The sequence below is a fragment of the Chiloscyllium punctatum genome, chromosome 3, assembly GCF_047496795.1.
Source record: "Chiloscyllium punctatum isolate Juve2018m chromosome 3, sChiPun1.3, whole genome shotgun sequence".
NCBI lineage: Eukaryota > Metazoa > Chordata > Chondrichthyes > Orectolobiformes > Hemiscylliidae > Chiloscyllium > Chiloscyllium punctatum.
The window spans coordinates 494,567-638,745 of record NC_092741.1 but is presented as its reverse complement, the minus strand read 5'-3'; the positions used below and the strand labels follow the sequence as shown (position 1 = coordinate 638,745).

Below are 144,179 nucleotides of genomic sequence, written 5' to 3'. Positions count from 1 at the left end.
AGACATTACACAGATTGTCAGTCTGATGGTGATAACAGAGACATTACACAGATTGTCATTCTGATGGTGATATCAGAGTCATTGCACAGATTGTCGGTCTGATGGTGATAACAGAGACATTACACAGATTGTCAGTCTGAGAGTGATAACAGAGACATTACACAGATTGTCAGTCTGAGAGGGATAACAGAGACATTACACAGATTGTCAGTCTGAGAGGGATAACAGAGACATTACACAGATTGTCAGTCTGACAGTGATAACAGAGACATTACAGAGATTGTCAGTCTGAGATTGATAACACAGACATTACACAGATTGTCAGTCTGAGAGTGATAACAGAGACATTACACAGATTGTCAGTCTGAGAGTGATAACAGAGACATTACACAGATTGTCTGTCTGATGGTGATAACACAGACATTACACAGATTGTCAATCTGATGGTGATAACACAGACATTACACAGATTGTCAGTCTGATGGTGATAACAGAGTCATTACACAGATTGTCGGTCTGATGGTGATAACAGAGACATTACACAGATTGTTAGTCTGAGAGTGATAACAGAGACGTAACACAGATTTTCATTCTGATGGTGATAACACAGACATGACACAGATTGTCAGTCTGAGTGTGATAACAGAGACATTACACAGATTGTCAGTCTGATGGTGATAACAGAGACATTACACAGACTGTCAGTCTGAGAGTGATAACACAGACATTACACAGATTGTCAGTCTGAGAGTGATAACAGAGACATTACACAGATTGTCTGTATGATGGTGTTAACACAGACATTACACAAATTGTCAGTCTGATGGTGATAACAGAGACATTACACAGACTGTCAGTCTGAGAGTGATAACACAGACATTACACAGATTGTCAGTCTGAGAGTGATAACAGAGACATTACACAGATTGTCTGTCTGATGGTGATAACACAGACATTACACAGATTGTCAGTCTGATGGTGAGAACAGAGTCATTACACACTTTGTCAGTCTGAGAGTGATAACACAGATATTACACAGATTGTCAGTCTGATGGTGATAACAGAGACTTTACACAGATTTTCAGTCTGATGGTGATAACAGAGACATTACACAGATTGTGAGTCTGATGGTGAAAACAGAGACATTACACAGGTTGTCAGTCTTGGAGTGATAACAGAGACATTACACAGATTGTCAGTCTGAGAGTAAAAACAGAGACATTACACAGATTGTCTGTCTGATGGTGATAAGAGACAGTACAGAGATTGTCAGTCTAAGAGTGATAACAGAGACCTTACACAGATTGTCAGTCTGAGTGTGACAACAGAGACATTACACAGATTGTCAGTCTGAGTGTGATAACAGAGACATTACACAGATTGTCAGTCTGACAGTGATAACAGAGACATTACACAGATTGTCAGTCTTCTGGTGATAACAGAGACATTACACAGTTTGTTAGTCTGAGAGTGATAACAGAGACATTACACAGATTGTCAGTCTGACAGTGATAACAGAGACATTACACAGATTGTCAGTCTGATGGTGAAAACAGAGACATTACACAGATTGTCAGTCTGAGAGGGATAACAGAGACATTACACAGATTGTCAGTCTGATGTTGATAACAGTGACATTACACAGTTTGTCAGTCTGAGAGGGATAACAGAGACATTACACAGATTGTCAGTCTGATGGTGATAACAGAGACATTAAACAGATTGTCAGTCTTGGAGTGATAACAGAGACATTACACAGATTGTCAGTCTGAGAGTAAAAACAGAGACATTACACAGATTGTCTGTCTGATGGTGATAAGAGACAGTACAGAGATTGTCAGTCTAAGAGTGATAACAGAGACCTTACACAGATTGTCAGTCTGAGTGTGACAACAGAGACATTACACAGATTGTCAGTCTGAGTGTGATAACAGAGACATTACACAGATTGTCAGTCTGACAGTGATAACAGAGACATTACACAGATTGTCAGTCTTCTGGTGATAACAGAGACATTACACAGTTTGTTAGTCTGAGAGTGATAACAGAGACATTACACAGATTGTCAGTCTGACAGTGATAACAGAGACATTACACACATTGTCAGTCTGATGCTGATAACAGAGACATTACACACATTGTCAGTCTGAGAGTGATAACAGAGACATTACACAGATTGTCAGTCTGATGGTGACAACAGAGACATTACACAGATTGTCAGTCTGAGAGTGATAACAGAGACATTACACAGATTGTCAGTCTGATGGTGATAATAGAGACATTACACAGATTGTCAGTCTGAGAGTGATAACAGAGACATTACACAGATTGTCTGTCTGAGTGTGATAACAGAGACATGACACAGATTGTCTGTCTGATGGTGATAACACAGACATTACACATATTGTCAGTCTGATGGTGATAACACAGACATTAAACAGATTGTCAGTCTGATGGTGATAACAGAGTCATTACACAGCTTGTCGGTCTGATGGTGATAACAGAGACATGACACAGATTGTTAGTCTGAGAGTGATAACAGAGACATTACACAGATTGTCAGTCTGATGGTGATAACACAGACATAACACAGATTGTCAGTCTGAGTGTGATAACAGAGACATTACACACATTGTCTGTCTGATGGTGATAACAGAGACATTACACACATTGTCAGTCTGAGAGTGATAACAGAGACATTACACAGATTGTCTGTCTGATGGTGAAAACACAGACATTACACAGATTGTCAGTCTGATGGTGATAACAGAGACATTACACAGATTGTCATTCTGATGGTGATATCAGAGTCATTGCACAGATTGTCGGTCTGATGGTGATAACAGAGACATTACACAGATTGTCAGTCTGAGAGTGATAACAGAGACATTACACAGATTGTCAGTCTGAGAGGGATAACAGAGACATTACACAGATTGTCAGTCTGAGAGGGATAACAGAGACATTACACAGATTGTCAGTCTGACAGTGATAACAGAGACATTACAGAGATTGTCAGTCTGAGATTGATAACACAGACATTACACAGATTGTCAGTCTGAGAGTGATAACAGAGACATTACACAGATTGTCAGTCTGAGAGTGATAATAGAGACATTACACAGATTGTCTGTCTGATGGTGATAACACAGACATTACACAGATTGTCAATCTGATGGTGATAACACAGACATTACACAGATTGTCAGTCTGATGGTGATAACAGAGTCATTACACAGATTGTCGGTCTGATGGTGATAACAGAGACATGACACAGATTGTTAGTCTGAGAGTGATAACAGAGACATAACACAGATTTTCATTCTGATGGTGATAACACAGACATGACACAGATTGTCAGTCTGAGTGTGATAACAGAGACATTACACAGATTGTCAGTCTGATGGTGATAACAGAGACATTACACAGATTGTCAGTCTGAGAGTGATAACAGAGACATTACACAGATTGTCTGTCTGATGGTGTTAACACAGACATTACACAAATTGTCAGTCTGATGGTGATAACAGAGACATTACACAGACTGTCAGTCTGAGAGTGATAACACAGACATTACACAGATTGTCAGTCTGAGAGTGATAACAGAGACATTACACAGATTGTCTGTCTGATGGTGATAACACAGACATTACACAGATTGTCAGTCTGATGGTGAGAACAGAGTCATTACACACTTTGTCAGTCTGAGAGTGATAACACAGATATTACACAGATTGTCAGTCTGATGGTGATAACAGAGACTTTACACAGATTTTCAGTCTGATGGTGATAACAGAGACATTACACAGATTGTGAGTCTGATGGTGAAAACAGAGACATTACACAGGTTGTCAGTCTGAGAGTGATAACAGAGACATTACACAGATTGTCAGTCTGATGGTGATAACAGAGACATTACACAGATTGTCAGTCTGAGAGGGATAACAGAGACATTACACAGATTGTCGGTCTGATGGTGATAACACAGACACTACACAGATTGTCAGTCTGAGAGGGATAACAGAGACATTACACAGATTGTCAGTCTGATGGTGATAACAGAGACATTACACAGATTGTCAGTCTGAGAGGGATAACAGAGACATTACACAGATTGTCGGTCTGATGGTGATAACACAGACATTACACAGATTGTCAGTCTGAGAGGAATAACAGAGACATTACACAGATTGTCAGTCTGATGGTGATAACAGAGACATTACACAGATTGTCAGTCTGAGAGGGATAACAGAGACATTACACAGATTGTCGGTCTGATGGTGATAACACAGACATTACACAGATTGTCAGTCTGAGAGGGATAACAGAGACATTACACAGATTGTCAGTCTGATGGTGATAACAGAGACATTACACAGATTGTCAGTCTGAGAGGGATAACAGAGACATTACACAGATTGTCAGTCTGATGGTGATAACAGAGACATTAAACAGATTGTCAGTCTTGGAGTGATAACAGAGACATTACACAGATGGTCAGTCTGAGAGTAAAAACAGAGACATTACACAGATTGTCTGTCTGATGGTGATAAGAGACATTACAGAGATTGTCAGTCTGAGAGTGATAACAGAGACCTTACACAGATTGTCAGTCCGAGTGTGATAACAGAGACATTACACAGATTGTCAGTCTGACAGTGATAACAGAGACATTACACAGATTGTCAGTCTGCTGGTGATAACAGAGACATTACACAGATTGTCAGTCTGAGAGTGATAAAAGAGACATTACACAGATTGTCAGTCTGAGAGTGATAACAGAGACATTACACAGATTGTCTGTCTGAGTGTGATGACAGAGACATGACACAGATTGTCTGTCTGATGGTGATAACACAGACATTACACATATTGTCAGTCTGATGGTGATAACACAGACATTAAACAGATTGTCAGTCTGATGGTGATAACAGAGTCATTACACAGCTTGTCGGTCTGATGGTGATAACAGAGACATGACACAGATTGTTAGTCTGAGAGTGATAACAGAGACATTACTCAGATTGTCAGTCTGATGGTGATAACACAGACATGACACAGATTGTCAGTCTGAGTGTGATAACACAGACATTACACACATTGTCTGTCTGATGGTGATAACAGAGACATTACACACATTGTCAGTCTGAGAGTGATAACAGAGACATTACACAGATTGTCTGTCTGATGGTGATAACACAGACATTACACAGATTGTCAGTCTGATGGTGATAACAGAGACATTACACAGATTGTCATTCTGATGGTGATATCAGAGTCATTGCACAGATTGTCGGTCTGATGGTGATAACAGAGACATTACACAGATTGTCAGTCTGAGAGTGATAACAGAGACATTACACAGATTGTCAGTCTGAGAGGGATAACAGAGACATTACACAGATTGTCAGTCTGAGAGGGATAACAGAGACATTACACAGATTGTCAGTCTGACAGTGATAACAGAGACATTACAGAGATTGTCAGTCTGAGATTGATAACACAGACATTACACAGATTGTCAGTCTGAGAGTGATAACAGAGACATTACACTGATTGTCAGTCTGAGAGTGATAACAGAGACATTACACAGATTGTCTGTCTGATGGTGATAACACAGACATTACACAGATTGTCAATCTGATGGTGATAACACAGACATTACACAGATTGTCAGTCTGAGAGTGATAAAAGAGTCATTACACAGATTGTCGGTCTGATGGTGATAACAGAGACATGACACAGATTGTTAGTCTGAGAGTGATAACAGAGACATAACACAGATTTTCATTCTGATGGTGATAACACAGACATGACACAGATTGTCAGTCTGAGTGTGATAACAGAGACATTACACAGATTGTCAGTCTGATGGTGATAACAGAGACATTACACAGACTGTCAGTCTGAGAGTGATAACACAGACATTACACAGATTGTCAGTCTGAGAGTGATAAGAGAGACATTACACAGATTGTCTGTCTGATGGTGATAACACAGACATTACACAAATTGTCAGTCTGATGGTGATAACAGAGACATTACACAGACTGTCAGTCTGAGAGTGATAACACAGACATTACACAGATTGTCAGTCTGAGAGTGATAACAGAGACATTACACAGATTGTCTGTCTGATGGTGATAACACAGACATTACACAGATTGTCAGTCTGATGGTGAGAACAGAGTCATTACACACTTTGTCAGTCTGAGAGTGATAACACAGATATTACACAGATTGTCAGTCTGATGGTGATAACAGAGACATTACACAGATTTTCAGTCTGATGGTGATAACAGAGACATTACACAGATTGTGAGTCTGATGGTGAAAACAGAGACATTACACAGGTTGTCAGTCTGAGAGTGATAACAGAGACATTACACAGATTGTCAGTCTGATGGTGATAACAGAGACATTACACAGATTGTCAGTCTGAGAGGGATAACAGAGACATTACACAGATTGTCAGTCTGATGGTGATAACAGAGACATTAAACAGATTGTCAGTCTTGGAGTGATAACAGAGACATTACACAGATGGTCAGTCTGACAGTGATAACAGAGACATTACAGAGATTGTCAGTCTGAGATTGATAACACAGACATTACACAGATTGTCAGTCTGAGAGTGATAACAGAGACATTACACAGATTGTCAGTCTGAGAGTGATAACAGAGACATTACACAGATTGTCTGTCTGATGGTGATAACACAGACATTACACAGATTGTCAATCTGATGGTGATAACACAGACATTACACAGATTGTCAGTCTGATGGTGATAACAGAGTCATTACACAGATTGTCGGTCTGATGGTGATAACAGAGACATGACCCAGATTGTTAGTCTGAGAGTGATAACAGAGACATAACACAGATTTTCATTCTGATGGTGATAACACAGACATGACACAGATTGTCAGTCTGAGTGTGATAACAGAGACATTACACAGATTGTCAGTCTGATGGTGATAACAGAGACATTACACAGACTGTCAGTCTGAGAGTGATAACACAGACATTACACAGATTGTCAGTCTGAGAGTGATAACAGAGACATTACACAGATTGTCTGTCTGATGGTGATAACACAGACATTACACAAATTGTCAGTCTGATGGTGATAACAGAGACATTACACAGACTGTCAGTCTGAGAGTGATAACACAGACATTACACAGATTGTCAGTCTGAGAGTGATAACAGAGACATTACACAGATTGTCTGTCTGATGGTGATAACACAGACATTACACAGATTGTCAGTCTGATGGTGAGAACAGAGTCATTACACACTTTGTCAGTCTGAGAGTGATAACACAGATATTACACAGATTGTCAGTCTGATGGTGATAACAGAGACATTACACAGATTTTCAGTCTGATGGTGATAACAGAGACATTACACAGATTGTGAGTCTGATGGTGAAAATAGAGACATTACACAGGTTGTCAGTCTGAGAGTGATAACAGAGACATTACACAGATTGTCAGTCTGATGGTGATAACAGAGACATTACACAGATTGTCAGTCTGAGAGGGATAACAGAGACATTACACAGATTGTCAGTCTGATGGTGATAACAGAGACATTAAACAGATTGTCAGTCTTGGAGTGATAACAGAGACATTACACAGATGGTCAGTCTGAGAGTAAAAACAGAGACATTACACAGATTGTCTGTCTGATGGTGATAAGAGACATTACAGAGATTGTCAGTCTGAGAGTGATAACAGAGACCTTACACAGATTGTCAGTCCGAGTGTGATAACAGAGACATTACACAGATTGTCAGTCTGACAGTGATAACAGAGACATTACACAGATTGTCAGTCTGCTGGTGATAACAGAGACATTACACAGATTGTCAGTCTGAGAGTGATAACAGAGACATTACACAGATTGTCAGTCTGAGAGTGATAACAGAGACATTACACAGATTGTCAGTCTGACAGTGATAACAGAGACATTACACACATTGTCAGTCTGATGGTGATAACAGAGACATTACACAAATTGTCAGTCTGAGAGTGATAACAGAGACATTACACAGATTGTCAGTCTGATGGTGATAACAGAGACATTACACAGATTGTCAGTCTGATGGTGATAATAGAGACATTACACAGATTGTCAGTCTGAGAGTGATAACAGAGACATTACACAGATTTTCTGTCTGAGTGTGATAACAGAGACATTACACAGATTGTCTGTCTGATGGTGATAACACAGACATTACACAGATTGTCAGTCTGATGGTGATAACACAGACATTAATCAGATTGTCAGTCTGATGGTGATATCTGAGTGATTACACAGCTTGTCGGTCTGATGGTGATAACAGAGACATGACACAGATTGTTAGTCTGAGAGTGATAACACAGACATTACACAGATTGTCAGTCTGATGGTGATAACACAGACATGACACAGATTGTCAGTCTGAGTGTGATAACAGAGACATTACACACATTGTCAGTCTGATGGTGATAACAGAGACATTACACACATTGTCAGTCTGAGAGTGATAACAGAGACATTACACAGATTGTCAGTCTGAGAATGATAACAGAGACATTACACAGATTGTCTGTCTGATGGTGATAACACAGACATTACACAGATTGTCAGTCTGATGGTGATAACAGAGACATTACACAGATTGTCAGGCTGATGGTGATATCAGAGTCATTGCACAGATTGTCGGTCTGATGGTGATAACAGAGACATTTCACAGATTGTCAGTCTGAAGGTGATAACAGAGACATTACACAGATTGTCAGTCTGAGAGTGATAACAGGGATATTACACAGATTGTCAGTCTGAGAGGGATAACAGAGACATTACACAGATTGTCAGTCTGAGAGGGATACCAGAGACATTACACAGATTGTCAGTCTGATGGTGATAACAGAGACATTACACAGATTGTCATTCTGAGAGTGATAACACAGACATTACACAGATTGTCAGTCTGAGTGTGATAACAGAGACATTACACAGATTGTCAGTCTGACAGTGATAACAGAGACATTACACAGATTGTCAGTCTGACGGTGATAACAGAGACATGACACAGATTGTCAGTCTGAGAGGGATAACAGAGACATTACACAGATTGTCTGTCAGATGGTGATAACAGAGACATTACACAGATTGTCAGTCTGATGGTGATAACAGAGACTTTACACAGATTGTCGGTCTGAGAGTGATAACAGAGACATTACACAGATTGTCAGTCTGAGAGTGATAACAGAGACATTACACAGATTGTCAGTCTGAGTGTGATAACAGAGACATTACAGATTTGTCAGTCTGAGATTGATAACAGAGACATTACTGAGATTGCCGGTCTGATGGTGATGAAATAGACATTACACAGATTGTCAGTCTGATGGAGATAACAGAGACATTACACAGATTGTCAGTCTGATGGTGATAACACAGACATTACACAGATTGTCAGTCTGAGTGTGACAACAGAGACAATACACAGATTGTCAGTCTGATGGTGATAACAGAGACATTACACACGTTGTCAGTCTGAGAGTGATAACACAGACATTACAAAGATTGTCAGACTGAGAGTGATAACAGAGACATTACACAGATTGTCAGTCAGAGAGTGATAACAGAGACATTACACAGATGCTCAGTCTGAGTGTGATAACAGAGACATTACACAGATTGTCAGTCTGAGAGCGATAACACAGACATTACACAAATTGTCAGTCTGATGGTGATAACAGAGACATTACACAGATTGTCAGTCTGATGGTGATAAAAGAGACATTACACAGATTGTCAGTCTGATGGTGATAACAGAGACATTACACAGATTGTCAGTCTGAGTGTGATAAAATAGACATTACACAGATTGTCAGTCTGATGGTGATAACAGAGACATTACACAGATTGTCAGTCTGAGTGTGATAAAATAGACATTACACAGATTGTCAGTCTGATGGTGATAACACAGACATTACACAGATTGTCAGTCTGATGGTGATAACACAGACATTAATCAGATTGTCAGTCTGAGTGTGATAAACTAGACATTACACAGATTGTCAGACTGATGGTGATAACAGAGACATTACACAGATTGTCAGTCTGAGTGTGACAACAGAGACATTACACAGATTGTCAGTCTGAGTGTGATAACAGAGACATTACACAGATTGTCAGTCTGACAGTGATAACAGAGACATTACACAGATTGTCAGTCTGATGGTGATAACAGAGACATTACACAGATTGTCAGTCTGAGAGTGATAACAGAGACATTACACAGATTGTCAGTCTGAGAGTGATAACAGAGACATTACACAGATTGTCAGTCTGATGGTGATAACAGAGACATTACACACATTGTCAGTCTGAGAGTGAGAACAGAGACATTACACAGATTGTCAGTCTGATGGTGATAACAGAGACATTACACAGATTGTCAGTCTGAGAGTGATAACAGAGACATTACACAGATTGTCAGTCTGATGGTGATAATAGAGACATTACACAGATTGTCAGTCTGAGAGTGATAACAGAGACATTACACAGATTGTCTGTCTGAGTGTGATAACAGAGACATTACACAGATTGTCTGTCTGATGGTGATAACACAGACATTACACAGATTGTCAGTCTGATGGTGATAACACAGACATTAAACAGATTGTCTGTCTGAGAGTGATAAAAGAGTCATTACACAGATTGTCGGTCTGATGGTGATAACAGAGACATGACACAGATTGTCAGTCTGACAGTGATAACAGAGACATTACAGAGATTGTCAGTCTGAGATTGATAACACAGACATTACACAGATTGTCAGTCTGAGAGTGATAACAGAGACATTACACTGATTGTCAGTCTGAGAGTGATAACAGAGACATTACACAGATTGTCTGTCTGATGGTGATAACACAGACATTACACAGATTGTCAATCTGATGGTGATAACACAGACATTACACAGATTGTCAGTCTGAGAGTGATAAAAGAGTCATTACACAGATTGTCGGTCTGATGGTGATAACAGAGACATGACACAGATTGTTAGTCTGAGAGTGATAACAGAGACATAACACAGATTTTCATTCTGATGGTGATAACACAGACATGACACAGATTGTCAGTCTGAGTGTGATAACAGAGACATTACACAGATTGTCAGTCTGATGGTGATAACAGAGACATTACACAGACTGTCAGTCTGAGAGTGATAACACAGACATTACACAGATTGTCAGTCTGAGAGTGATAAGAGAGACATTACACAGATTGTCTGTCTGATGGTGATAACACAGACATTACACAAATTGTCAGTCTGATGGTGATAACAGAGACATTACACAGACTGTCAGTCTGAGAGTGATAACACAGACATTACACAGATTGTCAGTCTGAGAGTGATAACAGAGACATTACACAGATTGTCTGTCTGATGGTGATAACACAGACATTACACAGATTGTCAGTCTGATGGTGAGAACAGAGTCATTACACACTTTGTCAGTCTGAGAGTGATAACACAGATATTACACAGATTGTCAGTCTGATGGTGATAACAGAGACATTACACAGATTTTCAGTCTGATGGTGATAACAGAGACATTACACAGATTGTGAGTCTGATGGTGAAAACAGAGACATTACACAGGTTGTCAGTCTGAGAGTGATAACAGAGACATTACACAGATTGTCAGTCTGATGGTGATAACAGAGACATTACACAGATTGTCAGTCTGAGAGGGATAACAGAGACATTACACAGATTGTCAGTCTGATGGTGATAACAGAGACATTAAACAGATTGTCAGTCTTGGAGTGATAACAGAGACATTACACAGATGGTCAGTCTGACAGTGATAACAGAGACATTACAGAGATTGTCAGTCTGAGATTGATAACACAGACATTACACAGATTGTCAGTCTGAGAGTGATAACAGAGACATTACACAGATTGTCAGTCTGAGAGTGATAACAGAGACATTACACAGATTGTCTGTCTGATGGTGATAACACAGACATTACACAGATTGTCAATCTGATGGTGATAACACAGACATTACACAGATTGTCAGTCTGATGGTGATAACAGAGTCATTACACAGATTGTCGGTCTGATGGTGATAACAGAGACATGACCCAGATTGTTAGTCTGAGAGTGATAACAGAGACATAACACAGATTTTCATTCTGATGGTGATAACACAGACATGACACAGATTGTCAGTCTGAGTGTGATAACAGAGACATTACACAGATTGTCAGTCTGATGGTGATAACAGAGACATTACACAGACTGTCAGTCTGAGAGTGATAACACAGACATTACACAGATTGTCAGTCTGAGAGTGATAACAGAGACATTACACAGATTGTCTGTCTGATGGTGATAACACAGACATTACACAGATTGTCAGTCTGATGGTGAGAACAGAGTCATTACACACTTTGTCAGTCTGAGAGTGATAACACAGATATTACACAGATTGTCAGTCTGATGGTGATAACAGAGACATTACACAGATTTTCAGTCTGATGGTGATAACAGAGACATTACACAGATTGTGAGTCTGATGGTGAAAATAGAGACATTACACAGGTTGTCAGTCTGAGAGTGATAACAGAGACATTACACAGATTGTCAGTCTGATGGTGATAACAGAGACATTACACAGATTGTCAGTCTGAGAGGGATAACAGAGACATTACACAGATTGTCAGTCTGATGGTGATAACAGAGACATTAAACAGATTGTCAGTCTTGGAGTGATAACAGAGACATTACACAGATGGTCAGTCTGAGAGTAAAAACAGAGACATTACACAGATTGTCTGTCTGATGGTGATAAGAGACATTACAGAGATTGTCAGTCTGAGAGTGATAACAGAGACCTTACACAGATTGTCAGTCCGAGTGTGATAACAGAGACATTACACAGATTGTCAGTCTGACAGTGATAACAGAGACATTACACAGATTGTCAGTCTGCTGGTGATAACAGAGACATTACACAGATTGTCAGTCTGAGAGTGATAACAGAGACATTACACAGATTGTCAGTCTGAGAGTGATAACAGAGACATTACACAGATTGTCAGTCTGACAGTGATAACAGAGACATTACACACATTGTCAGTCTGATGGTGATAACAGAGACATTACACAAATTGTCAGTCTGAGAGTGATAACAGAGACATTACACAGATTGTCAGTCTGATGGTGATAACAGAGACATTACACAGATTGTCAGTCTGATGGTGATAATAGAGACATTACACAGATTGTCAGTCTGAGAGTGATAACAGAGACATTACACAGATTTTCTGTCTGAGTGTGATAACAGAGACATTACACAGATTGTCTGTCTGATGGTGATAACACAGAAATTACACAGATTGTCAGTCTGATGGTGATAACACAGACATTAATCAGATTGTCAGTCTGATGGTGATATCTGAGTGATTACACAGCTTGTCGGTCTGATGGTGATAACAGAGACATGACACAGATTGTTAGTCTGAGAGTGATAACACAGACATTACACAGATTGTCAGTCTGATGGTGATAACACAGACATGACACAGATTGTCAGTCTGAGTGTGATAACAGAGACATTACACACATTGTCAGTCTGATGGTGATAACAGAGACATTACACACATTGTCAGTCTGAGAGTGATAACAGAGACATTACACAGATTGTCAGTCTGAGAATGATAACAGAGACATTACACAGATTGTCTGTCTGATGGTGATAACACAGACATTACACAGATTGTCAGTCTGATGGTGATAACAGAGACATTACACAGATTGTCAGGCTGATGGTGATATCAGAGTCATTGCACAGATTGTCGGTCTGATGGTGATAACAGAGACATTTCACAGATTGTCAGTCTGAAGGTGATAACAGAGACATTACACAGATTGTCAGTCTGAGAGTGATAACAGAGATATTACACAGATTGTCAGTCTGAGAGGGATAACAGAGACATTACACAGATTGTCAGTCTGAGAGGGATACCAGAGACATTACACAGATTGTCAGTCTGATGGTGATAACAGAGACATTACACAGATTGTCATTCTGAGAGTGATAACACAGACATTACACAGATTGTCAGTCTGAGTGTGATAACAGAGACATTACACAGATTGTCAGTCTGACAGTGATAACAGAGACATTACACAGATTGTCAGTCTGACGGTGATAACAGAGACATGACACAGATTGTCAGTCTGAGAGGGATAACAGAGACATTACACAGATTGTCTGTCAGATGGTGATAACAGAGACATTACACAGATTGTCAGTCTGATGGTGATAACAGAGACTTTACACAGATTGTCGGTCTGAGAGTGATAACAGAGACATTACACAGATTGTCAGTCTGAGAGTGATAACAGAGACATTACACAGATTGTCAGTCTGAGTGTGATAACAGAGACATTACAGATTTGTCAGTCTGAGATTGATAACAGAGACATTACTGAGATTGCCGGTCTGATGGTGATGAAATAGACATTACACAGATTGTCAGTCTGATGGAGATAACAGAGACATTACACAGATTGTCAGTCTGATGGTGATAACACAGACATTACACAGATTGTCAGTCTGAGTGTGACAACAGAGACAATACACAGATTGTCAGTCTGATGGTGATAACAGAGACATTACACACGTTGTCAGTCTGAGAGTGATAACACAGACATTACAAAGATTGTCAGTCTGAGAGTGATAACAGAGACATTACACAGATTGTCAGTCAGAGAGTGATAACAGAGACATTACACAGATGCTCAGTCTGAGTGTGATAACAGAGACATTACACAGATTGTCAGTCTGAGAGCGATAACACAGACATTACACAAATTGTCAGTCTGATGGTGATAACAGAGACATTACACAGATTGTCAGTCTGATGGTGATAAAAGAGACATTACACAGATTGTCAGTCTGATGGTGATAACAGAGACATTACACAGATTGTCAGTCTGAGTGTGATAAAATAGACATTACACAGATTGTCAGTCTGATGGTGATAACAGAGACATTACACAGATTGTCAGTCTGAGTGTGATAAAATAGACATTACACAGATTGTCAGTCTGATGGTGATAACACAGACATTACACAGATTGTCAGTCTGATGGTGATAACACAGACATTAATCAGATTGTCAGTCTGAGTGTGATAAACTAGACATTACACAGATTGTCAGACTGATGGTGATAACAGAGACATTACACAGATTGTCAGTCTGAGTGTGACAACAGAGACATTACACAGATTGTCAGTCTGAGTGTGATAACAGAGACATTACACAGATTGTCAGTCTGACAGTGATAACAGAGACATTACACAGATTGTCAGTCTGATGGTGATAACAGAGACATTACACAGATTGTCAGTCTGAGAGTGATAACAGAGACATTACACAGATTGTCAGTCTGAGAGTGATAACAGAGACATTACACAGATTGTCAGTCTGATGGTGATAACAGAGACATTACACACATTGTCAGTCTGAGAGTGAGAACAGAGACATTACACAGATTGTCAGTCTGATGGTGATAACAGAGACATTACACAGATTGTCAGTCTGAGAGTGATAACAGAGACATTACACAGATTGTCAGTCTGATGGTGATAATAGAGACATTACACAGATTGTCAGTCTGAGAGTGATAACAGAGACATTACACAGATTGTCTGTCTGAGTGTGATAACAGAGACATTACACAGATTGTCTGTCTGATGGTGATAACACAGACATTACACAGATTGTCAGTCTGATGGTGATAACACAGACATTAAACAGATTGTCTGTCTGAGAGTGATAACAGAGACATTACACAGATTGTCAGTCTGAGTGTCATTACAGAGACATTACACAGATTGTCAGTCTGATGGTGATAACAGAGACATTACACAGCTTGTCGGTCTGATGGTGATAACAGAGACATGACACAGATTGTCAGTCTGAGAGTGATAACAGAGACATTACACAGATTGGCAGTCTGAGAGTGATAACAGAGACATTACACAGATTGGCAGTCTGATGGTGTTAACAGAGTCATTGCACAGATTGTCGGTCTGATGGTGATAACAGAGACATTACACAGATTGTCAGTCTGATGGTGATCACAGAGACATTACACAGGTTGTCAGTCTGAGAGTGATAACAGGGACATTACACAGATTGTCAGTCTGATGGTGATAACAGACACATTACACAGAATGTCCGTCTGAGAGGGATAACAGAGACATTACACAGATTGTCAGTCTGATGGTGATAACAGAGACATTACACAGATTGTCAGTCTGAGAGTGATAACACAGAAATTACACAGATTGTCAGTCTGAGTTTGATAACAGAGACATTACACAGATTGTCAGTCTGATGGTGATAAGTGGGACATTACACAGATTGTCAGTCTGACAGTGATAACAGAGACATTACAGAGATTGTCAGTCTGAGATTGATAACACAGACATTACACAGATTGTCAATCTGAGAGTGATAACAGATACATTACACAGATTGTCAGTCTGAGAGTGATAACAGAGACATTACACAGATTGTCTGTCTGATGGTGATAACACAGACATTACACAGATTGTCAATCTGATGGTGATAACACAGACATTACACAGATTGTCAGTCTGATGGTGATAACAGAGCCATTACACAGATTGTCGGTCTGATGGTGATAACAGAGACATGACACAGATTGTTAGTCTGAGAGTGATAACAGAGACATTACACAGATTTTCATTCTGATGGTGATAACACAGACATGACACAGATTGTCAGTCTGAGTGTGATAACAGAGACATTACACAGATTGTCAGTCTGATGGTGATAACAGAGACATTACACAGACTGTCAGTCTGAGAGTGATAACACAGACATTACACAAATTGTCAGTCTGATGGTGATAACAGAGACATTACACAGATTGTCAGTCTGATGGTGATAACAGAGACATTACACAGATTGTCAGTCTGATGGTGATAACAGAGTCATTACACAGATTGTCAGTCTGAGAGTGATAACACAGACATTACACAGATTGTCAGTCTGATGGTGATAACAGAGACATTACACAGATTGTCAGTCTGATGGTGATAACAGAGACATTACACAGATTGTCAGTCTGATGGTGATAACAGAGTCATTACACAGATTGTCAGTCTGAGAGTGATAACACAGACATTACACAGATTGTCAGTCTGATGGTGATAACAGAGACATTACACAGATTGTCAGTCTGATGGTGATAACAGAGACATTACACAGATTGTCAGTCTGATGGTGAAAACAGAGACATTACACAGATTGTCAGTCTGAGAGTGATAACAGAGACATTACACAGATTGTCAGTCTGATGTTGATAACAGTGACATTACACAGATTGTCAGTCTGAGAGGGATAACAGAGACATTACACAGATTGTCAGTCTGATGGTGATAACAGAGACATTAAACAGATTGTCAGTCTTGGAGTGATAACAGAGACATTACACAGATGGTCAGTCTGAGAGTAAAAACAGAGACATTACACAGATTGTCTGTCTGATGGTGATAAGAGACAGTACAGAGATTGTCAGCCTAAGAGTGGTAACAGAGACCTTACACAGATTGTCAGTCTGAGTGTGACAACAGAGACATTACACAGATTGTCAGTCTGAGTGTGATAACAGAGACATTACACAGATTGTCAGTCTGACAGTGATAACAGAGACATTACACAGATTGTCAGTCTTCTGGTGATAACAGAGACATTACACAGTTTGTTAGTCTGAGAGTGATAACAGAGACATTACACAGATTATCAGTCTGACAGTGATAACAGAGACATTACACAGATTGTCAGTCTGACAGTGATAACAGAGACATTACACAGATTGTCAGTCTGATGGTGATAATAGAGACATTACACAGATTGTCAGTCTGACAGTGATAACAGAGACATTACACAGATTGTCAGTCTGATGCTGATAACAGAGACATTACACAGATTGTCAGTCTGATGGTGACAACAGAGACATTACACAGATAATCAGTCTGAGAGTGATAACAGAGACATTACACAGATTGTCAGTCTGATGGTGATAATAGAGACATTACACAGATTGTCAGTCTGAGAGTGATAACAGAGACATTACACAGATTGTCTGTCTGAGTGTGATAACAGACACATGACACAGATTGTCTGTCTGATGGTGATAACACAGACATTACACATATTGTCAGTCTGATGGTGATAACACAGACATTAAACAGATTGTCAGTCTGATGGTGATAACAGAGTCATTACACAGCTTGTCGGTCTGATGGTGATAACAGAGACATGACACAGATTGTCAGTCTGAGTGTGATAACACAGACATTACACACATTGTCTGTCTGATGGTGATAACAGAGACATTACACACATTGTCTGTCTGATGGTGATAACAGAGACATTACACAGATTGTCATTCTGATGGTGATATCAGAGTCATTGCACAGATTGTCGGTCTGATGGTGATAACAGAGACATTACACAGATTGTCAGTCTGAGAGTGATAACAGAGACATTACACAGATTGTCAGTCTGAGAGGGATAACAGAGACATTACACAGATTGTCAGTCTGAGAGGGATAACAGAGACATTACACAGATTGTCAGTCTGACAGTGATAACAGAGACATTACAGAGATTGTCAGTCTGAGATTGATAACACAGACATTACACAGATTGTCAGTCTGAGAGTGATAACAGAGACATTACACAGATTGTCAGTCTGAGAGTGATAACAGAGACATTACACAGATTATCAGTCTGATGGTGATAACACAGACATTACACAGATTGTCAATCTGATGGTGATAACACAGACATTACACAGATTGTCAGTCTGATGGTGATAACAGAGTCATTACACAGATTGTCGGTCTGATGGTGATAACAGAGACATGACACAGATTGTTAGTCTGAGAGTGATAACAGAGACATAACACAGATTTTCATTCTGATGGTGATAACACAGACATGACACAGATTGTCAGTCTGAGTGTGATAACAGAGACATTACACAGATTGTCAGTCTGATGGTGATAACAGAGACATTACACAGACTGTCAGTCTGAGAGTGATAACACAGACATTACACAGATTGTCAGTCTGAGAGTGATAACAGAGACATTACACAGATTGTCTGTCTGATGGTGATAACACAGACATTACACAGATTGTCAGTCTGATGGTGAGAACAGAGTCATTACACACTTTGTCAGTCTGAGAGTGATAACACAGATATTACACAGATTGTCAGTCTGATGGTGATAACAGAGACTTTACACAGATTTTCAGTCTGATGGTGATAACAGAGACATTACACAGATTGTGAGTCTGATGGTGAAAACAGAGACATTACACAGGTTGTCAGTCTGAGAGTGATAACAGAGACATTACACAGATTGTCAGTCTGATGGTGATAACAGAGACATTACACAGATTGTCAGTCTGAGAGGGATAACAGAGACATTACACAGATTGTCAGTCTGATGATGCTAACAGAGACATTACACAGATTGTCAGTCTGAGAGGGATAACAGAGACATTACACAGATTGTCGGTCTGATGGTGATAACACAGACATTACACAGATTGTCAGTCTGAGAGGGATAACAGAGACATTACACAGATTGTCAGTCTGATGGTGATAACAGAGACATTACACAGATTGTCAGTCTGAGAGGGATAACAGAGACATTACACAGATTGTCGGTCTGATGGTGATAACACAGACATTACACAGATTGTCAGTCTGAGAGGGATAACAGAGACATTACACAGATTGTCAGTCTGATGGTGATAACAGAGACATTACACAGATTGTCAGTCTGAGAGGGATAACAGAGACATTACACAGATTGTCAGTCTGATGGTGATAACAGAGACATTAAACAGATTGTCAGTCTTGGAGTGATAACAGAGACATTACACAGATGGTCAGTCTGAGAGTAAAAACAGAGACATTACACAGATTGTCTGTCTGATGGTGATAAGAGACATTACAGAGATTGTCAGTCTGAGAGTGATAACAGAGACCTTACACAGATTGTCAGTCCGAGTGTGATAACAGAGACATTACACAGATTGTCAGTCTGACAGTGATAACAGAGACATTACACAGATTGTCAGTCTGCTGGTGATAACAGAGACATTACACAGATTGTCAGTCTGAGAGTGATAACAGAGACATTACACAGATTGTCAGTCTGAGAGTGATAACAGAGACATTACACAGATTGTCTGTCTGAGTGTGATAACAGAGACATGACACAGATTGTCTGTCTGATGGTGATAACAGAGACATTACACAGATTGTCATTCTGATGGTGATATCAGAGTCATTGCACAGATTGTCGGTCTGATGGTGATAACAGAGACATTACACAGATTGTCAGTCTGATGGTGATAACACAGACATTAAACAGATTGTCAGTCTGATGGTGATAACAGAGTCATTACACAGCTTGTCGGTCTGATGGTGATAACAGAGACATGACACAGATTGTTAGTCTGAGAGTGATAACAGAGACATTACACAGATTGTCAGTCTGATGGTGATAACACAGACATAACACAGATTGTCAGTCTGAGTGTGATAACAGAGACATTACACACATTGTCTGTCTGATGGTGATAACAGAGACATTACACACATTGTCAGTCTGAGAGTGATAGCAGAGACATTACACAGATTGTCTGTCTGATGGTGATAACACAGACATTACACAGATTGTCAGTCTGATGGTGATAACAGAGACATTACACAGATTGTCATTCTGATGGTGATATCAGAGTCATTGCACAGATTGTCGGTCTGATGGTGATAACAGAGACATTACACAGATTGTCAGTCTGAGAGTGATAACAGAGACATTACACAGATTGTCAGTCTGAGAGGGATAACAGAGACATTACACAGATTGTCAGTCTGAGAGGGATAACAGAGACATTACACAGATTGTCAGTCTGAGTGTGATAACAGAGACATTACACAGATTGTCAGTCTGAGATTGATAACACAGACATTACACAGATTGTCAGTCTGAGAGTGATAACAGAGACATTACACAGATTGTCAGTCTGAGAGTGATAACAGAGACATTACACAGATTGTCTGTCTGATGGTGATAACACAGACATTACACAGATTGTCAATCTGATGGTGATAACACAGACATTACACAGATTGTCAGTCTGATGGTGATAACAGAGTCATTACACAGATTGTCGGTCTGATGGTGATAACAGAGACATGACACAGATTGTTAGTCTGAGAGTGATAACAGAGACATAACACAGATTTTCATTCTGATGGTGATAACACAGACATGACACAGATTGTCAGTCTGAGTGTGATAACAGAGACATTACACAGATTGTCAGTCTGATGGTGATAACAGAGACATTACACAGACTGTCAGTCTGAGAGTGATAACACAGACATTACACAGATTGTCAGTCTGAGAGTGATAACAGAGACATTACACATATGTCTGTCTGATGGTGATAACACAGACATTACACAGATTGTCAGTCTGATGGTGAGAACAGAGTCATTACACACTTTGTCAGTCTGAGAGTGATAACACAGATATTACACAGATTGTCAGTCTGATGGTGATAACAGAGACTTTACACAGATTTTCAATCTGATGGTGATAACAGAGACATTACACAGATTGTGAGTCTGATGGTGAAAACAGAGACATTACACAGGTTGTCAGTCTGAGAGTGATAACAGAGACATTACACAGATTGTCAGTCTGATGGTGATAACAGAGACATTACACAGATTGTCAGTCTGAGAGGGATAACAGAGACATTACACAGATTGTCGGTCTGATGGTGATAACACAGACATTACACAGATTGTCAGTCTGAGAGGGATAACAGAGACATTACACAGATTGTCAGTCTGATGGTGATAACAGAGACATTACACAGATTGTCAGTCTGAGAGGGATAACAGAGACATTACACAGATTGTCAGTCTGATGGTGATAACAGAGACATTAAACAGATTGTCAGTCTTGGAGTGATAACAGAGACATTACACAGATGGTCAGTCTGAGAGTAAAAACAGAGACATTACACAGATTGTCTGTCTGATGGTGATAAGAGACATTACAGAGATTGTCAGTCTGAGAGTGATAACAGAGACCTTACACAGATTGTCAGTCCGAGTGTGATAACAGAGACATTACACAGATTGTCAGTCTGACAGTGATAACAGAGACATTACACAGATTGTCAGTCTGCTGGTGATAACAGAGACATTACACAGATTGTCAGTCTGAGAGTGATAACAGAGACATTACACAGATTGTCAGTCTGAGAGTGATAACAGAGACATTACACAGATTGTCTGTCTGAGTGTGATAACAGAGACATGACACAGATTGTCTGTCTGATGGTGATAACACAGTCATTACACATATTGTCAGGCTGATGGTGATAACACAGACATTAAACAGCTTGTCGGTCTGATGGTGATAACAGAGACATGACACAGATTGTTAGTCTGAGAGTGATAACAGAGACATTACACAGATTGTCAGTCTGATGGTGATAACACAGACATGACACAGATTGTCAGTCTGAGTGTGATAACAGAGACATTACACACATTGTCTGTCTGATGGTGATAACAGAGACATTACACACATTGTCAGTCTGAGAGTGATAACAGAGACATTACACAGATTGTCTGTCTGATGGTGATAACACAGACATTACACAGATTGTCAGTCTGATGGTGATAACAGAGACATTACACAGATTGTCATTCTGATGGTGATATCAGAGTCATTGCACAGATTGTCGGTCTGATGGTGATAACAGAGACATTACACAGATTGTCAGTCTGAGAGTGATAACAGAGACATTACACAGATTGTCAGTCTGAGAGGGATAACAGAGACATTACACAGATTGTCAGTCTGAGAGGGATAACAGAGACATTACACAGATTGTCAGTCTGACAGTGATAACAGAGACATTACAGAGATTGTCAGTCTGAGATTGATAACACAGACATTACACAGATTGTCAGTCTGAGAGTGATAACAGAGACATTACACAGATTGTCAGTCTGAGAGTGATAACAGAGACATTACACAGATTGTCTGTCTGATGGTGATAACACAGACATTACACAGATTGTCAATCTGATGGTGATAACACAGACATTACACAGATTGTCAGTCTGATGGTGATAACAGAGTCATTACACAGATTGTCGGTCTGATGGTGATAACAGAGACATGACACAGATTGTTAGTCTGAGAGTGATAACAGATACATAACACAGATTTTCATTCTGATGGTGATAACACAGACATGACACAGATTGTCAGTCTGAGTGTGATAACAGAGACATTACACAGATTGTCAGTCTGATGGTGATAACAGAGACATTACACAGACTGTCAGCCTGAGAGTGATAACACAGACATTACACAGATTGTCAGTCTGAGAGTGATAACACAGACATGACACAGATTGTCAGTCTGAGTGTGATAACAGAGACATTACACAGATTGTCAGTCTGATGGTGATAACAGAGACATTACACAGACTGTCAGTCTGAGAGTGATAACACAGACATGACACAGATTGTCAGTCTGAGTGTGATAACAGAGACATTACACAGATTGTCAGTCTGATGGTGATAACAGAGACATTACACAGACTGTCAGTCTGAGAGTGATAACACAGACATTACACAAATTGTCAGTCTGATGGTGATAACAGAGACATTACACAGACTGTCAGTCTGAGAGTGATAACACAGACATTACACAGATTGTCAGTCTGAGAGTGATAACAGAGACATTACACAGATTGTCTGTCTGATGGTGATAACACAGACATTACACAGATTGTCAGTCTGATGGTGAGAACAGAGTCATTACACACTTTGTCAGTCTGAGAGTGATAACACAGATATTACACAGATTGTCAGTCTGATGGTGATAACAGAGACATTACACAGATTTTCAGTCTGATGGTGATAACAGAGACATTACACAGATTGTGAGTCTGATGGTGAAAACAGAGACATTACACAGGTTGTCAGTCTGAGAGTGATAACAGAGACATTACACAGATTGTCAGTCTGATGGTGATAACAGAGACATTACACAGATTGTCAGTCTGAGAGGGATAACAGAGACATTACACAGATTGTCAGTCTGATGGTGATAACAGAGACATTAAACAGATTGTCAGTCTTGGAGTGATAACAGAGACATTACACAGATGGTCAGTCTGAGAGTAAAAACAGAGACATTACACAGATTGTCTGTCTGATGGTGATAAGAGACATTACAGAGATTGTCAGTCTGAGAGTGATAACAGAGACCTTACACAGATTGTCAGTCCGAGTGTGATAACAGAGACATTACACAGATTGTCAGTCTGACAGTGATAACAGAGACATTACACAGATTGTCAGTCTGCTGGTGATAACAGAGACATTACACAGATTGTCAGTCTGAGAGTGATAACAGAGACATTACACAGATTGTCAGTCTGAGAGTGATAACAGAGACATTACACAGATTGTCAGTCTGACAGTGATAACAGAGACATTACACACATTGTCAGTCTGATGGTGATAACAGAGACATTACACAAATTGTCAGTCTGAGAGTGATAACAGAGACATTACACAGATTGTCAGTCTGATGGTGATAACAGAGACATTACACAGATTGTCAGTCTGATGGTGATCATAGAGACATTACACAGATTGTCAGTCTTAGAGTGATAACAGAGACATTACACAGATTGTCTGTCTGAGTGTGATAACAGAGACATTACACAGATTGTCTGTCTGATGGTGATAACACAGACATTACACAGATTGTCAGTCTGATGGTGATAACACAGACATTAATCAGATTGTCAGTCTGATGGTGATATCTGAGTCATTACACAGCTTGTCGGTCTGATGGTGATAACAGAGACATGACACAGATTGTTAGTCTGAGAGTGATAACAGAGACATTACACAGATTGTCAGTATGATGGTGATAACAGAGACATTACACAGATTGTCAGTCTGAGAGTGATAACAGAGACATTACACAGATTGTCTGTCTGATGGTGATAACACAGACATTACACAGATTGTCAGTCTGATGGTGAGAACAGAGTCATTACACACTTTGTCAGTCTGAGAGTGATAACACAGATATTACACAGATTGTCAGTCTGATGGTGATAACAGAGACATTACACAGATTTTCAGTCTGATGGTGATAACAGAGACATTACACAGATTGTGAGTCTGATGGTGAAAACAGAGACATTACACAGGTTGTCAGTCTGAGAGTGATAACAGAGACATTACACAGATTGTCAGTCTGATGGTGATAACAGAGACATTACACAGATTGTCAGTCTGAGAGGGATAACAGAGACATTACACAGATTGTCTGTCTGATGGTGATAACACAGACATTACACATATTGTCAGTCTGATGGTGATAACACAGACATTAAACAGATTGTCAGTCTGATGGTGATAACAGAGTCATTACACAGCTTGTCGGTCTGATGGTGATAACAGAGACATGACACAGATTGTCAGTCTGAGTGTGATAACACAGACATTACACACATTGTCTGTCTGATGGTGATAACAGAGACATTACACACATTGTCTGTCTGATGGTGATAACAGAGACATTACACACATTGTCAGTCTGAGAGTGATAGCAGAGACATTACACAGATTGTCTGTCTGATGGTGATAACAGAGACATTACACACATTGTCAGTCTGAGAGTGATAGCAGAGACATTACACAGATTGTCTGTCTGATGGTGATAACACAGACATTACACAGATTGTCAGTCTGATGGTGATAACAGAGACATTACACAGATTGTCATTCTGATGGTGATATCAGAGTCATTGCACAGATTGTCGGTCTGATGGTGATAACAGAGACATTACACAGATTGTCAGTCTGAGAGTGATAACAGAGACATTACACAGATTGTCAGTCTGAGAGGGATAACAGAGACATTACACAGATTGTCAGTCTGAGAGGGATAACAGAGACATTACACAGATTGTCAGTCTGACAGTGATAACAGAGACATTACAGAGATTGTCAGTCTGAGATTGATAACACAGACATTACACAGATTGTCAGTCTGAGAGTGATAACAGAGACATTACACAGATTGTCAGTCTGAGAGTGATAACAGAGACATTACACAGATTATCAGTCTGATGGTGATAACACAGACATTACACAGATTGTCAATCTGATGGTGATAACACAGACATTACACAGATTGTCAGTCTGATGGTGATAACAGAGTCATTACACAGATTGTCGGTCTGATGGTGATAACAGAGACATGACACAGATTGTTAGTCTGAGAGTGATAACAGAGACATAACACAGATTTTCATTCTGATGGTGATAACACAGACATGACACAGATTGTCATTCTGAGTGTGATAACAGAGACATTACACAGATTGTCAGTCTGATGGTGATAACAGAGACATTACACAGACTGTCAGTCTGAGAGTGATAACACAGACATTACACAGATTGTCAGTCTGAGAGTGATAACAGAGACATTACACAGATTGTCTGTCTGATGGTGATAACACAGACATTACACAGATTGTCAGTCTGATGGTGAGAACAGAGTCATTACACACTTTGTCAGTCTGAGAGTGATAACACAGATATTACACAGATTGTCAGTCTGATGGTGATAACAGAGACTTTACACAGATTTTCAGTCTGATGGTGATAACAGAGACATTACACAGATTGTGAGTCTGATGGTGAAAACAGAGACATTACACAGGTTGTCAGTCTGAGAGTGATAACAGAGACATTACACAGATTGTCAGTCTGATGGTGCTAACAGAGACATTACACAGATTGTCAGTCTGAGAGGGATAACAGAGACATTACACAGATTGTCGGTCTGATGGTGATAACACAGACATTACACAGATTGTCAGTCTGAGAGGGATAACAGAGACATTACACAGATTGTCAGTCTGATGATGCTAACAGAGACATTACACAGATTGTCAGTCTGAGAGGGATAACAGAGACATTACACAGATTGTCGGTCTGATGGTGATAACACAGACATTACACAGATTGTCAGTCTGAGAGGGATAACAGAGACATTACACAGATTGTCAGTCTGATGGTGATAACAGAGACATTACACAGATTGTCAGTCTGAGAGGGATAACAGAGACATTACACAGATTGTCAGTCTGATGGTGATAACAGAGACATTAAACAGATTGTCAGTCTTGGAGTGATAACAGAGACATTACACAGATGGTCAGTCTGAGAGTAAAAACAGAGACATTACACAGATTGTCTGTCTGATGGTGATAAGAGACATTACAGAGATTGTCAGTCTGAGAGTGATAACAGAGACCTTACACAGATTGTCAGTCCGAGTGTGATAACAGAGACATTACACAGATTGTCAGTCTGACAGTGATAACAGAGACATTACACAGATTGTCAGTCTGCTGGTGATAACAGAGACATTACACAGATTGTCAGTCTGAGAGTGATAACAGAGACATTACACAGATTGTCAGTCTGAGAGTGATAACAGAGACATTACACAGATTGTCTGTCTGAGTGTGATAACAGAGACATGACACAGATTGTCTGTCTGATGGTGATAACAGAGACATTACACAGATTGTCATTCTGATGGTGATATCAGAGTCATTGCACAGATTGTCGGTCTGATGGTGATAACAGAGACATTACACAGATTGTCAGTCTGATGGTGATAACACAGACATTAAACAGATTGTCAGTCTGATGGTGATAACAGAGTCATTACACAGCTTGTCGGTCTGATGGTGATAACAGAGACATGACACAGATTGTTAGTCTGAGAGTGATAACAGAGACATTACACAGATTGTCAGTCTGATGGTGATAACACAGACATAACACAGATTGTCAGTCTGAGTGTGATAACAGAGACATTACACACATTGTCTGTCTGATGGTGATAACAGAGACATTACACACATTGTCAGTCTGAGAGTGATAGCAGAGACATTACACAGATTGTCTGTCTGATGGTGATAACACAGACATTACACAGATTGTCAGTCTGATGGTGATAACAGAGACATTACACAGATTGTCATTCTGATGGTGATATCAGAGTCATTGCACAGATTGTCGGTCTGATGGTTATAACAGAGACATTACACAGATTGTCAGTCTGAGAGTGATAACAGAGACATTACACAGATTGTCAGTCTGAGAGGGATAACAGAGACATTACACAGATTGTCAGTCTGAGAGGGATAACAGAGACATTACACAGATTGTCAGTCTGAGTGTGATAACAGAGACATTACACAGATTGTCAGTCTGAGATTGATAACACAGACATTACACAGATTGTCAGTCTGAGAGTGATAACAGAGACATTACACAGATTGTCAGTCTGAGAGTGATAACAGAGACATTACACAGATTGTCTGTCTGATGGTGATAACACAGACATTACACAGATTGTCAATCTGATGGTGATAACACAGACATTACACAGATTGTCAGTCTGATGGTGATAACAGAGTCATTACACAGATTGTCGGTCTGATGGTGATAACAGAGACATGACACAGATTGTTAGTCTGAGAGTGATAACAGAGACATAACACAGATTTTCATTCTGATGGTGATAACACAGACATGACACAGATTGTCAGTCTGAGTGTGATAACAGAGACATTACACAGATTGTCAGTCTGATGGTGATAACAGAGACATTACACAGACTGTCAGTCTGAGAGTGATAACACAGACATTACACAGATTGTCAGTCTGAGAGTGATAACAGAGACATTACACATATGTCTGTCTGATGGTGATAACACAGACATTACACAGATTGTCAGTCTGATGGTGAGAACAGAGTCATTACACACTTTGTCAGTCTGAGAGTGATAACACAGATATTACACAGATTGTCAGTCTGATGGTGATAACAGAGACTTTACACAGATTTTCAATCTGATGGTGATAACAGAGACATTACACAGATTGTGAGTCTGATGGTGAAAACAGAGACATTACACAGGTTGTCAGTCTGAGAGTGATAACAGAGACATTACACAGATTGTCAGTCTGATGGTGATAACAGAGACATTACACAGATTGTCAGTCTGAGAGGGATAACAGAGACATTACACAGATTGTCGGTCTGATGGTGATAACACAGACATTACACAGATTGTCAGTCTGAGAGGGATAACAGAGACATTACACAGATTGTCAGTCTGATGGTGATAACAGAGACATTACACAGATTGTCAGTCTGAGAGGGATAACAGAGACATTACACAGATGGTCAGTCTGATGGTGATAACAGAGACATTAAACAGATTGTCAGTCTTGGAGTGATAACAGAGACATTACACAGATGGTCAGTCTGAGAGTAAAAACAGAGACATTACACAGATTGTCTGTCTGATGGTGATAAGAGACATTACAGAGATTGTCAGTCTGAGAGTGATAACAGAGACCTTACACAGATTGTCAGTCCGAGTGTGATAACAGAGACATTACACAGATTGTCAGTCTGACAGTGATAACAGAGACATTACACAGATTGTCAGTCTGCTGGTGATAACAGAGACATTACACAGATTGTCAGTCTGAGAGTGATAACAGAGACATTACACAGATTGTCAGTCTGAGAGTGATAACAGAGACATTACACAGATTGTCTGTCTGAGTGTGATAACAGAGACATGACACAGATTGTCTGTCTGATGGTGATAACACAGACATTACACATATTGTCAGGCTGATGGTGATAACACAGACATTAAACAGCTTGTCGGTCTGATGGTGATAACAGAGACATGACACAGATTGTTAGTCTGAGAGTGATAACAGAGACATTACACAGATTGTCAGTCTGATGGTGATAACACAGACATGACACAGATTGTCAGTCTGAGTGTGATAACAGAGACATTACACACATTGTCTGTCTGATGGTGATAACAGAGACATTACACACATTGTCAGTCTGAGAGTGATAACAGAGACATTACACAGATTGTCTGTCTGATGGTGATAACACAGACATTACACAGATTGTCAGTCTGATGGTGATAACAGAGACATTACACAGATTGTCATTCTGATGGTGATATCAGAGTCATTGCACAGATTGTCGGTCTGATGGTGATAACAGAGACATTACACAGATTGTCAGTCTGAGAGTGATAACAGAGACATTACACAGATTGTCAGTCTGAGAGGGATAACAGAGACATTACACAGATTGTCAGTCTGAGAGGGATAACAGAGACATTACACAGATTGTCAGTCTGACAGTGATAACAGAGACATTACAGAGATTGTCAGTCTGAGATTGATAACACAGACATTACACAGATTGTCAGTCTGAGAGTGATAACAGAGACATTACACAGATTGTCAGTCTGAGAGTGATAACAGAGACATTACACAGATTGTCTGTCTGATGGTGATAACACAGACATTACACAGATTGTCAATCTGATGGTGATAACACAGACATTACACAGATTGTCAGTCTGATGGTGATAACAGAGTCATTACACAGATTGTCGGTCTGATGGTGATAACAGAGACATGACACAGATTGTTAGTCTGAGAGTGATAACAGAGACATAACACAGATTTTCATTCTGATGGTGATAACACAGACATGACACAGATTGTCAGTCTGAGTGTGATAACAGAGACATTACACAGATTGTCAGTCTGATGGTGATAACAGAGACATTACACAGACTGTCAGCCTGAGAGTGATAACACAGACATTACACAGATTGTCAGTCTGAGAGTGATAACACAGACATGACACAGATTGTCAGTCTGAGTGTGATAACAGAGACATTACACAGATTGTCAGTCTGATGGTGAAAACAGAGACATTACACAGACTGTCAGTCTGAGAGTGATAACACAGACATGACACAGATTGTCAGTCTGAGTGTGATAACAGAGACATTACACAGATTGTCAGTCTGATGGTGATAACAGAGACATTACACAGACTGTCAGTCTGAGAGTGATAACACAGACATTACACAAATTGTCAGTCTGATGGTGATAACAGAGACATTACACAGACTGTCAGTCTGAGAGTGATAACACAGACATTACACAGATTGTCAGTCTGAGAGTGATAACAGAGACATTACACAGATTGTCTGTCTGATGGTGATAACACAGACATTACACAGATTGTCAGTCTGATGGTGAGAACAGAGTCATTACACACTTTGTCAGTCTGAGAGTGATAACACAGATATTACACAGATTGTCAGTCTGATGGTGATAACAGAGACATTACACAGATTTTCAGTCTGATGGTGATAACAGAGACATTACACAGATTGTGAGTCTGATGGTGAAAACAGAGACATTACACAGGTTGTCAGTCTGAGAGTGATAACAGAGACATTACACAGATTGTCAGTCTGATGGTGATAACAGAGACATTACACAGATTGTCAGTCTGAGAGGGATAACAGAGACATTACACAGATTGTCAGTCTGATGGTGATAACAGAGACATTAAACAGATTGTCAGTCTTGGAGTGATAACAGAGACATTACACAGATGGTCAGTCTGAGAGTAAAAACAGAGACATTACACAGATTGTCTGTCTGATGGTGATAAGAGACATTACAGAGATTGTCAGTCTGAGAGTGATAACAGAGACCTTACACAGATTGTCAGTCCGAGTGTGATAACAGAGACATTACACAGATTGTCAGTCTGACAGTGATAACAGAGACATTACACAGATTGTCAGTCTGCTGGTGATAACAGAGACATTACACAGATTGTCAGTCTGAGAGTGATAACAGAGACATTACACAGATTGTCAGTCTGAGAGTGATAACAGAGACATTACACAGATTGTCAGTCTGACAGTGATAACAGAGACATTACACACATTGTCAGTCTGATGGTGATAACAGAGACATTACACAAATTGTCAGTCTGAGAGTGATAACAGAGACATTACACAGATTGTCAGTCTGATGGTGATAACAGAGACGTTACACAGATTGTCAGTCTGATGGTGATCATAGAGACATTACACAGATTGTCAGTCTGAGAGTGATAACAGAGACATTACACAGATTGTCTGTCTGAGTGTGATAACAGAGACATTACACAGATTGTCTGTCTGATGGTGATAACACAGACATTACACAGATTGTCAGTCTGATGGTGATAACACAGACATTAATCAGATTGTCAGTCTGATGGTGATATCTGAGTCATTACACAGCTTGTCGGTCTGATGGTGATAACAGAGACATGACACAGATTGTTAGTCTGAGAGTGATAACAGAGACATTACACAGATTGTCAGTATGATGGTGATAACAGAGACATTACACAGATTGTCAGTCTGAGAGTGATAACAGAGACATTACACAGATTGTCTGTCTGATGGTGATAACACAGACATTACACAGATTGTCAGTCTGATGGTGAGAACAGAGTCATTACACACTTTGTCAGTCTGAGAGTGATAACACAGATATTACACAGATTGTCAGTCTGATGGTGATAACAGAGACATTACACAGATTTTCAGTCTGATGGTGATAACAGAGACATTACACAGATTGTGAGTCTGATGGTGAAAACAGAGACATTACACAGGTTGTCAGTCTGAGAGTGATAACAGAGACATTACACAGATTGTCAGTCTGATGGTGATAACAGAGACATTACACAGATTGTCAGTCTGAGAGGGATAACAGAGACATTACACAGATTGTCAGTCTGATGGTGATAACAGAGACATTAAACAGATTGTCAGTCTTGGAGTGATTACAGAGACATTACACAGATGGTCAGTCTGAGAGTAAAAACAGAGACATTACACAGATTGTCTGTCTGATGGTGATAAGAGACATTACAGAGATTGTCAGTCTGAGAGTGATAACAGAGACCTTACACAGATTGTCAGTCCGAGTGTGATAACAGAGACATTACACAGATTGTCAGTCTGACAGTGATAACAGAGACATTACACAGATTGTCAGTCTGCTGGTGATAACAGAGACATTACACAGATTGTCAGTCTGAGAGTGATAACAGAGACATTACACAGATTGTCAGTCTGAGAGTGATAACACAGACATTACACAGATTGTCAGTCTGACAGTGATAACAGAGACATTACACACATTGTCAGTCTGATGGTGATAACAGAGACATTACACAAATTGTCAGTCTGAGACTGATAACAGAGACATTACACAGATTGTCAGTCTGATGGTGATAACAGAGACATTACACAGATTGTCAGTCTGATGGTGATAATAGAGACATTACACAGATTGTCAGTCTGATGGTGATAACAGAGACATTACACAGATTGTCAGTCTGATGGTGATCATAGAGACATTACACAGATTGTCAGTCTGAGAGTGATAACAGAGACATTACACAGATTGTCTGTCTGAGTGTGATAACAGAGACATTACACAGATTGTCTGTCTGATGGTGATAACACAGACATTACACAGATTGTCAGTCTGATGGTGATAACAGAGACATTAAACAGATTGTCAGTCTTGGAGTGATAACAGAGACATTACACAGATGGTCAGTCTGAGAGTAAAAACAGAGACATTACACAGATTGTCTGTCTGATGGTGATAAGAGACATTACAGAGATTGTCAGTCTGAGAGTGATAACAGAGACCTTACACAGATTGTCAGTCCGAGTGTGATAACAGAGACATTACACAGATTGTCAGTCTGACAGTGATAACAGAGACATTACACAGATTGTCAGTCTGCTGGTGATAACAGAGACATTACACAGATTGTCAGTCTGAGAGTGATAACAGAGACATTACACAGATTGTCAGTCTGACAGTGATAACAGAGACATTACACACATTGTCAGTCTGATGGTGATAACAGAGACATTACACAAATTGTCAGTCTGAGAGTGATAACAGAGACATTACACAGATTGTCAGTCTGATGGTGATAACAGAGACGTTACACAGATTGTCAGTCTGATGGTGATCATAGAGACATTACACAGATTGTCAGTCTGAGAGTGATAACAGAGACATTACACAGATTGTCTGTCTGAGTGTGATAACAGAGACATTACACAGATTGTCTGTCTGATGGTGATAACACAGACATTACACAGATTGTCAGTCTGATGGTGATAACACAGACATTAATCAGATTGTCAGTCTGATGGTGATATCTGAGTCATTACACAGCTTGTCGGTCTGATGGTGATAACAGAGACATGACACAGATTGTTAGTCTGAGAGTGATAACAGAGACATTACACAGATTGTCAGTATGATGGTGATAACAGAGACATTACACAGATTGTCAGTCTGAGAGTGATAACAGAGACATTACACAGATTGTCTGTCTGATGGTGATAACACAGACATTACACAGATTGTCAGTCTGATGGTGAGAACAGAGTCATTACACACTTTGTCAGTCTGAGAGTGATAACACAGATATTACACAGATTGTCAGTCTGATGGTGATAACAGAGACATTACACAGATTTTCAGTCTGATGGTGATAACAGAGACATTACACAGATTGTGAGTCTGATGGTGAAAACAGAGACATTACACAGGTTGTCAGTCTGAGAGTGATAACAGAGACATTACACAGATTGTCAGTCTGATGGTGATAACAGAGACATTACACAGATTGTCAGTCTGAGAGGGATAACAGAGACATTACACAGATTGTCAGTCTGATGGTGATAACAGAGACATTAAACAGATTGTCAGTCTTGGAGTGATTACAGAGACATTACACAGATGGTCAGTCTGAGAGTAAAAACAGAGACATTACACAGATTGTCTGTCTGATGGTGATAAGAGACATTACAGAGATTGTCAGTCTGAGAGTGATAACAGAGACCTTACACAGATTGTCAGTCCGAGTGTGATAACAGAGACATTACACAGATTGTCAGTCTGACAGTGATAACAGAGACATTACACAGATTGTCAGTCTGCTGGTGATAACAGAGACATTACACAGATTGTCAGTCTGAGAGTGATAACAGAGACATTACACAGATTGTCAGTCTGAGAGTGATAACACAGACATTACACAGATTGTCAGTCTGACAGTGATAACAGAGACATTACACACATTGTCAGTCTGATGGTGATAACAGAGACATTACACAAATTGTCAGTCTGAGACTGATAACAGAGACATTACACAGATTGTCAGTCTGATGGTGATAACAGAGACATTACACAGATTGTCAGTCTGATGGTGATAATAGAGACATTACACAGATTGTCAGTCTGATGGTGATAACAGAGACATTACACAGATTGTCAGTCTGATGGTGATCATAGAGACATTACACAGATTGTCAGTCTGAGAGTGATAACAGAGACATTACACAGATTGTCTGTCTGAGTGTGATAACAGAGACATTACACAGATTGTCTGTCTGATGGTGATAACACAGACATTACACAGATTGTCAGTCTGATGGTGATAACAGAGACATTAAACAGATTGTCAGTCTTGGAGTGATAACAGAGACATTACACAGATGGTCAGTCTGAGAGTAAAAACAGAGACATTACACAGATTGTCTGTCTGATGGTGATAAGAGACATTACAGAGATTGTCAGTCTGAGAGTGATAACAGAGACCTTACACAGATTGTCAGTCCGAGTGTGATAACAGAGACATTACACAGATTGTCAGTCTGACAGTGATAACAGAGACATTACACAGATTGTCAGTCTGCTGGTGATAACAGAGACATTACACAGATTGTCAGTCTGAGAGTGATAACAGAGACATTACACAGATTGTCAGTCTGACAGTGATAACAGAGACATTACACACATTGTCAGTCTGATGGTGATAACAGAGACATTACACAAATTGTCAGTCTGAGAGTGATAACAGAGACATTACACAGATTGTCAGTCTGATGGTGATAACAGAGACGTTACACAGATTGTCAGTCTGATGGTGATCATAGAGACATTACACAGATTGTCAGTCTGAGAGTGATAACAGAGACATTACACAGATTGTCTGTCTGAGTGTGATAACAGAGACATTACACAGATTGTCTGTCTGATGGTGATAACACAGACATTACACAGATTGTCAGTCTGATGGTGATAACACAGACATTAATCAGATTGTCAGTCTGATGGTGATATCTGAGTCATTACACAGCTTGTCGGTCTGATGGTGATAACAGAGACATGACACAGATTGTTAGTCTGAGAGTGATAACAGAGACATTACACAGATTGTCAGTATGATGGTGATAACAGAGACATTACACAGATTGTCAGTCTGAGAGTGATAACAGAGACATTACACAGATTGTCTGTCTGATGGTGATAACACAGACATTACACAGATTGTCAGTCTGATGGTGAGAACAGAGTCATTACACACTTTGTCAGTCTGAGAGTGATAACACAGATATTACACAGATTGTCAGTCTGATGGTGATAACAGAGACATTACACAGATTTTCAGTCTGATGGTGATAACAGAGACATTACACAGATTGTGAGTCTGATGGTGAAAACAGAGACATTACACAGGTTGTCAGTCTGATGGTGATAACAGAGACATTACACAGATTGTCAGTCTGAGAGGGATAACAGAGACATTACACAGATTGTCAGTCTGATGGTGATAACAGAGACATTAAACAGATTGTCAGTCTTGGAGTGATTACAGAGACATTACACAGATGGTCAGTCTGAGAGTAAAAACAGAGACATTACACAGATTGTCTGTCTGATGGTGATAAGAGACATTACAGAGATTGTCAGTCTGAGAGTGATAACAGAGACCTTACACAGATTGTCAGTCCGAGTGTGATAACAGAGACATTACACAGATTGTCAGTCTGACAGTGATAACAGAGACATTACACAGATTGTCAGTCTGCTGGTGATAACAGAGACATTACACAGATTGTCAGTCTGAGAGTGATAACAGAGACATTACACAGATTGTCAGTCTGAGAGTGATAACACAGACATTACACAGATTGTCAGTCTGACAGTGATAACAGAGACATTACACACATTGTCAGTCTGATGGTGATAACAGAGACATTACACAAATTGTCAGTCTGAGACTGATAACAGAGACATTACACAGATTGTCAGTCTGATGGTGATAACAGAGACATTACACAGATTGTCAGTCTGATGGTGATAATAGAGACATTACACAGATTGTCAGTCTGATGGTGATAACAGAGACATTACACAGATTGTCAGTCTGATGGTGATCATAGAGACATTACACAGATTGTCAGTCTGAGAGTGATAACAGAGACATTACACAGATTGTCTGTCTGAGTGTGATAACAGAGACATTACACAGATTGTCTGTCTGATGGTGATAACACAGACATTACACAGATTGTCAGTCTGATGGTGATAACACAGACATTAATCAGATTGTCAGTCTGATGGTGATATCTGAGTCATTACACAGCTTGTCGGTCTGATGGTGATAACAGAGACATGACACAGATTGTTAGTCTGAGAGTGATAACAGAGACATTACACAGATTGTCAGTATGATGGTGATAACAGAGACATTACACAGATTGTCAGTCTGAGAGTGATAACAGAGACATTACACAGATTGTCTGTCTGATGGTGATAACACAGACATTACACAGATTGTCAGTCTGATGGTGAGAACAGAGTCATTACACACTTTGTCAGTCTGAGAGTGATAACACAGATATTACACAGATTGTCAGTCTGATGGTGATAACAGAGACATTACACAGATTTTCAGTCTGATGGTGATAACAGAGACATTACACAGATTGTGAGTCTGATGGTGAAAACAGAGACATTACACAGGTTGTCAGTCTGAGAGTGATAACAGAGACATTACACAGATTGTCAGTCTGATGGTGATAACAGAGACATTACACAGATTGTCAGTCTGAGAGGGATAACAGAGACATTACACAGATTGTCAGTCTGATGGTGATAACAGAGACATTAAACAGATTGTCAGTCTTGGAGTGATTACAGAGACATTACACAGATGGTCAGTCTGAGAGTAAAAACAGAGACATTACACAGATTGTCTGTCTGATGGTGATAAGAGACATTACAGAGATTGTCAGTCTGAGAGTGATAACAGAGACCTTACACAGATTGTCAGTCCGAGTGTGATAACAGAGACATTACACAGATTGTCAGTCTGACAGTGATAACAGAGACATTACACAGATTGTCAGTCTGCTGGTGATAACAGAGACATTACACAGATTGTCAGTCTGAGAGTGATAACAGAGACATTACACAGATTGTCAGTCTGAGAGTGATAACACAGACATTACACAGATTGTCAGTCTGACAGTGATAACAGAGACATTACACACATTGTCAGTCTGATGGTGATAACAGAGACATTACACAAATTGTCAGTCTGAGACTGATAACAGAGACATTACACAGATTGTCAGTCTGATGGTGATAACAGAGACATTACACAGATTGTCAGTCTGATGGTGATAATAGAGACATTACACAGATTGTCAGTCTGAGAGTGATAACAGAGACATTACACAGATTGTCTGTCTGAGTGTGATAACAGAGACATTACACAGATTGTCTGTCTGATGGTGATAACACAGACATTACACAGATTGTCAGTCTGATGGTGATAACACAGACATTAATCAGATTGTCAGTCTGATGGTGATATCTGAGTCATTACACAGCTTGTCGGTCTGATGGTGATAACAGAGACATGACACAGATTGTTAGTCTGAGAGTGATAACAGAGACATTACACAGATTGTCAGTCTGATGGTGATAACACAGACATGACACAGATTGTCAGTCTGAGTGTGATAACAGAGACATTACACAGATTGTCATTCTGAGAGTGATAACACAGACATTACACAGATTGTCAGTCTGAGTGTGATAACAGAGACATTACACAGATTGTCAGTCTGAGAGTAAAAACAGAGACATTACACAGATTGTCAGTCTGATGGTGATAACAGAGACATTACACAGATTGTCATTCTGAGAGTGATAACACAGACATTACACAGATTGTCAGTCTGAGTGTGATAACAGAGACATTACACAGATTGTCAGTCTGACAGTGATAACAGAGACATTGCACAGATTGTCAGTCTGAGAATGATAACAGAGACATTACACAGATTGTCTGTCTGATGGTGATAACACAGACATTACACAGATTGTCAGTCTGATGGTGATAACAGAGACATTACACAGATTGTCAGGCTGATGGTGATATCAGAGACATTACACAGATTGTCTGTCTGATGGTGATAACACAGACATGACACAGATTGTCGGTCTGATGGTGATAACAGAGACATTTCACAGATTGTCAGTCTGAAGGTGATAACAGAGACATTACACAGATTGTCAGTCTGAGAGTGATAACAGAGATATTACACAGATTGTCAGTCTGAGAGGGATAACAGAGACATTACACAGATTGTCAGTCTGAGAGGGATACCAGAGACATTACACAGATTGTCAGTCTGATGGTGATAACAGAGACATTACACAGATTGTCATTCTGAGAGTGATAACACAGACATTACACAGATTGTCAGTCTGAGTGTGATAACAGAGACATTACACAGATTGTCAGTCTGACAGTGATAACAGAGACATTACACAGATTGTCAGTCTGACGGTGATAACAGAGACATGACACAGATTGTCAGTCTGAGAGGGATAACAGAGACATTACACAGATTGTCAGTCTGATGGTGATAACAGAGACATTACACAGATTGTCAGTCTGATGGTGATAACAGAGACTTTACACAGATTGTCGGTCTGAGAGTGATAACAGAGACATTACACAGATTGTCAGTCTGAGAGTGATAACAGAGACATTACACAGATTGTCAGTCTGAGTGTGATAACAGAGACATTACAGATTTGTCAGTCTGAGATTGATAACAGAGACATTACTGAGATTGCCGGTCTGATGGTGATGAAATAGACATTACACAGATTGTCAGTCTGATGGAGATAACAGAGACATTACACAGATTGTCAGTCTGATGGTGATAACACAGACATAACGCAGATTGTCAGTCTGAGTGTGACAACAGAGACAATACACAGATTGTCAGTCTGATGGTGATAACAGAGACATTACACACGTTGTCAGTCTGAGAGTGATAACACAGACATTACAAAGATTGTCAGTCTGAGAGTGATAACAGAGACATTACACAGATTGTCAGTCTGTGAGTGAAAACAGACATTACACAGATTGTCAGTCTGAGTGTGACAACAGAGACATTACACAGATTGTCAGTCTGAGAGTGATAACAGAGACATTACACAGATTGTCAGTCTGAGTGTGATAACAGAGACATTACACAGATTGTCAGTCTGAGAGTAAAAACAGAGACATTACATAGATTGTCTGTCAGATGGTGATAACAGAGACATTACACAGATTGTCAGTCTGAGAGTGATAACAGAGACATTATACAGATTGTCAGTCTGAGAATGAGAACAGAGACATTGCACAGATTGTCAGTCTGAGAGTGATAACAGAGACATTACACAGATTGTCAGTCTGATGGTGATAACAGAGACATTACACAGATTGTCAGTCTGAGAGTGATAACAGAGACATTACACAGATTGTCAGTCTGATGATGATAACACAGACATTACATAGATTGTCTGTCTGATGGTGATAACAGAGACATTACTCAGATTGTCAGTCTGAGAGTGATAACAGAGACATTACACAGATTGTCGGTCTGAGAGGGATAACAGAGACATTACACAGATTGTCAGTCTGATGGTGATAACAGAGACATTACACAGATTGTCGGTCTGATGGTGATAACAGAGACATTACACAGATTGTCTGTCTGATGATGATAACACAGACATTACATAGATTGTCTGTCTGATGGTGATAACAGAGACATTACTCAGATTGTCAGTCTGAGAGTGATAACAGAGACATTACACAGATTGTCAGTCTGATGATGATAACACAGACATTACATAGATTGTCTGTCTGATGGTAATAACAGAGACATTACTCAGATTGTCAGTCTGAGAGTGATAACAGAGACATTACACAGATTGTCAGTCTGAGAGTGATAACAGAGACATTACAGAGATTGTCAGTCTGAGGGCGATAACAGAGACATTACACAGATTGTCAGTCTGAGAGTGATAACAGAGACATTACACAGATTGTCGGTCTGATGGTGATAACAGAGACATTACACAGATTGTCAGTCTGAGAGGGATAACAGAGACATTACACAGATTGTCAGTCTGAGAGGGATAACAGAGACATTACACAGATTGTCGGTATGAGAGTGATAACAGAGACATTAAACAGATTGTCAGTCTGAGAGTGATAACAGAGACATTACACAGATTGTCGGTCTGATGGTGATAACAGAGACATTACACAGATTGTCAGTCTGAGAGGGATAACAGAGACATTACACAGATTGTCAGTCTGACGGTGATAACAGAGACATGACACAGATTGTCAGTCTGAGAGGGATAACAGAGACATTACACAGATTGTCAGTCTGATGGTGATAACAGAGACATTACACAGATTGTCAGTCTGATGGTGATAACAGAGACTTTACACAGATTGTCGGTCTGAGAGTGATAACAGAGACATTACACAGATTGTCAGTCTGAGAGTGATAACAGAGACATTACACAGATTGTCAGTCTGAGTGTGATAACAGAGACATTACAGATTTGTCAGTCTGAGATTGATAACAGAGACATTACTGAGATTGCCGGTCTGATGGTGATGAAATAGACATTACACAGATTGTCAGTCTGATGAAGATAACAGAGACATTACACAGATTGTCAGTCTGATGGTGATAACACAGACATAACGCAGATTGTCAGTCTGAGTGTGACAACAGAGACAATACACAGATTGTCAGTCTGATGGTGATAACAGAGACATTACACACGTTGTCAGTCTGAGAGTGATAACACAGACATTACAAAGATTGTCAGTCTGAGAGTGATAACAGAGACATTACACAGATTGTCAGTCTGTGAGTGAAAACAGACATTACACAGATTGTCAGTCTGAGTGTGACAACAGAGACATTACACAGATTGTCAGTCTGAGAGTGATAACAGAGACATTACACAGATTGTCAGTCTGAGTGTGATAACAGAGACATTACACAGATTGTCAGTCTGAGAGTAAAAACAGAGACATTACATAGATTGTCTGTCAGATGGTGATAACAGAGACATTACACAGATTGTCAGTCTGAGAGTGATAACAGAGACATTATACAGATTGTCAGTCTGAGAATGAGAACAGAGACATTGCACAGATTGTCAGTCTGAGAGTGATAACAGAGACATTACACAGATTGTCAGTCTGATGGTGATAACAGAGACATTACACAGATTGTCAGTCTGAGAGTGATAACAGAGACATTACACAGATTGTCAGTCTGATGATGATAACACAGACATTACATAGATTGTCTGTCTGATGGTGATAACAGAGACATTACTCAGATTGTCAGTCTGAGAGTGATAACAGAGACATTACACAGATTGTCGGTCTGAGAGGGATAACAGAGACATTACACAGATTGTCAGTCTGATGGTGATAACAGAGACATTACACAGATTGTCGGTCTGATGGTGATAACAGAGACATTACACAGATTGTCAGTCTGATGGTGATAACAGAGACATTACACAGATTGTCTGTCTGATGATGATAACACAGACATTACATAGATTGTCTGTCTGATGGTGATAACAGAGACATTACTCAGATTGTCAGTCTGAGAGTGATAACAGAGACATTACACAGATTGTCAGTCTGATGATGATAACACAGACATTACATAGATTGTCTGTCTGATGGTGATAACAGAGACATTACTCAGATTGTCAGTCTGAGAGTGATAACAGAGACATTACACAGATTGTCAGTCTGATGATGATAACACAGACATTACATAGATTGTCTGTCTGATGGTAATAACAGAGACATTACTCAGATTGTCAGTCTGAGAGTGATAACAGAGACATTACAGAGATTGTCAGTCTGAGGGCGATAACAGAGACATTACACAGATTGTCAGTCTGAGAGTGATAACAGAGACATTACACAGATTGTCGGTCTGATGGTGATAACAGAGACATTACACAGATTGTCAGTCTGAGAGGGATAACAGAGACATTACACAGATTGTCAGTCTGAGAGGGATAACAGAGACATTACACAGATTGTCGGTATGAGAGTGATAACAGAGACATTACACAGATTGTCAGTCTGAGAGTGATAACAGAGACATTACACAGATTGTCGGTCTGATGGTGATAACAGAGACATTACACAGATTGTCAGTCTGAGAGGGATAACAGAGACATTACACAGATTGTCAGTCTGAGAGGGATAACAGAGACATTACACAGATTGTCGGTATGAGAGTGATAACAGAGACATTACACAGATTGTCAGTCTGAGAGTGATAACAGAGACATTACACAGATTTTCATTCTGATGGTGATAACACAGACATGACACAGATTGTCAGTCTGAGTGTGATAACAGAGACATTACACAGATTGTCAGTCTGATGGTGATAACAGAGACATTACACAGACTGTCAGTCTGAGAGTGATAACACAGACATTACACAGATTGTCAGTCTGAGAGTGATAACAGAGACATTACACAGATTGTCTGTCTGATGGTGATAACACAGACATTACACAGATTGTCAGTCTGATGGTGAGAACAGAGTCATTACACACTTTGTCAGTCTGAGAGTGATAACACAGATATTACACAGATTGTCAGTCTGATGGTGATAACAGAGACTTTACACAGATTTTCAGTCTGATGGTGATAACAGAGACATTACACAGATTGTGAGTCTGATGGTGAAAACAGAGACATTACACAGGTTGTCAGTCTGAGAGTGATAACAGAGACATTACACAGATTGTCAGTCTGATGGTGATAACAGAGACATTACACAGATTGTCAGTCTGAGAGGGATAACAGAGACATTACACAGATTGTCGGTCTGATGGTGATAACACAGACATTACACAGATTGTCAGTCTGAGAGGGATAACAGAGACATTACACAGATTGTCAGTCTGATGGTGATAACAGAGACATTACACAGATTGTTAGTCTCAGAGGGATAACAGAGACATTACACAGATTGTCGGTCTGATGGTGATAACACAGACATTACACAGATTGTCAGTCTGAGAGGGATAACAGAGACATTACACAGATTGTCAGTCTGATGGTGATAACAGAGACATTACACAGATTGTCAGTCTGAGAGGGATAACAGAGACATTACACAGATTGTCAGTCTGATGGTGATAACAGAGACATTAAACAGATTGTCAGTCTTGGAGTGATAACAGAGACATTACACAGATGGTCAGTCTGAGAGTAAAAACAGAGACATTACACAGATTGTCTGTCTGATGGTGATAAGAGACATTACAGAGATTGTCAGTCTGAGAGTGATAACAGAGACCTTACACAGATTGTCAGTCCGAGTGTGATAACAGAGACATTACACAGATTGTCAGTCTGACAGTGATAACAGAGACATTACACAGATTGTCAGTCTGCTGGTGATAACAGAGACATTACACAGATTGTCAGTCTGAGAGTGATAACAGAGACATTACACAGATTGTCAGTCTGAGAGTGATAACAGAGACATTACACAGATTGTCTGTCTGAGTGTGATAACAGAGACATGACACAGATTGTCTGTCTGATGGTGATAACACAGACATTACACATATTGTCAGTCTGATGGTGATAACACAGACATTAAACAGATTGTCGGTCTGATGGTGATAACAGAGTCATTACACAGCTTGTCGGTCTGATGGTGATAACAGAGACATGACACAGATTGTTAGTCTGAGAGTGATAACAGAGACATTACACAGATTGTCAGTCTGATGGTGATAACACAGACATGACACAGATTGTCAGTCTGAGTGTGATAACAGAGACATTACACACATTGTCTGTCTGATGGTGATAACAGAGACATTACACACATTGTCAGTCTGAGAGTGATAACAGAGACATTACACAGATTGTCTGTCTGATGGTGATAACACAGACATTACACAGATTGTCAGTCTGATGGTGATAACAGAGACATTACACAGATTGTCATTCTGATGGTGATATCAGAGTCATTGCACAGATTGTCGGTCTGATGGTGATAACAGAGACATTACACAGATTGTCAGTATGAGAGTGATAACAGAGACATTACACAGATTGTCAGTCTGAGAGGGATAACAGAGACATTACACAGATTGTCAGTCTGAGAGGAATAACAGAGACATTACACAGATTGTCAGTCTGACAGTGATAACAGAGACATTACAGAGATTGTCAGTCTGAGATTGATAACACAGACATTACACAGATTGTCAGTCTGAGAGTGATAACAGAGACATTACACAGATTGTCAGTCTGAGAGTGATAACAGAGACATTACACAGATTGTCTGTCTGATGGTGATAACACAGACATTACACAGATTGTCAATCTGATGGTGATAACACAGACATTACACAGATTGTCAGTCTGATGGTGATAACAGAGTCATTACACAGATTGTCGGTCTGATGGTGATAACAGAGACATGACACAGATTGTTAGTCTGAGAGTGATAACAGAGACATTACACAGATTTTCATTCTGATGGTGATAACACAGACATGACACAGATTGTCAGTCTGAGTGTGATAACAGAGACATTACACAGATTGTCAGTCTGATGGTGATAACAGAGACATTACACAGACTGTCAGTCTGAGAGTGATAACACAGACATTACACAGATTGTCAGTCTGAGAGTGATAACACAGACATGACACAGATTGTCAGTCTGAGTGTGATAACAGAGACATTACACAGATTGTCAGTCTGATGGTGATAACAGAGACATTACACAGACTGTCAGTCTGAGAGTGATAACACAGACATGACACAGATTGTCAGTCTGAGTGTGATAACAGAGACATTACACAGATTGTCAGTCTGATGGTGATAACAGAGACATTACACAGACTGTCAGTCTGAGAGTGATAACACAGACATTACACAAATTGTCAGTCTGATGGTGATAACAGAGACATTACACAGACTGTCAGTCTGAGAGTGATAACACAGACATTACACAGATTGTCAGTCTGAGAGTGATAACAGAGACATTACACAGATTGTCTGTCTGATGGTGATAACACAGACATTACACAGATTGTCAGTCTGATGGTGAGAACAGAGTCATTACACACTTTGTCAGTCTGAGAGTGATAACACAGATATTACACAGATTGTCAGTCTGATGGTGATAACAGAGACATTACACAGATTTTCAGTCTGATGGTGATAACAGAGACATTACACAGATTGTGAGTCTGATGGTGAAAACAGAGACATTACACAGGTTGTCAGTCTGAGAGTTATAACAGAGACATTACACAGATTGTCAGTCTGATGGTGATAACAGAGACATTACACAGATTGTCAGTCTGAGAGGGATAACAGAGACATTACACAGATTGTCAGTCTGATGGTGATAACAGAGACATTAAACAGATTGTCAGTCTTGGAGTGATAACAGAGACATTACACAGATGGTCAGTCTGAGAGTAAAAACAGAGACATTACACAGATTGTCTGTCTGATGGTGATAAGAGACATTACAGAGATTGTCAGTCTGAGAGTGATAACAGAGACCTTACACAGATTGTCAGTCCGAGTGTGATAACAGAGACATTACACAGATTGTCAGTCTGACAGTGATAACAGAGACATTACACAGATTGTCAGTCTGCTGGTGATAACAAAGACATTACACAGATTGTCAGTCTGAGAGTGATAACAGAGACATTACACAGATTGTCAGTCTGAGAGTGATAACAGAGACATTACACAGATTGTCAGTCTGACAGTGATAACAGAGACATTACACACATTGTCAGTCTGATGGTGATAACAGAGACATTACACAGATTGTCAGTCTGACAGTGATAACAGAGACATTACACAGATTGTCAGTCTGATGGTGATAACAGAGACATTACACAGATTGTCAGTCTGATGGTGATCATAGAGACATTACACAGATTGTCAGTCTGACAGTGATAACAGAGACATTGCACACATTGTCAGTCTGATGGTGATAACAGAGACATTACACAGATTGTCAGTCTGACAGTGATAACAGAGACATTACACAGATTGTCAGTCTGATGGTGATAACAGAGACATTACACAGATTGTCAGTCTGATGGTGATCATAGAGACATTACACAGATTGTCAGTCTGAGAGTGATAACAGAGACATTACACAGATTGTCTGTCTGAGTGTGATAACAGAGACATTACACAGATTGTCTGTCTGATGGTGATAACACAGACATTACACAGATTGTCAGTCTGATGGTGATAACACAGACATTAATCAGATTGTTAGTCTGATGGTGATATCTGAGTCATTACACAGCTTGTCGGTCTGATGGTGATAACAGAGACATGACACAGATTGTTAGTCTGAGAGTGATAACAGAGACATTACACAGATTGTCAGTCTGATGGTGATAACACAGACATGACACAGATTGTCAGTCTGAGTGTGATAACAGAGACATTACACAGACTGTCAGTCTGAGAGTGATAACACAGACATTACACAGATTGTCAGTCTGAGAGTGATAACAGAGACATTACACAGATTGTCTGTCTGATGGTGATAACACAGACATTACACAGATTGTCAGTCTGATGGTGATAACAGAGACATTACACAGATTTTCAGTCTGATGGTGATAACAGAGACATTACACAGATTGTGAGTCTGATGGTGAAAACAGAGACATTACACAGGTTGTCAGTCTTAGAGTGATAACAGAGACATTACACAGATTGTCAGTCTGATGGTGATAACAGAGACATTACACAGATTGTCAGTCTGAGAGGGATAACAGAGACATTACACAGATTGTCAGTCTGATGGTGATAACAGAGACATTAAACAGATTGTCAGTCTTGGAGTGATTACAGAGACATTACACAGATGGTCAGTCTGAGAGTAAAAATAGAGACATTACACAGATTGTCTGTCTGATGGTGATAAGAGACATTACAGAGATTGTCAGTCTGAGAGTGATAACAGAGACCTTACACAGATTGTCAGTCCGAGTGTGATAACAGAGACATTACACAGATTGTCAGTCTGACAGTGATAACAGAGACATTACACAGATTGTCAGTCTGCTGGTGATAACAGAGACATTACACAGATTGTCAGTCTGAGAGTGATAACAGAGACATTACACAGATTGTCAGTCTGAGAGTGATAACAGAGACATTACACAGATTGTCAGTCTGACAGTGATAACAGAGACATTACACACATTGTCAGTCTGATGGTGATAACAGAGACATTACACAAATTGTCAGTCTGAGAGTGATAACAGAGACATTACACAGATTGTCAGTCTGATGGTGATAACAGAGACATTACACAGATTGTCAGTCTGATGGTGATAATAGAGACATTACACAGATTGTCAGTCTGAGAGTGATAACAGAGACATTACACAGATTGTCTGTCTGAGTGTGATAACAGAGACATTACACAGATTGTCTGTCTGATGGTGATAACACAGACATTACACAGATTGTCAGTCTGATGGTGATAACACAGACATTAATCAGATTGTCAGTCTGATGGTGATATCTGAGTCATTACACAGCTTGTCGGTCTGATGGTGATAACAGAGACATGACACAGATTGTTAGTCTGAGAGTGATAACAGAGACATTACACAGATTGTCAGTCTGATGGTGATAACACAGACATGACACAGATTGTCAGTCTGAGTGTGATAACAGAGACATTACACAGATTGTCATTCTGAGAGTGATAACACAGACATTACACAGATTGTCAGTCTGAGTGTGATAACAGAGACATTACACAGATTGTCAGTCTGAGAGTAAAAACAGAGACATTACACAGATTGTCAGTCTGATGGTGATAACAGAGACATTACACAGATTGTCATTCTGAGAGTGATAACACAGACATTACACAGATTGTCAGTCTGAGTGTGATAACAGAGACATTACACAGATTGTCAGTCTGACAGTGATAACAGAGACATTGCACAGATTGTCAGTCTGAGAATGATAACAGAGACATTACACAGATTGTCTGTCTGATGGTGATAACACAGACATTACACAGATTGTCAGTCTGATGGTGATAACAGAGACATTACACAGATTGTCAGGCTGATGGTGATATCAGAGTCATTGCACAGATTGTCGGTCTGATGGTGATAACAGAGACATTTCACAGATTGTCAGTCTGAAGGTGATAACAGAGACATTACACAGATTGTCAGTCTGAGTGTGATAACAGAGATATTACACAGATTGTCAGTCTGAGAGGGATAACAGAGACATTACACAGATTGTCAGTCTGAGAGGGATACCAGAGACATTACACAGATTGTCAGTCTGATGGTGATAACAGAGACATTACACAGATTGTCATTCTGAGAGTGATAACACAGACATTACACAGATTGTCAGTCTGAGTGTGATAACAGAGACATTACACAGATTGTCAGTCTGACAGTGATAACAGAGACATTACACAGATTGTCAGTCTGACGGTGATAACAGAGACATGACACAGATTGTCAGTCTGAGAGGGATAACAGAGACATTACACAGATTGTCAGTCTGATGGTGATAACAGAGACATTACACAGATTGTCAGTCTGATGGTGATAACAGAGACTTTACACAGATTGTCGGTCTGAGAGTGATAACAGAGACATTACACAGATTGTCAGTCTGAGAGTGATAACAGAGACATTACACAGATTGTCAGTCTGAGTGTGATAACAGAGACATTACAGATTTGTCAGTCTGAGATTGATAACAGAGACATTACTGAGATTGCCGGTCTGATGGTGATGAAATAGACATTACACAGATTGTCAGTCTGATGGAGATAACAGAGACATTACACAGATTGTCAGTCTGATGGTGATAACACAGACATTACACAGATTGTCAGTCTGAGTTTGACAACAGAGACAATACACAGATTGTCAGTCTGATGGTGATAACAGAGACATTACACACGTTGTCAGTCTGAGAGTGATAACACAGACATTACAAAGATTGTCAGTCTGAGAGTGATAACAGAGACATTACACAGATTGTCAGTCTGTGAGTGAAAACAGACATTACACAGATTGTCAGTCTGAGTGTGACAACAGAGACATTACACAGATTGTCAGTCTGAGAGTGATAACAGAGACATTACACAGATTGTCAGTCTGAGTATGATAACAGAGACATTACACAGATTGTCAGTCTGAGAGTAAAAACAGAGACATTACATAGATTGTCTGTCAGATGGTGATAACAGAGACATTACACAGATTGTCAGTCTGAGAGTGATAACAGAGACATTATACAGATTGTCAGTCTGAGAATGAGAACAGAGACATTGCACAGATTGTCAGTCTGAGAGTGATAACAGAGACATTACACAGATTGTCAGTCTGATGGTGATAACAGAGACATTACACAGATTGTCAGTCTGAGAGTGATAACAGAGACATTACACAGATTGTCAGTCTGATGATGATAACACAGACATTACATAGATTGTCTGTCTGATGGTGATAACAGAGACATTACTCAGATTGTCAGTCTGAGAGTGATAACAGAGACATTACACAGATTGCCGGTCTGAGAGGGATAACAGAGACATTACACAGATTGTCAGTCTGATGGTGATAACAGAGACATTACACAGATTGTCGGTCTGATGGTGATAACAGAGACATTACACAGATTGTCAGTCTGATGGTGATAACAGAGACATTACACAGATTGTCTGTCTGATGATGATAACACAGACATTACATAGATTGTCTGTCTGATGGTGATAACAGAGACATTACTCAGATTGTCAGTCTGAGCGTGATAACAGAGACATTACACAGATTGTCAGTCTGATGATGATAACACAGACATTACATAGATTGTCTGTCTGATGGTGATAACAGAGACATTACTCAGATTGTCAGTCTGAGAGTGATAACAGAGACATTACACAGATTGTCAGTCTGAGAGTGATAACAGAGACATTACAGAGATTGTCAGTCTGAGGGCGATAACAGAGACATTACACAGATTGTCAGTCTGAGAGTGATAACAGAGACATTACACAGATTGTCGGTCTGATGGTGATAACAGAGACATTACACAGATTGTCAGTCTGAGAGGGATAACAGAGACATTACACAGATTGTCAGTCTGAGAGGGATAACAGAGACATTACACAGATTGTCGGTATGAGAGTGATAACAGAGACATTACACAGATTGTCAGTCTGAGAGTGATAACAGAGACATTACACAGATTGTCAGTCTGAGAGGGATAACAGAGACATTACACAGATTGTCAGTCTGATGGTGATAACAGAGACATTACACAGATTGTCAGTCTGAGAGTGATAACAGAGACATTACACAGATTGTCTGTCTGATGATGATAACACATAAATTACATAGATTGTCTGTCTGATGGTGATAACAGAGACATTACTCAGATTGTCAGTCTGAGAGTGATAACAGAGACATTACACAGATTGTCAGTCTGATGATGATAACACAGACATTACATAGATTGTCTGTCTGATGGTGATAACAGAGACATTACTCAGATTGTCAGTCTGTGAGTGATAACAGAGACATTACACAGATTGGCAGTCTGAGAGTGATAACAGAGACATTACACAGATTGTCAGTCTGAGGGCGATAACAGAGACATTACACAGATTGTCAGTCTGAGAGTGATAACACAGACATTACACAGATTGTCGGTCTGATGGTGATAACAGAGACATTACACAGATTGTCAGTCTGAGAGTGATAACAGAGACATTACACAGATTGTCAGTCTGAGAGGGATAACAGAGACATTACACAGATTGTCGGTATGAGAGTGATAACAGAGACATTACACAGATTGTCAGTCTGAGTGTGATAACAGAGACATTACAGAGATTGTCAGTCTGAGGGCGATAACAGAGACATTACACAGATTGTCATTCTGAGAGTGATAACAGAGACATTACACAGTTTGTCAGTCTGATGGTGATAACAAAGACATTACACAGATTGTCAGTCTGAGAGTGATAACAGAGACATTACACAGATTGTCAGTCTGAGAGTGATAACAGAGACATTACACAGATTGTCAGTCTGAGTGTGATAACAGAGACATTACACAGATTGTCAGTCTGATGGTGATAACAGAGACATTACACAGATTGTCAGTCTGAGAGTGAGAACAGAGACATTACACAGATTGTCAGTCTGAGTGTGATTACAGAGACATTACACAGATTGTCAGTCTGATGGTGATAACACAGACATTACAAAGATTGTCAGTCTGAGAGTGATAACAGAGACATTACACAGATTGTCAGTCTGAGTATGAAAACAGAGACATTACACAGATTGTCAGTCTGAGAGTGATAACAGAGACATTACACAAATTGTCGGTCTGATGGTGATAACAGAGACATGAAACAGATTGTCAGTCTGATGGCGATAACACAGACATTACACAGATTGTCGGTCTGAGAGTGATAACAGAGACATTACACAGATTGTCGGTCTGAGAGTGAAAACAGAGACATTACACAGATTGTCAGTCTGATGTTGATAACAGAGTCATTACACAGATTGTCAGTCTGAGAGTGATAACAGAGACATTACACAGATTGTCAGTCTGTGAGTGAAAACAGACATTACACAGATTGTCAGTCTGAGTGTGACAACAGAGACATTACACAGATTGTCAGTCTGAGAGTGATAACAGAGACATTACACAGATTGTCAGTCTGAGTGTGATAACAGAGACATTACACAGATTGTCAGTCTGAGAGTAAAAACAGAGACATTACGTGGATTGTCTGTCAGATGGTGATAACAGAGACATTACACAGATTGTCAGTCTGAGAGTGATAACAGAGACATTATACAGATTGTCAGTCTGAGAATGAGAACAGAGACATTGCACAGATTGTCAGTCTGAGAGTGATAACAGAGACATTACACAGATTGTCAGTCTGATGGTGATAACAGAGACATTACACAGATTGTCAGTCTGAGAGTGATAACAGAGACATTACACAGATTGTCAGTCTGATGATGATAACACAGACATTACATAGATTGTCTGTCTGATGGTGATAACAGAGACATTACTCAGATTGTCAGTCTGAGAGTGATAACAGAGACATTACACAGATTGTCGGTCTGAGAGGGATAACAGAGACATTACACAGATTGTCAGTCTGATGGTGATAACAGAGACATTACACAGATTGTCGGTCAGATGGTGATAACAGAGACATTACACAGATTGTCAGTCTGATGGTGATAACAGAGACATTACACAGATTGTCTGTCTGATGATGATAACACAGACATTACATAGATTGTCTGTCTGATGGTGATAACAGAGACATTACTCAGATTGTCAGTCTGAGAGTGATAACAGAGACATTACACAGATTGTCAGTCTGATGATGATAACACAGACATTACATAGATTGTCTGTCTGATGGTGATAACAGAGACATTACTCAGATTGGCAGTCTGAGAGTGAAACAGAGTCATTACACAGATTGTCAGTCTGAGAGTGATAACAGAGACATTACAGAGATTGTCAGTCTGAGGGCGATAACTGAGACATTACACAGATTGTCAGTCTGAGAGTGATAACAGAGACATTACACAGATTGTCGGTCTGATGGTGATAACAGAGACATTACACAGATTGTCAGTCTGAGAGTGATAACAGAGACATTACACAGATTGTCAGTCTGAGAGGGATAACAGAGACATTACACAGATTGTCGGTATGAGAGTGATAACAGAGACATTACACAGATTGTCTGTCTGATGATGATAACACAGACATTACATAGATTGTCTGTCTGATGGTGATAACAGAGACATTACTCAGATTGTCAGTCTGAGAGTGATAACAGAGACATTACACAGATTGTCAGTCTGATGATGATAACACAGACATTACATAGATTGTCTGTCTGATGGTGATAACAGAGACATTACTCAGATTGTCAGTCTGAGAGTGATAACAGAGACATTACACAGATTGGCAGTCTGAGAGTGATAACAGAGACATTACAGAGATTGTCAGTCTGAGGGCGATAACAGAGACATTACACAGATTGTCAGTCTGAGAGTGATAACAAGACATTACACAGATTGTCGGTCTGATGGTGATAACAGAGACATTACACAGATTGTCAGTCTGAGAGTGATAACAGAGACATTACACAGATTGTCAGTCTGAGAGGGATAACAGAGACATTACACAGATTGTCGGTATGAGAGTGATAACAGAGACATTACACAGATTGTCAGTCTGAGTGTGATAACAGAGACATTACAGAGATTGTCAGTCTGAGGGCGATAACAGAGACATTACACAGATTGTCATTCTGAGAGTGATAACAGAGACATTACACAGTTTGTCGGTCTGATGGTGATAACAGAGACATTACACAGATTGTCAGTCTGAGAGTGATAACAGAGACATTACACAGATTGTCAGTCTGAGAGTGATAACAGAGACATTACACAGATTGTCAGTCTGAGTGTGATAACAGAGACATTACACAGATTGTCAGTCTGATGGTGATAACAGAGACATTACACAGATTGTCAGTCTGAGAGTGAGAACAGAGACATTACACAGATTGTCAGTCTGAGAGTGATAACAGAGACATTACACAGATTGTCAGTCTGAGTATGAAAACAGAGACATTACACAGATTGTCAGTCTGATGGTGATGACAGAGACATTACACAGATTGTCGGTCTGAGAGTTATAACAGAGACATTACACAGATTGTCGGTCTGAGAGTGAAAACAGAGACATTACACAGATTGTCAGTCTGATGTTGATAACAGAGTCATTACACAGATTGTCAGTCTGAGAGTGATAACAGAGACATTACACAGATTGTCAGTCTGTGAGTGAAAACAGACATTACACAGATTGTCAGTCTGAGTGTGACAACAGAGACATTACACAGATTGTCAGTCTGAGAGTGATAACAGAGACATTACACAGATTGTCAGTCTGAGTGTGATAACAGAGACATTACACAGATTGTCAGTCTGAGAGTAAAAACAGAGACATTACATAGATTGTCTGTCAGATGGTGATAACAGAGACATTACACAGATTGTCAGTCTGAGAGTGATAACAGAGACATTATACAGATTGTCAGTCTGAGAGTAAAAACAGAGACATTACATAGATTGTCTGTCTGATGTTGATAACAGAGACATTACAGAGATTGTCAGTCTGAGAGTGATCACAGAGACATGACACAGATTGTCAGTCTGAGTGTGATAACAGAGACATTACACAGATTGTCAGTCTGATAGTGATAACAGAGATATTACACAGATTGTCAGTCTGATGGTGATAACACAGACATTACACAGATTGTCAGTCTGAGGGGAATAACAGAGACATTACACAGATTGTCGGTCTGATGGTGATAACAGAGACATTACACAGATTGTCAGTTTGAGAGTGATAACAGAGACATTACACAGACTGTCAGTCTGATGGTGATAACAGAGACATTACACAGATTGTCAGTCTGATGGTGATAACAGAGACATTACACAGATTGTCAGTCTGAGAGTGATAACAGAGACATTACACAGATTGTCAGCCTGAGTGTGATAACAGAGACATTACACAGATTGTCAGTCTGATGGTGATAACAGAGACATTACACAGATTGTCAGTCTGAGAGTGAGAAAAGAGACATTACACAGATTGTCAGTCTGATGGTGATAACAGAGACATTACACAGATTGTCAGTCTGAGTGTGATAACAGAGACATTACACAGATTGTCAGTCTGATGGTGATAACAGAAACATGACACAAATTGTCGGTCTGATGGTGATAACAGAGACATGAAACAGATTGTCAGTCTGAGAGTGATAACAGAGACATTACACAGATTGTCAGTCTGAGAGGGATAACAGAGACATTACACAGATTGTCAGTCTGAGAGTGATAACAGAGACATTATACAGATTGTCAGTCTGTGAGTAAAAACAGAGACATTACATAGATTGTCTGTCTGATGGTGATAAGAGAGACATTACAGAGATTGTCAGTCTGAGAGTGATCACAGAGACATTACACAGATTGTCAGTCTGACAGTAAAAACAGAGACATTACACAGACTGTCTGTCTGATAGTGATAACGGAGACATTACACAGATTGTCAGTCTGATGGTGATAACACAGACATTACACAGATTGTCAGTCTGATAGGGATAACAGAGACATGACACAGATTGTCAGTCTGAGAGGGATAACAGAGACATTACACAGATTGTCAGTCTGAGAGTGATAACAGAGACATTACACAGATTGTCAGTCTGAGAGTAAAAACAGAGACATTACACAGATTGTCAGTCTAATGGTGATAACAGAGACATTAAACAGATTGTCAGTCTGAGAGTGATAACAGAGACATTACACAGATTGTCAGTCTGAGAGTAAAAACAGAGACATTACACAGATTGTCTGTCTGATGGTGATAACAGAGACATTACAGAGATTGTCAGTCTGAGAGTGATAACAGAGACATTACACAGATTGTCAGTCTGAGAGTAAAAACAGAGACATTACACAGATTGTCTGTCTGAGAGTGATAACAGAGACATTACACAGATTGTCAGTCTGATGATGATAACACAGACATTACACAGATTGTCAGTCTGATGGTGATGACAGAGACATTACACAGATTGTCGGTCTGAGAGTTATAACAGAGACATTACACAGATTGTCGGTCTGAGAGTGAAAACAGAGACATTACACAGATTGTCAGTCTGATGTTGATAACAGAGTCATTACACAGATTGTCAGTCTGAGAGTGATAACAGAGACATTACACAGATTGTCAGTCTGTGAGTGAAAACAGACATTACACAGATTGTCAGTCTGAGTGTGACAACAGAGACATTACACAGATTGTCAGTCTGAGAGTGATAACAGAGACATTACACAGATTGTCAGTCTGAGTGTGATAACAGAGACATTACACAGATTGTCAGTCTGAGAGTAAAAACAGAGACATTACATAGATTGTCTGTCAGATGGTGATAACAGAGACATTACACAGATTGTCAGTCTGAGAGTGATAACAGAGACATTATACAGATTGTCAGTCTGAGAGTAAAAACAGAGACATTACATAGATTGTCTGTCTGATGTTGATAACAGAGACATTACAGAGATTGTCAGTCTGAGAGTGATCACAGAGACATGACACAGATTGTCAGTCTGAGTGTGATAACAGAGACATTACACAGATTGTCAGTCTGATAGTGATAACAGAGATATTACACAGATTGTCAGTCTGATGGTGATAACACAGACATTACACAGATTGTCAGTCTGAGGGGAATAACAGAGACATTACACAGATTGTCGGTCTGATGGTGATAACAGAGACATTACACAGATTGTCAGTTTGAGAGTGATAACAGAGACATTACACAGACTGTCAGTCTGATGGTGATAACAGAGACATTACACAGATTGTCAGTCTGATGGTGATAACAGAGACATTACACAGATTGTCAGTCTGAGAGTGATAACAGAGACATTACACAGATTGTCAGCCTGAGTGTGATAACAGAGACATTACACAGATTGTCAGTCTGATGGTGATAACAGAGACATTACACAGATTGTCAGTCTGAGAGTGAGAAAAGAGACATTACACAGATTGTCAGTCTGATGGTGATAACAGAGACATTACACAGATTGTCAGTCTGAGTGTGATAACAGAGACATTACACAGATTGTCAGTCTGATGGTGATAACAGAAACATGACACAAATTGTCGGTCTGATGGTGATAACAGAGACATGAAACAGATTGTCAGTCTGAGAGTGATAACAGAGACATTACACAGATTGTCAGTCTGAGAGGGATAACAGAGACATTACACAGATTGTCAGTCTGAGAGTGATAACAGAGACATTATACAGATTGTCAGTCTGTGAGTAAAAACAGAGACATTACATAGATTGTCTGTCTGATGGTGATAAGAGAGACATTACAGAGATTGTCAGTCTGAGAGTGATCACAGAGACATTACACAGATTGTCAGTCTGACAGTAAAAACAGAGACATTACACAGACTGTCTGTCTGATAGTGATAACGGAGACATTACACAGATTGTCAGTCTGATGGTGATAACGCAGACATTACACAGATTGTCAGTCTGATAGGGATAACAGAGACATGACACAGATTGTCAGTCTGAGAGGGATAACAGAGACATTACACAGATTGTCAGTCTGAGAGTGATAACAGAGACATTACACAGATTGTCAGTCTGAGAGTAAAAACAGAGACATTACACAGATTGTCAGTCTAATGGTGATAACAGAGACATTAAACAGATTGTCAGTCTGAGAGTGATAACAGAGACATTACACAGATTGTCAGTCTGAGAGTAAAAACAGAGACATTACACAGATTGTCTGTCTGATGGTGATAACAGAGACATTACAGAGATTGTCAGTCTGAGAGTGATAACAGAGACATTACACAGATTGTCAGTCTGAGAGTAAAAACAGAGACATTACACAGATTGTCTGTCTGAGAGTGATAACAGAGACATTACACAGATTGTCAGTCTGATGATGATAACACAGACATTACACAGATTGTCGGACTGAGAGGGATAACAGAGACATTACACAGATTGTCAGTCTGAGAGGGATAACAGAGACATTACACAGATTGTCGGTCTGATGGTGATAACAGAGACATTACACAGATTGTCAGTCTGAGAGTGATAACAGAGACATTACACAGATTGTCTGTCTGAGAATGAGAACAGAGACATTGCACAGATAGTCAGTCTGAGAGTGATAACAGAGACATAACACAGATTGTCAGTCTGAGTGTGATAACAGAGACATTACACAGATTGTCAGTCTGATGGTGATAACAGAGACATTACACAGATTGTCAGTCTGATGGTGATAACAGAGACATTACACAGATTGTCAGTCTGAGAGTGATAACAGAGACATGACACAGATTGTCAGTCTGATGGTGATAACAGAGACATTACACAGATTGTCAGTCTGATGGTGATAACAGAGACATGACACAGATTGTCAGTCTGAGAGTGATAACACAGACATTACACAGATTGTCAGTCTGATGGTGATAACAGAGACATTACATAGATTGTCAGTCTGAGAGTGATAACAGAGACATGGCACAGATTGTCAGTCTGAGTGTGATAACAGAGACATTACACAGATTGTCAGTCTGAGAGTGATAACAGAGACATGACTCAGATTGTCAGTCTGATAGTGATAACAGAGACATTACACAGATTGTCAGTCTGATGGTGATAATACAGCCATTACAGAGCTATTATAGTACTGACGGAGTGCCGCACTCTCCGAGTGTCAGTACTGAGAGAGTGCTGCACTGTCAGAGGGTCAGTACTGAGGGAGTGCTGCACTGTCAGAGGGTCAGTACTGAGGGAGTGCCGCACTGTCTGTTGGTCAGTACTGAGGGAGTGCTGCATGGTCAGAGGGTCAGTGCTGAGGGAGTGCCACACTGTTAGAGGGTCAGCACTGGGGGAGTGCCGCACTGTCAGGGGGTCAGTGCTGAGGGAGTGCCGCACTGTCTGTTGGTCAGTACTGAGGGAGTGCTGCATGGTCAGAGGGTCAGTGCTGAGGGAGTGCCACACTGTTAGAGGGTCAGCACTGGGGGAGTGCCGCACTGTCAGGGGGTCAGTGCTGAGGGAGTGCCGCACTGTCAGGGGGTCAGTGCTGAGGGAGTGCCACACTGTCAGAGGGTCAGTGCTGAGGGAGTGTCGCACTGTCGGAGGGTCAGTACTGAGGGAGTGCTGCACTGTCAGAGGGTTAGTACTGAGGGAGTGCCGCACTCTCAGAGGGTCAGTGCTGAGGGAGTGCCACACTGTCAGAGGGTCAGTACTGAGGGAGTGCCGCATTCTCAGAGGGTCAGTACTGAGGGAGTGCTGCATGGTCAGAGGGTCAGTGCTGAGGGAGTGCCACACTGTTAGAGGGTCAGTACTGAGGGAGTGTCGCACTGTCAGAGGGTCAGTGCTGAGGGAGTGCCGCACTGTCACAGGGTCAGTACTGAGGGAGTGCCGCACTGTCACAGGGTCAGTACTGAGGGAGTGCCGCACTGTCAGAGGGTCAGTACTGAGGGAGTGACACACTGTCACAGGGTCAGTACTGAGGGAGTGCCGCACTGTCAGAGGGTCAGTACTGAGGGAGTGACACACTGTCACAGGGTCAGTACTGAGGGAGTGCCGCACTGTCAGAGGGTCAGTACTGAGGGAGTGCCGCACTGTCAGAGGGTCAGTACTGAGGGAGTGCCGCACTGTCAGAGGGTCAGTGCTGAGTGAGTGCCGCACTGTCAGAGGGTCAGTGCTGAGGGAGTGCCGCACTGTCAGAGGGTCAGTGCTGAGGGAGTGCCGCACTGTCAGAGGGTCAGTGCTGAGGGAGTGCCGCACTGTCAGAGGGTCAGTACTGAGGGAGTGCTGCACTGTCAGAGGGTCAGTACTGAGGGAGTGCCACACTGTCAGAGGGTCAGTACTGAGGGAGTGCCGCACTGTCAGAGGGTCAGTACTGAGGGAGTGTCACACTGTCAGAGGATCAGTACTGAGGGAGCGCCGCACTGTCAGAGGGTCAGTGCTGAGGGAGTGCCGCACTGTCAGAGGGTCAGTACTGAGGGAGTGCCGCACTGTCAGAGGGTCAGTACTGAGGGAGTGCCGCACTGTCAGAGGGTCAGTGCTGAGGGAGTGCCGCACTGTCACAGGGTCAGTGCTGAGGGAGTGCCGCACTGTCAGAGGGTCAGTACTGAGGGAGTGTCACACTGTCAGAGGGTCAGTACTGAGGGAGTGCCGCACTGTCAGAGGGTCAATACTGAGGGAGTGCCGCACTGTCAGAGGGTCAGTGCTGAGGGAGTGCCGCACTGTCACAGGGTCAGTGCTGAGGGAGTGCCGCACTGTCAGAGGGTCAGTACTGAGGGAGTGCTGCACTGTCAGAGGGTCAGTACTGAGTGAGTGCCGCACTGTCACAGGGTCAGTGCTGAGGGAGTGCCGCACTGTCAGAGGGTCAGTACTGAGGGAGTGCTGCACTATCAGAGGGTCAGTACTGAGGGAGTGCCACACTGTCAGAGGGTCAGTGCTGAGGGAGTGCCGCACTGTCACAGGGTCAGTGCTGAGGGAGTGCCGCACTGTCAGAGGGTCAGTACTGAGGGAGTGTCACACTGTCAGAGGGTCAGTACTGAGGGAGTGCTGCACTGTCAGAGGGTCAGTGCTGAGGGAGTGCCACACTGTCAGAGGGTCAGTACTGAGGGAGTGCTGCACTGTCAGAGGGTCAGGACTGAGGGAGTGCTGCACTGTCAGAGGGTCAGTGCTGAGGGAGTGCCACACTGTCAGAGGGTCAGTACTGAGGGAGTGCTGCACTGTCAGAGGGTCAGTGCTGAGGGAGCACTGATTGACAGGTGTTTGGGTCTACAGGGATTGACTGGGGGCTGGGGCCTACAGTGATTGACAGGTGTTTAGGTCTACAGGGATTGACTGGGGGTGGGGCCCACAGTGATTGACAGTTGTTTGGGTCTATAGGGATTGACAGGGACTTGGGCTCACAATGAATGACAAGGTATGGGGCCTACAGTGATGGACAGGGGGCTGTGCCTACAGTGATGGACAGGGGGCTGTGCCTACAGTGATGGACAGGGGATGGGGCCTACAGTGATGGACAGGGGGCTGTGCCTACAGTGATGGACAGGGGGCTGTGCCTACAGTGATGGACAGGGGATGGGGCCTACAGTGATGGACAGGGGGCTGTGCCTACAGTGATGGACAGGGGGCTGTGCCTACAGTGATGGACAGGGGATGGGGCCTACAGTGATGGACAGGGGGCTGTGCCTACAGTGATGGACAGGGGGCTGTGCCTACAGTGATGGACAGGGGATGGGGCCTACAGTGATGGACAGGGGATGGGGCCTACAGTGATGGACAGGGGATGGGGCCTACAGTGATGGACAGGGGATGGGGCCTACAGTGATGGACAGGGGGCTGTGCCTACAGTGATGGACAGGGGGCTGTGCCTACAGTGGTGGACAGGGGGCTGTGCCTACAGTGATGGACAGGGGATGGGGCCTACAGTGATGGACAGGGGATGGGGCCTACAGTGATGGACAGGGGATGGGGCCTTCAGTGATGGACAGGGGATGGGGCCTACAGTGATGGACAGGGGGCTGTGCCTACAGTGATGGACAGGGGATGGGGCCTACAGTGATGGACAGGGGGCTGTGCCTACAGTGGTGGACAGGGGATGGGGCCTACAGTGATGGACAGGGGATGGGGCCTACAGTGATGGACAGGGGGCTGTGCCTACAGTGGTGGACAGGGGGCTGTGCCTACAGTGATGGACAGGGGGCTGTGCCTACAGTGATGGACAGGGGATGGGGCCTACAGTGATGGACAGGGGGCTGTGCCTACAGTGGTGGACAGGGGGCTGTGCCTACAGTGATGGACAGGGGGCTGTGCCTACAGTGATGGACAGGGGATGGGGCCTACAGTGATGGACAGGGGATGGGGCCTACAGTGATGGACAGGGGATGGGGCCTTCAGTGATGGACAGGGGGCTGTGCCTACAGTGATGGACAGGGGATGGGGCCTACAGTGATGGACAGGGGATGGGGCCTACAGTGATGGACAGGGGATGGGGCCTACAGTGATGGACAGGGGGCTGTGCCTACAGTGATGGACAGGGGGCTGTGCCTACAGTGATGGACAGGGGGCTGTGCCTACAGTGATGGACAGGGGATGGGGCCTACAGTGATGGACAGGGGATGGGGCCTACAGTGATGGACAGGGGATGGGGCCTACAGTGATGGACAGGGGGCTGTGCCTACAGTGATGGACAGGGGATGGGGCCTACAGTGATGGACAGTGGGCTGTGCCTACAGTGGTGGACAGGGGATGGGGCCTACAGTGATGGACAGGGGCCTGTGCCTACAGTGATGGACAGGGGCCTGTGCCTACAGTGATGGACAGGGGGCTGTGCCTACAGTGATGGACAGTGGGCTGTGCCTACAGTGATGGACAGGGGATGGGGCCTACAGTGATGGACAGGGGCCTGTGCCTACAGTGATGGACAGGGGGCTGTGCCTACAGTGATGGACAGGGGATGGGGCCTACAGTGATGGACAGGGGATGGGGCCTACAGTGATGGACAGGGGGCTGTGCCTACAGTGATGGACAGGGGATGGGGCCTACAGTGATGGACAGGGGGCTGTGCCTACAGTGATGGACAGGGGGCTGTGCCTACAGTGATGGACAGGGGGCTGTGCCTACAGTGATGGACAGGGGGCTGTGCCTACAGTGATGGACAGGGGATGGGGCCTACAGTGGTGGACAGGGGATGGGGCCTACAGTGATGGACAGGGGATGGGGCCTTCAGTGATGGACAGGGGATGGGGCCTTCAGTGATGGACAGGGGATGGGGCCTTCAGTGATGGACAGGGGATGGGGCCTACAGTGATGGACAGGGGATGGGGCCTACAGTGATGGACAGGGGATGGGGCCTACAGTGATGGACAGGGGATGGGGCCTACAGTGATGGACAGGGGGCTGTGCCTACAGTGGTGGACAGGGGGCTGTGCCTACAGTGATGGACAGGGGATGGGGCCTACAGTGATGGACAGGGGGCTGTGCCTACAGTGATGGACAGGGGATGGGGCCTACAGTGATGGACAGGGGGCTGTGCCTACAGTGGTGGACAGGGGGCTGTGCCTACAGTGATGGACAGGGGATGGGGCCTACAGTGATGGACAGGGGGCTGTGCCTACAGTGATGGACAGGGGATGGGGCCTACAGTGATGGACAGGGGATGGGGCCTACAGTGATGGACAGGGGGCTGTGCCTACAGTGATGGACAGGGGGCTGTGCCTACAGTGATGGACAGGGGATGGGGCCTACAGTGATGGACAGGGGATGGGGCCTACAGTGATGGACAGGGGATGGGGCCTACAGTGATGGACAGGGGATGGGGCCTACAGTGATGGACAGGGGGCTGTGCCTACAGTGATGGACAGGGGGCTGTGCCTACAGTGATGGACAGGGGGCTGTGCCTACAGTGGTGGACAGGGGATGGGGCCTACAGTGATGGACAGGGGGCTGTGCCTACAGTGATGGACAGGGGATGGGGCCTACAGTGATGGACAGGGGGCTGTGCCTACAGTGATGGACAGGGGGCTGTGCCTACAGTGATGGACAGGGGCCTGTGCCTACAGTGATGGACAGGGGATGGGGCCTACAGTGATGGACAGGGGGCTGTGCCTACAGTGATGGACAGGGGATGGGGCCTACTGTAATTGACAGGTGGTTGGGCCTACATTGATTGACAGACAGTGGGGTTGACATGACTGTAATTGACCATGTTGGACTGGTGTTCACTGTGATTGACAGGGGCGGGGTTTACTGTGATTGATAGGGGCGGGGTTTACTGTGATTGATAGGGGTGGGGTTCACTGTGACTGATAGGGGCGGGGTTTATTGTGATTGATAGGGGCGGGGTTTATTGTGATTGATAGGGGCGGGGTTTACTGTGATGCGGCGGGGTTTACTGTGATTGATGGGGGCGGGGTTTACTGTGATTGATGGGGGTGTGGTTTACTGAGATTGATAGGGGTGGGGTTTACTGTGATTGATGGGGTGGGGTTTACTGTGATTGATGGGGGTGGGGTTTACTGTGACTGATGGGGTGGGGTTTACTGTGACTGATGGGGTGGGGTTTACTGTGATTGATGGGGGTGTGGTTTACTGTGATTGATGGGGGTGGGGTTTACTGTGACTGATGGGGTGGGGTTTACTGTGACTGATGGGGTGGGGTTTACAGTGATTGATAGGGGCGGGGTTTACTGTGATTGATAGGGGCGGGGTTTATTGTGATTGATGGGTGGGGTTTACTGTGATGCGGCGGGGTTTACTGTGATTGATGGGGGCGGGGTTTACTGTGATTGATAGGCGCGGGGTTTACTGTGATGCGGCGGGGTTTACTGTGAATGATGGGGTGGGGTTTACTGTGATTGATGGGGGTAGGGTTTACTGTGAATGATGGGGTGGGGTTTACTGTGATTGATGGGGGTAGGGTTTACTGTGAATGATGGGGTGGGGTTTACTGTGATTGATGGGGGTAGGGTTTACTGTGATTGATGGGGGCGGGGTTTACTGTGATTGATGGGGGTGGGGTTTACTGTGACTGATGGGGTGGGGTTTACTGTGATTGATAGGGGCGGGGTTTACTGTGATTGATAGGGGCGGGGTTTATCGTGATTGATAGGGTTGGGGTTCAATGTGATTGATAGGGGCGGGGTTTACTGTGATTGATGGGGTTGGGGTTCAATGTGATTGATAGGGGCGGGGTTTACTGTGATTGATAGGGGCGGGGTTTATCGTGATTGATAGGGGCGGGGTTTATTGTGATTGATGGGGTTGGGGTTCAATGTGATTGATAGGGGCGGGGTTTACTGTGATTGAGAGGGGCGGGGTTTATCGTGATTGATAGGGGCGGGGTTTATTGTGATTGATGGGTTGGGGTTGAATGTGATTGATAGGGGCGGGGTTTATTGTGACTGAGAGTGGTGGGGTTTACTGTGATTGATAGGGGTGGGGTTTACTGTGATTGATGGGGCGGGGTTTACTGTGATTGGTGCAGGGTTTGCTGTGATTGATAGGGGCGGGGTTTATTGTGATTGATGGGGTGGGGTTTACTGTGATTGGTGGAGGTGAGGTTTACTGTGATTGATGGGGGTGGGGTTTACTGTGATTGATGGGGGTGGGGTTTACTGTGATTGATGGGGGTGTGGTTTACTGTGACTGATAGGGGCGGGGTTTACTGTGACTGATGAGGGCGGGGAATACTGTGATTGATGGGGCGGGGTTTACTGTGATTGATGGGGCGGGGTTTACTGTGACTGATAGGGGCGGGGTTTACTGTGACTGATGGGGGCGGGGAATACTGTGATTGATGGGGCGGGGTTTACTGTGCTTGATGGGGGCGGGGTTTACTGTGATTGATGGGGGCGGGGTTTACTGTGATTGATGGGGGTGGGGTTAACTGTGACTGATGGGGGCGGGGATTACTGTGATTGATGGGGCGGGGTTTACTGTGACTGATGGGGGCGGGGTTTACTGTGACTGATGGGGGCGGGGTTTACTGTGATTGATGGGGGCGGGGTTTACTGTGATTGATGGGGGTGGTGTTCACTAGGATTGATGGGGGTGTGGATTAGTGGTGCTGGAAGAGCACAGCAGCTCCTTGGATGCTGCCTGAACTGCTGTGCTCTTCCAGCACCACTAATCCAGTATTTGATTTTCAGCATCTGCAGTCATTGTTTTTACCTTGATGGGGGTGTGGTTTACTCTAAGGCGGGGCGGGGTTTACTGTGATTGATGGGGGTGGGGTTTACTGTGATTGATGGGGGCGGAGTTTACTGTGATTGATAGGGGCGGAGTTTACTGTGATTGATGGGGGTGGGGTTTACTGTTATTGATAGGGGCGGGGTTTACTGTGATTGATGGGGGTGTGGTTTACTGTGATTGATAGGGGCGGGGTTTACTGTGATTGATGGTGGGGTTTACTGTGATTGATGGGGGTGTGGTTTACTGTGATTGATAGGGGCGGGGTTTACTGTGATTGATAGGGGCGGGGTTTACTGTGATTGATGGGGGTGGGGTTTACTGTGATTGATAGGGGTGGGGTTTACTGTGTTTGATGGGGGTGTGGTTTACTGTGACTGATAGGGGCGGGGTTTACTGTGACTGATGGGGGCGGGGTTTACTGTGATTGATAGGGGTGGGGTTTACTGTGATTGATGGGGGCGGGGTTTACTGTGACTGATAGGGGTGGGGTTTACTGTGATTGATGGGGGCGGGGTTTACTGTGATTGATAGGGGTGGGGTTTACTGTGATTGATGGGGGTGGGGTTTACTGTGATTGATGGGGGTGTGGTTTACTGTGATTGATAGGGGTGGGGTTTACTGTGATTGATGGGGATGTGGTTTACTGTGATTGATGGGGGCGGGGTTTACTGAGATTGATTGGGGTGGGGTTTACTGTGGTTGATGGGGGTGGGGTTTACTGTGATTGATGGGGTGGGGTTCACTAGTGATTGATAGGGGCGGGGTTTACTGTGATTGATGGGGGTGTGGTTTACTCTAAGGCGGGGCGGGGTTTCCGTGAATGGTCACGTGCCCCTGTGCAGCTCCGTTTGGGACGCAGGCGCCACCTGTGGCCAGTCCCGGAATTGCTGTAACCGTCAGCTGTTGCCCTTAGCAACGTCAACAGAGTCTGAACCAAGAGAGAGTGAGAGAGGGGGAATGGGTTAGAGAGAGAGAGAGAGAGAGAATGGGTTAGAGAGAGAGAGAGAGGGAGAGGGGGAATGGGTTAGAGAGAGAGAGAGAGAGAGAGGGAATGGGTTAGAGAGAGAGAGAGAGGGGGAATGGGTTAGAGAGAGAGAGAGAGAGAGAGGGAATGGGTTAGAGAGAGAGAGAGAGGGGGAATGGGTTAGAGAGAGAGAGAGAGAGAGAGAGAGGGAATGGGTTAGAGAGAGAGGGAGAGGGGGAATGGGTTAGAGAGAGAGAGAGAGAGAGAGGGAATGGGTTAGAGAGAGAGAGAGAGGGGGAATGGGTTAGAGAGAGAGAGAGAGAGAGAGAGAGGGAATGGGTTAGAGAGAGAGAGAGAGAGAGAGGGAATGGGTTAGAGAGAGAGAGAGAGGGGGAATGGGTTAGAGAGAGAGAGAGAGAGAGAGGGAATGGGTTAGAGAGAGAGAGAGAGAGAGAGGGAATGGGTTAGAGAGAGAGAGAGAGGGGGAATGGGTTAGAGAGAGAGAGAGAGAGAGAGAGAGGGAATGGGTTAGAGAGAGAGGGAGAGGGGGAATGGGTTAGAGAGAGAGAGAGAGAGAGAGGGAATGGGTTAGAGAGAGAGAGAGAGGGGGAATGGGTTAGAGAGAGAGAGAGAGAGAGAGAGAGGGAATGGGTTAGAGAGAGAGAGAGAGGGGGAATGGGTTAGAGAGAGAGAGAGAGGGGGGGAATGGGTGAGAGAGAGAGAGGGGGGGGGAATGGATTAGAGAGAGAGAGAGAGAGGGAATGGGTTAGAGAGAGAGAGAGAGGGGGAATGGGTGAGAGAGAGAGAGAGAGAGAGAGGGAATGGGTTAGAGAGAGAGAGAGAGGGGGAATGGGTTAGAGAGAGAGAGAGAGGGGGGGAATGGGTGAGAGAGAGAGAGGGGGGGGAATGGATTAGAGAGAGAGGGAGGGGGAATGGGTTAGAGAGAGAGAGAGAGAGAGGGAATGGGTTAGAGAGAGAGAGAGAGGGGGGGAATGGGTGAGAGAGAGAGAGGGGGGGGGAATGGATTAGAGAGAGAGGGAGGGGGAATGGGTTAGAGAGAGAGAGAGAGAGAGAGGGAATGGGTTAGAGAGAGAGAGAGAGAGAGGGAGAGGGGAATGGGTTAGAGGGAGAGGGGGAATGGGTTAGAGAGAGAGAGGGGGGGAATGATTAGAGAGAGAGGGAGGGGGAATGGGTTAGAGAGAGAGAGGAATGGGTTAGAGAGAGAGAGAGAGAGGGAATGGGTTAGAGAGAGAGAGAGGGGGGGAATGGGTGAGAGAGAGAGAGAGGGGGGGAATGGGTTAGAGAGAGAGAGAGGGGGAATGGGTTAGAGAGAGAGAGAGAGAGAGGGGGGAATGGGTGAGAGAGAGGAGAGGGGGGGAAGGGTGAGAGAGAGAGAGAGAGGGGGAATGGGTGAGAGAGAGAGAGAGAGAGAGGGGGGGGAATGGGTGAGAGAGAGAGAGGGGGGGAATGGGTTAGAGAGAGAGAGGGGGAATGGGTTAGAGAGAGAGAGAGGGAATGGGTTAGAGAGAGAGAGAGGGGGAATGGGTTAGAGAGAGAGAGAGGGGGGGAATGGGTGAGAGAGAGAGAGGGGGGGGAATGGGTTAGAGAGAGAGAGGGGGAATGGGTTAGAGAGAGAGAGAGGGAATGGGTTAGAGAGAGAGAGAGAGGGAATGGGTTAGAGAGAGAGAGAGAGGGAATGGTTTAGAGAGAGAGAGAGAGGGGGCGAATGGGTGAGAGAGAGAGAGAGGGAATGGGTTAGAGAGAGAGAGAGAGAGAGGGGGGAATGGGTGAGAGAGAGAGAGAGGGGGAATGGGTTAGAGAGAGAGAGAGGGGAAATGGGTTAGAGAGAGAGAGAGAGAGGGAATGGGTTAGAGAGGGTAAGAGAGGGGGGGAATGGGTGAGAGAGAGAGAGAGAGGGATGGGTTAGAGAGAGAGAGGGAATGGGTTCGAGAGAGAGAGAGGGAATGGGTTAGAGAGAGTGAGGGAATGGGTTAGAGAGAGAGAGAGGGAGGGGGGGGAATGGGTTAGAGAGAGAGAGAGGGGGGAATGGGTTAGAGAGAGAGAGAGGGGGGGAATGGGTTAGAGAGAGAGAGGGGGGGAATGGGTTAGAGAGAGAGAGGGGGGAATGGGTTAGAGAGAGAGAGGGGGGGAATGAGTTAGAGAGAGAGGGAGAGAATGGGTTAGAGAGAGAGAGAGGGGGAATGGATAGAGAGAGAGAGGGAATGGGTTAGAGAGAGAGAGGGGGGGGGAATGGGTGAGAGAGAGAGAGAGAGGGAATGGGTTAGAGAGAGAGGGAGAGAGGGGGGGGGAATGGGTGAGAGAGAGAGAGAGAGGGAATGGGTTAGAGAGAGAGGGAGAGAATGGGTTAGAGAGAGTGAGGGAATGGGTTAGAGAGAGAGAGAGAGAGAGGGGGGGAATGGGTTAGAGAGAGAGAGAGGGGGGGAATGGGTTAGAGAGAGAGAGGGGGGGAATGGGTTAGAGAGAGAGAGGGGGGGAATGGGTTAGAGAGAGAGAGGGGGGGAATGGGTTAGAGAGAGAGAGGGGGGGAATGAGTTAGAGAGAGAGGGAGAGAATGGGTTAGAGAGAGAGAGAGGGGGAATGGATTAGAGAGAGAGAAGGGAATGGGTTAGAGAGAGAGAGAGAGGGGGAATGGGTTAGAGAGAGAGGGAGAGAATGGGTTAGAGAGAGAGGGAGAGAATGGTTAGAGAGAGAGGGAGAGAGGGAATGGGTTAGAGAGAGAGGAGAGAGAATGGGTTAGAGAGAGAGGGAGGGGGGAATGGGTTAGAGAGAGAGAGGGGGGGAATGGGTTAGAGAGAGAGAGGGAGGGGGAGGGGGAGTGGGTTAGAGAGAGAGGGGGGAATGGGTGAGAGAGAGAGAGGGGGGGAATGGGTTAGAGAGAGAGGGAGAATGGGTTAGAGAGAGAGGAGAGAGGGAATGGGTTAGAGAGAGAGAGGGGGGGGAATGGGTTAGAGAGAGAGAGGGGGGGGAATGGGTTAGAGAGAGAGAGGGAGGGGGAGGGGGAGTGGGTTAGAGAGAGAGGAGAGAATGGGTTAGAGAGAGAGGGAGAGAGGGAATGGGTTAGAGAGAGAGAGGGGGGGAATGGGTTAGAGAGAGAGGGGGGGGAATGGGTTAGAGAGAGAGGGAGGGGAATGGGTTTGAGAGAGAGAGGGGGGAGGGGAATGGTTAGAGAGAGAGAGGGAGGGGATGGGGGTGATAGAGAGGGGAGGGGGAGGATGGTTAGAGAGAGAGGGAGGGAATGGGTTGTGAGAGAGGGAGATGGGTTAGAGAGAGAGTGAGAGGGAATGGGTTAGAGAGAGAGGGGGGGGAATGGGTTAGAGAGGAGAGGGAGGGGAGGGGAGTGGGTTAGTGAGGGGGGGGTGAAGGATGGGTTAGAGAGAGAGGGGGGGGGAATGGGTTAGAGAGAGAGAGGAGGGAGGGGGGTGGAGTGGGTTTGGGGAGGGGGGAATGGGTTAGAGAGAGAGAGAGAAGAGAGGGATGGGGTAGAGTGAGTGTGGGAGGGGTCGGGGGGTTGGTTAGAGAGAGGTAGAGGGGGAATTGGTGGAGGGAGATGGAGAATGGGTCCGAGAGAGAGGGAGTGTGAGAGACTGAGAGAGGGACTGGCTCAGAGATGGAGAGGTGGTGGATCAGAGAACGAGCCGGACAGGGGTTCAGCTCCCCATGAGAAGGGGAGGTTTATGTTGGAGAGGCTCTGACTGTGGTTTCGCTGTCTCAGTTTACTGTTGTCTCCCTGTGTGCTCAGGTGTGTGCTGCTGCTGTTCCCTCAAGACCTCTGACTGTGTGTGTCTGCTCCCTCCATGATCACAGCGATGAACATCAATCCCTGGGCCTCCAAGTTCCTGGGTCCGAATCCTGCCAACGACCCTCGCCGAATGAGGAGAATCATTGCGAGGATCCCGAGTGGTCCCTGGCCACAGTGCCTCTGCTCTCTGAGCTGTGCATCAAGCATATCGTGACCAACTTCGCTGGTGAGGGAGCGAGCGACTCACTGAGGGAGGGAGGGAGGGAGGGAGTGACTGAGGGAGTGACTGAGGGAGTGATTGAATGAGGGAGTGACTGAGGAGTGACTGAGGGAGTGATTGAGGGAGATTGAGTGACTGAGGAGCGAGCGACTCACTGAGAGAGGGAGTGCGTGAGGGAGGGAGTGATTGAGGGAGTGACTGAGGAGTGACTGAGGGAGTGATTGAATGAGTGACTGAGGGAGCGAGCGACTCACTGAGGGAGGGAGTACTTGAGGGAGGGAGTGACTGAGGGAGTGATTGAGTGAGTGATTGTGCGAGTGAGTGACTGAGGGAGTGATTGAGTTAGTGAGTGACTGAGGGAGTGAGTGACTGAGGGAGTGACTGAGTGAGAGAGTGACTGAGGGAGTGACTGAGGAGTGACTAAGGGAGTCACTGAGGAGTGACTGAGGGAGTGATTGATTGAGTGAGTGAGTGACTGAGGGAGTGACTAAGGGAATGACTGAGTGAGAGAGTGACTGAGGGAGTGATTGTGCAAGTGAGTGAATGAGTGACTGAGGGAGTGACTGAGGGAGTGATTGAGGGAGTGACTGAGGGAATGATTGAGTGAGTGAGGGAATGACAGGGAGTGATTGAGTGAGTGATTGTGCGAGTGAGGGAGTGACTGAGGGACTGACTGAGGGAGCAATTGAGTGAGTGATTGTGCGAGTGAGTGAGTGAGTGACTGAGGGAAGGATTGAGTGAGGGAGTGACTGAGAGAGTGACTGAGGGAGCGATTGATTGAGTGATTGTGCAAGTGAGTGACTGAGGGAGTGACTGAGGGAGTGACTGAGGGAGTGATTGTGCGAGTGAGTGATTGAGTGAGTGAGTGACTGAGGGAGTGATTGAGTGAGTGATTGTGCGAGTGAGTGAATGAGGGAGTGATTGTGCGAGTGAGTGACTGAGGGAGTGAGGGAGTGATTGAGTGAGTGATTGTGCGAGTGAGTGACTGAGGGAGTGAGGGAGTGATTGAGTGAGTGATTGTGCGAGTGAGTGACTGAGTGAGTGATTGAGTGAGGGAGTGACTGAGAGAGTGACTGAGGGAGCAATTGATTGAGTGATTGTGCAAGTGAGTGACTGAGGGAGTGATTGAGTGAGTGAGTGACTGAGGGATGATTGAGTGAGGAGTGACTGAGGGAGCGATTGATTGAGTGATTGTGTGAGTGAGTGACTGAGGGAGTGATTGAGTGAGGGAGTGACTGAGGGAGTGACTGAGGGAGCGATTGAGTGAGTGAGGGAGTGACTGAGAGAGTGACTGAGGGAGCGATTGATTGAGTGATTGTGCAAGTGAGTGACTGAGGGAGTGATTGAGTGAGGGAATGACTGAGGGAGTGATTGAGTGACTGAGGGAGTGATTGACTGAGGGAGTGATTGAGGGAGTGATTGAGTGAGTGAGTGACTGAGAGAGTGACTGAGTGAGTGATTGTGCGAGTGAGTGACTGAGTGAGTGAGTGACTGAGGGAGTGACTGAGAGAGTGATTGTGTGAGTGAGTGACTGAGTGATTGAGTGACTGAGGGAGTGATTGAGTGAGTGAGTGACTGAGGGAATGATTGAGTGAGTGAGGGAATGACTGAGGGAGTGATTGAGTGAGTGATTGTGCGAGTGAGTGAATGAGGGAGTGATTGTGCGAGTGAGTGAATGAGGGAGTGATTGTGCGAGTGAGTGACTGAGGGAGTGAGGGAGTGATTGAGTGAGTGATTGTGCGAGTGAGTGACTGAGGGAGTGAGGGAGTGATTGAGTGAGTGATTGTGCGAGTGAGTGACTGAGGGAGTGAGGGAGTGATTGAGTGAGTGATTGTGCGAGTGAGTGACTGAGTGAGTGATTGAGTGAGGGAGTGACTGAGAGAGTGACTGAGGGAGCAATTGATTGAGTGATTGTGCAAGTGAGTGACTGAGGGAGTGATTGAGTGAGTGAGTGACTGAGGGATGATTGAGTGAGGAGTGACTGAGGGAGCGATTGATTGAGTGATTGTGTGAGTGAGTGACTGAGGGAGTGATTGAGTGAGGGAGTGACTGAGGGAGTGACTGAGGGAGCGATTGAGTGAGTGAGGGAGTGACTGAGAGAGTGACTGAGGGAGCGATTGATTGATTGTGCAAGTGAGTGACTGAGGGAGTGATTGAGTGAGGGAGTGACTGAGAGAATGACAGAGGGAGTGAGTGAGTGAGGGAGTGACTGAGGAGTGATTGTGCGAGTGATTGTGTAAGTGAGTGAGTGAGTGACTGAGGGATGATTGAGTGAGTGAGGGAGTGATTGAGTGAGTGATTGTGTAAGTGAGTGAGTGAGGGAGTGACTGAGGGATGATTGAGTGAGGGAGTGACTGAGGGAGTGATTGAATGAGTGACTGAGGGGGTGATTGAGTGAGTGACTGAGGGAGTGATTGAGTGACGGAGTGACTGAGGGAATGATTGAGTGAGTGACTGAGGGAGTGATTATGTGAGTGAGTGACTGAGGGATGATTGAGTGAGTGAGGGAATGACTGAAGGAGTGATTGAGTAAGTGATTGTGTGAGTGAGTGAGTGACTGAGGGATGATTGAATGAGTGAGGGAATGACTGAAAGAGTGATTGAGTAAGTGATTGTGTGAGTGAGTGAGTGACTGAGGGAGTGAGTGAGGGAGTGATTGTGTAAGTGAGTGAGTGAGTGACTGAGGGAGTGATTGAGTGAGTGATTGTGTGAGTGAGTGAGGGAGTGAGTGACTGAGGGATGATTGAGTGAGGGAGTGACTGAGGGAGTGATTGAGTGAGTGACTGAGGGGGTGATTGAGTGAGTGACTGAGGGAGTGAGTGAGGGAATGAGTGACTGACTGAGTGAGCGAGTGAGTGACTGACTGAGTGAGTGACTGAGTGAGTGACTGAGGGAGTGATTGAGTGAGTGACTGAGGGGGTGATTGAGTGAGTGACTGAGGGAGTGATTGAGTGACGGAGTGACTGAGGGATTGATTGAGTGAGTGATTGTGTGAGTGAGTGACTGAGGGAATGATTGAGTGAGTGACTGAGGGAGTGATTATGTGAGTGAGTGACTGAGGGATGATTGAGTGAGTGAGGGAATGACTGAAGGAGTGATTGAGTAAGTGATTGTGTGAGTGAGTGAGTGACTGAGGGAGTGATTGAGTGAGTGATTGTGTAAGTGAGTGAGTGAGTGACTGAGGGAGTGATTGAGTGAGTGAGGGAGTGATTGAGTGAGTGATTGTGTAAGTGAGTGAGTGAGGCAGTGAGTGACTGAGGGATGATTGAGTGAGGGAGTGATTGAGTGAGTGACTGAGGGAGTGAGTGAGGGAATGAGTGACTGACTGAGTGAGCGAGTGAGTGACTGAGTGACTGACTGAGTGACTGACTGAGTGAGTGACTGAGGAAGTGATTGAGGGAGTGATTGAGTGAGTGATTGTGCGAGTGAGTGAGTGACTGATGGGATCACTGTTTGAACACCAACTGTATTTAATAAGGTCCCACTGAGACCGTTCGTTAATTGGTCCAGAATGAATAAGGTCTGACGAAGGGACAGCGACACCATTCCCCACAGTGTGGCTGATCAGGAAGGAAATCCCATCACTGTCAGAGCCCGAGAGGGAGAGACTCCTGTCACTGTCTGAGACGGAGAGGGAGAGACTCCTGTCACTCTCTGAGCCCGAGAGGGAGAGACTCCTGTCACTGTCTGAGACGGAGAGGGAGAGACTCCTGTCACTCTCTGAGCCCGAGAGGGAGAGACTCCTGTCACTCTCTGAGACGGAGAGGGAGAGACTCCTGTCACTCTCTGAGCCCGAGAGGGAGAGACTCCTGTCACTCTCTGAGCCCGAGAGGGAGAGACTCCTGTCACTCTCTGAGCCCGAGAGGGAGAGACTCCTGTCACTCTCTGAGCCCGAGAGGGAGAGACTCCTGTCACTCTCTGAGACGGAGAGGGAGAGACTCCTGTCACTCTCTGAGCCCGAGAGGGAGAGACTCCTGTCACTGTCTGAGACAGAGAGGGAGAGACTCCTGTCACTCTCTGAGCCCGAGAGGGAGAGACTCCTGTCACTGTCTGAGACGGAGAGGGAGAGACTCCTGTCACTGTCTGAGACGGAGAGGGAGAGACTCCTGTCACTCTCTGAGCCCGAGAGGGAGAGACTCCTGTCACTCTCTGAGACAGAGAGGGAGAGACTCCTGTCACTGTCTGAGACGGAGAGGGAGAGACTCCTGTCACTCTCTGAGCCCGAGAGGGAGAGACTCCTGTCACTCTCTGAGACGGAGAGGGAGAGACTCCTGTCACTGTCTGAGACAGAGAGGGAGAGACTCCTGTCACTCTCTGAGCCCGAGAGGGAGAGACTCCTGTCACTGTCTGAGACGGAGAGGGAGAGACTCCTGTCACTCTCTGAGCCCGAGAGGGAGAGACTCCTGTCACTCTCTGAGACGGAGAGGGAGAGACTCCTGTCACTCTCTGAGCCCGAGAGGGAGAGACTCCTGTCACTCTCTGAGACGGAGAGGGAGAGACTCCTGTCACTCTCTGAGCCCGAGAGGGAGAGACTCCTGTCACTCTCTGAGCCCGAGAGGGAGAGACTCCTGTCACTCTCTGAGCCCGAGAGGGAGAGACTCCTGTCACTCTCTGAGACGGAGAGGGAGAGACTCCTGTCACTGTCTGAGACAGAGAGGGAGAGACTCCTGTCACTCTCTGAGACGGAGAGGGAGAGACTCCTGTCACTGTCTGAGACAGAGAGGGAGAGACTCCTGTCACTCTCTGAGACAGAGAGGGAGAGACTCCTGTCAGTGTCTGAGACGGAGAGGGAGAGACTCCTGTCAGTGTCTGAGACGGAGAGGGAGAGACTCCTGTCAGTGTCTGAGACGGAGAGGGAGAGACTCCTGTCAGTGTCTGAGACAGAGAGGGAGAGACTCCTGTCACTCTCTGAGACAGAGAGGGAGAGACTCCTGTCACTCTCTGAGACAGAGAGGGAGAGACTCCTGTCACTGTCTGAGACAGAGAGGGAGAGACTCCTGTCACTCTCTGAGCCCGAGAGGGAGAGACTCCTGTCACTCTCTGAGACGGAGAGGGAGAGACTCCTGTCACTGTCTGAGACAGAGAGGGAGAGACTCCTGTCACTGTCTGAGCCCGAGAGGGAGAGACTCCTGTCACTGTCTGAGCCCGAGAGGGAGAGACTCCTGTCACTCTCTGAGCCCGAGAGGGAGAGACTCCTGTCACTCTCTGAGACGGAGAGGGAGAGACTCCTGTCACTGTCTGAGACAGAGAGGAAGAGACTCCTGTCACTGTCTGAGCCCGAGAGGGAGAGACTCCTGTCACTGTCTGAGCCCGAGAGGGAGAGACTCCTGTCACTGTCTGAGACGGAGAGGGAGAGACTCCTGTCACTCTCTGAGCCCGAGAGGGAGAGACTCCTGTCACTGTCTGAGACAGAGAGGGAGAGACTCCTGTCACTCTCTGAGACGGAGAGGGAGAGACTCCTGTCACTGTCTGAGACAGAGAGGGAGAGACTCCTGTCACTGTCTGAGCCCGAGAGGGAGAGACTCCTGTCACTGTCTGAGACAGAGAGGGAGAGACTCCTGTCACTGTCTGAGACAGAGAGGGAGAGACTCCTGTCACTCTCTGAGACGGAGAGGGAGAGACTCCTGTCACTCTCTGAGACGGAGAGGGAGAGACTCCTGTCACTCTCTGAGACAGAGAGGGAGAGACTCCTGTCACAGTCTGAGACAGAGAGGGAGAGACTCCTGTCACTCTCTGAGACGGAGAGGGAGAGACTCCTGTCACTGTCTGAGACAGAGAGGGAGAGACTCCTGTCACTCTCTGAGACAGAGGAAGAGACTCCTGTCACTCTCTGAGCCCGAGAGGGAGAGACTCCTGTCACTGTCTGAGCCCGAGAGGGAGAGACTCCTGTCACTGTCTGAGACAGAGAGGGAGAGACTCCTGTCACTCTCTGAGCCCGAGAGGGAGAGACTCCTGTCACTGTCTGAGACGGAGAGGGAGAGACTCCTGTCACTCTCTGAGACGGAGAGGGAGAGACTCCTGTCACTGTCTGAGACGGAGAGGGAGAGACTCCTGTCACTCTCTGAGCCCGAGAGGGAGAGACTCCTGTCACTCTCTGAGACGGAGAGGGAGAGACTCCTGTCACTCTCTGAGCCCGAGAGGGAGAGACTCCTGTCACTCTCTGAGCCCGAGAGGGAGAGACTCCTGTCACTGTCTGAGCCCGAGAGGGAGAGACTCCTGTCACTCTCTGAGACGGAGAGGGAGAGACTCCTGTCACTCTCTGAGCCCGAGAGGGAGAGACTCCTGTCACTCTCTGAGCCCGAGAGGGAGAGACTCCTGTCACTCTCTGAGCCCGAGAGGGAGAGACTCCTGTCACTCTCTGAGCCCGAGAGGGAGAGACTCCTGTCACTCTCTGAGACGGAGAGGGAGAGACTCCTGTCACTCTCTGAGACGGAGAGGGAGAGACTCCTGTCACTCTCTGAGCCCGAGAGGGAGAGACCCCTGTCACTCTCTGAGACGGAGAGGGAGAGACTCCTGTCACTCTCTGAGACGGAGAGGGAGAGACTCCTGTCACTCTCTGAGACGGAGAGGGAGAGACTCCTGTCACTCTCTGAGCCCGAGAGGGAGAGACCCCTGTCACTCTCTGAGACGGAGAGGGAGAGACTCCTGTCACTCTCTGAGACGGAGAGGGAGAGACTCCTGTCACTCTCTGAGACGGAGAGGGAGAGACTCCTGTCACTGTCTGAGACAGAGAGGGAGAGACTCCTGTCACTCTCTGAGTCAGAGAGGGAGAGACTCCTGTCACTCTCTGAGACGGAGAGGGAGAGACTCCTGTCACTCTCTGAGACAGAGAGGGAGAGACTCCTGTCACTGTCTGAGACAGAGAGGGAGAGACTCCTGTCACTCTCTGAGACGGAGAGGGAGAGACTCCTGTCAGTGTCTGAGACGGAGAGGGAGAGACTCCTGTCAGTGTCTGAGACAGAGAGGGAGAGACTCCTGTCACTCTCTGAGACAGAGAGGGAGAGACTCCTGTCACTCTCTGAGACAGAGAGGGAGAGACTCCTGTCACTGTCTGAGACGGAGACGGAGAGGGAGAGACTCCTGTCACTCTCTGAGCCCGAGAGGGAGAGACTCCTGTCACTCTCTGAGACGGAGAGGGAGAGACTCCTGTCACTGTCTGAGACGGAGAGGGAGAGACTCCTGTCACTGTCTGAGACGGAGAGGGAGAGACTCCTGTCACTCTCTGAGACGGAGACGGAGAGGGAGAGACTCCTGTCACTGTCTGAGACAGAGAGGGAGAGACTCCTGTCACTCTCTGAGACAGAGAGGGAGAGACTCCTGTCAGTGTCTGAGACGGAGAGGGAGAGACTCCTGTCAGTGTCTGAGACGGAGAGGGAGAGACTCCTGTCAGTGTCTGAGACGGAGAGGGAGAGACTCCTGTCAGTGTCTGAGACGGAGAGGGAGAGACTCCTGTCACTCTCTGAGACAGAGAGGGAGAGACTCCTGTCACTGTCTGAGACAGAGAGGGAGAGACTCCTGTCACTGTCTGAGACAGAGAGGGAGAGACTCCTGTCACTCTCTGAGCCCGAGAGGGAGAGACTCCTGTCACTGTCTGAGCCCGAGAGGGAGAGACTCCTGTCACTCTCTGAGCCCGAGAGGGAGAGACTCCTGTCACTGTCTGAGCCCGAGAGGGAGAGACTCCTGTCACTCTCTGAGCCCGAGAGGGAGAGACTCCTGTCACTCTCTGAGCCCGAGAGGGAGAGACTCCTGTCACTGTCTGAGACAGAGAGGGAGAGACTCCTGTCACTCTCTGAGCCCGAGAGGGAGAGACTCCTGTCACTGTCTGAGACAGAGAGGGAGAGACTCCTGTCACTCTCTGAGCCCGAGAGGGAGAGACTCCTGTCACTGTCTGAGCCCGAGAGGGAGAGACTCCTGTCACTGTCTGAGCCCGAGAGGGAGAGACTCCTGTCACTGTCTGAGCCCGAGAGGGAGAGACTCCTGTCACTGTCTGAGCCCGAGAGGGAGAGACTCCTGTCACTGTCTGAGACAGAGAGGGAGAGACTCCTGTCACTCTCTGAGCCCGAGAGGGTGAGACTCCTGTCACTGTCTGAGCCCGAGAGGGAGAGACTCCTGTCACTCTCTGAGCCCGAGAGGGAGAGACTCCTGTCACTGTCTGAGACGGAGAGGGAGAGACTCCTGTCAGTGTCTGAGCCCGAGAGGGAGAGACTCCTGTCACTCTCTGAGACGGAGAGGGAGAGACTCCTGTCACTCTCTGAGACGGAGAGGGAGAGACTCCTGTCACTGTCTGAGACAGAGAGGGAGAGACTCCTGTCACTCTCTGAGACAGAGAGGGAGAGACTCCTGTCACTCTCTGAGACGGAGAGGGAGAGACTCCTGTCACTCTCTGAGACGGAGAGGGAGAGACTCCTGTCACTCTCTGAGACAGAGAGGGAGAGACTCCTGTCACTCTCTGAGACAGAAAGGGAGAGACTCCTGTCACTGTCTGAGCCCGAGAGGGAGAGACTCCTGTCAGTGTCTGAGCCCGAGAGGGAGAGACTCCTGTCACTGTCTGAGCCCGAGAGGGAGAGACTCCTGTCACTCTCTGAGACAGAGAGGGAGAGACTCCTGTCACTGTCTGAGCCCGAGAGGGAGAGACTCCTGTCACTCTCTGAGCCCGAGAGGGAGAGACTCCTGTCAGTGTCTGAGACGGAGAGGGAGAGACTCCTGTCACTCTCTGAGCCCGAGAGGGAGAGACTCCTGTCACTGTCTGAGACAGAGAGGGAGAGACTCCTGTCGCTCTCTGAGATGGAGAGGGAGAGACTCCTGTCACTCTCTGAGACAGAGAGGGAGAGACTCCTGTCACTCTCTGAGACAGAGAGGGAGAGACTCCTGTCACTCTCTGAGACAGAGAGGGAGAGACTCCTGTCAGTGTCTGAGCCCGAGAGGGAGAGACTCCTGTCACTGTCTGAGACAGAGAGGGAGAGACTCCTGTCACTCTCTGAGACGGAGAGGGAGAGACTCCTGTCACTCTCTGAGACAGAGAGGGAGAGACTCCTGTCAGTGTCTGAGCCCGAGAGGGAGAGACTCCTGTCACTGTCTGAGACAGAGAGGGAGAGACTCCTGTCACTCTCTGAGACAGAGAGGGAGAGACTCCTGTCACTCTCTGAGCCCGAGAGGGAGAGACTCCTGTCACTCTCTGAGACGGAGAGGGAGAGACTCCTGTCACTCTCTGAGACAGAGAGGGAGAGACTCCTGTCACTCTCTGAGACAGAGAGGGAGAGACTCCTGTCACTCTCTGAGACAGAAAGGGAGAGACTCCTGTCACTGTCTGAGACAGAGAGGGAGAGACTCCTGTCACTCTCTGAGACAGAGAGGGAGAGACTCCTGTCACTGTCTGAGCCCGAGAGGGAGAGACTCCAGTCACTCTCTGAGCCCGAGAGGGAGAGACTCCTGTCACTCTCTGAGCCCGAGAGGGAGAGACTCCTGTCACTGTCTGAGACAGAGAGGGAGAGACTCCTGTCACTGTCAGAGACAGAGAGGGAGAGACTCCTGTCAGTGTCTGAGACAGAGAGGGAGAGACTCCTGTCAGTGTCTGAGACAGAGAGGGAGAGACTCCTGTCACTCTCTGAGCCCGAGAGGGAGAGACTCCTGTCACTCTCTGAGCCCGAGAGGGAGAGACTCCTGTCACTGTCTGAGACAGAGAGGGAGAGACTCCTGTCAGTGTCTGAGACAGAGAGGGAGAGACTCCTGTCACTCTCTGAGACGGAGAGGGAGAGACTCCTGTCACTCTCTGAGACAGAGAGGGAGAGACTCCTGTCACTCTCTGAGACAGAGAGGGAGAGACTCCTGTCACTCTCTGAGCCCGAGAGGGAGAGACTCCTGTCACTCTCTGAGCCCGAGAGGGAGAGACTCCTGTCACTGTCTGAGACAGAGAGGGAGAGACTCCTGTCACTCTCTGAGCCCGAGAGGGAGAGACTCCTGTCACTGTCTGAGCCCGAGAGGGAGAGACTCCTGTCAGTGTCTGAGACAGAGAGGGAGAGACTCCTGTCACTGTCTGAGACAGAGAGGGAGAGACTCCTGTCACTCTCTGAGCCCGAGAGGGAGAGACTCCTGTCAGTGTCTGAGACAGTGAGGGAGAGACTCCTGTCACTGTCTGAGACAGAGGAAGAGACTCCTGTCACTCTCTGAGCCCGAGAGGGAGAGACTCCTGTCAGTGTCTGAGACAGTGAGGGAGAGACTCCTGTCACTGTCTGAGACAGAGGAAGAGACTCCTGTCACTCTCTGAGACAGAGAGGGAGAGACTCCTGTCACTCTCTGAGACGGAGAGGAAGAGACCCCTGTCACTCTCTGAGCCCGAGAGGGAGAGACTCCTGTCATTCTCTGAGCCCGAGAGGGAGAGACTCCTGTCACTCTCTGAGACAGAGAGGGAGAGACTCTTGTCACTGTCTGAGACAGAGAGGGAGAGACTCCTGTCACTCTCTGAGCCCGAGAGGGAGAGACTCCTGTCACTCTCTGAGACAGAGAGGGAGAGACTCTTGTCACTGTCTGAGACAGAGAGGGAGAGACTCCTGTCACTCTCTGAGACGGAGAGGGAGAGACTCCTGTCACTGTCTGAGACGGAGAGGGAGAGACTCCTGTCACTCTCTGAGACAGAGAGGGAGAGACTCCTGTCACTCTCTGAGACAGAGAGGGAGAGACTCCTGTCACTCTCTGAGCCCGAGAGGGAGAGACTCCTGTCACTCTCTGAGCCCGAGAGGGAGAGACTCCTGTCACTCTCTGAGCCCGAGAGGGAGAGACTCCTGTCACTGTCTGAGCCCGAGAGGGAGAGACTCCTGTCACTCTCTGAGCCCGAGAGGGAGAGACTCCTGTCACTGTCTGAGCCCGAGAGGGAGAGACTCCTGTCACTCTCTGAGCCCGAGAGGGAGAGACTCCTGTCACTCTCTGAGCCCGAGAGGGAGAGACTCCTGTCACTCTCTGAGCCCGAGAGGGAGAGACTCCTGTCACTCTCTGAGCCCGAGAGGGAGAGACTCCTGTCACTCTCTGAGACGGAGAGGGAGAGACTCCTGTCAGTGTCTGAGACAGAGAGGGAGAGACTCCTGTCACTGTCTGAGCCCGAGAGGGAGAAACTCCTGTCACTCTCTGAGACAGAGAGGGAGAGACTCCTGTCACTGTCTGAGACGGAGAGGGAGAGACTCCTGTCACTCTCTGAGCCCGAGAGGGAGAGACTCCTGTCACTGTCTGAGACGGAGAGGGAGAGACTCCTGTCACTCTCTGAGCCCGAGAGGGAGAGACTCCTGTCACTGTCTGAGACGGAGAGGGAGAGACTCCTGTCACTCTCTGAGCCCGAGAGGGAGAGACTCCTGTCACTCTCTGAGCCCGAGAGGGAGAGACTCCTGTCACTGTCTGAGACGGAGAGGGAGAGACTCCTGTCACTCTCTGAGCCCGAGAGGGAGAGACTCCTGTCACTCTCTGAGCCCGAGGGGGAGAGACTCCTGTCACTCTCTGAGACAGAGAGGGAGAGACTCCTGTCACTCTCTGAGCCCGAGAGGAAGAGACTCCTGTCACTGTCTGAGACAGAGAGGGAGAGACTCCTGTCACTCTCTGAGCCCGAGAGGGAGAGACTCCTGTCACTCTCTGAGCCCGAGAGGGAGAGACTCCTGTCACTGTCTGAGCCCGAGAGGGAGAGACTCCTGTCACTCTCTGAGCCCGAGAGGGAGAGACTCCTGTCACTGTCTGAGACGGAGAGGGAGAGACTCCTGTCACTGTCTGAGACAGAGAGGGAGAGACTCCTGTCACTGTCTGAGACAGAGAGGGAGAGACTCCTGTCACTCTCTGAGACAGAGAGGGAGAGACTCCTGTCACTGTCTGAGCCCGAGAGGGAGAGACTCCTGTCACTGTCTGAGCCCGAGAGGGAGAGACTCCTGTCACTCTCTGAGCCCGAGAGGGAGAGACTCCAGTCACTCTCTGAGCCCGAGAGGGAGAGACTCCTGTCACTCTCTGAGACGGAGAGGGAGAGACTCCTGTCACTCTCTGAGACGGAGAGGGAGAGACTCCTGTCACTCTCTGAGACAGAGATGGAGAGACTCCTGTCACTCTCTGAGCCCGAGAGGGAGAGACTCCTGTCACTCTCTGAGCCCGAGAGGGAGAGACTCCTGTCACTCTCTGAGCCCGAGAGGGAGAGACTCCTGTCACTGTCTGAGACAGAGAGGGAGAGACTCCTGTCACTCTCTGAGACCGAGAGGGAGAGACTCCTGTCACTGTCTGAGCCCGAGAGGGAGAGACTCCTGTCACTCTCTGAGACCGAGAGGGAGAGACTCCTGTCACTGTCTGAGCCCGAGAGGGAGAGACTCCTGTCACTCTCTGAGACAGAGAGGGAGAGACTCCTGTCACTCTCTGAGACAGAGAGGGAGAGACTCCTGTCACTGTCTGAGACAGAGAGGGAGAGACTCCTGTCACTGTCTGAGACAGAGAGGGAGAGACTCCTGTCAGTGTCTGAGACAGAGAGGGAGAGACTCCTGTCAGTGTCTGAGACAGAGAGGGAGAGACTCCTGTCACTGTCTGAGACAGAGGAAGAGACTCCTGTCACTCTCTGAGCCCGAGAGGGAGAGACTCCTGTCAGTGTCTGAGACAGTGAGGGAGAGACTCCTGTCACTGTCTGAGACAGAGGAAGAGACTCCTGTCACTCTCTGAGACAGAGAGGGAGAGACTCCTGTCACTCTCTGAGACGGAGAGGAAGAGACCCCTGTCACTCTCTGAGACAGAGAGGGAGAGACTCCTGTCACTCTCTGAGCCCGAGTGGGAGAGACTCCTGTCACTCTCTGAGCCTGAGAGGGAGAGACTCCTGTCACTGTCTGAGACAGAGGAAGAGACTCCTGTCACTCTCTGAGACAGAGAGGGAGAGACTCCTGTCACTCTCTGAGCCCGAGTGGGAGAGACTCCTGTCACTCTCTGAGCCTGAGAGGGAGAGACTCCTGTCACTGTCTGAGACGGAGAGGGAGAGACTCCTGTCACTGTATGAGACAGAGAGGGAGAGACTCCTTTCACTGTCTGAGACAGAGAGGGAGAGACTCCTGTCACTCTCTGAGCCCGAGAGGGAGAGACTCCTGTCACTCTCTGAGACGGAGAGGGAGAGACTCCTGTCACTGTCTGAGACAGAGAGGGAGAGACTCCTGTCACTCTCTGAGACAGAGAGGGAGAGACTCCTGTCACTCTCTGAGACAGAGAGGGAGAGACTCCTGTCACTCTCTGAGCCCGAGAGGGAGAGACTCCTGTCACTCTCTGAGCCCGAGAGGGAGAGACTCCTGTCACTCTCTGAGACGGAGAGGGAGAGACTCCTGTCACTGTCTGAGACAGAGAGGGAGAGACTCCTGTCACTCTCTGAGCCCGAGAGGGAGAGACTCCTGTCACTCTCTGAGACAGAGAGGGAGAGACTCCTGTCACTCTCTGAGCCCGAGAGGGAGAGACTCCTGTCACTCTCTGAGCCCGAGAGGGAGAGACTCCTGTCACTCTCTGAGCCCGAGAGGGAGAGACTCCTGTCGCTCTCTGAGACGGAGAGGGAGAGACTCCTGTCACTCTCTGAGCCCGAGAGGGAGAGACTCCTGTCACTGTCTGAGACAGAGAGGGAGAGACTCCTGTCACTCTCTGAGCCCGAGAGGGAGAGACTCCTGTCACTGTCTGAGACAGAGAGGGAGAGACTCCTGTCACTGTCTGAGACAGAGAGGGAGAGACTCCTGTCACTGTCTGAGACAGAGAGGGAGAGACTCCTGTCACTGTCTGAGACAGAGAGGGAGAGACTCCTGTCACTCTCTGAGCCCGAGAGGGAGAGACTCCTGTCACTGTCTGAGACAGAGAGGGAGAGACCCCTGTCACTGTCTGAGACAGAGAGGGAGAGACTCCTGTCACTGTCTGAGCCCGAGAGGGAGAGACTCCTGTCACTCTCTGAGCCCAAGATGGAGAGACTCCTGTCACTCTCTGAGCCCGAGAGGGAGAGACTCGTGTCACTCTCTGAGCCCGAGAGGGAGAGACTCCTGTCACTCTCTGAGACAGAGAGGGAGAGACTCCTGTCACTCTCTGAGCCCGAGAGGAAGAGACTCCTGTCACTGTCTGAGACAGAGAGGGAGAGACTCCTGTCACTCTCTGAGCCCGAGAGGGAGAGACTCCTGTCACTCTCTGAGCCCGAGAGGGAGAGACTCCTGTCACTGTCTGAGACGGAGAGGGAGAGACTCCTGTCACTCTCTGAGCCCGAGAGGGAGAGACTCCTTTCACTGTCTGAGACAGAGAGGGAGAGACTCCTGTCACTCTCTGAGCCCGAGAGGGAGAGACTCCTGTCACTCTCTGAGCCCGAGAGGGAGAGACTCCTGTCACTGTCTGAGACAGAGAGGGAGAGACTCCTGTCACTGTCTGAGCCCGAGAGGGAGAGACTCCTGTCACTCTCTGAGCCCGAGAGGGAGAGACTCCTGTCACTCTCTGAGCCTGAGAGGGAGAGACTCCTGTCACTGTCTGAGACAGAGAGGGAGAGACTCCTGTCACTGTCTGAGACAGAGAGGGAGAGACTCCTGTCACTCTCTGAGCCCGAGAGGGAGAGACTCCTGTCACTGTCTGAGACAGAGAGGGAGAGACTCCTGTCACTGTCTGAGACAGAGAGGGAGAGACTCCTGTCACTCTCTGAGCCTGAGAGGGAGAGACTCCTGTCACTGTCTGAGACAGAGAGGGAGAGACTCCTGTCACTGTCTGAGACAGAGAGGGAGAGACTCCTGTCACTGTCTGAGACAGAGAGGGAGAGACTCCTGTCACTGTCTGAGACAGAGAGGGAGAGACTCCTGTCACTCTCTGAGCCCGAGAGGGAGAGACTCCTGTCACTCTCTGAGCCCGAGAGGGAGAGACTCCTGTCACTGTCTGAGACAGAGAGGGAGAGACTCCTGTCACTGTCTGAGACAGAGAAGGAGAGACTCCTGTCACTCTCTGAGCCCGAGAGGGAGAGACTCCTGTCACTCTCTGAGCCCGAGAGGGAGAGACTCCTGTCACTCTCTGAGACAGAGAGGGAGAGCCTCCTGTCACTCTCTGAGCCCGAGAGGGAGAGACTCCTGTCACTCTCTGAGCCCGAGAGGGAGAGACTCCTGTCAGTGTCTGAGACAGAGAGGGAGAGACTCCTGTCACTGTCTGAGACGGAGAGGGAGAGACTCCTGTCACTCTCTGAGACAGAGAGGGAGAGACTCCTGTCACTGTCTGAGCCCGAGAGGGAGAGACTCCTGTCACTCTCTGAGCCCGAGAGGGAGAGACTCCTGTCAGTGTCTGAGACAGAGAGGGAGAGACTCCTGTCACTCTCTGAGACGGAGAGGGAGAGACTCCTGTCACTCTCTGAGCCCGAGAGGGAGAGACTCCTGTCACTCTCTGAGACGGTGAGGGAGAGACTCCTGTCACTGTCTGAGACAGAGAGGGAGAGACTCCTGTCACTCTCTGAGCCCGAGAGGGAGAGACTCCTGTCACTCTCTGAGACAGAGAGGGAGAGACTCCTGTCACTCTCTGAGCCCGAGAGGGAGAGACTCCTGTCACTGTCTGAGACGGAGAGGGAGAGACTCCTGTCAGTGTCTGAGCCCGAGAGGGAGAGACTCCTGTCACTCTCTGAGACGGAGAGGGAGAGACTCCTGTCACTCTCTGAGACGGAGAGGGAGAGACTCCTGTCACTGTCTGAGACAGAGAGGGAGAGACTCCTGTCACTCTCTGAGACAGAGAGGGAGAGACTCCTGTCACTCTCTGAGACGGAGAGGGAGAGACTCCTGTCACTCTCTGAGACGGAGAGGGAGAGACTCCTGTCACTCTCTGAGACAGAGAGGGAGAGACTCCTGTCACTCTCTGAGACAGAAAGGGAGAGACTCCTGTCACTGTCTGAGCCCGAGAGGGAGAGACTCCTGTCAGTGTCTGAGCCCGAGAGGGAGAGACTCCTGTCACTGTCTGAGCCCGAGAGGGAGAGACTCCTGTCACTCTCTGAGACAGAGAGGGAGAGACTCCTGTCACTGTCTGAGCCCGAGAGGGAGAGACCTCTGTCACTCTCTGAGCCCGAGAGGGAGAGACTCCTGTCAGTGTCTGAGACGGAGAGGGAGAGACTCCTGTCACTCTCTGAGCCCGAGAGGGAGAGACTCCTGTCACTGTCTGAGACAGAGAGGGAGAGACTCCTGTCGCTCTCTGAGATGGAGAGGGAGAGACTCCTGTCACTCTCTGAGACAGAGAGGGAGAGACTCCTGTCACTCTCTGAGACAGAGAGGGAGAGACTCCTGTCACTCTCTGAGACAGAGAGGGAGAGACTCCTGTCAGTGTCTGAGCCCGAGAGGGAGAGACTCCTGTCACTGTCTGAGACAGAGAGGGAGAGACTCCTGTCACTCTCTGAGACGGAGAGGGAGAGACTCCTGTCACTCTCTGAGACAGAGAGGGAGAGACTCCTGTCAGTGTCTGAGCCCGAGAGGGAGAGACTCCTGTCACTGTCTGAGACAGAGAGGGAGAGACTCCTGTCACTCTCTGAGCCCGAGAGGGAGAGACTCCTGTCACTCTCTGAGCCCGAGAGGGAGAGACTCCTGTCACTCTCTGAGACGGAGAGGGAGAGACTCCTGTCACTCTCTGAGACAGAGAGGGAGAGACTCCTGTCACTCTCTGAGACAGAGAGGGAGAGACTCCTGTCACTCTCTGAGACAGAAAGGGAGAGACTCCTGTCACTGTCTGAGACAGAGAGGGAGAGACTCCTGTCACTCTCTGAGACAGAGAGGGAGAGACTCCTGTCACTGTCTGAGCCCGAGAGGGAGAGACTCCAGTCACTCTCTGAGCCCGAGAGGGAGAGACTCCTGTCACTCTCTGAGCCCGAGAGGGAGAGACTCCTGTCACTGTCTGAGACAGAGAGGGAGAGACTCCTGTCACTGTCAGAGACAGAGAGGGAGAGACTCCTGTCAGTGTCTGAGACAGAGAGGGAGAGACTCCTGTCAGTGTCTGAGACAGAGAGGGAGAGACTCCTGTCACTCTCTGAGCCCGAGAGGGAGAGACTCCTGTCACTCTCTGAGCCCGAGAGGGAGAGACTCCTGTCACTGTCTGAGACAGAGAGGGAGAGACTCCTGTCAGTGTCTGAGACAGAGAGGGAGAGACTCCTGTCACTCTCTGAGACGGAGAGGGAGAGACTCCTGTCACTCTCTGAGACAGAGAGGGAGAGACTCCTGTCACTCTCTGAGACAGAGAGGGAGAGACTCCTGTCACTCTCTGAGCCCGAGAGGGAGAGACTCCTGTCACTCTCTGAGCCCGAGAGGGAGAGACTCCTGTCACTGTCTGAGACAGAGAGGGAGAGACTCCTGTCACTCTCTGAGCCCGAGAGGGAGAGACTCCTGTCACTGTCTGAGCCCGAGAGGGAGAGACTCCTGTCAGTGTCTGAGACAGAGAGGGAGAGACTCCTGTCACTGTCTGAGACAGAGAGGGAGAGACTCCTGTCACTCTCTGAGCCCGAGAGGGAGAGACTCCTGTCAGTGTCTGAGACAGTGAGGGAGAGACTCCTGTCACTGTCTGAGACAGAGGAAGAGACTCCTGTCACTCTCTGAGCCCGAGAGGGAGAGACTCCTGTCAGTGTCTGAGACAGTGAGGGAGAGACTCCTGTCACTGTCTGAGACAGAGGAAGAGACTCCTGTCACTCTCTGAGACAGAGAGGGAGAGACTCCTGTCACTCTCTGAGACGGAGAGGAAGAGACCCCTGTCACTCTCTGAGCCCGAGAGGGAGAGACTCCTGTCATTCTCTGAGCCCGAGAGGGAGAGACTCCTGTCACTCTCTGAGACAGAGAGGGAGAGACTCTTGTCACTGTCTGAGACAGAGAGGGAGAGACTCCTGTCACTCTCTGAGCCCGAGAGGGAGAGACTCCTGTCACTCTCTGAGACAGAGAGGGAGAGACTCTTGTCACTGTCTGAGACAGAGAGGGAGAGACTCCTGTCACTCTCTGAGACGGAGAGGGAGAGACTCCTGTCACTGTCTGAGACGGAGAGGGAGAGACTCCTGTCACTCTCTGAGACAGAGAGGGAGAGACTCCTGTCACTCTCTGAGACAGAGAGGGAGAGACTCCTGTCACTCTCTGAGCCCGAGAGGGAGAGACTCCTGTCACTCTCTGAGCCCGAGAGGGAGAGACTCCTGTCACTCTCTGAGCCCGAGAGGGAGAGACTCCTGTCACTCTCTGAGACGGAGAGGGAGAGACTCCTGTCACTCTCTGAGCCCGAGAGGGAGAGACTCCTGTCACTGTCTGAGCCCGAGAGGGAGAGACTCCTGTCACTCTCTGAGCCCGAGAGGGAGAGACTCCTGTCACTGTCTGAGCCCGAGAGGGAGAGACTCCTGTCACTCTCTGAGCCCGAGAGGGAGAGACTCCTGTCACTCTCTGAGCCCGAGAGGGAGAGACTCCTGTCACTCTCTGAGCCCGAGAGGGAGAGACTCCTGTCACTCTCTGAGCCCGAGAGGGAGAGACTCCTGTCACTCTCTGAGACGGAGAGGGAGAGACTCCTGTCAGTGTCTGAGACAGAGAGGGAGAGACTCCTGTCACTGTCTGAGCCCGAGAGGGAGAAACTCCTGTCACTCTCTGAGACAGAGAGGGAGAGACTCCTGTCACTGTCTGAGACGGAGAGGGAGAGACTCCTGTCACTCTCTGAGCCCGAGAGGGAGAGACTCCTGTCACTGTCTGAGACGGAGAGGGAGAGACTCCTGTCACTCTCTGAGCCCGAGAGGGAGAGACTCCTGTCACTCTCTGAGCCCGAGGGGGAGAGACTCCTGTCACTCTCTGAGACAGAGAGGGAGAGACTCCTGTCACTCTCTGAGCCCGAGAGGAAGAGACTCCTGTCACTGTCTGAGACAGAGAGGGAGAGACTCCTGTCACTCTCTGAGCCCGAGAGGGAGAGACTCCTGTCACTCTCTGAGCCCGAGAGGGAGAGACTCCTGTCACTGTCTGAGCCCGAGAGGGAGAGACTCCTGTCACTCTCTGAGCCCGAGAGGGAGAGACTCCTGTCACTGTCTGAGACGGAGAGGGAGAGACTCCTGTCACTGTCTGAGACAGAGAGGGAGAGACTCCTGTCACTGTCTGAGACAGAGAGGGAGAGACTCCTGTCACTCTCTGAGACAGAGAGGGAGAGACTCCTGTCACTGTCTGAGCCCGAGAGGGAGAGACTCCTGTCACTGTCTGAGCCCGAGAGGGAGAGACTCCTGTCACTCTCTGAGCCCGAGAGGGAGAGACTCCAGTCACTCTCTGAGCCCGAGAGGGAGAGACTCCTGTCACTCTCTGAGACGGAGAGGGAGAGACTCCTGTCACTCTCTGAGACGGAGAGGGAGAGACTCCTGTCACTCTCTGAGACAGAGATGGAGAGACTCCTGTCACTCTCTGAGCCCGAGAGGGAGAGACTCCTGTCACTCTCTGAGCCCGAGAGGGAGAGACTCCTGTCACTCTCTGAGCCCGAGAGGGAGAGACTCCTGTCACTGTCTGAGACAGAGAGGGAGAGACTCCTGTCACTCTCTGAGACCGAGAGGGAGAGACTCCTGTCACTGTCTGAGCCCGAGAGGGAGAGACTCCTGTCACTCTCTGAGACCGAGAGGGAGAGACTCCTGTCACTGTCTGAGCCCGAGAGGGAGAGACTCCTGTCAGTGTCTGAGACAGAGAGGGAGAGACTCCTGTCACTGTCTGAGCCCGAGAGGGAGAGACTCCTGTCACTCTCTGAGACAGAGAGGGAGAGACTCCTGTCACTCTCTGAGACAGAGAGGGAGAGACTCCTGTCACTCTCTGAGACAGAGAGGGAGAGACTCCTGTCACTGTCTGAGACAGAGAGGGAGAGACTCCTGTCACTGTCTGAGACAGAGAGGGAGAGACTCCTGTCAGTGTCTGAGACAGAGAGGGAGAGACTCCTGTCAGTGTCTGAGACAGAGAGGGAGAGACTCCTGTCACTGTCTGAGACAGAGGAAGAGACTCCTGTCACTCTCTGAGCCCGAGAGGGAGAGACTCCTGTCAGTGTCTGAGACAGTGAGGGAGAGACTCCTGTCACTGTCTGAGACAGAGGAAGAGACTCCTGTCACTCTCTGAGACAGAGAGGGAGAGACTCCTGTCACTCTCTGAGACGGAGAGGAAGAGACCCCTGTCACTCTCTGAGACAGAGAGGGAGAGACTCCTGTCACTCTCTGAGCCCGAGTGGGAGAGACTCCTGTCACTCTCTGAGCCTGAGAGGGAGAGACTCCTGTCACTGTCTGAGACAGAGGAAGAGACTCCTGTCACTCTCTGAGACAGAGAGGGAGAGACTCCTGTCACTCTCTGAGCCCGAGTGGGAGAGACTCCTGTCACTCTCTGAGCCTGAGAGGGAGAGACTCCTGTCACTGTCTGAGACGGAGAGGGAGAGACTCCTGTCACTGTATGAGACAGAGAGGGAGAGACTCCTTTCACTGTCTGAGACAGAGAGGGAGAGACTCCTGTCACTCTCTGAGCCCGAGAGGGAGAGACTCCTGTCACTCTCTGAGACGGAGAGGGAGAGACTCCTGTCACTGTCTGAGACAGAGAGGGAGAGACTCCTGTCACTCTCTGAGACAGAGAGGGAGAGACTCCTGTCACTCTCTGAGACAGAGAGGGAGAGACTCCTGTCACTCTCTGAGCCCGAGAGGGAGAGACTCCTGTCACTCTCTGAGCCCGAGAGGGAGAGACTCCTGTCACTCTCTGAGACGGAGAGGGAGAGACTCCTGTCACTGTCTGAGACAGAGAGGGAGAGACTCCTGTCACTCTCTGAGCCCGAGAGGGAGAGACTCCTGTCACTCTCTGAGACAGAGAGGGAGAGACTCCTGTCACTCTCTGAGCCCGAGAGGGAGAGACTCCTGTCACTCTCTGAGCCCGAGAGGGAGAGACTCCTGTCACTCTCTGAGCCCGAGAGGGAGAGACTCCTGTCGCTCTCTGAGACGGAGAGGGAGAGACTCCTGTCACTCTCTGAGCCCGAGAGGGAGAGACTCCTGTCACTGTCTGAGACAGAGAGGGAGAGACTCCTGTCACTCTCTGAGCCCGAGAGGGAGAGACTCCTGTCACTGTCTGAGACAGAGAGGGAGAGACTCCTGTCACTGTCTGAGACAGAGAGGGAGAGACTCCTGTCACTGTCTGAGACAGAGAGGGAGAGACTCCTGTCACTGTCTGAGACAGAGAGGGAGAGACTCCTGTCACTCTCTGAGCCCGAGAGGGAGAGACTCCTGTCACTGTCTGAGACAGAGAGGGAGAGACCCCTGTCACTGTCTGAGACAGAGAGGGAGAGACTCCTGTCACTGTCTGAGCCCGAGAGGGAGAGACTCCTGTCACTCTCTGAGCCCAAGATGGAGAGACTCCTGTCACTCTCTGAGCCCGAGAGGGAGAGACTCGTGTCACTCTCTGAGCCCGAGAGGGAGAGACTCCTGTCACTCTCTGAGACAGAGAGGGAGAGACTCCTGTCACTCTCTGAGCCCGAGAGGAAGAGACTCCTGTCACTGTCTGAGACAGAGAGGGAGAGACTCCTGTCACTCTCTGAGCCCGAGAGGGAGAGACTCCTGTCACTCTCTGAGCCCGAGAGGGAGAGACTCCTGTCACTGTCTGAGACGGAGAGGGAGAGACTCCTGTCACTCTCTGAGCCCGAGAGGGAGAGACTCCTTTCACTGTCTGAGACAGAGAGGGAGAGACTCCTGTCACTCTCTGAGCCCGAGAGGGAGAGACTCCTGTCACTCTCTGAGCCCGAGAGGGAGAGACTCCTGTCACTGTCTGAGACAGAGAGGGAGAGACTCCTGTCACTGTCTGAGCCCGAGAGGGAGAGACTCCTGTCACTCTCTGAGCCCGAGAGGGAGAGACTCCTGTCACTCTCTGAGCCTGAGAGGGAGAGACTCCTGTCACTGTCTGAGACAGAGAGGGAGAGACTCCTGTCACTGTCTGAGACAGAGAGGGAGAGACTCCTGTCACTCTCTGAGCCCGAGAGGGAGAGACTCCTGTCACTGTCTGAGACAGAGAGGGAGAGACTCCTGTCACTGTCTGAGACAGAGAGGGAGAGACTCCTGTCACTCTCTGAGCCTGAGAGGGAGAGACTCCTGTCACTGTCTGAGACAGAGAGGGAGAGACTCCTGTCACTGTCTGAGACAGAGAGGGAGAGACTCCTGTCACTGTCTGAGACAGAGAGGGAGAGACTCCTGTCACTGTCTGAGACAGAGAGGGAGAGACTCCTGTCACTCTCTGAGCCCGAGAGGGAGAGACTCCTGTCACTCTCTGAGCCCGAGAGGGAGAGACTCCTGTCACTGTCTGAGACAGAGAGGGAGAGACTCCTGTCACTGTCTGAGACAGAGAAGGAGAGACTCCTGTCACTCTCTGAGCCCGAGAGGGAGAGACTCCTGTCACTCTCTGAGCCCGAGAGGGAGAGACTCCTGTCACTCTCTGAGACAGAGAGGGAGAGCCTCCTGTCACTCTCTGAGCCCGAGAGGGAGAGACTCCTGTCACTCTCTGAGCCCGAGAGGGAGAGACTCCTGTCAGTGTCTGAGACAGAGAGGGAGAGACTCCTGTCACTGTCTGAGACGGAGAGGGAGAGACTCCTGTCACTCTCTGAGACAGAGAGGGAGAGACTCCTGTCACTGTCTGAGCCCGAGAGGGAGAGACTCCTGTCACTCTCTGAGCCCGAGAGGGAGAGACTCCTGTCAGTGTCTGAGACAGAGAGGGAGAGACTCCTGTCACTCTCTGAGACGGAGAGGGAGAGACTCCTGTCACTCTCTGAGCCCGAGAGGGAGAGACTCCTGTCACTCTCTGAGACGGTGAGGGAGAGACTCCTGTCACTGTCTGAGACAGAGAGGGAGAGACTCCTGTCACTCTCTGAGCCCGAGAGGGAGAGACTCCTGTCACTCTCTGAGCCCGAGAGGGAGAGACTCCTGTCACTCTCTGAGACGGAGAGGGAGAGACTCCTGTCACTGTCTGAGACAGAGAGGGAGAGACTCCTGTCACTGTCTGAGAGAGAGAGGGAGAGACTCCTGTCACTGTCTGAGACAGAGAGGGAGAGACTACTGTCACTCTCTGAGCCCGAGAGGGAGAGACTCCTGTCACTCTCTGAGACAGAGAGGGAGAGACTCCTGTCACTCTCTGAGCCCGAGAGGGAGAGACTCCTGTCACTGTCTGAGACACAGAGGGAGAGACTCCTGTCACTCTCTGAGCCCGAGAGGGAGAGACTCCTGTCACTCTCTGAGCCCGAGAGGGAGAGACTCCTGTCACTGTCTGAGCCCGAGAGGGAGAGACTCCTGTCACTCTCTGAGCCCGAGAGGGAGAGACTCCTGTCACTGTCTGAGACGGAGAGGGAGAGACTCCTGTCACTCTCTGAGACAGAGAGGGAGAGACTCCTGTCACTGTCTGAGACAGAGAGGGAGAGACTCCTGTCACTGTCTGAGACGGAGAGGGAGAGACTCCTGTCACTCTCTGAGACAGAGAGGGAGAGACTCCTGTCACTCTCTGAGACAGAGAGGGAGAGACTCCTGTCACTGTCTGAGACAGAGAGGGAGAGACTCCTGTCACTCTCTGAGACAGAGAGGGAGAGACTCCTGTCACTCTCTGAGACGGAGAGGGAGAGACTCCTGTCACTCTCTGAGACAGAGAGGGAGAGACTCCTGTCACTGTCTGAGCCCGAGAGGGAGAGACTCCTGTCACTCTCTGAGACAGAGAGGGAGAGACTCCAGTCACTCTCTGAGACGGAGAGGGAGAGACTCCTGTCACTCTCTGAGACGGAGAGGGAGAGACTCCTGTCACTCTCTGAGACAGAGAGGGAGAGACTCCTGTCACTGTCTGAGCCCGAGAGGGAGAGACTCCTGTCACTCTCTGAGCCCGAGAGGGAGAGACTCCTGTCACTCTCTGAGCCCGAGAGGGAGAGACTCTTGTCACTGTCTGAGCCCGAGAGGGAGAGACTCCTGTCACTGTCTGAGCCCGAGAGGGAGAGACTCCTGTCAGTGTCTGAGACAGTGAGGGAGAGACTCCTGTCACTGTCTGAGACAGAGAGGGAGAGACTCCTGTCACTCTCTGAGACAGAGGAAGAGACTCCTGTCACTCTCTGAGCCCGAGAGGGAGAGACTCCTGTCAGTGTCTGAGCCCGAGAGGGAGAGACTCCTGTCACTCTCTGAGACAGAGATGGAGTGACTCCTGTCACTCTCTGAGCCCGAGAGGGAGAGACTCCTGTCACTGTCTGAGCCCGAGAGGGAGAGACTCCTGTCACTCTCTGAGCCCGAGAGGGAGAGACTCCTGTCACTGTCTGAGACAGAGAGGGAGAGACTCCTGTCACTCTCTGAGCCCGAGAGGGAGAGACTCCTGTCACTGTCTGAGACAGAGAGGGAGAGACTCCTGTCACTGTCTGAGACAGAGAGGGAGAGACTCCTGTCACTCTCTGAGACAGAGAGGGAGAGACTCCTGTCACTCTCTGAGACAGAGAGGGAGAGACTCCTGTCACTGTCTGAGCCCGAGAGGGAGAGACTCCTGTCACTCTCTGAGCCCGAGAGGGAGAGACTCCTGTCACTCTCTGAGCCCGAGAGGGAGAGACTCCTGTCACTCTCTGAGCCCGAGAGGGAGAGACTCCTGTCACTCTCTGAGACAGAGAGGGAGAGACTCCTGTCACTCTCTGAGACAGAGAGGGAGAGACTCCTGTCACTGTCTGAGCCCGAGAGGGAGAGACTCCTGTCACTCTCTGAGCCCGAGAGGGAGAGACTCCTGTCACTGTCTGAGACAGAGAGGGAGAGACTCCTGTCACTGTCTGAGACAGAGAGGGAGAGACTCCTGTCACTCTCTGAGCCCGAGAGGGAGAGCCTCCTGTCACTCTCTGAGCCCGAGAGGGAGAGACTCCTGTCAGTGTCTGAGACAGAGAGGGAGAGACTCCTGTCAGTGTCTGAGACAGAGAGGGAGAGACTCCTGTCACTCTCTGAGACAGAGAGGGAGAGACTCCAGTCACTCTCTGAGACAGAGAGGGAGAGACTCCTGTCACTCTCTGAGCCCGAGAGGGAGAGACTCCTGTCACTCTCTGAGCCCGAGAGGGAGAGCCTCCTGTCACTCTCTGAGCCCGAGAGGGAGAGACTCCTGTCACTGTCTGAGACAGAGAGGGAGAGACTCCTGTCAGTGTCTGAGACAGAGAGGGAGAGACTCCTGTCACTCTCTGAGACAGAGAGGGAGAGACTCCTGTCACTGTCTGAGACAGAGAGGGAGAGACTCCTGTCAGTGTCTGAGACAGAGAGGGAGAGACTCCTGTCAGTGTCTGAGACGGAGAGGGAGAGACTCCTGTCACTGTCTGAGACAGAGAGGGAGAGACTCCTGTCACTCTCTGAGCCCGAGAGGGAGAGCCTCCTGTCACTCTCTGAGCCCGAGAGGGAGAGACTCCTGTCACTGTCTGAGCCCGAGAGGGAGAGACTCCTGTCACTCTCTGAGACAGAGAGGGAGAGACTCCTGTCACTGTCTGAGCCCGAGAGGGAGAGACTCCTGTCACTCTCTGAGCCCGAGAGGGAGAGACTCCTGTCACTGTCTGAGACAGAGAGGGAGAGACTCCTGTCACTGTCTGAGACAGAGAGGGAGAGACTCCTGTCACTCTCTGAGCCCGAGAGGGAGAGACTCCTGTCACTCTCTGAGCCCGAGAGGGAGAGACTCCTGTCACTCTCTGAGCCCGAGAGGGAGAGACTCCTAGAAAGATTTAGAGTGAACATTTTCACAAAAGCAGTGGTTCATGTGTGAAATAAAGTGCCCGAGGATTGGGGTGGATACAGGTAGAATTCTCAGTGCATCATTGAAAAGGCAGATGGATCAGTGCGGGATTGGGAATGGTTCAGAGTGATCTGGGTCAAACTCAGGCAAGTCCAACTTGTTTGGTTTGGCACTTTGGTCAGCACGGACATGTTGGGCTGAAGGGTCTGTTTCTGTTCTGTAGACAGAGTAGGCTCGAGGGGCTGAATTGTCTATGCCTGTTCCTATTTCTAATGATGTTATGGGCTCTCAATAGCATAAATACACATTCATAGGTCCGGAGACCAAATCCCGGGAATGTGCAGATGCTTAACTGGACTCACCCCATAAACACAGCGGCTCCAAGAGCAGGTCAGAGGCTGGGAATACTGCGGTGAGTAATTCCCCTCCTGACTCCCCAAAGCCTGTCCACCATCTACAAGGTACAAGTCAGGAGGCTGAGGGAATACTCCCCACTTGCCCTGGATGGGGGCAGCTCCAACAACACTCAAGAAGCTCAACACCATCCAGGACAAAGCACTACATCCACAAACACCCCCTCACTCCCCCACCGACGCACAGTAACAGCAGTGTTTACCATCCCCTCCCCCCCCCAACGACCCTCAGTAACAGCAGTGTGTACCATCCCCTCCCTCCCCCCACCGACGCTCAGTAACAGCAGTGTGTACCATCCCCTCCCTTCCCCCCCCCCCCGCCCCACTGACGCTCAGTAACAGCAGTGTGTACCATCCCCTCCCTCCCCCCCCCACCGACGCTCAGTAACAGCAGTGTGTACCATCCCCTCCCTCCCCCCACCGACCCTCAGTAACAGCAGTGTGTACCATCCCCTCCCTCCCTCCCCCCACCGACGCTCAGTAACAGCAGTGTGTACCATCCCCTCCCTCCCCCCACCGACCCTCAGTAACAGCAGTATGTACCATCCCCTCCCCCTCCACCGACCCTCAGTAACAGCAGTGTGTACCATCCCCTCCCCCTCCACCGACCCTCAGTAACAGCAGTGTGTACCATCCCCTCCCTCCCTCCCCCCACCGACCCTCAGTAACAGCAGTGTGTACCATCCCCTCCCTCCCCCCCCACCGACGCTCAGTAACAGCAGTGTGTACCATCCCCTCCCTCCCCCCCCATCGACGCTCAGTAACAGCAGTGTGTACCATCCCCTCCCTTCCAACCTCCCGCCCACTGACGCTAAGTAACAGCAGTGTGTACCATCCCCTCCCTTCCCCCCCCGCCACCGACGCTCAGTAACAGCAGTGTGTACCATCCCCTCCCTCCCCCCCCACCGACGCTCAGTAACAGCAGTGTGTACCATCCCCTCCCTCCCCCCCCATCGACGCTCAGTAACAGCAGTGTGTACCATCCCCTCCCCCCCACCGACCCTCAGTAACAGCAGTGTGTACCATCCCCTCCCTCCCCCCACCGACCCTCAGTAACAGCAGTGTGTACCATCCCCTCCCCCCCCCACCGACCCTCAGTAACAGCAGTGTGTACCATCCCCTCCCTCCCCCCACCAACGCACAGTAACAGCAGTGTGTACCATCCCCTCCCTCCCCCCCACCGACCCTCAGTAACAGCAGTGTGTACCATCCCCTCCCCCCCCACCGACCCTCAGTAACAGCAGTGTGTACCATCCCCTCCCTCCACCCCCCACCGACGCTCAGTAACAGCAGTGTGTACCATCCCCTCCCCCCCCCACCGACCCTCAGTAACAGCAGTGTGTACCATCCCCTCCCCCCCCCACCGAGGCTCAGTAACAGCAGTGTGTACCATCCCCTCCCCCTCCACCGACCCTCAGTAACAGCAGTGTGTACCATCCACTCCCTCCCCCCGCACCGAGGCTCAGTAACAGCAGTGTGTACCATCCCCTCCCCCCCCCACCGACCCTCAGTAACAGCAGTGTGTACCATCCACTCCCTCCCCCCGCACCGAGGCTCAGTAACAGCAGTGTGTACCATCCCCTCCCCCCCCCGCCACCGACGCTCAGTAACAGCAGTGTGTACCATCCCCTCCCCACCCCACCCACCGACGCTCAGTAACAGCAGTGTGTACCATCCCCTCCCTCGCCCACCGACGCTCAGTAACAGCAGTGTGTACCATCCCCTCCCTCCCCCCACCGACGCTGAGTAACGGCAGTGTGTACCATCCCCTGCCTCCCCCCCACCGACCCTCAGTAACAGCAGTGTGTACCATCCCCTCCCTCCCCCCCCCAGCGACGCTCAGGAACAGCAGTGTGTACCATCCCCTCCCTCCCCCCCCCACCGACCCTCAGTAACAGCAGTGTGTACCATCCCCTCCCCCTCCACCGACCCTCAGTAACAGCAGTGTGTACCATCCCCTCCCCCTCCACCGACCCTCAGTAACAGCAGTGTGTACCATCCCCTCCCTCCCCCCCACCGACCCTCAGTAACAGCAGTGTGTACCATCCCCTCCCTCCCCCCCCCAGCGACGCTCAGGAACAGCAGTGTGTACCATCCCCTCCCTCCCCCCTCCCCCACCGACCCTCAGTAACAGCAGTGTGTACCATCCCCTCCCTCCCCCACCGACCCTCAGTAACAGCAGTGTGTACCATCCCCTCCCTCCCTCCCCCCACCGACGCTCAGTAACAGCAGTGTGTACTATCCCCTCCCTCCCCCCACCGACCCTCAGTAACAGCAGTGTGTACCATCCCCTCCCTCCCTCCCCCCACCGACGCTCAGTAACAGCAGTGTGTACCATCCCCTCCCTCCCCCCACCGACCCTCAGTAACAGCAGTGTGTACCATCCCCTCCCCCCCCACCGACCCTCAGTAACAGCAGTGTGTACCATCCCCTCCCCCCCCACCGACCCTCAGTAACAGCAGTGTGTACCATCCCCTCCCTCCCCCCACCGACCCTCAGTAACAGCAGTGTGTACCATCCCCTCCCCCCCCCCACCGACGCTCAATAACAGCAGTGTGTACCATCCCCTCCCTCCCCCCCCACCGACCCTCAGTAACAGCAGTGTGTACCATCCCCTCCCTCCCCCCACCGACCCTCAGTAACAGCAGTGTGTACCATCCCCTCCCTCCCTCCCACCGACGCTCAGTAACAGCAGTGTGTACCATCCCCTCCCTCCCCCCACCGACCCTCAGTAACAGCAGTGTGTACCATCCCCTCCCTCCCCCCACCGACCCTCAGTAACAGCAGTGTGTACCATCCCCTCCCTCCCCCCACCGACCCTCAGTAACAGCAGTGTGTACCATCCCCTCCCCCCCCACCGACCCTCAGTAACAGCAGTGTGTACCATCCCCTCCCCTCCCCCCACCGACCCTCAGTAACAGCAGTGTGTACCATCCCCTCCCTCCCCCCACCGACCCTCAGTAACAGCAGTGTGTACCATCCCCTCCCCCCCCCACCCACCGACCCTCAGTAACAGCAGTGTGTACCATCCCCTCCCTCCCCCACCGACCCTCAGTAACAGCAGTGTGTACCATCCCCTCCCTCCCCCCACCGACCCTCAGTAACAGCAGTGTGTACCATCCCCTCCCTCCCCCCACCGACCCTCAGTAACAGCAGTGTGTACCATCCCCTCCCTCCCCCCACCGACGCTCAGTAACAGCAGTGTGTACCATCCCCTCCCCTCCCCCCACCGACGCTCAGTAACAGCAGTGTGTACCATCCCCTCCCTCCCCCCACCGACGCTCAGTAACAGCAGTGTGTACCATCCCCTCCCTCCCCCCCACCGACCCTCAGTAACAGCAGTGTGTACCATCCCCTCCCTCCCCCCCACCGACGCTCAGTAACAGCAGTGTGTACCATCCCCTCCCTCCCCTCCCACCGACCCTCAGTAACAGCAGTGTGTACCATCCCCTCCCCCCCCCACCGACCCTCAGTAACAGCAGTGTGTACCATCCCCTCCCTCCCCCCACCGACGCTCAGTAACAGCAGTGTGTACCATCCCCTCCCTCCCCCCACCGACGCTCAGTAACAGCAGTGTGTACCATCCCCTCCCCTCCCCCCCCACCAACGCTCAGTAACAGCAGTGTGTACCATCCCCTCACTCCCCCCCGCCAACGCTCAGTAACAGCAGTGTGTACCATCCCCTCCCCCCCCCACCGACGCTCAGTAACAGCAGTGTGTACCATCCCCTCCCTCCCCCCACCGATGCTCAGTAACAGCAGTGTGTACCATCCCCTCCCTCCCCCCCACCGATGCTCAGTAACAGCAGTGTGTACCATCCCCTCCCTCCCCCCCCCACCGACCCTCAGTAACAGCAGTGTGTACCATCCCCTCCCCCCACCGACGCTCAGTAACAGCAGTGTGTACCATCCCCTCCCTCCCCCCACCGACCCTCAGTAACAGCAGTGTGTACCATCCCCTCCCCCCCACCGACCCTCAGTAACAGCAGTGTGTACCATCCCCTCCCCCCCACTGACGCTCAGTAACAGCAGTGTGTACCATCCCCTCCCTCCCCCCCCACCGACGCACAGTAACAGCAGTGTGTACCATCCCCTCCCCCCCCACCAACCCTCAGTAACAGCAGTGTGTACCATCCCCTCCCCTCCCACGAATCTCAGTGACAGCAGTGTGTACCATCCCCTCCCTCCCCCCCCCGACCGACCCTCAGTAACAGCAGTGTGTACCATCCCCTCCCTCCCCCCCCACCGACGCTCAGTAACAGCAGTGTGTACCATCCCCTCCATCACCCACCGACCCTCAGTAACAGCAGTGTGTACCATCCCCTCCCTCCCCCCCACCGACCCTCAGTAACAGCAGTGTGTACCATCCTCTCCCTCCCCCACTGACGCTCAGTAACAGCAGTGTGTACCATCCCCTCCCTCCCCCCCCCCACCGACGCTCAGTAACAGCAGTGTGTACCATCCCCTCCCCCCCCACCGACGCTCAGTAACAGCAGTGTGTACCATCCCCACCCTCCCCCCCCCCACCGACCCTCAGTAACAGCAGTGTGTACCATCCTCTCCCTCCCCCACTGACGCTCAGTAACAGCGGTGTGTACCATCCCCTCCCTCCCCCCCCCACCGACGCTCAGTAACAGCAGTGTGTACCATCCCCCTCCCCCCCCACCGACGCTCAGTAACAGCAGTGTGTACCATCCCCTCCCCCCCCCCCACCGACGCTCAGTAACAGCAGTGTGTACCATCCCCTCCCCCCCCCACCGACCCTCAGTAACAGCAGTGTGTACCATCCACTCCCTCCCCCCGCACCGAGGCTCAGTAACAGCAGTGTGTACCATCCCCTCCCCCCCCCACCCACCGACGCTCAGTAACAGCAGTGTGTACCATCCCCTCCCCCCCCCCCCACCGACGCTCAGTAACAGCAGTGTGTACCATCCCCTCCCTCCCCCACCGACCCTCAGTAACAGCAGTGTGTACCATCCCCTCCCTCCCCCCCCACCGACCCTCAGTAACAGCAGTGTGTACCATCCCCTCCCTCCCCCCCCACCGACGCTCAGTAACAGCAGTGTGTACCATCCCCTCCCTCCCCCTCCCACCGACCCTCAGTAACAGCAGTGTGTACCATCCCCTCCCTCCCCTCCCCACCGACCCTCAGTAACAGCAGTGTGTACCATCCCCTCCCCCCCCACCGACCCTCAGTAACAGCAGTGTGTACCATCCCCTCCCTCCCCCCACCGACCCTCAGTAACAGCAGTGTGTACCATCCCCTCCCTCCCCCCCACCGACCCTCAGTAACAGCAGTGTGTACCATCCCCTCCCCCCCCACCGACCCTCAGTAACAGCAGTGTGTACCATCCCCTCCCCCCACCGACGCTCAGTAACAGCAGTGTGTACCATCCCCTCCCCCCCCACCGACCCTCAGTAACAGCAGTGTGTACCATCCCCTCCCCCCCCACCGACCCTCAGTAACAGCAGTGTGTACCATCCCCTCCCTCCTCCCCTCCGACGCTCAGTAACAGCAGTGTGTACCATCCCCTCCCTCCCCCCCCCACCGACCCTCAGTAACAGCAGTGTGTACCATCCCCTCCCTCCCCCCCCACCGACCCTCAGTAACAGCAGTGTGTACCATCCCGTCCCCTCCCCCCCCACCGACCCTCAGTAACAGCAGTGTGTACCATCCCGTCCCCTCCCCCCCCCCACCGACGCTCAGTAACAGCAGTGTGTACCATCCGCTCCCTCCCCCCCCACTGACCCTCAGTAACAGCAGTGTGTACCATCCCCTCCCTCCCCCACCGACCCTCAGTAACAGCAGTTTGTACCATCCCCTCCCTCCCCCCCACCGACGCTCAGTAACAGCAGTGTGTACCATCCCCTCCCTCCCCCCCACCGACGCTCAGTAACAGCAGTGTGTACCATCCCCTCCCCCCCCCCCCACCGACCCTCAGTAACAGCAGTGTGTACCATCCCCCCCCCCACCGACCCTCAGTAGCAGCAGTGTGTACCATCCCTCCCCACCGACGCTCAGTAACAGCAGTGTGTACCATCAGCCCCCCCCCCACCGACGCTCAGTAACAGCAGTGTGTACCATCCCCCCCCCCCCACCGACGCTCAGTAACAGCAGTGTGTACCATCCCCCCCCCCCACCGACGCTCAGTAACAGCAGTGTGTACCATCCCCCCCCCACCGACGCTCAGTAACAGCAGTGTGTACCATCCCCCCCCCCCACCGACACTCAGTAACAGCAGTGTGTACCATCCCCCTCCCCCACCGACCCTCAGTAACAGCAGTGTGTACCATCCCCTCCCTCCCCCCCACCGACGCTCAGTAACAGCAGTGTGTACCATCCCCTCCCTCCCCCCACCGACACTCAGTTTCAGCAGTGTGTACCATCCCCTCCCTCCCCCCCCACCGACGCTCAGTAACAGCAGTGTGTACCATCCCCTCCCCCCCCCCACCGACCCTCAGTAACAGCAGTGTGTACCATCCCCTCCCTCCCCCCCCACCGACCCTCAGTAACAGCAGTGTGTACCATCCCCCTCCCTCCCCCCCACCGACCCTCAGTAACAGCAGTGTGTACCATCCCCTCCCTCCCCCCCACCGACCCTCAGTAACAGCAGTGTGTACCATCCCCTCCCTCCTCCCACTGACCCTCAGGAACAACAGTGTGTACCATCCCCTCCCTCTCCCCCCCACCGACCCTCAGTAACAGCAGTGTGTACCATCCCCTCCCTCTCCCCCCCACCGACCCTCAGTAACAGCAGTGTGTACCATCCCCTCACTCCCCCACCGACCCTCAGTAACAGCAGTGTGTACCATCCCCCCCCCCACCGACGCTCAGTAACAGCAGTGTGTACCATGCCCCCCCCCCCCACCGATGCTCAGTAACAGCAGTGTGTACCATCCCCTCCCTCCCTCCCCCACCGACGCTCAGTAACAGCAGTGTGTACCATCCCCTCCCTCCTCCCACTGACCCTCAGGAACAACAGTGTGTACCATCCCCACCCTCTCTCCCCCCACCGACCCTCAGTAACAGCAGTGTGTACCATCCCCTCCCTCTCCCCCCCCACCGACCCTCAGTAACAGCAGTGTGTACCATCCCCTCACTCCCCCACCGACCCTCAGTAACAGCAGTGTGTACCATCCCCCCCCCCCACCGACGCTCAGTAACGGCAGTGTGTACCATGCCCCCCCCCCCACCGATGCTCAGTAACAGCAGTGTGTACCATCCCCTCCCTCCCTCCCCCACCGACGCTCAGTAACAGCAGTGTGTACCATCCCCTTCCTCCCCCCCCCCCCACCGACACTCAGTAACAGCAGTGTGTACCATCCCCTTCCCCCCACCGACCCTCAGTAACAGCAGTGTGTACCATCCCCTCCCCCCCCACCGACCCTCAGTAACAGCAGTGTGTACCATCCTCTCCCTCCCTCCCCCACCGACCCTCAGTAACAGCAGTGTGTACCATCCCCTCCCCCCCCACCGACCCTCAGTAACAGCAGTGTGTACCATCCCCTTCCTCCCCCCCCCCCACCGACACTCAGTAACAGCAGTGTGTACCATCCCCTTCCCCCCACCGACCCTCAGTAACAGCAGTGTGTACCATCCCCCTCCCCACCCACCGACGCTCAGTAACAGCAGTGTGTACCATCCCTTCCCTCCCCCACCGACCCTCAGTAACAGCAGTGTGTACCATCCCCCTCCCTCCCCCCCCACCGACGCTCAGTAACAGCAGTGTGTACCATCCCCTCCCCTCCCCCCCCACCGACCCTCAGTAACAGCAGTGTGTACCATCCCCTCCCTCCCCCCCACCGACGCTCAGTAACAGCAGTGTGTACCATCCCCTCCCTCCTCCCCACCGACGCTCAGTAACAGCAGTGTGTACCATCCCCCTCCTCCCCCCCACCGACCCTCAGTAACAGCAGTGTGTACCATCCCCTCCCTCCCCCCCCCACCGACCCCTCAGTAACAGCAGTGTGTACCATCCCCTCCCTCCCCCACCCCACCGACCCTCAGTAACAGCAGTGTGTACCATCCCCTCCCCCCCCCACCGACCCTCAGTAACAGCAGTGTGTACCATCCCCTCCCCCCCCCCCACCGACCCTCAGTAACAGCAGTGTGTACCATCCCCTCCCTCCCCCCCCACCGACCCTCAGTAACAGCAGTGTGTACCATCCCCTCCCTCCCCCACCGACCCTCAGTAACAGCAGTGTGTACCATCCTCTCTCTCCCCCACCCGACCCTCAGTAACAGCAGTGTGTACCACCCCCTCCCCCCCCTCCACCGACCCTCAGTAACAGCAGTGTGTACCACCCCCTCCCCCCCCCTCCACCGACCCTCAGTAACAGCAGTGTGTACCATCCCCTCCCCCCCCACCGACCCTCAGTAACAGCAGTGTGTACCATCCCCTCCCTCCCCCCCACCGACTCTCAGTAACAGCAGTGTGTACCATCCCCTCCCTCCCCCCCCACCGACCCTCAGTAACAGCAGTGTGTACCATCCCCTCGCTCCCCCCCACCGACTCTCAGTAACAGCAGTGTGTACCATCCCCTCCCTCCCCCCCCCACCGACCCTCAGTAACAGCAGTGTGTACCATCCCCTCCCTGCCCCCCACCGACTCTCAGTAACATCAGTGTGTACCATCCCCTCCCTCCCCCCCCACCGACCCTCAGTAACATCAGTGTGTACCATCCCCTCCCTCCCCCCCCACCGACCCTCAGTAACAGCAGTGTGTACCATCCCCTCCCTCCCCCCCCACCGACCCTCAGTAACAGCAGTGTGTACCATCCCCTCCCTCCCCCCCCACCGACTCTCAGTAACAGCAGTGTGTACCATCCCCTCCCTCCCCCCCCACCGACCCTCAGTAACAGCAGTGTGTACCATCCCCTCCCCCCTCCCCCCACCGACGCTCAGTAACAGCAGTGTGTACCATCCCCTCCCTCCCTCCCCCACCGACGCTCAGTAACAGCAGTGTGTACCATCCCCTCACTCCCCCCACCGACCCTCACTAACAGCAGTGTGTACCATCCCCTCCCCCCCCACTGACGCTCAGTAACAGCAGTGTGTACCATCCCCTCCCCCCTCCCCCCACCGACGCTCAGTAACAGCAGTGTGTACCATCCCCTCCCCCCCCACTGACGCTCAGTAACAGCAGTGTGTACCATCCCCTCCCCCCTCCCCCCACCGACGCTCAGTAACAGCAGTGTGACCATCCCCTCCCTCCCCCCCCACCGACCCTCAGTAACAGCAGTGTGTACCATCCCGTCCCCTCCCCCCCCACCGACCCTCAGTAACAGCAGTGTGTACCATCCCCCCCCCCACACCGACCCTCAGTAACAGCAGTGTGTACCATCCCCTCCCCCCCCACCGACCCTCAGTAACAGCAGTGTGTACCATCCCCTCCCTCCCCCCACCGACCCTCAGTAACAGCAGTGTGTACCATCCCCTCCCTCCCCCCCACCGACCCTCAGTAACAGCAGTGTGTACCATCCCCTCCCCCCCCACCGACCCTCAGTAACAGCAGTGTGTACCATCCCCTCCCCCCCACCGACGCTCAGTAACAGCAGTGTGTACCATCCCCTCCCCCCCCACCGACCCTCAGTAACAGCAGTGTGTACCATCCCCTCCCCCCCCACCGACCCTCAGTAACAGCAGTGTGTACCATCCCCTCCCTCCTCCCCTCCGACGCTCAGTAACAGCAGTGTGTACCATCCCCTCCCTCCCCCCCCACCGACCCTCAGTAACAGCAGTGTGTACCATCCCCTCCCTCCCCCCCCACCGACCCTCAGTAACAGCAGTGTGTACCATCCCGTCCCCTCCCCCCCCACCGACCCTCAGTAACAGCAGTGTGTACCATCCCGTCCCCTCCCCCCCCACCGACGCTCAGTAACAGCAGTGTGTACCATCCGCTCCCTCCCCCCCACTGACCCTCAGTAACAGCAGTGTGTACCATCCCCTCCCTCCCCCACCGACCCTCAGTAACAGCAGTTTGTACCATCCCCTCCCTCCCCCCCACCGACGCTCAGTAACAGCAGTGTGTACCATCCCCTCCCTCCCCCCCACCGACGCTCAGTAACAGCAGTGTGTACCATCCCCTCCCCCCCCCCACCGACCCTCAGTAACAGCAGTGTGTACCATCCCCCCCCCCACCGACCCTCAGTAGCAGCAGTGTGTACCATCCCTCCCCACCGACGCTCAGTAACAGCAGTGTGTACCATCAGCCCCCCCCCACCGACGCTCAGTAACAGCAGTGTGTACCATCCCCCCCCCCACCGACGCTCAGTAACAGCAGTGTGTACCATCCCCCCCCCCCACCGACGCTCAGTAACAGCAGTGTGTACCATCCCCCCCCCACCGACGCTCAGTAACAGCAGTGTGTACCATCCCCCCCCCCCACCGACACTCAGTAACAGCAGTGTGTACCATCCCCCTCCCCACCGACCCTCAGTAACAGCAGTGTGTACCATCCCCTCCCTCCCCCCCACCGACGCTCAGTAACAGCAGTGTGTACCATCCCCTCCCTCCCCCCACCGACACTCAGTTTCAGCAGTGTGTACCATCCCCTCCCTCCCCCCCCACCGACGCTCAGTAACAGCAGTGTGTACCATCCCCTCCCCCCCCCCACCGACCCTCAGTAACAGCAGTGTGTACCATCCCCTCCCTCCCCCCCACCGACCCTCAGTAACAGCAGTGTGTACCATCCCCTCCCTCCCCCCACCGACCCTCAGTAACAGCAGTGTGTACCATCCCCTCCCTCCCCCCACCGACCCTCAGTAACAGCAGTGTGTACCATCCCCTCCCTCCTCCCACTGACCCTCAGGAACAACAGTGTGTACCATCCCCTCCCTCTCCCCCCCACCGACCCTCAGTAACAGCAGTGTGTACCATCCCCTCCCTCTCCCCCCCACCGACCCTCAGTAACAGCAGTGTGTACCATCCCCTCACTCCCCCACCGACCCTCAGTAACAGCAGTGTGTACCATCCCCCCCCCCACCGACGCTCAGTAACAGCAGTGTGTACCATGCCCCCCCCCCCACCGATGCTCAGTAACAGCAGTGTGTACCATCCCCTCCCTCCCTCCCCCACCGACGCTCAGTAACAGCAGTGTGTACCATCCCCTCCCTCCTCCCACTGACCCTCAGGAACAACAGTGTGTACCATCCCCACCCTCTCCCCCCCACCGACCCTCAGTAACAGCAGTGTGTACCATCCCCTCCCTCTCCCCCCCACCGACCCTCAGTAACAGCAGTGTGTACCATCCCCTCACTCCCCCCACCGACCCTCAGTAACAGCAGTGTGTACCATCCCCCCCCCCACCGACGCTCAGTAACGGCAGTGTGTACCATGCCCCCCCCCCACCGATGCTCAGTAACAGCAGTGTGTACCATCCCCTCCCTCCCTCCCCCACCGACGCTCAGTAACAGCAGTGTGTACCATCCCCTTCCTCCCCCCCCCCCACCGACACTCAGTAACAGCAGTGTGTACCATCCCCTTCCCCCCACCGACCCTCAGTAACAGCAGTGTGTACCATCCCCTCCCCCCCCACCGACCCTCAGTAACAGCAGTGTGTACCATCCTCTCCCTCCCTCCCCCACCGACCCTCAGTAACAGCAGTGTGTACCATCCCCTCCCCCCCCACCGACCCTCAGTAACAGCAGTGTGTACCATCCCCTTCCTCCCCCCCCCCACCGACACTCAGTAACAGCAGTGTGTACCATCCCCTTCCCCCCACCGACCCTCAGTAACAGCAGTGTGTACCATCCCCTCCCCACCCACCGACGCTCAGTAACAGCAGTGTGTACCATCCCTTCCCTCCCCCACCGACCCTCAGTAACAGCAGTGTGTACCATCCCCTCCCTCCCCCCCCACCGACGCTCAGTAACAGCAGTGTGTACCATCCCCTCCCTCCCCCCCCACCGATGCTCAGTAACAGCAGTGTGTACCATCCTCTCCCTCCCTCCCCCACCGACGCTCAGTAACAGCAGTGTGTACCATCCCCTCCCTCCTCCCACTGACCCCCAGTAATAGCAGTGTGTACCATCCCCTCCCCCCCCCACCGACCCTCAGTAACAGCAGTGTGTACCATCCTCTCCCTCCCTCCCCCACCGACGCTCAGTAACAGCAGTGTGTACCATCCCCTGCCTCCTCCCAGTGACCCCCAGTAATAGCAGTGTGTACCATCCCCTCCCTCCCCCCCACCGACCCTCAGTAACAGCAGTGTGTACCATCCCCTCCCCCCCCCCACCGACCCTCAGTAACAGCAGTGTGTACCATCCCCTCCCTCCCCCCACCGACGCTCAGTAACAGCAGTGTGTACCATCCCCTCCCTCCTCCCCACCGACGCTCAGTAACAGCAGTGTGTACCATCCCCTCCCTCCCCCCCACCGACCCTCAGTAACAGCAGTGTGTACCATCCCCTCCCTCCCCCCCCACCGACCCTCAGTAACAGCAGTGTGTACCATCCCCTCCCTCCCCCACCCCACCGACCCTCAGTAACAGCAGTGTGTACCATCCCCTCCCCCCCCACCGACCCTCAGTAACAGCAGTGTGTACCATCCCCTCCCCCCCCCCCACCGACCCTCAGTAACAGCAGTGTGTACCATCCCCTCCCTCCCCCCCACCGACCCTCAGTAACAGCAGTGTGTACCATCCCCTCCCTCCCCCACCGACCCTCAGTAACAGCAGTGTGTACCATCCTCTCTCTCCCCCACCGACCCTCAGTAACAGCAGTGTGTACCACCCCCTCCCCCCCCTCCACCGACCCTCAGTAACAGCAGTGTGTACCACCCCCTCCCCCCCCTCCACCGACCCTCAGTAACAGCAGTGTGTACCATCCCCTCCCCCCCCACCGACCCTCAGTAACAGCAGTGTGTACCATCCCCTCCCTCCCCCCCACCGACTCTCAGTAACAGCAGTGTGTACCATCCCCTCCCTCCCCCCCCACCGACCCTCAGTAACAGCAGTGTGTACCATCCCCTCGCTCCCCCCCACCGACTCTCAGTAACAGCAGTGTGTACCATCCCCTCCCTCCCCCCCCACCGACCCTCAGTAACAGCAGTGTGTACCATCCCCTCCCTGCCCCCCACCGACTCTCAGTAACATCAGTGTGTACCATCCCCTCCCTCCCCCCCCACCGACCCTCAGTAACATCAGTGTGTACCATCCCCTCCCTCCCCCCCCACCGACCCTCAGTAACAGCAGTGTGTACCATCCCCTCCCTCCCCCCCCACCGACCCTCAGTAACAGCAGTGTGTACCATCCCCTCCCTCCCCCCCCACCGACCCTCAGTAACAGCAGTGTGTACCATCCCCTCCCTCCCCCCCACCGACCCTCAGTAACAGCAGTGTGTACCATCCCCTCCCTCCCCCCCCACCGACTCTCAGTAACAGCAGTGTGTACCATCCCCCTCCCTCCCCCCCCACCGACCCTCAGTAACAGCAGTGTGTACCATCCCCTCCCCCCTCCCCCCACCGACGCTCAGTAACAGCAGTGTGTACCATCCCCTCCCTCCCTCCCCCACCGACGCTCAGTAACAGCAGTGTGTACCATCCCCTCACTCCCCCCACCGACCCTCACTAACAGCAGTGTGTACCATCCCCTCCCCCCCCACTGACGCTCAGTAACAGCAGTGTGTACCATCCCCTCCCCCCCTCCCCCCACCGACGCTCAGTAACAGCAGTGTGTACCATCCCCTCCCCCCCCACTGACGCTCAGTAACAGCAGTGTGTACCATCCCCTCCCCCCTCCCCCCACCGACGCTCAGTAACAGCAGTGTGACCATCCCCTCCCTCCCCCCCCACCGACCCTCAGTAACAGCAGTGTGTACCATCCCGTCCCCTCCCCCCCCACCGACCCTCAGTAACAGCAGTGTGTACCATCCCCCCCCCCACACCGACCCTCAGTAACAGCAGTGTGTACCATCCCCTCCCACCCCCCACCGACCCTCAGTAACAGCAGTGTGTACCATCCCCTCCCTCCCCCCCACCGACGCTCAGTAACAGCAGTGTGTACCATCCCCTCCCTCCCCCCCACCGACGCTCAGTAACAGCAGTGTGTACCATCCCCTCCCTCCTCCCCACCGACGCTCAGTAACAGCAGTGTGTACCATCCCCTCCCTCCCCCACCGACCCTCAGTAACAGCAGTGTGTACCATCCCCTCCCTCCCCCCCCACTGACCCTCAGTAACAGCAGTGTGTACCATCCCCTCCCCCCCCCCACCGACCCTCAGTAACAGCAGTGTGTACCATCCCCTCCCCCCCCACCGACCCTCAGTAACAGCAGTGTGTACCATCCCCTCCCTCCCCCACCGACCCTCAGTAACAGCAGTGTGTACCATCCTCTCCCTCCCCCACCAACCCTCAGTAACAGCAGTGTGTACCACCCCCTCCCCCCCCTCCACCGACCCTCAGTAACAGCAGTGTGTACCATCCCCTCCCTCCCCCCCCACCAACCCTCAGTCACAGCAGTGTGTACCATCCCCTCCCTCCCCCCCCACCGACCCTCAGTAACAGCAGTGTGTACCATCCCCTCCCTCCCCCCCACCGACTCTCAGTAACAGCAGTGTGTACCATCCCCTCCCTCCCCCCCCACCGACCCTCAGTAACAGCAGTGTGTACCATCCCCTCCCTCCCCCCCACCGACTCTCAGTAACAGCAGTGTGTACCATCCCCTCCCTCCCCCCCCACCGACCCTCAGTAACAGCAGTGTGTACCATCCCCTCCCCCCCACCGACCCTCAGTAACAGCAGTGTGTACCATCCCCTCCCTCCCCCCCCACCGACCCTCAGTAACAGCAGTGTGTACCATCCCCTCCCTGCCCCCCACCGACTCTCAGTAACAGCAGTGTGTACCATCCCCTCCCTCCCCCCCCACCGACCCTCAGTAACAGCAGTGTGTACCATCCCCCCCCCACTGACCCTCAGTAACAGCAGTGTGTACCATCCCCTCCCTCCCCCACCGACCCTCAGTAACAGCAGTGTGTACCATCCCCTCCCTCCCCCCCCCCACCGACCCTCAGTAACAGCAGTGTGTACCATCCCCTCCCTCACCCCCCACCGACTCTCAGTAACAGCAGTGTGTACCATCCCCTCCCTCCCCCCCACCGACCCTCAGTAACAGCAGTGTGTACCATCCCCTCCCTCCCCCCCACCGACTCTCAGTAACAGCAGTGTGTACCATCCCCTCCCTCCCCCCCCACCGACCCTCAGTAACAGCAGTGTGTACCATCCCCTCCCTCTCCCACCGACCCTCAGTAACAGCAGTGTGTACCATCCCCTCCCCCCCCACCGACCCTCAGTAACAGCAGTGTGTACCATCCCCTCCCCCCCCACCGACCCTCAGTAACAGCAGTGTGTACCATCCCCTCCCTCCCCCCCCCCACCGACCCTCAGTAACAGCAGTGTGTACCATCCCCTCCCCCCCCACCGACCCTCAGTAACAGCAGTGTGTACCATCCCCTCACTCCCCCCCACCGACCCTCACTAACAGCAGTGTGTACCATCCCCTCCCCCCCCACTGACGCTCAGTAACAGCAGTGTGTACCATCCCCTCCCCCCCCCACCGACCCTCAGTAACAGCAGTGTGTACCATCCCCTCCCCCCCCCACTGACGCTCAGTAACAGCAGTGTGTACCATCCCCTCCCCCCCCCACCGACCCTCAGTAACAGCAGTGTGTACCATCCCCTCCCCCCCCCCCACCGACCCTCAGTAACAGCAGTGTGTACCATCCCCTCCCCCCCCACCGACCCTCAGTAACAGCAGTGTGTACCATCCCCTCCCTCCCCCCCCCACCGACCCTCAGTAACAGCAGTGTGTACCATCCCCTCCCTCCCCCCGCACCGACCCTCAGTAACAGCAGTGTGTACCATCCCCGCCCCCCCCCCCCACCGACCCTCAGTAACAGCAGTGTGTACCATCCCCTCCCCCCCACCGACCCTCAGTAACAGCAGTGTGTACCATCCCCTCCCTCCCCCCACCGACCCTCAGTAACAGCAGTGTGTACCATCCCCTCCCCCCCCCCCACCGACCCTCAGTAACAGCAGTGTGTACCATCCCCTCCCCCCCCCCACCGACCCTCAGTAACAGCAGTGTGTACCATCCCCTCCCCCCCCACTGACCCTCAGTAACAGCAGTGTGTACCATCCCCTCCCTCCCCCCCCACTGACGCTCAGTAACAGCAGTGTGTACCATCCCCTCCCTCCCCACCGACCCTCAGTAACAGCAGTGTGTACCATCCCCTCCCCCCCCCACTGACGCTCAGTAACAGCAGTGTGTACCATCCCCCCCCCCCCCCCCCACCGACCCTCAGTAACAGCAGTGTGTACCATCCCCTCCCCCCCCCGACCCTCAGTAACAGCAGTGTGTACCATCCCCTCCCTCCCACCGACCCTCAGTAACAGCAGTGTGTACCATCCCCTCCCTCCCCCCCCACCGACGCTCAGTAACAGCAGTGTGTACCATCCCCTCACTCCCCCCACCGACCCTCACTAACAGCAGTGTGTACCATCCCCTCCCCCCCCACTGACGCTCAGTAACAGCAGTGTGTACCATCCCCTCCCCCCTCCCCCACCGACGCTCAGTAACAGCAGTGTGTACCATCCCCTCCCTCCTCCCCTCCGACGCTCAGTAACAGCAGTGTGACCATCCCCTCCCTCCCCCCCCACCGACCCTCAGTAACAGCAGTGTGTACCATCCCCTCCTCCCCCCACCGACCCTCAGTAACAGCAGTGTGTACCATCCCGTCCCCTCCCCCCCACCGACCCTCAGTAACAGCAGTGTGTACCATCCCCCCCCCCACACCGACCCTCAGTAACAGCAGTGTGTACCATCCCCTCCCACCCCCCACCGACCCTCAGTAACAGCAGTGTGTACCATCCCCTCCCTCCCCCCACCGACGCTCAGTAACAGCAGTGTGTACCATCCCCTCCCTCCCCCCCACCGACGCTCAGTAACAGCAGTGTGTACCATCCCCTCCCTCCTCCCCACCGACGCTCAGTAACAGCAGTGTGTACCATCCCCTCCCTCCCCCCCACCGACCCTCAGTAACAGCAGTGTGTACCATCCCCTCCCTCCACCCCCACCGACCCTCAGTAACAGCAGTGTGTACCATCCCCTCCCTCCCCCCCACCGACCCTCAGTAACAGCAGTGTGTACCATCCCCCCCCCCCACCGACCCTCAGTAACAGCAGTGTGTACCATCCCCTCCCCCCCCCCACCGACCCTCAGTAACAGCAGTGTGTACCATCCCCTCCCTCCCCCACCGACCCTCAGTAACAGCAGTGTGTACCATCCCCTCCCCCCCACCGACCCTCAGTAACAGCAGTGTGTACCATCCCCTCCCTCCCCCCCACTGACCCTCAGTAACAGCAGTGTGTACCATCCCCTCCCCCCCACCGACCCTCAGTAACAGCAGTGTGTACCATCCCCTCCTCCCCCCCCACCAACCCTCAGTCACAGCAGTGTGTACCATCCCCTCCCTCCCCCCCCACCAACCCTCAGTCACAGCAGTGTGTACCATCCCCTCCCTCCCCCCCCACCAACCCTCAGTCACAGCAGTGTGTACCATCCCCTCCCCCCCACCGACCCTCAGTAACAGCAGTGTGTACCATCCCCTCCCTCCCCCCCCACCAACCCTCAGTCACAGCAGTGTGTACCATCCCCTCCCTCCCCCCCACCGACTCTCAGTAACAGCAGTGTGTACCATCCCCTCCCTCCCCCCCACCGACTCTCAGTAACAGCAGTGTGTACCATCCCCTCCCTCCCCCCCCACCAACCCTCAGTAACAGCAGTGTGTACCATCCCCTCCCTCCCCCCCACCGACCCTCAGTAACAGCAGTGTGTACCATCCCCTCCCTCCCCCCCACCGACCCTCAGTAACAGCAGTGTGTACCATCCCCTCCCTCCCCCCCACCGACTCTCAGTAACAGCAGTGTGTACCATCCCCTCCCTCCCCCCCCACCGACCCTCAGTAACAGCAGTGTGTACCATCCCCTCCCCCCCACCGACCCTCAGTAACAGCAGTGTGTACCATCCCCTCCCTCCCCCCCCACCGACCCTCAGTAACAGCAGTGTGTACCATCCCCTCCCTGCCCCCACCGACTCTGAGTAACAGCAGTGTGTACCATCCCCTCCCTCCCCCCCCACCGACCCTCAGTAACAGCAGTGTGTACCATCCCCCCCCCACTGACCCTCAGTAACAGCAGTGTGTACCATCCCCTCCCTCCCCACCGACCCTCAGTAACAGCAGTGTGTACCATCCCCTCCCTCCCCCCCCCCACCGACCCTCAGTAACAGCAGTGTGTACCATCCCTCCCTCACCCCCACCGACTCTCAGTAACAGCAGTGTGTACCATCCCCTCCCTCCCCCCCACCGACCCTCAGTAACAGCAGTGTGTACCATCCCCTCCCTCCCCCCCACCGACTCTCAGTAACAGCAGTGTGTACCATCCCCTCCCTCCCCCCCCCACCGACCCTCAGTAACAGCAGTGTGTAACCATCCCCTCCCTCTCCCACCGACCCTCAGTAACAGCAGTGTGTACCATCCCCTCCCCCCCCACCGACCCTCAGTAACAGCAGTGTGTACCATCCCCTCCCCCCCCACCGACCCTCAGTAACAGCAGTGTGTACCATCCCCTCCCTCCCCCCCCCCCACCGACCCTCAGTAACAGCAGTGTGTACCATCCCCTCCCCCCCCACCGACCCTCAGTAACAGCAGTGTGTACCATCCCCTCACTCCCCCCACCGACCCTCACTAACAGCAGTGTGTACCATCCCCTCCCCCCCCACTGACGCTCAGTAACAGCAGTGTGTACCATCCCCTCCCCCCCCCCACCGACCCTCAGTAACAGCAGTGTGTACCATCCTCCCCCCCCCACTGACGCTCAGTAACAGCAGTGTGTACCATCCCCTCCCCCTCCCACCGACCCTCAGTAACAGCAGTGTGTACCATCCCCTCCCCCCCCCCCACCGACCCTCAGTAACAGCAGTGTGTACCATCCCCTCCCCCCCCACCGACCCTCAGTAACAGCAGTGTGTACCATCCCCTCCCTCCCCCCCCCCACCGACCCTCAGTAACAGCAGTGTGTACCATCCCCTCCCTCCCCCCGCACCGACCCTCAGTAACAGCAGTGTGTACCATCCCCGCCCCCCCCCCCCCCCACCGACCCTCAGTAACAGCAGTGTGTACCATCCCCTCCCCCCCCACCGACCCTCAGTAACAGCAGTGTGTACCATCCCCTCCCTCCCCCCCCACCGACCCTCAGTAACAGCAGTGTGTACCATCCCCTCCCCCCCCCCCACCGACCCTCAGTAACAGCAGTGTGTACCATCCCCTCCCCCCCCCACCGACCCTCAGTAACAGCAGTGTGTACCATCCCCTCCCTCCCCCCCCACCGACCCTCAGTAACAGCAGTGTGTACCATCCCCTCCCTCCCCCCACCGACCCTCAGTAACAGCAGTGTGTACCATCCCCTCCCTCCCCCCCCACTGACGCTCAGTAACAGCAGTGTGTACCATCCCCTCCCTCCCCCCCCACCGACCCTCAGTAACAGCAGTGTGTACCATCCCCTCCCCCCCCCCCCACCGACCCTCAGTAACAGCAGTGTGTACCATCCCCTCCCTCCCCCACCGACCCTCAGTAACAGCAGTGTGTACCATCCCCTCCCTCCCCCCCCACTGACGCTCAGTAACAGCAGTGTGTACCATCCCCTCCCCCCCCCCCACCGACCCTCAGTAACAGCAGTGTGTACCATCCCCTCCCCCCCCACTGACGCTCAGTAACAGCAGTGTGTACCATCCCCTCCCTCCCCACCGACCCTCAGTAACAGCAGTGTGTACCATCCCCTCCCCCCCCCACTGACGCTCAGTAACAGCAGTGTGTACCATCCCCCCCCCCCCCCCACCGACCCTCAGTAACAGCAGTGTGTACCATCCCCTCCCCCCCCCGACCCTCAGTAACAGCAGTGTGTACCATCCCCTCCCTCCCACCGACCCTCAGTAACAGCAGTGTGTACCATCCCCTCCCTCCCCCCCCACCGACCCTCAGTAACAGCAGTGTGTACCATCCCCTCCCCCCCCCCACCGACACTCAGTAACAGCAGTGTGTACCATCCCCTCCCCCCCCCACTGACCCTCAGTAACAGCAGTGTGTACCATCCCCTCCCCCCCCCCCACCGACCCTCAGTAACAGCAGTGTGTACCATCCCCCCCCCCCCCCCACCGACCCTCAGTAACAGCAGTGTGTACCATCCCCTCCCTCCCACCGACCCTCAGTAACAGCAGTGTGTACCATCCCCTCCCCCCCCCACCCCACCGACCCTCAGTAACAGCAGTGTGTACCATCCCCTCCCCCACCCACCGACCCTCAGTAACAGCAGTGTGTACCATCCCCTCCCTCCCCCCACCGACCCTCAGTAACAGCAGTGTGTACCATCCCCTCCCTCCCCCCCCACCGACCCTCAGTAACAGCAGTGTGTACCATCCCCTCCCCCCACCAACCCTCAGTAACAGCAGTGTGTACCATCCCCTCCCTCCCCCCCCACCGACCCTCAGTAACAGCAGTGTGTACCATCCCCTCCCCCCCCCACCGACACTCAGTAACAGCAGTGTGTACCATCCCCTCCCCCCCCACTGACCCTCAGTAACAGCAGTGTGTACCATCCCCTCCCCCCCCCCCACCGACCCTCAGTAACAGCAGTGTCTACCGAAGGGTCTGTTTCTGTGCTGTACATCTCTATGACTCTAACTATTTGTCGTCAGCAAGATGTTGTGGTCAGTTGTGCACTGCCTGAGAGGAGAGTGGAAAGCAAGTCAATGGTGATGCGATAAGGAAATTAGATAAATATTTCAGGGTCATGGTGAAGAGCATGGAGTGGGGCGATCTGTCTAAAAGCCAGCACTGCTCTGACTGGCCGAATGCCCACTTCTTATTCTGTGTCCTTTTACAATTCATTTGACTCAAACAAAGAAGCTTTGGATTTTGAAGAATAACATGTACTTTGCAAATGATCTTCCCAATTCCTGGGGCTCGTTCGGCTGAGTCATTCCCCCCGACCATGTGCTCTCTTTTACCTCGACAGTGCATCCCCTTTTGAACCAGCTTCAGGAGAAGGACAGACACAAGGTGTTGGCCAAGATCTCGACCAATATCCCACTGCAAGTGACAGCCAACCTGATCAGTGACGAGGGTTACTGGAAACGGTGCTGCTTGGAATGCTGGGAAGTCTGCGATGTCTCCAGCTATGGGGGCAGCTGGAAGAGAATGTTCTTTGAACACCTGCTCAAGAACATCATTGAGTTCTTTGTCCCCGATACCACGGATGTGAGGGTAGTCTTTGAGCTGGTGCCGCTGTGCAGGAACTATGTGAAGAAGTTAGACATTGGCCAGCTCCTTCCTCCCGTCAGGCAATCCTCAGAGATCATGGATGAAGACTCTTCAGATGCTGGGAGTGACAGCGATATGATTGGACCTTCAGTGGATCACTTTGATTTCAGCATCTTGCTCAACAAGCTCATCAATCTTGAAGAGTTACATGTGACGTACGGGGTCAAGGACTGTGGGATGAACTTTGAATGGAACATCTTTCAGTTCACTTACCGCGACTGCTTCTCGCTGGCGAAGGCGATCAGTTCCTGCAAGACCTTGAAGGTGCTGAAACTCCCGCGGAACCGCATCGATGATGAGAAACTGCGAGTGCTGGTGAAGTACATGCTGAACCACCCTTCACTGATCGAACTGGACTTGTCACACAACCTGATCAAGGACAATGGGGCAAAGGTCCTGGCCAAGCTTCTGCACAAGACCAAGCTGGAGCGGGTCAACCTGTGTAACAATCGCATCTCGGCCTACGGGGCCAAAGCCATCTCCTACAAAGTCAGGCGGTTCTCATCCCTCAAATCCATCAACTTACGCCTCAATCAGATTGGGGACGAAGGGGGAGAGGCGCTAGGCCGAGCTCTTGTGAAATCCTCGGTGGAAGACATCAACATCTCGTGCAATGAGCTCACTGAGCCTGTGGCTGTGGCCTTCTCCGAACTTCTGATGAAGAACCATACCCTAAGATCCATCGACCTTTCGTGTAATAGTTTAGGCCCGGTTAGTATCTGTGTTGGAAGTGAAACAACACGCTTCTCGATTAGAGTGGGCTCCACAAGCCAAAGTAGGAAATCTCTGCGTGTTTCGGAATCCCATAGCCCCTCTCCCACTCCCCCACCTCCCTCTCCTGAAAACATTGACTCTTGCTGGAGTCCAGTGGCCATGCTGTGCTCCTGTGTAATCTCTACACCACCGCAGCTGAACACAGGCGTGCCCAGGAAGGCCCAACATTGCCTAGGAGCCTATACCTTTTCCTTTCCTTCAATTTCAATACCAAAGTGTTCTTTCTCCAAATGTGCGTGTGGCACTGACTAGGCCAGCACTTTCCCATCGAGTTTATCCACGTCACTCTGGACAGGGTGACGGTGAACCAGCCGACCTATGAAACTGTTATTGTCCTTGGGATCTCCATGCCCTGAGGGAGGAACTTCCAGGCTTTTCACATCCCAATCACAGTAGAGGCACAGGGATTTAAAATCAGGATGGGAGATGGCTGGGAAGGGGGGTTGAAGTGAGGGCGTAGAGTGAGGGTTGGTGAGTTAGTGCAGGGGAATGGGTGCTCTCTGCTGTCCCTGGGCACTGTGGTGGAGGTCAGACATCACACAGGGGCTAGCTGTGGCCGCTCGGCACCCACAATGCTGGCGAGCTTTCTCACGGGTTCCAGAACACCCACACTCAGTGGCAGATTGAAGACATCACTGTGCAGTTCGCTGAGAACCCAAGCAAGCCAGCAAGTGGAAATGAATCTCCCAGACCAGCTCACTGGACAGGGGGTTGCCGTGGGAGTTACCATGAGCTGTTCTACAGACTCACAGTGACTCAGTGAGGGCAACAAGTGCCAGCCTGGCAGACAACGGCCAGAACAACAGGGCAGGGAGAGGGAGAGAGAGAAAGCCAGCACTCTCCCCAATATTAATCTGCCATTGCCAGGAAACTGGGAGCTCAGCTGGGATCAGAACTGTGAGTGTTCGGTCAGTGGGTGAGTGGTTCTTAAATGGTTTACTCAGATTAGAGTTTATAGTGTAGAGGGAGCTTTACTCTGTATCTCACCCCAAGCTATCCCTGTCCTGGGGGTGTTTGATGGGGTACGGTGTAGAGGGAGCTTTACTCTGTATCTCACCCCAAGCTATCCCTGTCCTGGGAGTGTTTGATGGGGTACGGTGTAGAGGGAGCTTTACTCTGTATCTAACCCCGCGCTGTCCCTGTCCTGGGAGTGTTTGATGGGGTACGGTGTAGAGGGAGCTTTACTCTGTATCTAACCCCGCGCTGTCCCTGTCCTGGGAGTGTTTGATGTGGTACGGTGTAGAGGGAGCTTTACTCTGTATCTAACCCCGCGCTGTCCCTGCCCTGGGAGGGTTTGATGGGGAACAGTGTAGAGGGAGCTTTACTCTGTATCTAACCCCACGCTGTCCCTGTCATGGGAGGGTTTTATGGGGGACAGTGTAGAGGGAGCTTTACTCTGTATCTAACCCCATGTTGTCCCTGCCCTGGGAGTGTTTGATGGGGACAGTGTAGAGGGAGCTTTACTCTGTATCTACCCCGTGTTGTCCCTGTCCCTGGGAGTGTTTGATGGGGGACAGTGTAGAGGGAGCTTTACTCTGTATCTAACCCCGTGTTGTCCCTGTCCCTGGGAGTGTTTGATGGGGGACAGTGTAGAGGGAGCTTTACTCTGTATCTTTATCCCAGTCCCTGGGAGTGTTTGATGGGGACAGTGTAGAGGAGGCTTTACTCTGTATCTAACCCCGTGTTGTCCCTGTCCCTGGGAGTGTTTGATGGGGGGACAGTGTAGAGGGAGCTTTACTCTGTATCTTTGTCCCAGTCCCTGGGAGTGTTTGATGGGGACAGTGTAGAGGGAGCTTTACTCTGTATCTAACCCCGTGCTGTCCCTGTCCCTGGGAGTGTTTGATGGGGACAGTGTAGAGGGGGCTTTACTCTGTATCTAACCCCGTGCTGTCCCTGTCCCTGGGAGTGTTTGATGGGGACAGTGTAGAGGGAGCTTTACTCTGTATCTAACCCCGTGTTGTCCCTGTCCCTGGGAGTGTTTGATGGGGGACAGTGTAGAGGGAGCTTTACTCTGTATCTTTATCCCAGTCCCTGGGAGTGTTTGATGGGGACAGTGTAGAGGGAGCTTTACTCTGTATCTTTATCCCAGTCCCTGGGAGTGTTTGATGGGGACAGTGTAGAGGGAGCTTTACTCTGTATCTAACCCCGTGCTGTCCCTGTCCCTGCGAGTGTTTGATGGGGGGACAGTGTAGAGGAGCTTTACTCTGTATCTTTGTCCCTGTCCCTGGGAGTGTTTGATGGGGGACAGTGTAGAGGGAGCTTTACTCTGTATCTTTATCCCAGTCCCTGGGAGTGTTTGATGGGGACAGTGTAGAGGGAGCTTTACTCTGTATCTAACCCCGTGCTGTCCCTGTCCTTGGGAGTGTTTGATGGGGACAGTGTAGAGAGAGCTTTACTCTGTATCTGACCCCGTGGTGTCCCTGTCCTTGGGAGTGTTTGATGGGGGACAGTGTAGAGGCAGCTTTACTCTGTATCTAACCCCGTGGTGTCCCTGTCCTTGGGAGTGTTTGATGGGGGACAGTGTAGAGGCAGCTTTACTCTGTATCTAACCCCGTGCTGTCCCTGTCCTTGGGAGTGTTTGATGGGGACAGTGAAGAGGGAGCTTTACTATGTATCTGACCCTGCCCTGGGAGTGTTTGATGGGGACAGTGTAGAGGGAGCTTTACTCTGTATCTTTGTCCCTGTCCCTGGGAGTGTTTGATGGGGGACAGTGTAGAGGGAGCTTTACTCTGTATCTTTATCCCAGTCCCTGGGAGTGTTTGATGGGGACAGTGTAGAGGGAGCTTTACTCTGTATCTAACCCTGTGCTGTCCCTGTCCTTGGGAGTGTTTGATGGGGACAGTGTAGAGGGAGCTTTACTCTGTATCTAACCCTGTGCTGTCCCTGCCCTGGGAGTGTTTGATGGGGACAGTGTAGAGGGAGCTTTACTCTGTATCTAACCCTGTGCTCTCCCTGTCCCTGGGAGTGTTTGATGGGGGACAGTGTAGAGGGAGCTTTACTCTGTATCTAACCCTGTGCTGTCCCTGTCCTTGGGAGTGTTTGATGGGGACAGTGTAGAGGGAGCTTTACTCTGTATCTAACCCTGTGCTGTCCCTGCCCTGGGAGTGTTTGATGGGGACAGTGTAGAGGGAGCTTTACTCTGTATCTAACCCCGTGCTGTCCCTGTCCTTGGGAGTGTTTGATGGGGACAGTGTAGAGAGAGCTTTACTCTGTATCTGACCCCGTGGTGTCCCTGTCCTTGGGAGTGTTTGATGGGGGACAGTGTAGAGGCAGCTTTACTCTGTATCTAACCCCGTGCTGTCCCTGTCCTTGGGAGTGTTTGATGGGGACAGTGAAGAGGGAGCTTTACTATGTATCTGACCCTGCCCTGGGAGTGTTTGATGGGGACAGTGTAGAGGGAGCTTTACTCTGTATCTTTGTCCCTGTCCCTGGGAGTGTTTGATGGGGGACAGTGTAGAGGGAGCTTTACTCTGTATCTTTATCCCAGTCCCTGGGAGTGTTTGATGGGGACAGTGTAGAGGGAGCTTTACTCTGTATCTAACCCTGTGCTGTCCCTGTCCTTGGGAGTGTTTGATGGGGACAGTGTAGAGGGAGCTTTACTCTGTATCTAACCCTGTGCTGTCCCTGCCCTGGGAGTGTTTGATGGGGACAGTGTAGAGGGAGCTTTACTCTGTATCTAACCCTGTGCTCTCCCTGTCCCTGGGAGTGTTTGATGGGGGACAGTGTAGAGGGAGCTTTACTCTGTATCTAACCCTGTGCTGTCCCTGCCCTGGGAGTGTTTGATGGGGACAGTGTAGAGAGAGCTTTACTCTGTATCTGACCCCGTGCTGTCCCTGTCCCTGGGAGTGTTTGATGGGGGACAGTGTAGAGGGAGCTTTACTCTGTATCTAACCCCGTGCTGTCCCTGTCCCTGGGAGTGTTTGATGGGGGACTGTGTAGAGGGAGCTTTACTCTGTATCTAACCCCGTGCTGTCCCTGTCCTGGGGGGTGTTTGATGGGGACAGTGTAGAGGGAGCTTTACTCTGTATCTAACCCCGTGCTGTCCCTGTCCTTGGAGTGTTTGATGGGGACAGTGTAGAGGGAGCTTTACTCTGTATCTAACCCTGTCCTGGGAGTGTTTGATGGGGACAGTGTAGAGGAAGCTTTACTCTGTAGTATTTGGAATCCAGAAGAATCCCTTTGCCCCATCAAGTCTCCACCCCCCGCCCCCCCCCCCCTCCAAACATCCACCACTGCCCACAGAAATCCCACTGTCCGGCAATTGGCCCATTGCCCTGAATGCTATCACATGTTTTAAAGGGTGTGGGGATTCCTGCCTCAACCAGCTCCCCATCCCAACCTCAGGCAGAGCATTCCAGACCCCCAACCCCACCCCCACCCTCTGGGTGGACATGCTCTTCCTCAAATCCCCCCTGGACCTCCTGCCTTTCACCTTAAAATGATGCTCCCTTGTTACTGGCCCTTTAACCCCAGGGGGGAGTAGCTGCTCTCTCCCCACCCTGTCCATACCCCTCATTATCTTACACCCCTCCATCAATCCCCCCTCAGCCTTCTCTGAAGAAACCAGCCTGAGCTTCTCCAGCCTCTCTCCATCACTGAGATACTCCGTCCCAGGGAGTATCCTGATGGATCTCCCTCTGCACCCCCTCCAGTGTAATCCCATCCTCCCTATAGAGTGGGGACCAGAACTGCCCCCAGTCCTCCAGCTGTGGCCCTAACCTGAGGCCTGTCCAGCTCCAACATCACCTCCCTGCTCTCGTTCGCAGTGCCTTGCCTAATAAAGGCAAGTCCATATGCCTTCTTTACCACCTTCTGGACTAGATCTGTTGCCTTTGGGGGGGGTCTACAGACATACACAGCAAGGTCTCTCTGACCCTCACTACTTCCTGGGAGCGAACCACTCTCTGTGTATCCCCGTCTCGTGTTTTCCAGATTCAGTTCCATTTGGCACTGTCCAGCCTGTCCCCCTCGTTATTTACCACAGCATCAATGTTCACACCATCGGTGAATTTAGTGATCAGACCTTTTACATTCATATCTACATTGTTAATGTAGATTAACAAACACTGAGTGACCCTGAGGTGGATCACTGGGCCACAGGCTTTCAGTCTCTCACCTGTCCTCAGCTCGCTGACACTGGGCTAATTTTGTATCAGACTGTTAGCTTCTTCAGCAGGCCGTTATTTGAGATCTTGTCAAAAGCCTTAATGAAATCCATTGTACTACCCTTATCTACACACCTAGTCACCCGCTCAAAACATTCAATCAAATTTGTTCGAATTTATCACTGCCTTACCAAAGTGACATGAACTATCCTTGATTAAATGGAGATGAACTCTGTCCCTCCGAAATGTTGCCAGTATTTTGAATGCCACAGATGTTAGACTCGCTCAAAAAAAAATTCAAAGAGCTGCAGATGCTGGAAATCTGAAACAGACCTTGCTGGAAAAACTCAGTCGGTCTGGCAGCATCCATGGAGAGAAAGCAGAGTTCATGTTTCAGATCCAGTGAGCCTCCTTCAATGCTGGGCTGTTCTGGACATGAACTCTATTTCTCTTCATAAATGCTACCAGACCTACTCCCTTTCTCCAGCAGTTTCTGTTCTTGTGAGAAACTCACTTGCCTAGAGTTTATCTGCACTGCCCTTCCTGACTAACAAGTACCACACTGGCTGTTGTCCAGCCCATTGGCACCTCCCCTCTGGCCCAGAGAGGATTTGAAACGAGTGTCGAATCCCCTGCAATCCCACAACAATCTGATATCATTGCCTCCGGTTGCTTCATCGCGTCCTGTCTCAGCTCTCTTTCCCTCGGCTCCTCTAAGTTTTCCCTGTTTTTCTCTTCTCAGGAAGCTGGGAGGCAGCTGCAAGAGGGAATGTCGATGAATAAGACAGTGATGGAGTTTGACTTGAGGCTGACAGATATTGGCCAGGAGAACGAATATGCCATCAACCAGATTCTACACAATAACCGCGAGAGGGTAAGGAATGCCATCTGCCAGCCGCTTAAGGCCGTCAAAACCACGGAGACTGGGTCCGACCATTACCTCGCAGAGGACTGAACCCAGAGTCCCCTCTCCTGCTCTAAACTACCCCGTCACTCTGCTCTGCTGTCAGTCAGTATCCAAACTTCACATTGTGGGAGGGTTTTGTATTAAATACAACCAAACTATTTTTATAGTGTTCAGAAATAAATCTATCGTTTGAAGCTCAGCTTTGTCTCCATTTCCTTTCTCCACCACGGCCCGTTTCCCAAAAACAACCAGTTCCTTTGACAAGATAAAAACAACAGCCAAAGGTGTCATCACCAGTCCGAAAAATAACTATCGAAAATCCAACCTCAAGCCACAGAAAGGAGATGTTCGGATCGATGATCTGGAGAGGAGGGGGACCGTGTCAAGTGGAGGTGAGGGAGTCAGGGATGGGAGACGGGGCAGGGAGAAGAGACCGGGTCAGAGAGGTCAGGGAGGTGGGGGGAGGACGGGAAGACTCCGGGAGGGAGCATAAACTCAAAAGAAGGAAGATGGGGAAGGGGCAGGGTTTAGCACATGGCTGGGGTGAGGTAGTGAGAGGGGCTGTGAGGGAGAGAGAGAGAGTGCCGTCCCTTGGACTCAGTCATGAGATGTGGCCATCACTGGAATGAGCAGCATTTGTTGGCCCATCCCCAGTTGCCCTGGAGCTGTGAGGCTTGCTCATCTCATTCACAGTCAGTGAAGTGGGTCTGTCGTTGCATGTTTTAGCACTTACAAATGTGTTGCTGGAAAAGCGCAGCAGGTCAGGCAGCATCCAAGGAGCAGGAGAATCGATGTTACGGGCACCAGCCCTTCTTCAGGAATGAGGAGAGTCTGCCAGTCAGGCTAAGATAAAAGGGAGGGAGGAGGGACTTGGGGGAGGGGAGGTGGGAATGCGATAAGTGGAAGGAGGTCAAGGTGAGGGTGATAGGCCGGAGTGGGGGTGGGGGTGGAGAGGTCAGGAAGAAGATTGCAGGTTAGGAAGGAGGTGCTGAGTTCAAGGGTTGGGACGGAAATAAGGTGGGGGGAGGGGAAATGAGGAAGCTGGAGAAATCTGAGTTCATCCCTTGTGGTTGGAGGGTTCCTAGGCAGAAGATGAGGCGCTCTTCCTCCAGGCATCGTGTTGCCATGGTCTGGCGATGGAGGAGGCCAAGGACCTGCATGTCCTTGGTGGAGTGGGAGAGGGAGTTAGAGTGTTGAACCACGGGGTGGTTGGTCGGTCCGAGTGTCCCAGAGGTGTTCTCTGAAATGTTCCGCAAGTAGGCGGTCTGTCTCCCCAATATAGAGGAGGCCACATCGTGTGCAGCGGATGCAGTAAATGGTGTGTGTGGAAGTGCAGGTGAATTTGTGGCGGATATGGAAGGATCCCTTGGGGCCTTGGAGGGAAGTGAGGGGGGAGGTGTGGGCGCAAGTTTTGCATTTCTTGCGGTTGCAGGGGAAGGTGCTGGGAGTGGAGGTTGGGTTGGTGGGGGGTGTGGGTGACGATTTCCATCAGGAATCCACAGTGACACTCCAGCCAGGAGTTGTGGTATTTTGATGTACTCTGGCGGTGATGATTGTCATCCCACAGTTTGATTGGAATTGTGCTCATCCCACTTCTGGACAGAAACAAATAGACTATCAGCAGTTCCCTATGTCTCTGTCAGTAAATCCCACAAGGGATTGGATTGGAAATCATGTCCTTTCGTGACTCAAGATTTGTGGGTGGCACAGTGGTTAGCACTGCTGCCTCACAGCACCAGAGACCCGGGTTCAATTCCCGCCTCTCCCCGTGTCTGCGTGGGTTTCCTCCGGGTGCTCTGGTTTCCTCCCATGGTCCAGTGCAGGTTAGGGTGAATTGGCCGTGCTAAATTACCCGTATGTGTTAGGTAAAGGGGTAAATGTAGGGGAATGGGTCTGGGTGGGTTGCGCTTCGGCGGGTCGGTGTGGACTTGGGCTGTTTCCACACTGTAAGTAATCTAATCTCTGTCCACTGAGCAAAATGTAACTCTCTCATTTGACACATTGCAATGGTATGACCTCCAGGACATGCAGTCTGAGGACTCTGGGAATGACAAATCCTCATCATAAATCAGCAACAACACTGAGATATCACCTTTGCTCAAAAGATTGCACATTTGATACGATCTTCAATGACATTAGTTAATCAGGGATGGTGGGCCCTTCACTTTGAATGTTTCGGACTTGTTGGAATGTATCTATTGGAGTGGATCCTGAAATACCTTTTCATTCTCGATCATTAGGCCTCAGCCTAAATTGCCAGTTTCTTTGAGCTCGTTCAGCTTCCTTACCCTGATAAATTGCCCTTAATTAGCCTTCAAATACTGTCCTTGGAATATTAGAAAAAAACAAATATATTCCAGCCATCCCTTGACGCAGGGTGTTCCAGATTTGAGCACACACATCTTCAACACGATTTCTATTCCCTCATTGAAGCTTTGCTACAGGAATGTGATTAGATTCCCGACAGTGTGGAAACAGGCCCTTCAGCCCAACAAGTCCACACTGACCCTCCAAAGAGCAATTCACCCAGACCCATTCCCCTATCCTATATCTCCCTCTGACTAATGCACCTAACACGATGGGCAGTTTAGCCAATTCACCTGACCTGCACATCTTTGGATTGTGAGAGGAAACCCACGCGGAGAATGTGCAAACTCCACACCGACAGTCACCCGAGGCAGGAATCGAACCTGGGACCTGGGTGCTGGGAGGCAGCAGTGCTAACCACTGAGCCGCCGAACCGAAGTATGGAGCAATATTTCTGCTGTAGCCTATTCCTTCCCTTCCACACTAAAATAAAATAAAGAGCAGCAGATGCTGGAGTCATCGAGTCAGACAGCACAGAATCACACGCCCTTTGGCCCAACCAGCCCTTGTCAACTGTAATCCCGAACTAAACCAGTCCCAGCTGCCTGCTCCTGACCCAGATCTATCCAAACCTCTCCTCTTTATGAACTGATCCAGTGTCTTTTAAGCATTTGTCACTGCAGCTGCCCCATCACTTCCTCTGGCAGTTCATCCCACACATGAACCACCCTCTGTGTAAAATGTGAAACTAAACTTGAAATTGCTGGAGAAACTCAGCAGGTCTGGCAGCATCTGGAGAGAGAATGCAGGCTCACGACATCAGTCACCATATTAGACTCTAATCTCATGAGTCTGCTTTCTTCCCACAGATGCTGCCAGACCTGCTGAGTTTCTCCAGCAATTTCAGGCTTCGTTTCTTTCCTTCCTTGCGCCAACAAACCCCATCAACCTCAAATGAAATCCCCGCACTCGGAACAGTCATTTCCTCACCTTCGGTGGAGTGAGAGTCTGTGGATTGTCTGAAAAGTGAGCAAAGCAGAGTCGAGTCACTCGACGGAAACACTGGAAGCTGTGAACGGTCTTTAACAAGACAACACAAACTTACAACACAAAAGTAATCTTGAAATAAACTCGACATCTCAGAAAAATCGCATAATAACAATAAGAAGTTTCAACCTGTTTCCCAACACTAGCCCTTACACAGACTCAATCCCAAAGATATATTGCTCCAATGTTAACTCTTACATTCCGAACAAAACTGACTCCTCCCAGTTCTTCCTTTGGTCTGCTCAGACACTTTTACAATTTTGTTTTCTGAGTCTGCTGACATGACCCTATTTGTAATTAGCGGATGAACCAACTTTTATGTCAGATATCTTGACAGGGTCAGTACATTCTGATGCTTCACATTCCCTCGAGGGTGACAGGTTCCCTGAGCTTAAACCTTGAACCTTCTGGTAAACCACTGGCCTTGATCTGAATCACGGGGATCCTGCCACACCAGTTGACTGAGGTCACATCCCGGGCATGAATTATGAAAACCAAGCTTACACGCTTTCTTGGCAATTCCATATTTAGGTCACTCACTCAGCAGATCTGACAGCATCAACGGGAGAGAGAAACAGAGTTGGCATTTCAAGCCCGACATGGTCGTCTTCAGAACTTCAAGTCAAGCCATCCTCAAGATGTTATCATTGCTTCTCTCCCCACAGCTGCTGCCAGACCGGCTGAGTTTCTCCAGCAATTTTTGTTTCTGTTTCAGATTGCCAGTCTCTATTTAAGCCACTTGTTCCAAATTACTTTCTGACCTTTTCGACAAAATGTCTTTGCAGAACTGACCAAAATCAGATATTGTGCATATTTTACCACACCTCCCTGCAGAGAAATAAATTAAAAGGTATCCTTCTGAGGCTTTTTCATTTTCTACCAATATTTTCGTCTATGTGTCAAATGAACAGTATTGATATATCTCCATGAAATGCTGTATACGCTGATTTTCATAACACCCATATTCTATACAAGTCCATTTTCGTTCCAGTATTTACAGTGTAGAGATCTACGTCACAGAAAATGTTCCTTCTGCCCTTCCAACCTGTGCCAAGATTAAAAACAACCCCCTATCTATTCTAATCCCATTTTACACCCCAAAGTCTGATAGGTCTTTGCATAGCAAATGTACATCTAAATTTGGAATATTGCGTGCAATTCTGGTCTCCTTCCTATCGGAAAGATGTTGTGAAACTTGAAAGGGTTCAGAAGAGATTTACAAGGATGTTGCCAGGGTTGGAGGGTTTGAGCTACAGGGAGGGGCTGAACAGGCTGGGGCTGTTTTCCCTGGAGTGTCGGAGGTTGAGGGGTGACCTTATAGAGGTTTACAAAATTATGAGGGGCATGGATAGGATAAATAGACAAAGTCTTTTCCCTGGGGTCGGGGAGTCCAGAACTAGAGGGCACAGGTTTAGGGTGAGAGGGGAAAGATATAAAAGAGACCTAAGGGGCAACTTTTTCACGCAGAGGTTGGTACGTGTATGGAATGAGCTGCCAGAGGATGTGGTGGAGGCTGGTACAATTGCAACATGTAAGAGGTATTTGGATGGGTATATGAATAGGAAGGGTTTGGAGGGATATGGGCCGGGTGCTGGCAGGTGGGACTAGATTGGGTTGGGATATCTGGTCGGCATGGACAGGTTGGGCCGAAGGGTCTGTTTCCATGCTGTACATCTCGATGACTCTATGACGATGAATGAAGTGGTCGTAGGGGGAGTACAGTCAGGTAGTCTCTACTCTGCAGCCAGGCACATGAGTCCAGGGTGGCTGTGCCAACTGCATGGTGCCAGGGTTCAGGCCACCTGCTCAGCGCTGGAAAGGAACTTGCAGCGAGACAGGGAGGATCCAATTATCGCCACAGAAAGGCGGCTCTGACAGGCCAACATGAGAACCTCGAGTCAAAAGCAAAAATTGCTGGAAAAGCTCTGGCAGCATCAGTTGAGAGAAATCACAGTGAACGTTGCCTCACTCGACCCAAAATGTTAACTCTGATTTCTCTCCACAGATGCTGCCAGATTTGCTGAGCTTTTCCAGCAACTTCTGCTCTTCACTCTTAGTTACAGCATCCACAGTCCTTTTGGTTTTGATGAGGAAGCTTGACACCAAAGTAAGAAGCAAAACCTCATGGTAATCACCTCGAGGTGGTTACCTGACCGTGTCCAAACAGGGTCAAAGAGAACGAATGGATGCTGAGAGACAAGTCTGGGAGAACTCAGATTTGGTTTTCAGGACAGTGACACCGATACAGCGTTGGAATGAGTATCCTTTTCAGTCACGCTACTAGGGAACTGGTGCAAGTTTTCACTTAAACAGTGGGGGCAAGGGCACCTATAACAGAGCCAGCCTGGTATATATACTCATCACTCAGGATTCACAAAAATATAGTGCTGCCAATCTACTCTTGGTAATAGACACTGAAATCTCCCACCCAGAATACATTCTGCAGGATTCCCAATCTCCGACCTGCCCTTGGAAGTATATATGCCGAGGTCAGTTTAGTTTCTAGTCAATGTTAACACTCCCACGTTGATCGTCTTGGTAATGCCACTGTATATCTACGGGTGATGGTTAGGTTGTCTCTTGTTGGAGCTGGCATTTGTGGGATTGCTGCATTAGTGGTGCTGGAAGAGCACAGCAGTTCAGTCAGCATCCAACGAGCAGCGAAATCGACGTTTCGGGCAAAAGCCCTTCATCAGGAATAAAGGCAGTGAGCCCGAAGTGTGGAGAGATAAGCTAGAGGAGGGTGGGGGTGGGGAGAGAGTAGCATAGAGTACAATGGGTGAGTGGGGGAGGGGATGAAGGTGATAGGTCAGGGAGGAGAGGGTGGAGTGGATAGGTGGAAAAGGAGATAGGCAGGTCGGACAAGTCCGGACAAGTTATGGAGACAGTTACTGAGCTGGAAGTTAGAAACTAGGGTGAGGTGGGGGAAGGGGAAATGAGGAAACTGTTGAATTCCACATTGATGCCCTGGGGTCGAAGTGTTCCGAGGCGGAAGATGAGGCGTTCTTCCTCCAGGCGTCTGGTGGTGAGGGAGCGGCAGTGAAGGAGGCCCAGGACCTCCATGTCCTCGGCAGAGTGGGAGGGGGAGTTGAAATGTTGGGCCACGGGGCTTGCCACTAGTCAGCCCAAGCCTGGATACTGTTTGGGTATTGGACCTGGACTGTGTAATAACCCTATCTGATGTTATAATTGGACATGTCAGAGTTCACATTGAAATCTGGCTTCGTACATCATGGTTTGTTTTGATTTTAGAGGAGAAAGTGAGGCCTGCAGATGCTGGAGATCAGAGCTGAAAAATGTGTTGCTGGAAAAGCGCAGCAGGTCAGGCAGCATCCAAGGAGCAGGAGGATCGACGTTTCGGGCATAAGCCCCGATTCCTGAAGAAGGGCTCATGCCCGAAACGTCGATTCTCCTGCTCCTTGGATGCTGCCTGACCTGCTGCGCTTTTCCAGCAACACATTTGCAGCTCTTGTTTTGATTTTAACAAACTTGCAACATAATGTGCAGATTTGTTCTTAACAACAAAACGGATGTTTATTCAGAAGTTCACAAAGATAAAATGAAATGAACCAGACTATTTAGATATGACACAAGCATAAAGATTTCTTGGTTTGATTTATTATTGTACTGTGATACAGTGAAAAGTATTGTTTTGCAAGCTATTCCGAGAAATCATACCTTACATAAATACGTCAGTGTATAAGAACAGATTGAAAGTATAGTGTTACAGCTCCAGAGAAGTAGCAGAGAAAGGTCAACTCTGATCCATGATAAGTTCACTCATAAGTCAGCTAACAGCGTGGAAGAAGCTGTTGTTAAATCTGTTGGTACATGTTTTCAATCTGTTGTATCTTCTGCCCAGTGGAAGAGTATACCCAGGTTGGGAAGGGTGTTTGGGTGTGTTGGCTGCTTTCCCGAGGCAGCCGGAAGTGTAGATGGAGGCATTGTGAGTAAAATTGGTTTCCGTGATGGAGTTCGCAACTCTCTGTAATTTCTTGTGGTCTTGGGCAGAGCAATTGCCATCCCGAGCTGTGGAGTATTGGGATAGGATGCTTTCGATGGTGCATCTATAAAAACTGGTCAAGGCCATTGTGGACAGGCCGCATTTCCTTCTCCTTCTGAGGGAGTAGAGGCATCGCTGTGCTTTCTTGACTATAGCATCAACGTGAATGATCTCGGAAAAAGTGTTGGTGACCTTTACTCCTGTGAACTTGAAGCAGTTGATCACCTCCACCTCAGCACCCATTGATACTGACAGGGGTGTGTCCTCTACTACACTTCCTAAAGTCAATGGCCGGCTCTTTGATTTTGCTGGCATTGAGGGAGAGATTGTTGTCTTTACACCATTCCATTAAGCTGTCAAAATCTTTCCTGTACTCCCTCATCATCGTTTGAAATCCTATCCAGCAAGGTGGTACTATCAGAAAACCGATAAAGTTAAGTTTGCCCACGTAGTCATGAGTGTATAAGAAGTATAGTAAGGGGCTGAGTATACAGTCCTGCGGGGCACTGGGGTTAAGGATTATCGTGGAGGAGGTGCTGTCACCTCTCCTTACGGATTGCAATCTGTGGGTCGGGAATGCAAGGATCCAGTTGAAAGCAGAGTCCCAGGTCTCTGAGTTTAGAGATGGTTTTGATCGGAATTATGGTGATGAAAACAGAGCTAAAGTCAATCAATCGGAGTTTGAGGTCAGTGTCCTTGTTATCCAGATGTTCCAGGGATGAGTGTTCCTGTTGGGACGTCAGGAGAATGATAGCAGATCAAAGCAATCCGGGAGGCCGAATGTGAGCCATGACTAACCTCTCCAAGTGAGACTCTGAAATCAGAATACAGGCTGGAGTAACGAGCTGTAGTCAGGAACAATATGCTCTTGCTAACACAGACAGCAATAAAATGGCACTTTCACACAAATAACATGACAAAATGGCTTCTCGGCTGCAAATTGACAATTCTGATTAAAGCTGCATAAAATAGCTTTTAACCCTGCTATACCTGCACAATTGACTTAACCACAGTTTATCTCAACAGAGATTAGGAGACAATGCTCCCTTTACTGCATAGAAATAACTCAACTAGATAAGACCTTACTAGCCATTCTAACTGACCTTGCCAGTGCAGGTGCAGAGACTAGGCTCGCAAGATAGGAGCACTTGGATGTTGGAAAACAAGGTTGATTCCCGGGAAATACCTTTGGGCTAAGTTGCCGTCAATAAAGTCATTTCATTAAAATTGATTGGTAATCGTCTGAATGTGCTCTGTAATGATGGCCTGTACTTCTCTCAAAAAAGTCTAAAAATGTCTATCTTAAGTCACGTGAGCACTTCCTCCGAGGAACACAGAACATAGAACATAGAACATTACAGCGCAGTACAGGCCCTTCGGCCCTCGATGTTGCACTACCCTGTCATACTGATCTGAAGCCCATCTAACCGACACTATTCCATGTACGTCCATATGCCTGTCCAATGACGACTTAAATGCACTTAAAGTTGGTGAATCTACTACCGTTGTAGGCAAGGCATTCCATACCCTTACTACTTTCTGAGTAAAGGAACTACCTCTGACATCTGTCCTATATCTATCACCCCTCAATTTAAAGCTATGCCCCCTTGTGCTCGCTGTCACCATACTTGGAAAAAGGCTCTCCCTGTCCACCCTGTCTCACCCTCTCTAACGAGAACAGCCTCAAGGCCCTCAGCCTTTCCTCATAAGACCACCCTCCATTCCAGGAGAAAAGTGAGGACTGCAGATGCTGGAGACCAGAGTTGAAAAATGTGGTGCTGGAAAAGCACAGCAGGCCGGGCAGTATCCGAGGAGCAGGAGAATCGACGTTTCGGGCATTCCTGAAGAAGGGCTTATGCCCGAAATGTTGATTCTCCTGCTCCTCGGATGCTGCCTGGCCTGCTGTGCTTTTCCAACGCCACACCTTCCCTCTATACCAGGCAACATCCCAGTAAATCTCCTCTGAACCCTTTCCAAAGCTTCCACATCCTTCCTATAATGCGGTGACCAGAACTGTACATAATACTCCAAGTGCGGCCACACCAGAGTTTTGTACAACTGCAGCATAACCTCATGGTTCCGGAACTCGATCCCCCTATTAATAAAAGCTAAAACACTGTGTGCCTTCTTAACAACCCTGTCAACCTGGGTGGCAACTTTCAAGGATCTGTGTACCTGGACACCGAGATCTCTCTGTTCATCTACACTACCAAGAATCTTACCATTAGCCCAGTACTTTGCATTCCGGTTACTCCGACCAAAGTGTATCACCTCACACTTGTCCACATTAAACTCCATTTACCACCTCTCAGCCCAGCTCTGCAGCTTACCAATGTCTCTGTAACCTACAACATCCTTCGTCACTATCCACAACTCTACCGATCTTAGAGTCATCCGCAAATTTACTAACCCACCCTTCAACGCCTCATCCAGGTCGTTTATAAAAATGACAAACAGCAGTGGACCCAATACCGACCCTTGCAGTACACCACTAGTAACTGGACTCCAGGATGAACATTTCCCATCAACCACCACCCTCTGTCTTCTTTCAGCAAGCCAATTACTGATCCAAAGTGCTATATCTCCCACAATCCCATTCCTCCGCATTTTGTACAATAGTTTACTGTGGGGAACCTTATCGAACGCCTTGCTGAAATCCATATACACCACATCAACCAGTTTACTCTCATCTACCTATTTGGTCACCTTCTCAAAGAACTCAATAAGGTTTGTGAGGCACGACCTACCCTTCACAAAACCGTGCTGACTATCCCTGTTCAAATTATTCTTTTCTAGGTGATTATAAATCCTATCTCTTATAACCTTCTCCAACACTTTACCAACAACTGAAGTAAGGCTCACTGGTCTATAATTTCCAGGGTTGTCTCTACTCCCCCTCTTGAACAGGGGAACCACATTTGCTATCCTCCAGTCTTCTGGCACTATTCCTGCAGACAGTGACGATTTAAAGATCAATACCAAAGGCTTGGCAATCTCCTTCCTGGCTTCCCAAAGGATCCTAGGATAAATCCCATCCGGCCCAGGGGACTTATCTATTTTGACACTCTGCAGGATTTCTAATACCTCTTCCTTGTGAACCTCAATCCCACCTCATCTAGTAGCCTGTATCTCAGTATTCTCCTTGACAACATTGTTGATTTCTAGAGTGAATACTGTCGAAAAATATTCATTTAGTGCTCCCCCTATCTCCTCTGACTCCACACACAACTTCCCACTCCTATCCTTGATTGGCCCTAATCTTAATCTCGTCATTCTTTTATTCCTTAAATACCTATAGAATGCCTTAGGGTTTATCCTGATCCTATCCGCCAACAACTTCTCATGTCTCCTCCTGGCTCTTCTGAGCTCTCTCTTTAGGTCTTTCCTGGCTACCTTGTAACCCTCAAGTGCCCTAACTGAGCCTTCACATCTCATCCTAACATAAGCCTTCTTCTTCCTCTTGACCAGAGATTCCACTTCCTTTGTAAACCATGGCTCCCGTGCTCTACAGCTTCCTCCCTGCCTGACAGGTACATACTTATCTAGGACACACAGTCACGTCCCTTGAATAAGCTCTACATTCTAATGTGCCCATCCCCTGCAGTTTCCTTCCCCATCCTATGCTTCCTAAATCTTGCCTAATCGCATCATATTTGCCTTTCCCCCAGCTGTAACTCTTGCCCAGTGGTATACATCTATCCCTTTCTATCACTAAAGTAAACATAACAGAATTGTGATTGCTATCACCAAAGTGCTCACCTACTTCCAAGTCTAACACCTGGCCGGGCTCATTACCCAGTATCAAATCTAATGTGGCTTCGCCCCCTTGTAGGCCTGTCTACATACTGGGTCAGGAAGCCCTCCTCCACACACTGGACTAAAACTGACCCATCTATAGTACTCGTACTGTAGTGATCCCAGTCAATATTTGGAAAGTTGAAGTCCCCCATGACAACTACCCTGTCTCTCTCACTTCTCCTGTTTAACCTCTGTGTTATTGAATAAAGTGTGAAATCTTACAGAACCAGACCGAATTGCTAGTGTTTATTGACCGATCGCGGAACCGAGAGACCCACCCCCAGGGACGGGTCCAGATCTTCAGAAGCACTTCATACAAGGGGTGAAATATAATCCCAACAATTCCAAAAACACCCTCTGTACAATACTCACACCTTTCTCTCACATCTCGATGGGTTTAATTTGCTATCAACTTCCAGTCTGGAAAATGTTTAGTTTTTTTCCAGGAGTTGTCAAACACCTGAGCTGAATATTCTCAGGCTGTGACAATCATGGGAATGGGGTGAGTAATCCAGAATCCATGCTAAAGGTTTGAATCTCAACATGACAGATCTCTATGCAGTTAAAGAAGTGTTGACTGTAATAAATACTCGCCTCATAGCAATCATTAAGGCCTAATGGATATCTGAGTCACCAATGTCCCTTCGGGATAAGAACATCAGAACCAGGAGCTGGAGGAGGAGTTTCAGCCCATTTAACACAATCATGGCCGATCTCATCTCAGTGTCAACTCCATTTTCCTGCCCATCTTCCATCTCCCTCTAACCCATTACCAACTGAAATCCTGTCGATATCCTCCTTAAAGTTTCTCAATGCCCTGGTACCCACCACACTCTGGGGGAGTGAATCCCACAGGTTCATGATCCTCTGAATGAAATCATTTCTCCTCATCTCTGTTTTCAATCTGCCCTCCCTTCCCCTGAAGCTGAGACCATTCACTCCTGGTTGCCCCGTATGAGGAAGCCCATGCTTCCATCATCTCCTTGGTCAAACCCCTTTAGCATCTTATGTTCCTCAACTAGATCTCTTCCCATTCTTCATGGAGAAAGTGAGGACTGCAGATGTTGGAGATCAGAGCTGAAAATGTGTTGCTGGAAAAGCGCAGCAGGTCAGGCAGCATCCAAGGAGCAGGAGAATCGACGTTTCGGGCATTAGCCCTTCTTCAGGCTGATGCCCGAAACGTTGATTCTCCTGTTCTTCGGATGCTGCCTGACCTGCTGCGCTTTTCCAGCAACACATTTTCAGCTCTTCCCATTCTTAACAGGAAATGCAAAGGCCTAAACTGTTAAATCTCTCTTCATAAGGACAGACCCCTCGTCTCTAGAATCAATCCAGTGACTCTCCTCTGAACTTCCTCCCAACTACATACCTCCTCATGTAAGGGGACAAAAACTCTCCTCCATACCCCAGGTGTGGTCTCACTAATGCCTTGGACAAGGTACAGCAACCCTTTCCTAATTTTATATTCCATTCCTTTGGCGATAAATGCCGAAATTCCACTTGCTCTCCTTATTACCAGCTGTACTTGCATACTCGCTTTCGGTGATTCATGTACAAAGGCTTCCAGATCCCTCTGTGTTACGACCCTCCTGCTAACTTAAACCAGACACACAGAGAAGCTCACCTCACTCTCGTAATCTGTTAAAATATGAGTGACAAAGAACTACCCAAATCCCACTACTTAAAGAAACAAAATTAACAATTTATTCGTTAACTCCAAAAAAATTAAACAACTTCCTACATTGTATGCCTCCTTTGTCGGATCAATTTATCTACCTCTCCCACAACAACTGATCCGATAAAACCCTCGATTAAGATTGACAAAAAAACATCAAATTTCAAAACCAGTCAGCTGTGTTGATTGTCCTCTGTGTCTTCCTGTCTCCTTCTCTTCTGCCTTCTGTTTCATAGATTTCATATGAACAGCTACCTTTCAGACAGTGTTTCTGTGGACAGTCTTTTGGTGCTCTTTGCCGCTATAGCTGTTTAAAATGCCTGATTTTTAAACCTCAGATTATCTCATTGGTTTGATGTTGTCAAAACGGTAAAATTCAAATTCTTTTGGGTTTTAGTATCTTGGGGCATAATTTCAACTGATTGGCTGAATTTGAAATTGTTGTGTCCCATGGCAATGCAGCACCAGCTATTTTTTTCATAACCAATTTTAAAAATTGAAAACATTTTTGAATTGTTCAGCACACCTTGTGCTTTTCTGGATCCATGCCAGCTCTCACTCTCTCTTAAAGGTAGAGTACATGCCTACAACTTCAGAACACTCTGCACTGAAGCACTCTGAAGTTTCTCTCCATTTAAATCAAAAGTTGTCTTTCTATTCCTCCAATCAAAATGAATAACCCCACATTTATTCACATTAAAATTTATCTACCACATTTTGGCGCATTCACCTGACCATATTATGCGCATCTGTAAATTTCTTTTGATTTGGAGGTGCCGGTGTTGGACTGGGGTGGACAAAGTTACAAATCACACAACACCAGGTTATAGTCCAACAGGTTTATTTGGAAGCGCTAGCCTTCAGTCACTCTCCTTCATCAGGTGGTTGTAGAGTATAAGATCGTACGTCACAGAATTTATAGCAAGAGTTTACAGTGTGATGTAACTGAAATTATATGGTCTTAAAAACCCAGATTGTTTGTTACGTCTCTCATCTTTTAGAATGACCATGTTGGTTTCAGTTCTTCCATATGGAAAATCACAGAACCTTTTCAGTTACATTCTCAAGTGAACTTTAACAATTGGGGTCATGTTGACCCAGATAATGCATTGAAGCTGTCTGTGCCCCAATGTTCACACTGTTTCTAAACTAAAACAGGGATTTACAAAATCTTACATAGATTCATGCAGTTTTTGAGCAAAATAAAATGTAATTCTGCAAAACCAAATTCACCCCACAACTTTATGTGTGTGTGCGTGTGTAATGGGAGTTATGAGTGTCTGTGAGACAGTGTGTATGTGTGTCAGTATAAAGGGGTATTAGTCAGTGAGAGGGGTGTGTGTACATGTGAGTGTGGGAGTGTATGTGTGAGCCTATGAAGGAGAGCTTGTGTTTGAGAGAGGGTCTGTGTGAGTGTATGCGTCTGTTGGAATGCGTGTGTGTGTGTAGGAGTGTCTGACTGTGTGTGTGTGGGTGTGTGTGTGTGTGGGGGTGTGTGTGTAGGGGTGTGTGTGTGGGTGTATGTGTGTAGGGATGTGTGTCTATAGGGGTGTGTGTATAGGAGTGTGTGACTGTAGGGGTGTGTGTGTATAGGGGTGCTTGTCTGTACGGGGTGTTTGTCTGTAGGGGTGTGTCTGTGTAGGGGGGTGTGTCTGTAGGGGTGTTTGTGTGTGTAGGGGTGTGTGTCTGTAGGGTGTGTGTGTAAGGGTGTGAGTGTGTAGGTGTGTGTGTGTGTAGGGTGTGTGTGTATAGGGATGTGTATGTTTAGGGGTGCGCGCCTGTAGGGGTGTGTGTAGGAGTGAATGTCTGTCGGGTTGTGTGTGTGTATAGGGATGTGTGTCTGTAGGGTTGTGTGTGTCAATAGGGGTTTGTGTCTATAGGGGTGTATGTGTGTAGGTGTGTGTGTATGTGTGAAGGTGTGTGTGTCTGTATGTGTGTGTAGGGTGTGTGTCTGTACGTGTGTGTGTGTGTACAGGTGTGTGTCCATGTGTGTGTAGGGGGGTGTGTATGTGTGTAGGGGTGTGTGCCTGTAGGTGTGTGTGTGTAGGGGTGTGTGTGTGTGTGTAGGGGTGTGTGTCTGTAGGTGTGTATGTGTGAAGGGTGTGTGTCTGTAGGTTTGTGTGTGTAGAGGTGTGTGTGTAGGGGTATGTGTCTGTGTGTGTAGGGGTGTGTGTGTAGGGATGTGTGTTTGTAGGTGTGTGTCTGTGTGTGTAGGTGTGTGTGTATGTAGGGGTATGTGTGTGACTGTTGGAGTGTGTGTGTGTCTGTGTGTATAGCGGTGTGTGTAAGGGTGTGTGTGTGTAGGGGTGTGTGTCTGTGTGTATGTGTGCGTGTAGGGGTGTGTATCTGTAGGTGTGTGTGTAGGGGTGTGTGTCTGTGTGTAGGGGTGTGTGCCTGTAGGTGTGTGTGTGTAGGGGTGTGTGTCTGTAGGTGTATATGTGTGAACGGTGTGTGTCTGTAGGGGTGTGTGTGTAGGGGTGTGTGTGTGTAGGGGTGTGTGCCTGTGTGTGAAGGGGTGTGTCTAGGTGCGTGTAGGGGTGTGTCTGTGTGTGTAGGTGTATGTGTATGTAGGGGTATGTGTGACTGTTGGAGTGTGTGTGTGTGTCTGTGTGTATAGGGGTGTGTGTGTTGGGCTGTGTGTGTGTAGGGGTGTGTATCTGTAGGTGTGTGTGTGGAGGGGTGTGTTTCTGTGTGTGGAGGGATGTGTGTCTGTAGGTGTGTGTGAAGGGGTGTGTGTCTGTAGGTGTGTGTGTAACAGTGTGTGTCTGTGTAGGGGTGTGTGTCTGTGAGTGTGTAGGGATGTGTGTAGGGATGTGTGTCTGTTGGTGTGTGTAGGAGTGTATGTATGTAGGGGTGTGTGTGTCGCGGTGTGTGTCTATAGGTGTATGTAGGTGTGTGTGTGTGTAGGTGTGTGTGTATGTAGGGGTGTGTGTGTAGGTGTGTGTGTAGGGGTGTGTGTATGTGTGTGTAGGGGTGTGTGTCTGTAGATGTGCGTGTGTGTGTGTGTATGGGTTTGTGTCCGTGTGTGTAGGGGTGCCTGAGTGTAGGGGTGTGTGTCTGTGTGTAGGGGTGTGTGCCTGTAGGTGTGCCTGTAGGATTTACAAAATCTTACATAGATTCATGCAGTTTTTGAGCAAAATAAAATGTAATTCTGCAAAACCAAATTCACCCCACAACATTATGTGTGTGTGTGTGTGTGTGCGTGTGTGTGTGCTTGTAGGGGTGTGTATCTGTAGGTGTGTGTGTAGGGGTGCGTGTGTAGGGGTGTGTGTCTGTGTGTAGGGGTGTGTGCCTGTAGGTGTGTGTGTCTAGGGGTGTGTGTCTGTAGGTGTGTATGTGTGAAGGGTGTGTGTCTGTAGGGGTATGTGTGTGACTGTTGGAGTGTGTGTGTGTCTGTGTGTATAGGGGTGTGTGTGTAGGGCTGTGTGTGTGGTAGGGGTGTGTATCTGTAGGTGTGTGTGTGTAGGAGTGTGTTTGTGTGTGTGGAGGGATGTGTGTCTGTAGGTGTGTGTGTGTGAAGGGGTGTGTGTCTGTAGGTGTGTAGGGATGTGTGTCTGTTGGTGTGTGTAGGAGTGTATGTATGTAGGGGTGTGTGTAGGAGTGTGTGTGTGTCACGGTGTGTGTCTATAGGTGTATGTAGGGGTGTGTGTGTATGTAGGGGTGTGTGTATGTGTGTGTAGATGTGTGTGTCTGTATGTGTGTATAGGGGTGTGTGTCTGTAGATGTGTGTGTGTGTGTGTGTGTGTGTGTACGGGTGTGAGTCCTTGTGTGTAGGGGTGCGTGAGTGTAGGGGTGTGTGTCTGTGTGTAGGGGTGTGTGCCTGTAGGTGTGTGTGTGGGGGTGTTTGCATGTGTAGGGGTGTGTGTCTGTGTGTGTGTAGGGGTGTGTGTCTGTAGGTGTGTATGTGTGAAGGGGTGTATGTGTGTAGGTGTGTGTGTGTAGAGGTGTGTGTAAGTAGGGGTGTGTGTCTGTGTGTGTAGGGGTGTGTGTTTGTAGGTGTGTGTTGGGATGTGTCTGTGTGTGTAGGTGTGTGTGTGTATGGAGGGGTATGTGTGTGACTGTTGGAGTGTGTGTGTCTGTCTGTGTAGGGGTGTGCGTAAGGGTGTGTGTGTAGGGTTGTGTGTCTGTAGGTGTGTGTGTAGGGGTGTGTGTGTGTAGGGGTGTGTATGTGTAGGGGTGTGTGTCTGTGTGTGTGTAGGGGTGTGTGTCTGTAGGTGTGTATGTGTGAAGGGGTGTATGTGTGTAGGTGTGTGTGTGTAGAGGTGTGTGTAAGTAGGGGTGTGTGTCTGTGTGTGTAGGGGTGTGTGTTTGTAGGTGTGTGTTGGGATGTGTCTGTGTGTGTAGGTGTGTGTGTGTATGGAGGGGTATGTGTGTGACTGTTGGAGTGTGTGTGTCTGTCTGTGTAGGGGTGTGCGTAAGGGTGTGTGTGTAGGGTTGTGTGTCTGTAGGTGTGTGTGTAGGGGTGTGTGTGTGTAGGGGTGTGTATGTGTAGGGGTGTGTGTCTGTGTGTGTGTAGGGGTGTGTGTCTGTAGGTGTGTATGTGTGAAGGGGTGTATGTGTGTAGGTGTGTGTGTGTAGAGGTGTGTGTAAGTAGGGGTGTGTGTCTGTGTGTGTAGGGGTGTGTGTTTGTAGGTGTGTGTTGGGATGTGTCTGTGTGTGTAGGTGTGTGTGTGTATGGAGGGGTATGTGTGTGACTGTTGGAGTGTGTGTGTCTGTCTGTGTAGGGGTGTGCGTAAGGGTGTGTGTGTAGGGTTGTGTGTCTGTAGGTGTGTGTGTAGGGGTGTGTGTGTGTAGGGGTGTGTATGTGTAGGGGTGTGTGTCTGTGTGTGTGTAGGGGTGTGTGTCTGTAGGTGTGTATGTGTGAAGGGGTGTATGTGTGTAGGTGTGTGTGTGTAGAGGTGTGTGTAAGTAGGGGTGTGTGTCTGTGTGTGTAGGAGTGTGTGTTTGTAGGTGTGTGTTGGGATGTGTCTGTGTGTGTAGGTGTGTGTGTGTATGGAGGGGTATGTGTGTGACTGTTGGAGTGTGTGTGTCTGTCTGTGTAGGGGTGTGCGTAAGGGTGTGTGTGTAGGGTTGTGTGTCTGTAGGTGTGTGTGTAGGGGTGTGTGTGTGTAGGGGTGTGTATGTGTAGGGGTGTGTGTGTAGGGGTGTGTATCTGGAGCTGTGTGTAGGGGTGTGTTTCTGTGTGTGTAGGGATGTGTGTCTGTAGGGGTGTGTGTGTGTGTGAAGGGGTGTGTGTCTGTAGGTGTGTGTGTAATGATGTGTGTCTGTGTAGGGGTGTGTGCAGGGGGGGTGT

General features: G+C 49.0%; 1 protein-coding gene across 1 annotated transcript; it reads left to right on the top strand.

Moving 5' to 3' along the window:
• The first annotated feature begins 67,737 nt into the window (after positions 1–67,737).
• LOC140455215 (dynein regulatory complex subunit 5-like) lies at positions 67,738–126,255 on the top strand. The gene is given in 5 exon segments (XM_072549938.1): positions 67,738–67,823; positions 71,605–71,747; positions 71,750–71,830; positions 118,966–119,981; positions 125,892–126,255. Coding segments are annotated over 4 exon segments (1,398 nt in total). The 5' UTR covers positions 67,738–67,823; positions 71,605–71,659; the 3' UTR covers positions 126,105–126,255.
• The last annotated feature ends 17,924 nt before the right edge of the window (positions 126,256–144,179 follow it).